Raw genomic sequence first — 121,957 nt, 5'->3', positions numbered from 1 at the left:
ACGTATTTCAAAGAGTCGACGTCACAGTTTGATTATCATAAGAACATGTAATCAGTCCAAATCTATAAAAAAATTTGCGTTTGAAAAAATAACTTTCCGGTTCCATGACCTCTTGAGACGTAAAAAACAAATGTAGATTGATATCATTAAATGTGGAGTCGGAACAATTACGTTTTATTATGAAATGATAGAGAAAGATGTGTAAAAAAACCCTTTTTTTATGAAAATTAATTAATAATAATAAATTATGAAAATAAAAAAGAAAAAAATTCTATATAATTTCCGACTACATAATATTGCAGAGCACTGAAAAATGAACAACTTTGCTATTTAAACGTTTGCCGTATCTATTTCTGTTTCGAAGATATCAGCGAAAAACGAAAAAACCACCGATTTTTGAGAATTAATTTCACCCCTTAAATATGCGAGTGGGCCGCTAATTTTTTGTAAGGGTTTATACTTTGGTGTGAACTACAAAATATAATTTTTCTGACCCAGGTTGTGGGGGTACAGTAAGGTGACCTTCCTTTTAGACTTGTAGTATTGTATTCTTCCACACTGATCTTAACAAGATTCGAGAACAGAAATATATTTCAATTTTCAGGTTTTTTATACGCCGCCCCCCCCCCCCCCCCCCCATTCGTAAAATGTTTTGTATTATCTGTGAGAAATGAATATAAAATTTACAAGTCCATTGGCTACAAAATTGTAATTAATTTCAGATTTCGGACTTGGGGAAAATCAATGAGAAAGATTGATAGATTTACAGAAAATTATCTTTATTGATAAAATAATAAATACGGGTATAGTAAATATATTTTTCATCAACTTGAATGATGCATCTCAAGTAATTAAGCTGTCAAATAATTATACAATTTTATCATTGTCAAAAGAAAAAAACGTTGAAAAAATACCACGGCGTGATTCATTAACAGTGGAATGCTTTCAGAGCAAATTGATATATCGAGTACTTAACGACTATGTACATACAATTATTTGCTATCACATACATCAATGAAGGAAATCAAGCGCTAGACCAATATCCTAACCACTTGAGGGTGCTTCAGACATCAGTGAATACAATCATGAAAAATTAAGAAAAATTAAGAAAAAAGTCTATAAAACCAAAAAATAATGCAGTATTCTTATAACCTGACATATATTATTCACATTTACATTTGACGCTAGCCTTGATCGCTGTTCCCTCTGCTCCATTCATTGATGCAGTGAATAGCATTACAATTGTCTAATTATTTAATTAATAATTATTCAACAGTTATATTTAAACGCTTATAAATGCTAAGTTTTGTTTTTTTTTTTTGTTTATTTCTTTTTAGTTTTATTTTTAAATATGTATAAATAAAATCCGATCAAGATGTAAAGAGTAATTGATTAATTTCATTTGCAGAGTTTGCCACGGGGAACATAAACCAGAGTCAATGAAAGTTTCCCACGGACAGATACACGATGTTATATTGTATGCTGATTATCTTAGGCTGTAACTCTACCTTAAGTATAGTTCATGTTTCGGAACGTCAGTCATTCTCAAAAAAGAGTTGGGACAGATGTGGAAGTCTTTCACTTAACAAGTCTCTTGGGCATGTGTTCCGTGGAGTGCTGCTGCTCCATCGTAAAAACTTATGCTAATCGGATGCTCTGGATTATTTGGAAGATAGCTATGAAGCAAAAGAGTTCCAGTTAGTTATTGCTGGTTCGAACAGCTCTGATAAAAGTAAATTACAGCTTACCTGATCCACATACGACAAATATGAATAGAGCTAGCAACCAAGGACCAACGGGCGACGCATCCTCCGTAGCTTTCTAGCAAGAATCGGATGGTATTAAAAAATTGATTATAATTCGTTTGTGTTGAGTGTAATTGCAATTCCGAATTTCTAGTTAACTAAATGTTAAATTAGGGATAGACAGGCGGCCAATAGATAAACAGAGGTTCTGAAAGCAGAGCCAAACTTTCCATATGGTGTGACAAGTGGGCGGCATGAGAGTGAGTGAGCGAATAAATTTCCTTGAAGAGGCGAGAAATGTAGTTTTTATCGCGACAACATAGCCAGCTGTTTAACATATAGAAATGTTTATTTCGTTGACTTACCGATGACTTGGGGACGTTCCCCCGTAACGTAATATTTTTCGTCGCCTTTTCGTTCGCGATGCGCATTCTCTGTTTCGGTGCCATTTTATTGGGGGATTGTATTATACCACAGCGGAGAACAGTGCGGCGCGTATTACAGTCAGGCAGTTCGAACTGATGTCAATTGCGTGACAGAAGTCGTATGGCTGCTACAAACTGACGAGACACGTTTGCTGGCGTACAACGTAACCCCGGAAACTTTGGGCTCAGTTCCCCTCCGTTCCGCTGACGCGTGCGTCGCTTACGCGTTGCCACAAATCAACCAATTGCCAACGGGAGATATAAGCCCACCCACAATCCTGTGCGGCAACACGTTTTCACTGCTCTAGTCAAGCTAACGTGATCTTCTTTACGTACTTTTAACTGTAACGTCTTCTTCCATGAATTATTATTGTGCATTGATAGTATATTTATTTCTAACTTTATTCCATTGATTCTCCTTCGCAATGATTATTAAACTCGAATGCTTGCGCCTCACTGAAGCTCCGCTTATTATGCTAAACCGCGAAATCTACTTAGTTTCAACGGACATATGGTATTTTTATTCAATAATATCCACTGCGAAGTGGTTTTATCGCAGCTGACTGAAATTTGTGCCAAATATAATTTTATTACCTTTTAATTAGTCTTTGACCCAATAAAATTTACAATCTGGAGCAGTAGAAGCGTCGATGTTCTATGAGAAGTAACAGTTTACATTGTTTCATGGAGGAAGGCGAAATTTGAATCTATTCAAAGATTACCAACATTTAATTATTAAGATCATCTGAGTACCAAGTTGAAAGAGGATCTCTTGTAAAACTTGCCACGGTTAGACAGCTCTATTCCAGATTCATTTGTTTCGAAATTCAACACCTTTTTCCAGTTTTTCAAGGATAAAATTGTTCTATCGACACTACCCAACGGGCTCGCACCGACATTCGTAGCAGCCAAAGTAGTGTCGGTACATAAGTATGAGATTGAGTCGGTACGAAGTGAGTACGTAAAAATACTTATCGACTGCGACTTAGAATTGTCGATCAGCTCGATCATCCCCGTGAGGAGACGCGAAACCGCGTCCACCGTCGACCATCTCCAACGACCACCTCCTACCACCACTGAAAACCTCAAACCACCTCCGACCATCTCCTACCATGTCCGACCACCTCCGATCACCTTCGACCACCTCCTACTACGGTCGATCACCTCTAACATCGAAAAGCAGAATTGTTTTTCGAAAAGTGTTCGTATGGAAAAAAATTCATAGTAGCTGTGATACATCACGGACGCGCTAATTTTGATCGAGATGAAACGGATGCTCCGTATATGAGACAGTATTTAACGCACTGTCCTGATTTAAAGACCTAAAAAGGTGATTGTCAGCGATTTTTCTTTTTCTTTTTACGGGGAGAGATAGAACGAAGCTTCTTAAAACTTCGAGTGTATTCTAACTCACATTTGAAAGGTACGAGCAAAAATTTTTATCATCCAACTGTCGCAGAACGGCAGCGTTATTAGCTAACCCGTTAACTGAAGAATACATCTTTAGTTAACGGTTGACCATCAAAGGGCCTAGCCGCTTGAGTCTGGAATCGGCTGGAAGGACAAAGTGCGTGTTTCATGTCTGAAATGTAAAAGCTAAAATCATTATACATCATATCATATCATCATACACCATATGTCATACATCATACATCACACATCATACATCATACGTAGTATTAAAGTTCGGAACCAAATTTTGGATGTTCGGATGTTCGGAATTTCAGAAAGCGACCTCACCCGAAATTTTTTTTCTCTTGATGTCATCGATCTATACAGACGAAAATCAGTTGGCCGAATTCCTCAGTCCGGAAACCACCGCGCAGTAGAGCGGACGTATGAGAATCGCGCTCCGCAGACTTCGAGTACCGGGCTCTCTATCTCCTGGATCCCGTGCTCCAGGTCCGTTACCTGGTGCAACTCGACTTCCAGGACAAGAGCTCCGTAGTTTCTACGCTTCAAGTCCGCTACCTGGTGGAATTCGACTTCCAGGACAAGCGCTCCGTAGTTTCTGCGCTCAAGGTCAACTACCTGGTGAAACTTAACATCCAGGACATGCGCTCCGTGGTTCCTGCGCTCCAGGTCCGCTACATGGTGAAACTTGACTTCAGGGAGAGGACGAGGAGGATGAGGAGGTTGAGGAAGACGGGGAGAACAAGGAGGAGATCGTTGCAGGTGATTTAAGCTGGTTGGCGGTCGTTAGATTTGTGCACGGTAAGTATAAAATTTTTGTAATATTTAATGGCAATTGTAATTATATTTTATCGAAAATTTTGTAAACTTGTCATGTTTACATTGAATTATTGCAATTCATTTTTCGCGCGAGCACAAATTCAGTAGCTATAAATGCGCGAATGAAATTTATTATATTATTATTTAATTAATCAATTATAGTAATGCTTACAGAATATTTTTGATGTGTTCTTATAGTGAAAACATTTATCACTATTCAAAGTATAACCCGAGGTGGTTATCGGTGGTTGTTGGAGGTGGTTGGCGGTGGTTGGAGGTCGTCGGAGGTGGACGAGGAGGAGGACAAGGATTTTTGCTCGGTGAGGTTAACATTTTTATAATATTATATGTCAATTGTGATTATATTTCATCTAAAATTTTTCAAACTTGTCATGTTTACAATAAATTATTTCAATTCACTTTTCGCATATATTCAAATTCATTAGCTGTCAATGCGCTAAGAAAATTTCTATGATTTCTTATAAGTATCTCACAATCTTCTTAGTAGAATGTGTCAATGATAAAATTATATTAATCCTTACACGATATTTCTGATGTGTTCTGATTTTCAATATTGATATTTATTGATATTCCAGGTATAAACCGAGGTGGTAAGCGGTGGTCGTTGGAGGTAGTTGGCAGTGGTTGGAGGTGGTCGAGCTGGACGAGGAGGTGGACGAGGAGGACGAGGATTGATGCTCGGTGAGTGTGAGATTTTTATGATATTTGATGAAGTAGGATCAGGAGTAGGAATAGGAGTAGGATCAAAAGGAGGAGTGGGAGTAGGATCAGAATGGGATCAGGAGTGGGAGTAGGAGGAGAAGTAGGATAAGAAGTAGGAGTAGGAGTGTTAGGAGTTGGAGTTCCCAACTCAACCCAACCCAACCCAATTGGTCCGCTTACTCTACCCTACCCTACCCTTCCCACCCCTACCCTCCTCCCATACTTCTACTCCTACTCCTGCTCCTACTTCTACTTCAATTTTACTCCTACTTCTACTACGATCTTACTCCAACTCCTGATCCTACTCCTATTCTTACTCTCACTCTTGAACCTACTCCTGATCCTACTTCTATTCCTACTCCTACTCCTAATTCTGAATATGAATGTTATGGGATATATAGACTGCGTGTCGAATTGTATCCCATATCGAAACGAACAATTCTTTTATTGTCATATTATACCCGATTATAGTAGATAATCTAGTATGTTTCCTAGCAAATTATAAAATTTATAGTTTGCATCACGTAATAATCATAAATTAATCAGGTATATCAATGTCGTACAATGGACCGCATATACATTTACACTTTTTGGTCTCTGCATCATTATTGCATATGATCTATTTTTATTCATGATCTATGTATACATTCTTCTCTCGGGTACCTATACTTTAATTAAATCACTGTTTGGCTACGAATTTTGAATGTTATTAGTTCTCATTATTAATTTCTTGTATCGCCGACAAGTCGGTAGGTACACTCAGGCCAAGTACTGGCTTGGGCCTAACATTGCGAAGACTGTGTTACTCGGAAGGTGAATGCAGCCAGCATCTTGTCGAAATCGGAAACTCTGTGATGTTCTACGATAAGTTCTCAACTCTACCATTGGATTATCTCACGGAGCAATTTACGGATGTCACATCTAAGCCCATGAGGACAACTGTCTTTATATTCTTCATCCGATAGTGAGGCTAACCCCTTTGTATTTTTGACGAAAATTTTCGCGATTTTGAAAAGTGCCGGAATAAATTCTTTCATGCACTATTCCGACGTGATTTTGCGAAAAAAGTCGATTGAGCGCAGTCCCAATACGCTACGTTCAACGCATCGAAAGTTACAGCCAAAAAACGATAACCTGTGTTTCCGACATTTTTCAGCGGGTGCTTTTTTCCTCGTATCTTCTCTCCTGTTGATCCCACGCTCCTTTCGCTGCGTTATCTGAGTTCCTGGGGGTCCAATTAGTCAGGAAAGGGTCTTACAAATCGAATCTGAGACCTGAAATTTTCGGTCGAAAAATAAAGAAAAAGTAAGGCTAACCCCTTTGCATTTTTGGCGAAAATTTTCCCGATTTTCAAAAGCGCTGGAATAAATTAATTGCGGCACTATTCCGACGTAATATTGCGAGAGAAATCGATTGGGCGCAGTCCCAATACGCTGCGATCAACGCATCGAAAGTTACAGCCAAAAAACAAAACCTGTGATTATATGAATCTTTACGTAATGTTTTTGATGTTTTCTTATACTGAAAATATTTATTGCTGTTCCAGGTACAACCCGAGGTGGTTATCGGTGGTTGTTCGAGGTGGTTGGCGATTGTTGGAGGTGGTCGGAGGTGGACGAGGAGGAGGACGAACGGAACTGAGTCTCAAAGCCCTGTTGACATAAAAGCAGCTATTCGATAGAAATTATAGTTTATAGTTTACACAGCCCATTGCATGATATTTCATTATAAATACGTATGTTTCAATGTATTTAGGAATAATTTATCAAATATACAGAGGTCACGTGCAAATAATATGTAAAATATAATAAATGAATTGATTCGACCGCAGTTTGATGTCTTCATTAGAGCTTTAACAATAAATTTAAGCTTTGTTACTTCTTTTATTTTAATATGAATAATCAAAAACATTTCCGACTATTCGTGCTGTGGAAGCATGGGGATTCAACCAAATGTAGCAAAAGATTAGAAACAGTGTATGTAGAGTACGGGTATTTTTCTAATAATGCAAATAGAATAGAATACCACTTGCGAATTAGCTTTCCAGACAGAGATGAATGATGAATTTTAAGGACTGCATTATCGTTGTTGAATACTCTATGCCTCATGGGAAAAGAAAATCTGTAACGATAAAATTGATGCACCGGATCATCGTCGACTTTAACTTTTGAAATGTCCTACCATTTTCGAACACCTCTTACCTCCCCCTGCCACCTCCGACCATCAATGGCCACTTTCGACCACCCCCTATCACCTTCTGCCTACCATTTTCGAACACCTCCAACCATCCTATTTACCTATATTACTAGATTAGCTATGATATGAAAAGAGCAGAATTATTCATTTCGAAATGGGATTCTATTCGATGCGCGCTCGATATATTCCATAACATTAGTATTCATAATTATTCCAACAACTTTTCATTTGCTCTCTCGATCTTGAATTTTCATAGGCATAGAATCGAAACATTGTTTCAACTGGTCGCAAGTGAAGTATCTGCGTTGGGTGGAGGAGCAGAATTGTTTTTCGAAAAGTATTCGAATGGAAAAAAATTCAGAGTAACTGTAATACATCACGGATGCGCTAATTTTGAACGAGATGAAACGGATGCTCCGTATATGAGACAGTATTTAACGCTGCGTAGTGATTTAAAGACCTAAAAAGGTGATAGGGAGAGAAAGAACGACGCTTCTTAACACTTCGAGTGTATTTTAACACACATTTGAAAGATACGAACGAAATTTTTCATCATCCAACTGTCGCAGAACGGCAGCGTTATTAGCCGACCCGTTCACTGAAGAATACATCTTCAGTCAACGGCTGACCATCGAAGGGCCTGGCCGCTTGAGTCTGGAATCGGCAGGAGAGATAAAGTGTGTATTTCTTGTATGAAATGTGAAACCTAAAATCTTTATACATCATATCATATCATCGTACATCATACATCGTACATCATACATCATCATACATAGTATCAAAGTTTGAAACCAAAGTTTGGATGTCGGATGTTCAGAAAGTGACGTCACCAATTCAAAATCAGCTAGCCGAATTCCTCAGTCGGGAAACAACCGCGCAGTAGAGCGGACGGGTGAGAGTCGCGCTCCGCAAATTTCGAGTACCGGGTTCTCAACCTCCCGGATCTCGCGCTTCGGGTCCGCTACGTATTTCCAGTAACGGGTTCTCAACCTCCCGGATCCCGCGCTTCGGGTCCGGTACGCGGTGAAACTCGACTTCCAGGATAAGCGCTCCGTGGCTCCTCGTTCATGTTTACAATAAATTATTTCAATTCGTTTTTCGTGCAACCCCAAATTCGGTAGCTGTCAGTCCGCTAATAAAATTTCTCGACTTCCAGGATAAGCGCTCCGTGGCAACTCGTTCATGTTTACAATAAATTATTTCAATTCGTTTTTCGCGCAACCCCAAATTCGGTAGTTGTCAGTCCGCTAATAAAATTTCTCGACTTCCAGGATAAGCGCTCCGTGGCTCTTCGTTCATGTTTACAATAAATTATTTCAATTCGTTTTTCGCGCAACCCCAAATTCGGTAGCTGTCAGTCCGCTAATAAAATTTCTCGACTTCCAGGATAAGCGCTCCGTGGTTCCTGGTTCATGTTTACAATAAATTATTTCAATTCGTTTTTCGCGCAACCCCAAATTCGGTAGCTGTCAGTCCGCTAATAAAATTTCTCGACTTCCAGGATAAGCGCTCCGTGGCTCTTCGTTCATGTTTACAATAAATTATTTCAATTCGTTTTTCGCGCAACCCCAAATTCGGTAGCTGTCAGTCCGCTAATAAAATTTCTCGACTTCCAGGATAAGCGCTCCGTGGCTCCTCGTTCATGTTTACAATAAATTATTTCAATTCGTTTTTCGCGCAAGCCCAAATTCAGTAGCTGTCAGTACGCTAATAAAATATCTCGACTTCCAGGATAAGCGCTCCGTGGCTCCTCGTTCATGTTTACAATAAATTATTTCAATTCGTTTTTCGCGCAACCCCAAATTCGGTAGCTGTCAGTCCGCTAATAAAATTTCTCGACTTCCAGGATAAGCGCTCCGTGGCTCCTCGTTCATGTTTACAATAAATTATTTCAATTCGTTTTTCGCGCAAGCCCAAATTCAGTAGCTGTCAGTACGCTAATAAAATATCTCGACTTCCAGGATAAGCGCTCCGTGGCTCCTCGTTCATGTTTACAATAAATTATTTCAATTCGTTTTTCGCGCAACCCCAAATTCGGTAGCTGTCAGTCCGCTAATAAAATTTCTCGACTTCCAGGATAAGCGCTCCGTGGTTCCTGGTTCATGTTTACAATAAATTATTTCAATTCGTTTTTCGCGCAACCCCAAATTCGGTAGCTGTCAGTCCGCTAATAAAATTTCTCGACTTCCATGATAAGCGCTCCGTGGCTCTTCGTTCATGTTTACAATAAATTATTTCAATTCGTTTTTCGCGCAACCCCAAATTCGGTAGCTGTCAGTCCGCTAATAAAATATCTCGACTTCCAGGATAAGCGTTCCGTGGTTCCTCGTTCATGTTTACAATAAATTATTTCAATTCGTTTTTCGCGCAAGCCCATAATCAGTAGCTGTCAGTCCGCTAATAAAATATCTCGACTTCCAGGATAAGCGCTCCGTGGCTCCTCGTTCATGTTTACAATAAATTATTTCAATTCGTTTTTCGCGCAAGCCCATAATCAGTAGCTGTCAGTCCGCTAATAAAATATCTCGACTTCCAGGATAAGCGCTCCGTGGCTCCTCGTTCATGTTTACAATAAATTATTTCAATTCGTTTTTCGCGCAAGCCCAAATTCAGTAGCTGTCAGTACGCTAATAAAATATCTCGACTTCCAGGATAAGCGCTCCGTGGCTCCTCGTTCATGTTTACAATAAATTATTTCAATTCGTTTTTCGCGCAACCCCAAATTCGGTAGCTGTCAGTCCGCTAATAAAATTTCTCGACTTCCAGGATAAGCGCTCCGTGGTTCCTGGTTCATGTTTACAATAAATTATTTCAATTCGTTTTTCGCGCAACCCCAAATTCGGTAGCTGTCAGTCCGCTAATAAAATTTCTCGACTTCCAGGATAAGCGCTCCGTGGTTCCTGGTTCATGTTTACAATAAATTATTTCAATTCGTTTTTCGCGCAACCCCAAATTCGGTAGCTGTCAGTCCGCTAATAAAATTTCTCGACTTCCAGGATAAGCGCTCCGTGGTTCCTGGTTCATGTTTACAATAAATTATTTCAATTCGTTTTTCGCGCAACCCCAAATTCGGTAGCTGTCAGTCCGCTAATAAAATTTCTCGACTTCCAGGATAAGCGCTCCGTGGTTCCTGGTTCATGTTTACAATAAATTATTTCAATTCGTTTTTCGCGCAACCCCAAATTCGGTAGCTGTCAGTCCGCTAATAAAATTTCTCGACTTCCAGGATAAGCGCTCCGTGGCAACTCATTCATGTTTACAATAAATTATTTCAATTCGTTTTTCGCGCAAGCCCAAATTCGGTAGCTGTCAGTCCGCTAATAAAATTTCTCGACCTCCAGGATAAGCGCTCCGTGGCAACTCATTCATGTTTACAATAAATTATTTCAATTCGTTTTTCGCGCAACCCCAAATTCGGTAGCTGTCAGTCCGCTAATAAAATTTCTCGACTTCCAGGATAAGCGCTCCGTGGTTCCTGGTTCATGTTTACAATAAATTATTTCAATTCGTTTTTCGCGCAACCCCAAATTCGGTAGCTGTCAGCCCGCTAATAAAATTTCTCGACTTCCAGGATAAGCGCTCCGTGGTTCCTCGTTCATGTTTACAATAAATTATTTCAATTCGTTTTTCGCGCAACCCCAAATTCGGTAGCTGTCAGTCCGCTAATAAAATTTCTCGACTTCCAGGATAAGCGCTCCGTGGCAACTCATTCATGTTTACAATAAATTATTTCAATTCGTTTTTCGCGCAAGCCCATAATCAGTAGCTGTCAGTCCGCTAATAAAATATCTCGACTTCCAGGACAAGCGCTCCGTGGCTCTTCGTTCATGTTTACAATAAATTATTTCAATTCGTTTTTCGCGCAACCTCAAATTCGGTAGCTGTCAGTCCGCTAATAAAATTTCTCGACTTCCATGATAAGCGCTCCGTGGCTCTTCGTTCATGTTTACAATAAATTATTTCAATTCGTTTTTCGCGCAACCCCAAATTCGGTAGCTGTCAGTCCGCTAATAAAATTTCTCGACTTTCAGGATAAGCGCTCCGTGGTTCCTGGTTCATGTTTACAATAAATTATTTCAATTCGTTTTTCGCGCAACCCCAAATTCGGTAGCTGTCAGTCCGCTAATAAAATTTCTCGACTTCCAGGATAAGCGCTCCGTGGCTCCTCGTTCATGTTTACAATAAATTATTTCAATTCGTTTTTCGCGCAAGCCCAAATTCAGTAGCTGTCAGTACGCTAATAAAATATCTCGACTTCCAGGACAAGCGCTCCGTGGCTCTTCGTTCATGTTTACAATAAATTATTTCAATTCGTTTTTCGCGCAACCTCAAATTCGGTAGCTGTCAGTCCGCTAATAAAATTTCTATAACTTTATAATCTTCTCATAATCTTTCTGGTAGATTATATCGATAAAAAAATTATATCAAACCTTACACAATATTTTCGATGTGTTCTTATACTGAAAATATTTATTACTATTTAAGGTATAACCTGAGGTGGTTGAAGGTGGTCGGAGGTGGACGAGGAGGAGGACGAGTAGGACGAGGATTTGTGCTGGGTGAGTAAAACACTTTTATAATATTTGATAGCAATTGTAATTATATTTCATCTAAAATATTACAAACTTGTCACGTTTACAATAAATTATTTCAATTCATTTTTCGTGCAAGCACATATTCAGTAGCTATGAATAATCTTGTACAATTCATTATATTATTAATTAATTGATTAATTACATTATTCCTTACACAATATTTTTGATGTGTTCCTATACTAAAAATATTCATTACTATTCCAGGTATTACCCGAGGTGGTCGGAGGTGGACGAGAAGGAGGACCAGGTGGACGAGGAGGAGGACGAGGTGGACGAGGAGGAGGCGGGGTGGGTCGTGGGAGAGGACCTCTCCTCTCCTCAGAGGAGGGGAGGGGGAGGGGCAGGGAAGGGGGAGAGGCGGGCGGGTAGGGGGAAGGGAAGGGAAGGGAAGGGAAGGGAAGGGAAGGGAAGGGAAGGGAAGGGAAGGGACGGGAAGGGACGGGGCGGGGAGGGGGGGAGGGAGGGCGGGAGGGAGGGAGGGAGGGCGGGAGGGCGGGAGGGCGGGAGGGAGGGAGGGAGGGCGGGCGGGCGGGGGTGGAGAGAGTGGAGGACGGATGTCGATGCGAGCCCGTTAGAGTTCATAGAACAGTACACCCCCCCGCCCGCCCTCCCTCCCTCCCTCCCGCCCGCCCTCCCTCCCTCCCTCCCTCCCTCCCGCCCTCCCTCCCTCCCTCCCCCCTCCCCTCCCTGCCCCTTCCCTTCCCTTCCCTTCCCTTCCCTTCCCTTCCCCCTACCCGCCCACCTCTCCCCCTTCCCTGCCCCTCCCCCTCCCCTCCTCTGAGGAGAGGAGAGGTCCTCTCCCACGACCCACCCCGCCTCCTCCTCGTCCACCTCGTCCTCCTCCTCGTCCACCTGGTCCTCCTTCTCGTCCACCTCCGACCACCTCGGGTAATACCTGGAATAGTAATGAATATTTTTAGTATAGGAACACATCAAAAATATTGTGTAAGGAATAATGTAATTAATCAATTAATTAATAATATAATGAATTGTACAAGATTATTCATAGCTACTGAATATGTGCTTGCACGAAAAATGAATTGAAATAATTTATTGTAAACGTGACAAGTTTGTAATATTTTAGATGAAATATAATTACAATTGCTATCAAATATTATAAAAGTGTTTTACTCACCCAGCACAAATCCTCGTCCTACTCGTCCTCCTCCTCGTCCACCTCCGACCACCTTCAACCACCTCAGGTTATACCTTAAATAGTAATAAATATTTTCAGTATAAGAACACATCGAAAATATTGTGTAAGGTTTGATATAATTTTTTTATCGATATAATCTACCAGAAAGATTATGAGAAGATTATAAAGTTATAGAAATTTTATTAGCGGACTGACAGCTACCGAATTTGAGGTTGCGCGAAAAACGAATTGAAATAATTTATTGTAAACATGAACGAAGAGCCACGGAGCGCTTGTCCTGGAAGTCGAGATATTTTATTAGCGGACTGACAGCTACTGATTATGGGCTTGCGCGAAAAACGAATTGAAATAATTTATTGTAAACATGAACGAGGAGCCACGGAGCGCTTATCCTGGAAGTCGAGATATTTTATTAGCGGACTGACAGCTACCGAATTTGGGGTTGCGCGAAAAACGAATTGAAATAATTTATTGTAAACATGAACCAGGAACCACGGAGCGCTTATCCTGGAAGTCGAGAAATTTTATTAGCGGACTGACAGCTACCGAATTTGGGGTTGCGCGAAAAACGAATTGAAATAATTTATTGTAAACATGAACCAGGAACCACGGAGCGCTTATCCTGGAAGTCGAGAAATTTTATTAGCGGACTGACAGCTACCGAAGTTGGGGTTGCGCGAAAAACGAATTGAAATAATTTATTGTAAACATGAACCAGGAACCACGGAGCGCTTATCCTGGAAGTCGAGAAATTTTATTAGCGGACTGACAGCTACCGAATTTGGGGTTGCGCGAAAAACGAATTGAAATAATTTATTGTAAACATGAACGAAGAGCCACGGAGCGCTTATCCTGGAAGTCGAGAAATTTTATTAGCGGACTGACAGCTACCGAATTTGGGGTTGCGCGAAAAACGAATTGAAATAATTTATTGTAAACATGAACCAGGAACCACGGAGCGCTTATCCTGGAAGTCGAGAAATTTTATTAGCGGACTGACAGCTACCGAATTTGGGGTTGCGCGAAAAACGAATTGAAATTATTTATTGTAAACATGAACGAGTTGCCACGGAGCGCTTATCCTGGAAGTCGAGAAATTTTATTAGCGGACTGACAGCTACCGAATTTGGGGTTGCGCGAAAAACGAATTGAAATAATTTATTGTAAACATGAACGAGTTGCCACGGAGCGCTTATCCTGGAAGTCGAGAAATTTTATTAGCGGACTGACAGCTACCGAATTTGGGGTTGCGCGAAAAACGAATTGAAATTATTTATTGTAAACATGAACGAAGAGCCACGGAGCGCTTATCCTGGAAGTCGAGAAATTTTATTAGCGGACTGACAGCTACCGAATTTGGGGTTGCGCGAAAAACGAATTGAAATAATTTATTGTAAACATGAACGAAGAGCCACGGAGCGCTTATCCTGGAAGTCGAGAAATTTTATTAGCGGACTGACAACTACCGAATTTGGGGTTGCGCGAAAAACGAATTGAAATAATTTATTGTAAACATGAACGAGTTGCCACGGAGCGCTTATCCTGGAAGTCGAGAAATTTTATTAGCGGACTGACAGCTACCGAATTTGGGGTTGCACGAAAAACGAATTGAAATAATTTATTGTAAACATGAACGAGGAGCCACGGAGCGCTTATCCTGGAAGTCGAGTTTCACCGCGTACCGGACCCGAAGCGCGGGATCCGGGAGGTTGAGAACCCGTTACTGGAAATACGTAGCGGACCCGAAGCGCGAGATCCGGGAGGTTGAGAACCCGGTACTCGAAATTTGCGGAGCGCGACTCTCACCCGTCCGCTCTACTGCGCGGTTGTTTCCCGACTGAGGAATTCGGCTAGCTGATTTTGAATTGGTGACGTCACTTTCTGAACATCCGACATCCAAACTTTGGTTTCAAACTTTGATACTATGTATGATGATGTATGATGTACGATGTATGATGTACGATGATATGATATGATGTATAAAGATTTTAGGTTTCACATTTCATACAAGAAATACACACTTTATCTCTCCTGCCGATTCCAGACTCAAGCGGCCAGGCCCTTCGATGGTCAGCCGTTGACTGAAGATGTATTCTTCAGTGAACGGGTCGGCTAATAACGCTGCCGTTCTGCGACAGTTGGATGATGAAAAATTTCGTTCGTATCTTTCAAATGTGTGTTAAAATACACTCGAAGTGTTAAGAAGCGTCGTTCTTTCTCTCCCTATCACCTTTTTAGGTCTTTAAATCACTACGCAGCGTTAAATACTGTCTCATATACGGAGCATCCGTTTCATCTCGTTCAAAATTAGCGCATCCGTGATGTATTACAGTTACTCTGAATTTTTTTCCATTCGAATACTTTTCGAAAAACAATTCTGCTCCTCCACCCAACGCAGATACTTCACTTGCGACCAGTTGAAACAATGTTTCGATTCTATGCCTATGAAAATTCAAGATCGAGAGAGCAAATGAAAAGTTGTTGGAATAATTATGAATACTAATGTTATGGAATATATCGAGCGCGCATCGAATAGAATCCCATTTCGAAATGAATAATTCTGCTCTTTTCATATCATAGCTAATCTAGTAATATAGGTAAATAGGATGGTTGGAGGTGTTCGAAAATGGTAGGCAGAAGGTGATAGGGGGTGGTCGAAAGTGGCCATTGATGGTCGGAGGTGGCAGGGGGAGGTAAGAGGTGTTCGAAAATGGTAGGACATTTCAAAAGTTAAAGTCGACGATGATCCGGTGCATCAATTTTATCGTTACAGATTTTCTTTTCCCATGAGGCATAGAGTATTCAACAACGATAATGCAGTCCTTAAAATTCATCATTCATCTCTGTCTGGAAAGCTAATTCGCAAGTGGTATTCTATTCTATTTGCATTATTAGAAAAATACCCGTACTCTACATACACTGTTTCTAATCTTTTGCTACATTTGGTTGAATCCCCATGCTTCCACAGCACGAATAGTCGGAAATGTTTTTGATTATTCATATTAAAATAAAAGAAGTAACAAAGCTTAAATTTATTGTTAAAGCTCTAATGAAGACATCAAACTGCGGTCGAATCAATTCATTTATTATATTTTACATATTATTTGCACGTGACCTCTGTATATTTGATAAATTATTCCTAAATACATTGAAACATACGTATTTATAATGAAATATCATGCAATGGGCTGTGTAAACTATAAACTATAATTTCTATCGAATAGCTGCTTTTATGTCAACAGGGCTTTGAGACTCAGTTCCGTTCGTCCTCCTCCTCGTCCACCTCCGACCACCTCCAACAATCGCCAACCACCTCGAACAACCACCGATAACCACCTCGGGTTGTACCTGGAACAGCAATAAATATTTTCAGTATAAGAAAACATCAAAAACATTACGTAAAGATTCATATAATCACAGGTTTTGTTTTTTGGCTGTAACTTTCGATGCGTTGATCGCAGCGTATTGGAACTGCCCCCAATCGATTTTTGCCGGAAAATTACGTCGGAATAGTGCCACAATTAATTTGTTCCAGCACTTTTCAAAATCGCGAAAATTTTCGTCATAAATGCAAAGGGGTTAGCCTTACTTTTTCTTCATTTTTCGACCGAAAATTTCAGGTCTCAGATTCGATTTGTAAGACCCTTTCCTGACTAATTGGACCCCCAGGAACTCAGACAACGCAGCGAAAGAAGCGTGGGATCAACAGGAGAGAAGATACGAGGAAAAAAGCACCTGCTGAAAAATGTCGAAAACACAGGTCATCGTTTTTTGGCTGTAACTTTCGATGCGTTGATCGCAGCGTATTGGGACTGCGCCCAATAGATTTATCTCGCAAAATTACATCGGAATAGTGCATGAAAGAATTTATCCCGGCACTTTTCAAAATCGCGAAAATTTCCGCCAAAAATACAAATACAAAGCCTTACTTTTTTTTCATTTTTGGAGCCGAAAGTTTTTGGTCTCAGATTCGATTCGAATGACTCTTACCTGACCAATCGGACCCTCAGGAACTCAAAAAACGCAGCGAAAAGAGCGTAGGACCAACAGGAGAAAAATAGCGAGCGAAAAAGCACCTGCTGAAAAATGTCGAAAACACAGGTTCTTGTTTTTTGGCTGTAACTTTCGATGCGTTGGACGCAGCGTATTGGGACTGCGCCCAATCGATCTCTCTTGCAAAATTACGTCGGAATAGTGCATGAAAGCATTTATCCCGGCACTTTTCAAAATCGCGAAAATTTTCGCCAAAAATACAAAGGGGTTAGCCTTACTTTTTTTCATTTTTGGAGCCGAAAATTTTTGTTCTCAGATTCGATTCGAATTACCCTTACCTGACTAATTGGACCCTCAGGAACTCAAAAAACGCAGCGAAAAGAGCGTAGGACCAACAGGAAGATGTACTCTTCAGTTAACGGGTTAGCTAATAACGCTGCCGTTCTGCGACAGTTGGATGATAAAAGTTTTTGCTCGTACCTTTCAAATGTGAGTTAGAATACACTCGAAGTTTTAAGAAGCTTCGTTCTATCTCTCCCCGTAAAAAAAAAAAAAAGAAAAATCGCCGACAATCACCTTTTCAGGTCTTTAAATCAGGACGCTGCGTTAAATACTGTCTCATATACGGAGCATCCGTTTCATCTCGATCAAAATTAGCGCGTCCGTGATGTATTACAGCTACTCTGAATTATTTTCCATACGAACACTTTACGAAAAACAATTCTGCTTTCCTACCCAACGTAGATACAACACTTGCGAATAAACTAAGCTGAAACAGTGTTGGATTCTATGCCTACGAAAATTCAATATCGAGAGAACAAATGAGAAGTTGTTGGAATAATTACGAATATTAATGTTGTGGAATACATCGAGCGCGTGTCGAATAGAATCCCATTTCGAAATGAATAATTGTTCTATTTTCATATTATAGACGTATTATTGTAGATAATCTAGTTTGTCGCCTGGAAAATTATAAAATTTACAATATGCATCATGTATTACTCGTAAATGGATCATATATATGAATATCGTACATGGATCTCTCAGAATTGGGGGTCGACTTATACTCGTAATAAACCGGTATGACGCTACAAATAGAGAAAGGTGGCAGGTGTTTTAATTGAATAAGCGGTGAACAGCTGTAGATTTTCTTAGTTTTATTCAGTTGTACTCAAGATGTGTCATACAATAATGTATGAATAAACATTGTTCATTCAGACAAAGAAATGACTAAATAAAATAATTCAATTTTCCTACGACATAGCAACTCTCTGATCGCTATTTTTTTTTTTTTTGTTTTTTTTTTTTTTTTTTTGTTTTTTTAATCTTTGTCCGCATTGTGACAATTAGCATGTGTTCAAACTTCGAAACGCATTCGTATACGAACTCATCTGAAGAACTGACAGTTATCCAGCATAATCTTGAAACTCTGTCACTTCTCAGAAATTCATTTATAAGGGCCATTCCACATTTTTGGAATGAATACTGAAGTGTGAGTTATGGTCCGTGCCTCACTCGGCTCACTTAAGAATTAATAGAACACGATAGAACATTGATGTTTTAAATAATATATAAAGTGTCTAAATTCATTAGAGAACATATTTTTGTTCTACTAACAACATGAGGGGGGAAAAAAGGAAAATAAAGAAATAAAAAAAACGTGTCAATTTCAAATGGGTTTCCAATGGATAAAATTGGCCGAGCGTCAAACTGGCAAGTCTTGGTTACTGACCGACCGGAATCAACGATGTTACGTTAGTTTTAGATAAATCACAGATCAAGTGTTGTCAGTTATGCCAAACCTCCCAAATAACGGTCGATTTCTGCGCAGCATACGGCCAGCAGCTAAGTTAATTAATATCAATTATAACTTCCGTATCCGTTACTGCGACCGGAATCAAATCGTTTGTGTGATCCAGAAAAATTGTTTTCTCTACCACGGCCACCTCCGTAGCCCCAACGATCTGAAACACAAGTGAAAGAATAAATGAATAAATAAACAAATATATAACGAAATCAACTACTCGATGCAGAAACAAAATGAGATTTTACTCTTAGTATTGCAATACTAACTTCTTCCTCCATAGCCTCCGCCGCCGCCACCCCGCGAAGCCATCTCGGTGAGTTTGGGATTTATGACTTGGTTGGCTTCTTGGAGAACGTTGACCAAGTCTTTAGCCTGTCGGCTGTTTTGTGGTGTGAAGAAGGCGTAGCTGGTGCCTGTGCTTTGAGAACGTCCAGTTCTGCCGATTCTATGAATGTAGTCTTCAGAAGATGACGGGTAGTCGAAATTGATCACGTACTTAACGTCGTCAACATCTAAAGAATTCATTTAATTGTAATCAATCTCAATACATTGAAATTCCCTGCACTAGTTGTTTGACAAAGTGAAATGTACGGTTATTATCATTTCTTCATTTCGAAATAAATCAAACAAGCAGGTTGAGAGTGTTGTTTATTAAGCAGCAGACATAATACATACTCGACAACAGACATGACAAAAGCCATCATGTTATCATCAGGTGCCGAATGAAAATGCAACATATAAGCTTTCAATTTTAATTACTTTTTCTTTCTGTCAAAGTAACGTCAAGTGATAGCTATAAATATGCAATCAAAAATTTTATGTTTGCAAACGAAAAAAAATCTATTTAAAAATAATTATAAAATACGACTCAGGAGTATGAAAAAAAAAATATTACACAAGATAATTACATCTTAAACTAACGCGAAGTAATAAACCACGTACGGAATTTACAGAAAAATTGACATTCAGCTGTAATTCACACATATCATTCACACTGCATAGACATGACATCTCGACGCCTGATACATTTTGGGAATTTTTTTTAACACGTATGATTTGTTTATTACTTTTTACTTTTGCCATGTCCATGTGAGTGAGCAGGATACTCATAATACTTCGGGCCTTAACGATGGACAGATACTTGAAAATAGTCAACGACAGTCATGCTATATTTGCAACAAGATATCAGCAATTACTTTTTCAGATTGCACAAAAATAGTGCCAATGTTCAGAACAAAATTAAACACTCAGGTTTTCAGTACAAAACCTTATTAGATTTTAAAATGAGCCTAAATCGAGATGTTAAAAAAAAAAAAAAAAATAGTAAAATCGAAATTTATGCGAGTCGTTGAATTAAAATTTCCATTTATAAAATGTATCTGCCTCAGATATAGAACCCAATTAGTAGGTAAAACTTGATAAGTGTGAATGTGTGTTAAGCTGCATTGTGAAAATACAAACCCGTAAAATGTTGAACATTGCATTCGGCATCCCTGCGCATTCGGCGTCGCTCTGGTATTACTCTTGAATGCAAGTGTTCAAATCACAAATTTCTTGTCCTACATATTTCCACAGAGTAGCGATAGTAGCAAAATCAATAGTTTGTTGTCTCGCGTTGGCTGAACGTTGGCTACTCCAGAGAGCTTATCTCTGTTGGTTCTACCGCAGGTAGGTAAAACTCAATTGATACGTAGCCAGCCAGCACGATTTCGCCCGCGCACCACCACTCTCAATACTCGCGTGTGGTACACAGGCAGTAAGTACACAGAGGCACATTACGTACAATTATTACACAATCGACATTGTGCAAGTACGTCATCTATATATTTAGTTGCATATATAGCTCTAGAGCACAGACAGTGAGTGAGTTACAGTCAGTTTTGTTTCTTTGCTTTTTTTTCGTTCAATGTACACTCAAAACAATCTGTGCACCATGTGCCTCTGAAACAAAAGGGACAACCAGACTGATTAACATAAATTCCCAGATGCTCACTCTTATAATTAAAATATTCTATTGTTATATTTAACCAAGTATACAAAAACAATATTCGCAAACCAAATGTTCTAAGTAATACTTTTCTCAATCTGACCCAAGGCCGTTCAAAACAGTCTTAGCTTGAAGAGCTAATATGTTGCGCAGATAGACGTTCTTAGATAGATTGCATAAAGTGATCAATCACGTATTTCTCGTAAGTCATTGATTGACAAGAAAGTGATGTGGTACCTACTGAACCCCGAGAACCAAGTGAAGGTTGAGAAAATTATTGTAAACCTGGTAGATTTAATGTACCTGGCAAGTATGAATCAGCGCCAATGAGGATCTCAATTGAATTTACTACTCGGAGATTACATGAGTATAGCTAGCCCAAGAAAAATTGATTTTAGTTGATTAAGTAACTATGGGTGCATTATAGATACTAACATTATCAATTAATATTTAATAATCAATCCTATAGGAGAGCCTTTTCACCATCCTAGAGTTCAATTCGGTTTACACACTTATATATTTTAACTAATGATTATGGAGGGTAGAGGTAAGAATAATTATCGCATATCGGTTTTGAACTGAAAAAGTGTCCGCCAAAAAACAGCAAATAGTAATTCAATAAGTCACCAGAATGGCGCTCATAAGCAATAGGGGTCACAATCAGATTGGCGCTTAGCAATTACGATTCAATGTGATTGGTACTTTGTGGAACCTTTACTGCAGTAATGCCATCTCAATTTGCCTCTACTTTACAGACACTTCCGATACACAGAAATAGTCCTCCTTACCTCTACCCTCCATAGTAATGATAAAATCCTCATTCGAACATTGTTCACCTGCCATTTCCATTGAGGAATAGTGCACCCGTTAATAAAAGTTTGAAATATCTGTAAAATATTACTCCAAATACTAAACAGTGAGGCATCACTTCATATAACCAGTCTGTGCTACTTCGCCACCCGCTAACCCTATTCAAATAATAGTTTCGCTCTCTAGTCTGTGTTGTGGTACAACGAACTTAAACGCATGTAAGAAAATATGCACGCTATCAGTTTACCTAAAATTACGGAATCAGTGTATTCGAAATAATTACTTTGAACAACTTACCTAGACCACGAGCAGCAACGTCTGTTGCTACGAGTATGGACCCCTTCTTGTTTCGGAATTCTGTAAAGAAAAAAATTTATTGAAATTGAAGCAATGTTATCCCACGAGCTAAAAATATAACGAATGTTGCGAATTATGGAATTAGAATATTTAGAAAGCAGTCAGTGATTGTTTGGACTCAAATGATGAAATGAAACTAAGATTAATTACCTCTGAGAACATAATCACGTTCTTGTTGAGATTTGTCACCATGCATGCAAACTGCTGGCCATCCATAGCGGCGAATGCTTCTGGTGATATTTTCTACTTTCTTTTTAGTCTCTACGAAAATGATGGTTTTTCCACCGTCGTCGTTGACATTGCCGATCTCTTGTAACAAGCTACCCAATCTGGAATGAGTGATAAAACAATATTAATTATTAAGAGTAATCCACCATTCATGGAAATCCACATGTTGATTTCCGAGTATATTCAGTTCTTCTTAGAGGTATTTATAATGGTGTGTGTATAAAAATCACAGCAGTTCATCAACTCTTTTCATCATTAAATTTCGGAACTTCGTATAATTTATATTTCTAAAGGATTATAACGAGAAACTCACTTGGTTTCCTTTTCATGCTCCTGACATACGTCGATTATTTGTAGAATATTGTGGTTAGCAGATAGAGTGAGGGATCCGATGTTCAGCTGTGTGTAGTCGGTGAGATATTCTTCAGCAAGGTTGCGCACTTCTTTTGGCCATGTGGCTGACCACATAAGAACCTGCCTGTCTGGTCTGATCTGTTCAATGATTTTTCTGATCTGAGGTTCAAAACCCATGTCAAGCATTCTGTCAGCTTCGTCTAATACCAAGTAAGTGCATCTGCGTAGATTCGTAGTTCCTCTCTCAAGAAAATCGATCAATCGACCTGGAGTAGCAATACAGATCTCAACTCCACGCTCTAGATCTCTCGCCTGGCCTCCCTTGGGTGCCCCACCAAAGATGCAGGTGTTTCGAACATAAGAAAGAGACCCAAAGTCGCTTGCGACAGTTTGAATTTGCTGGGCAAGTTCTCTGGTTGGTGCGAGGATCAGCGCAATTGGTCCATCGCCTCGATTTAGGGGCTGCTGATTGTTGATATGAACAATAGCAGGCAAAATGTATCCAAGAGTTTTTCCTGATCCCGTTTGAGCAATGCCTACCATATTGCGTCCAGACATAGCAATAGGCCAGCCCTGAGCTTGGATGGCAGTTGGCTCGGAAAATCCCTGTTTCCTGATTCCAGTCATGACATAATCTGGGAAATTACCCTCCTCAAAGAATTGGATGGGGTTCGGCAGAGCATCGCCTTTCAGTGTGATCTGCTTATCTGCTCTATAAGCTTCAACTTCGCGTGGGTGACGGTTCTGCACATTTACATGCGGCACATAAAAGTCTTTCTTGAATGGCTTCAGGTTTTCGTAGTCCCAGTTTGGCTTTCTTAAACTGCCCCCTCCACCGCCGCCGCGACCTCCACGACTTCCGCCACCACCTCCACGGCTACTGAAACGCCCACTACTACCTCCACTTCCACCACCGCTACTGCTGCCATAACCAGATCTCTGACTGCTTCCCCCACGGCCTCCGCTACTACGGTATCCACCTGAAGATCCTCCGTAAGTCCTGAACAGTGACGATACATTTGTTTATATTCGAATCAGCAAGAGTAAGACGCAATAATTTAGTTTCAAGATTATTTTGTAGTGAACATTGAGGATGGGATCCAGACGTCAAAGTGTGGACACCGAAGGCATAGCTCACTCTTGTTTAATGTACCTCCCATAAGCATTCATGCTCTACCGAGATACAAAGTAGAGTCATGCCAAAATGAGAGGATAAACACATGTTAAATTGAATTGGTATAATCCCCATAAGGTTGAACTTGATAGAGTTAATATAACGATAGTTTTTAATAACATCACTGCTTTACAATTTTAGAATTATTTTGAAGCACTCAAGGAGATAGCAGAACTCCGCTAAGTACAGTGATACTTTTTGTAAGTAATAAAATCTCTTCAAATTTTTTCAAATGATGAGGCTTATGATCGTGCTGGTGGATTGGCTTGACAAAGTATGAAAAAACTAACCATAATTACAGCAGATTCTCAATCAATTGAAGGTTACAATAGGCTACTGTTATTTTAATTGCATGTTCTTTATATTTTCACATCTATTTTCAAACGTTTTTGAACCAACCAACAAACACAATTGCAGACACTATCATTTCTCAAAGTGCGAAACGATCTAATTGGCCTGCAAAAAATCGTAAAATACAGTCTGACATTGAATAATCAAGGCAGTGATACAATATGAACTTTCAAAATCCAAGAATTACTTTCTTAAACAATAATTAAAAATATAGAAACTGGAATCATTTTTTCTTCAGTTAAATCATTTATTTTCAGGGCTAATTTTAGTCAATCTTTGGTTTTTGTCTCTCTCTACACCGAGCGGGTTATAATAAGGAAAGACTGATTCCCGGACTTTTTTGTATTTGTGGAATTCCTTCACTATTTCGTGTTTCTCTGTCTATCGCGATTTTTTGTATGCACATATGATGTGAAACTGCATCAAGTCTTACCTACAAACACAGCTCAGTCAATTTTAAGTTTACTAAAGCTTAGACGCCATTGTACAGTTTCATGTCAGTCAGAAAACGTGATTTGAATTCAACGTCTGAAATTTACTACGTGCAATTGACAATTAAAATTTTGGATTTGAAGTAAAACGATTATAACAAGAAAATTTATTGAAGTAGATTGACAGAAAAGCATTCAAGAACAATATTTATCCAAGTACTTCACTTGCGATAATATTCAATTCAACGTTCCTGACTGGATCATTAAAATTTCTTAACACATTAACGACCGGTAGCCTATTAATAGGCTTTTCGTCGCCAACGCTTACCGACCGGTAGCCGATTAATAGGCTCTTTAGCGGCCGGTCGGACGTGCGTATACTGTTGAAACGCTAGCGGTCGGTAAAGTGTAAAGTCTACCAACGATAAAATAACGAGTCATGTAACCTATGTGTAGAACTAATCATTTATTTAATATAGTTGTAATTGGTTGAAAGCCTTAGCTTAATTTCAAGAAAATCATATCAATGAATATGTAGATTGAGACAAGGTAGCGCAAGTCGTGGTACGTGTGTACAACGAAGTGAAAGAATGAACTGACGAAAAAAAAAATCGAAAAAATTGGTCCGTATTCAATTTTATTCTAGACAGTTAAATCATGAGCCGCCATTTTCTATACTTAGCAACACAGTTCTACAAGTTACGAAAAGGACGCCATTTTGCGACAGTCACGCGTTGGCAAATTTTCATCGAGGTTAATACCGTGATAAATAATTAACGCGTCCGCATCCTTGATGCCGGACTTCTGACGTAACCGTCCGTCTGTCGCGATACTGGCATGTGTATGCATGGTGATCGATAAGTACGCGTGTGCGCTCTTTACACGTGCCATCCGCGAGCACACAAAGCCAGACATGAAATACCTATGGCGGGGACACAGATTTCAATATCCGGTGGGAAAAAAAAAAAACTGGATAAATAGCGACTGATGCATATATCCGAACAGATAGAACGCAAATAATATATTAGTGAATACTCACATGATAGTTTAATAAAGTGAACTGCTTCCTTTGTCCCCGGTAATGATGTTGGTGCAACTTTTTTCTCTGCAAGTGTAGCTTGCTTTGCTTTCGTTAGCTCGGCGATTGATATTCTGGAAATGATTAAGAAAACAAAAAAGGAATGATAAATCAATAACAATGATCCAAATTGTTCATGGATATGTAAAATCGTCGCTACACACAGTAAGATATATTCCGAATCAACGACTACCAAAATGTTTAATGAGTTGGAGAACAAGAAAAATGTGACTTACCTCTGCCGTAGCTAGGGACGGAAAGAACGGGCTAGGCAGATGCCGGAAGTGAGTCACCCGGCTACGGGAAAATCGAAGTAGAGGTGGTGAACGGGTGAAGGAAGGGAGCCACCGGCGTGCGCAGAGACAGCGAACTGCGAATCCCTGGCCATCTGCGCAACCGTTAGCCGCACCAAGCGCAACACATATTGATTCACGTGGGAGGATAGGACATAGAAGTAAAAGGATAGAGTACTGAAAGCGGCTCTGAAAGTATGCAGCCTGTAGAAGGCACAGAGGGCACAGAGCTTATATACTTGGAGCTGCTTGGAGTAAGTATCCGGTTAGAGGCTTGCAAGATTGAGACAACTGTCAGCGGAGATGCGCTATCTCTCTCGCACTCAGCCTATCAGGGTGTACAGCATAGAAATAGCCTATTCCAAACTATTATCATTTACATGCCGTTGAGACGGGTTCACTGATCATCTAACCTTAGATCTGTGTACCCATGTAGGAATAAAGATTATAAGGATACACGATCTCTTCGAATGAATAGATTTTGAGAATCGCCAAGATCAAAGAATTTTTAAATTCTCGGAAAATACAAGAAACGCTGACTGAAGATATATGATGACTGATCGGACTTTTCGTAATCTAAAATGGATGGGATAAATTCTTTCTGTATGATCTAAGGATAAATTCATCGTCAAGCAGTGCCCTCTGCGTCCTATGTTGCACGCGTAACTTAATCCAGCAAGCGGTCGGTACGTAAAGACAAGAACTGATGTTACCATCGCTCGCTGCGTGTGCCCAGATAATGCAGAGTCGAATATTATTATGCCTATGGAATGTCGAACGGAAACAGACTAAAATTCTCATATAACCCTGTCTGGACGCCGCATACTTTTCAACTACGCAAATTCATTTAGACAAATTCAGCAATGTCAATCTAACTCCATCGGATCGAAAAAAATAATGTTACCTACATTGATGCACAATAAACATGCACCAGGTTTACTGTTAACAGAGTTAGAAACCTTTTCTTGATTTAATTAAAGGATGGAGATACATACTTGTTCCTATGTAATATGTTCCTTATGTAATTGCTGTACATATTTTTATTACTTGACTCGTATCGTTAACTGAAGACAATAATAATATGTATCTTCAGTCAATGCTCATCTTCATTCTGAAAGAAAATGCAGCTGACATGTAAAAATAGTTTCTTAACTGACGTTAGATTTCCGTGGTCTTTGAAAATACAGTTTATTTTCAGTGGAAAACTAAGACCTTTCTACACAAAAAAATACATGTAAATATTTTTTGGAAATTAGCTAAGACTCGATTGTTACTAATGTTTGAGTCCATGCTGTAACAAGCCCCGATAGATCTCAGGCAATCGTTATCACAAATGTAATTAAAATAAATTTAAAGATGATCAAGGTTCCTTTTTTCGACTTCTACTCATATTATCTGGTTGGATTGCGACTCTGTCCGCTGACCCCCCCCCCCCCCCCAGCCCAAGATTGTTCAAAATTTTATTATGAAGCGGCCTAGATTATAATCACTCATAATTGTCCACTTTATTATACATTTATGGCAGTGCCCGTGTTGACTGAAGGAATTACGAATTTGTAAATACGTATTTCCGACAAAGTCGATACCATTTTATGCATAATTTTAGCACTTTTCCGGTAACCCCTAATAATAATATTACCCAGAAGATACAATTGCGTGATAATACTGTTTATAGGATATCAGAAACTAACGACTGATATTATCTGAAGATGGATTTTTCGGATTCTTAATAATCAAATTCTCATCAATTATCTACGATATATCTGTCAAAAAAACACAGATGAAAGATTGTAAGACCTTTCAGAAGTTTCAAGAAGTTTCCAACAATCCATTGGTCTTTTCTGAGACAAGATTCTCATCTATTGAAGTATTTCTGTAGATACCCGCAAACGGAGTTAACGAATTTTGCAGAATTGGGTAAAAGAAGTATTTTTCGAAGTGAAGAGGAGACATTAGTAGAACGTTAATGAGTTACATGATATATGTTCAAATTACAAGGAACTTGTTAGAAATGTATGTGATAGCTTAGTAAAAATCCAAGAAAAATGTATTTACGTGGAATTCACTCTGACTAAACTAGAGAAATCCGAAGGTATTACGATTCCACGTGCGTTACTCATTATCGAAGCATGAATTTTATTGACAATGACTTCAATTTACGCAAGAACAAAATTGTCATTTAAAAAACTACAATATGTTAGTATTTGACCAGTGAAAATAAGTTCACTTATGCTCGTTTCCACACCACCGCAAGCGGTAGAGCGTTCGGCGCGTTTTTTTTTACGTGGTATCCCCAGTAGGCCTACTCCACGGAGAATAGTTGCAAGATCGATCTTACGTTCTTCGAAACATTGCAAATGAGTTTTTTCCACATGTTAATTATGGCAAATTGTTTTGCCCAATTGATTTGTACTCGGGTATATTAGCAGTTTGTTTGAAATTTTTCAGTTCATATAACCCGCTGACTATTTATTATCGATGAAAGATGACTGTTTTAATGATGGATGAAAGATGGTTGTTTTAATTATGGATGAAGGGTGATTGTTTGTATCTTATATGCGGTTGACTTCGGATGTTCGCGCACAGGTTTTTATTCTAAGGTACGAGATAATCAGAATCATGGAAAACCTGGTGAATACGCAAAATAATCAACAACTAAACCAAGATCGAAAACACGAATCGCTGTAAGACGTTGGCATTCATTTATCGGATGACGATGCAGATATCTTTGAAGCAATGGAAACAAATCAGAGTAGAATAAGCACAACGATCAAATTACGACAAAGCTGAACAATTCTACAGTGAAATACAAACCGAAAATGACCTATGAGCGACTCGATAAAGAAATCTCTGACACTAAAACGATCGCAATAGAAAAAATGTAAAGCAATTTTTTGAAAGAACTACAGCTGAATAAATTTTACTACACTTTGTGATCATGATAATTCTGAACTACATCGCTAAATCTATGTATCGATGAAAACAATATGACTAACCCTGAATCAGACCTAAACCAGACCTGAGCCTAAAAACTGAAACATTAATTTTTGCGTATAGTCAATAAAATTCAGTTACCTGGAAGAGAAGTGAATATAGTTAGTGACGTATGTCGATACAAACAAAAGTATACTTAGCTTACATAAGTGAAAAATATAACAGACAAAAAAAGGGACGGAGTAATTAGCTGAAAGAGTCAAAAAGTTTGATTAGCTGAAACAGACAAATGATTTAATTAGCTGAAACAGACAAGAGATTTGATTAACTGAAACAAACTAAAAGTTTTATTAGCTGAAACAGACAAAGTTTGGTTAGCTGAAACAGACAAAAACTAATTAGCTCTGAAACAGACAAAGGTTTTATTAGCTGAAACAGACAAAGGTTTTATTAACTGAAATAGACAAAGATTTCATTAGCTGAAACAGACAAAAGCTTTATTAGCTGAAACAGACGAAGGTATGGTTCGCACAATCACATAAGTTCATACACTGACAAAAAATAGGTCGATACCAACATGATATTCGCTTTAGTATTCATTGCTTCGTTTATTAATTGTATTGATGAATAAAAACATTCTGAATTTTTTGAATCAACATCCTTTTCTGCTTTGAGTTATTAAAGTGAATATCTTTTTTGAAACATTTTATAGGTGTCAGTGTATTTGTTAATAAATCGGTTTTCCTGAATCAGAAAATAACACAATCAGTTAAACGAGTGTTTCTGTATATTTCAGATATATTTCATAAATACTTACGCTACGATTCTCCACTATCACTATGCACTACCGAGATTTTTGTTCCTGCGCGTTGAGAGCCGGTTTTCAAATGCCGCGCTTTCTCTCATAACTGAAAGGTATCGAGTCCACGCGCAAAAGGCGTCGAAGAACTTGAAAATTTTATTATTCGTCAAAAAATTGACCGAAGAGCTGAAAAATCAGTACATCGAGGAGCGCAACTTTTTTATATACTGTTTCCAAAATCAACGCGCAAAAAAACGTGTCCAATTTCTATTATTAATTTACGCGCATGAAGCTGCGTCCAATTCTCGTGATTAACCTACGCACAATAAGGCGCGACAGATTAAACTGTCAAAAAATTTGTATTTTCTGGGACTTGTCCCAAAAATTCTGTAGAAACCCAATCCGCATCAGCATCTTTTAGATATCAGATACATTGCTATGCGGATTGTTGTTCTCAGATTACAAATCAAATTGAAATTGGGAGAGAGGTTGGAGGGCATGCATTATTGTGTGGCGTGACGGTCGGCGGTCCTCTTCGACGCGAAGTCTTCGAGCTCAGCATCTCTCCCCATCTAGCGTACCACGGAACGCGATAGATGGTCCAGAGATGCGTTTTGCCCATTCAGACGATCACAGAGATTAATCGAATGGAATAACGATCGGTAATGACTAAATAATTGAATTACATAACGACTGAAAAATGGTTGCAGATTTACAATAAATGGAAAATTCAATTTCGTTTATATTCAAATGTTTTCAAATACTCGAGAGACTCGAATACGGAGTCTTTTGGGAAAATGTCTCTGATCGTTTGACGCTGTGGATTACAAAAGTTAGTAGCATCACGGTACATCGCGACCTTCCTACCCTCGCCTGTTTCCCAACGAAGCCACCCAACGGAAAAGAGAGATTCACATACTCATGCATAAGCCCCGCGACGGATTCCAAAACGTCTACCTACCTACCCGGTTACCTATATTCGATCTAAACGATTCTCCATTTTTTCCAACAGACATCATTCTTCATCATTTGCGCCGTGGTCACTGACTTACATTTTCGTTGGTTACCTGTTGGGAGCAAAATGTTTTTGTATCGTAGTCTGCCTTCTCAGAATACAGTATCGCGGTTGTATCTCGCCAACCCTAATATTGCATTTGTTATTTTAGTAAATGTTGGCAGACTATCGGTACATTAACCTTTGGTAAAATTGATTAAAACATCCTGACTGCTAATTAGCATTTTTCTAAGCGAGCTAAGCCTGCAGTTGATCAATACTTGTTGGCTGTTAAAAGATTGAAAATTTACGTTACGTTATGCCAGACTTTGGAATTTTATCAATTTAACAATAATGTTGATATTTGAATACTTTTAGAACCTCAGGTGAACCCACCACTTAAACGGCATCATCGGTAAATTCGAACGTAGATTATTACATCAGTTACGAAGTACAATTCGATCTCGCGAGTGCCGAGTAAGCGATGGTTACCTGTCGCGATGCTCATTCCACTTTTAGCAACGTGTAAAATTACTACCTTGAAGTAAGCTACAGTAAAATAAATTGCGAATAAACAATTATTCGACTGAAAGTCAAGCACGTTGCGATCGTGAATGAGCCTATCCATGCAGCTAAGAAATCGAAGATTTGTGTAACAATTGTTACCGCCACGCCACGTGACAAAGGAATCCCAGGGAAATATCCGTAACCTAACACATATAAACTCACCAACGTTGCCGAGAAATGGAAAAGTTACTCGGAAGTCTCTGCTTAAATCTGTAAAAAACAAAACACGACACTTGAATTAATTTAGGAAATTGGCTTTTCAGTTTTCAAATGACTTATTACTGTTGTCTATTTTCATATTTATGCACTCCATGTTATGCAAGAACACAAGTTCGGCCTCAAATGTACCACCTTGAATTATCAATCCATAATTAAAATTAGTATTGTTACCTCGTCTCTGGGCTGCTCACACTTTCACACGCAGCAGTTCCTGTAGCACCTCAGGTTTATTGGCGAAGCGATGCACTTTTTACATCATGTAGATCTTCACTAGCCTTTTATAGTCCAAAAATCCACACCACAATAACACTCACTGATTCTACACTCACTTTTTGTGCTGCAGCTGTCTGCTTGAACCGGCTGAATAATCTTGCTAACAATGCAACAGCGCATTGGCCGAAAATAAGCCAAAAAAAATAGTAAAATTGACACACGACGCAGAGACAAAACAAACATTACTGAAATCTGAAGTTACACAGAACAATGAAAACTCGGAACAAGAAATTAACCTTCAACGTTCGCAGGATGTTTTTACTTCAGTAACTCGGTTTTTTGTCAGGTTACACACTGACCCAACCTGACCCACGCGATCGGAATGTTGAACTTCCATCGAGAACGCGTAATCTCACTTCGATTGCTCGGAAACGACTGATTCCGCTCGGCGCTCCCGCCGCGGGTTGCGGGTGGGGGGGGGGGGGGGGGGGGGGGAGCAACTAGGCGGCGCGTGCAGGAACCCCCACTCCATGGAAAGAGCGAGAGAGAGGACGGGAGAATTATTATCTTCTGTCCTTTAGAAAACCGATTCAAATCCGTTCACGGGACGCTCACGCCGTTGCTTACGCTCTATTTTATATATCTCTATGGTCTCAACGGCCGGGTGTAAACACCGCGCAAGATACGCGCAACACGATCTAACGTTTAAAGGATTGCCGTAGCATGCGACGTCAGCCGAAGTTTGAATTCTTCGACCACTTCCGGCGTTGACTGAAGATATATAAAGACTGATAGCATTTTGGGACTTTTCGTAATGGAAAATGAACGAGATAAACACATCGTAAAGTGGCGTCCTTTGCGTGGTATTTACGCGAGTCTCATTTTCTTAGGACGCCCAGCAGCACAGACGCTCGATCGCAACCTCACCCCACTCACTATCCTTGGACCGGTAAACACACCGGCTTGCAACCCGCTGCATGGACATTTTTTACACAACTACGTAATACAACGTAACAGCGTCGGGTATTCTTTAGCTTCAAATTTTGGGAAAAACTCATAACATAAATTCATCCTTCTACATATCTTTGAAAAAATCAACTATTCAATGCAATGTTATATGTTTGATGCTATCAATCATATAATTAATATATATCAAGTGTACCTTGATTCACCTTTCTCAGTAAAATATTTCTTCTACCTGGCAAGAATTTTGAGTTCCACGATGCCAATTTTTTATACGTTCCCAATACACTGCCAAATAGCCTGTAATATTTGCGGTGAACTCAAAGGTGTCGCATTGAAAGAAAAACAAAATTCCATTCTTTTACGCTGAAATTAGCCTCTTCGATGCCATCAAAACTATAACGGACAATGCATTAAATAGATCATGGAAAAAATAACTTTATTGTTAACATGTATTTTGCCCGACTTCATGTTTTCTTGATATACGGGTTTAAAACAAAACATTTCCTAATTGAGTGAATTAAAAAAATCTCTAAAATTCAGAGTATTTTTACATAGCGCCGCTATGTAACCAATTATGGAACAAAGCCGATAAAAAAAAATTGGCGGAGAACGCCTCACAGGTAGAATTGATTTTTGTTTACGACGAAGCAATGGCGTATTTTTTTTTAGAAAAGTAGTTACTGGCCAATTTAGATTTGATTGAAATTCAGTAACTACAAGACAGCAAAATACGAAGATATTTTTCGAATTGACTTTCTTGAAATTAATTGTCAAGTTGCACTGTGATAGTTTTTATAATTTTTTCCGTTACATTAACGTCTCTAAGTTCAACCACATCTTTGGTGTTGTTACTACAAGGTAGCGTTGTAACTACAGATATTTAGCCACAAAATCAGAACCGTTTATCCAATTATTTACTGGAAGTGTAATAAAAAAAGGTTTAGTTAGCGATATTGTTGATATAAGAAATTATTGCAGTTTTTTGCATGTAGGCCTCTGAAACGGTTCATAATTCATTAACAATTCCACAGAATTTTCATATTTCACTCTTCTCCGAACACGGAATTCGTAATCTGATCACGCGTGAGTTTAAATTCGAAATAAAGGAATAGAATAAATATAGTAAACGACAAACACATTTGTATAATTGCAATATTTTTGTTTTTTTTTTATTTATTTATTTATTATTTTCTATCATAATACTGTATAACATACAAGAAATGCACTTTAGTGAAACCTACAGAAGAGAATTTGAATGTAGAGTAGTTATTTTATGTTGCTTCTGTTTGTTGTTTGACTGTCAACTTGCTTCCTGCGGTCTTAATGATTTAACAGATATTCTTCTACCTAATCTCGAAAATAATAATTATATATAATGAGCACTGTAATCATCGTCAACCATCAAAGGCAATTATCATCTCTTTTTTTACATTGTTATTATTGATAGACGTTATTCTTTTCAGCAAGGGTTGTAGCAATATATTCATATTATCATACACACTACTATAAGTATTACTTTATTCTTGAATCGTGTCATGGTCAAAAAATAAATATGCATTTTTCACAATAATTCTCTCGCTCTCTCTCCCTTCCTTGTTTCTCATTCTTTTACTCTTTGTTTCTTTCTCTCCCATCTCTCGTTCAAGTAAAAACTATGGTTGTCGTTGGAATAGACATTCGGCTACTAAACGAAGGAATAATTTCTCAACTCCTTTTTGTTTTCTTTTTCCCTTGCGTTCAAGTTTATCATAAATTAGTATCAAATATAAAAACTTATACATGCCTGTCAAGTTCGCTCATTTACACAATATAATACCTTTTTTTATATTTATAATATCACCGCAACAGTTTGATTGTATTGAGCAAATAGTAGTTGCTCAAGGGAAAATAAATTTGTTTTTAAAAGTAAATATTAAAACGATAATGAACAATAAAGGCCTCTTCGAAAACTTACTTTCATCTTTCAAAATGACAAAAGAGAATACAAGATTTATTAAACTCGGGTAAACGGATATGTGTTTTCTAAAGAATTGAGATTAATGTTTTAATCGACTTAAATCGTAAGTAACATTAAAACAATTTTGACTAGATTTACATATAAATATTACTCTTGTACATAACATAATATTTATATTACAATATTGAAAAAATGATAATAATGTAAAAAAATAATGAATTTTCAGGAAAAAGACAAAGTGTGTTTCCTGAACAGGCCTTGCGACTGATAATTTGCTCAACGGCTGACTGGCAGCTGTTCCAGCACAAGAGACTGATACGTAATCAATGAGTGTATGTATGTATGTAGAAGTAGACGCTACAATAAGTCATTACAACAGTTGTACAATACAAAACAGTACCAATGTTTTACATTAAAAAATAGGGTATCAGTAAACATTTGTTAATTTAACTTAATGGAGGCCAAAATGTGATGCGCGCTCATCGGTGTGTTATTATTTCAATGACTTGTCTCACACGAGCGAGAAAGGTAGGAAGTTTATGTAGTGCCATTTAAATTATAACGTATATGCAAAACACTATGATCTGAATGATCGGTGTAAAAAATTAGAACCGCTCGACTTAAACCTAAAATCTCCAAAAAGAAAAGAAAAAAGTAATTTCTCATGTATGAATCAATTAAGAATTAGATTTATTACAAAATCGGGCATCAGAGTTTAAAATAAATTATTCTGATTTGGATTCCCATTGTTTTTCGTGAACATCAGATTTTATTGCAATGGCGCGGCGCCAATATCTTCCAGCCCCTGTTTCACATTTTTATCATTTTCAATTCATTGTATTGTGAAGATGAATATGGCCCAACTACTAAATTAAGCAATAGTACAGCTGCATCGGTCCGTCTGTCCGTCCGTCCGTACATTCGTCGGGACGGTATATCCAATTATATATGTAAAATATAATATGTAATTTATAATATACAAATAGGTATTTATAGTGTACAGTATGTAACGCGTACTTGCGGCTGCTAAACTTGTAATGTATATAAATTGGCGAGAGATTCAGTCTTTGTATAAAGGAGATAATTCGTAACATTATAATATGCGTACTTGTTTGTTTTCTTTTTTTTTTTTTTTCTTTTTTCATTTTGTAATTCGTTATATAATAATAATAAAAAGTTTATGTACGCGATATCACAGCACTCAGCGTAGTATGAAGGTACTTATATATCCACAGTAGGTATGTAGATCATAGATATATTAGTTGAAACATCACCAGTATACTGAGCCGCGACATTCACGCACACTAGGATTATTATTTTTTCGCTTATTTTTCATTCAAATATTAAAATTGATTCGATTTATTAACAAACTGGGCAGCGAGATGAAAGATTATCATTCAATCATTCAAGTTGATGTTACTGCTGCTGAATGAGAACCGTTACCGCGACAGCGGAGAAAAAGAGAAGTATGTATGCATAATATATATTGAAGTAAAACTAAACAAACAACAAAGTATAAACTTAAACTCTACAGATTAGTTATAACAATAATGAACAACAATTGTCAGTCTCACTGCCGCAATTTGTGACTGGGATACTTTTCGAAAGCAGCCTATCTTTCTCATCAGTTGGTGAGACGACTTTGAATGTGTATTTACTAAGGTGTGTGTAAGTATAAATTCTTTGACCGCCATTAAACTGCAGTTTAGCACGCATCATTCCATTACATTATGTATGTACGTAATGTATCTATACATATATAAAAGTAGTAGTTCTTTTGACTGTCTCCCAAACAGAAGGTATTTTTATCCTTTTATTTGCTTCCATTCATTTTCTATATATGTGTAAATTTGATCTGTTGGAACGATTACAAAAACTACACCAGACTCCCTGTAGCTCGACAGATGCTTGAAATATATCGAGGTAGCGATATGATACATAAATTTTTTTTGTTTCGCAAAGATTGATTACATGAGAACCTTTCTTATTTTAACCACGATGTAAAATACAGCATTGGATCTATAATACGCTACATCTTACATATCACAGAACTACGCGTACACCCGCTATCGTGTGAATTTCTTTTTAAACTAAATAACAGGTAATGTGTAAACTTTCTATTGTTCCTCCCCTTGACTTTTATGCCTGCGAATGTGACCAAAATTGTGACCAACGTACTCAGGCTCAGATAGAGGGAGTATGCAATGTGCATAAGCTTCCAGATTCTTTTCAACTTATAAAATTGTTTTTTTACTTCGTACAAAGCTGATAAGTGTGTGTGTATTTGTTTAAATCTATAATAAGATAAAGACCTGTTTTAGTTATTGAATATTTAAACGAATACCTGAAATCACCTACAATAAAATAAAACCATTCTCAACACAAAACGGCGATTGTACTCCATCTTATCAGGTGATACAAAAATTAAATTCTCTACTGAGCGGAACATTAAAAAAGAAATATTAATGATTGATAGAAAGAAATGTGTGAAGATTAGTTTTTCTCTTGCCGTCACCTTTTTGAATTAGATTAGGATATTCCCAACGTGCTTGAGATCATCAAGCTCGCAAAATCTGTAAGCTCGTTGAAAACCCTATCATATATTGAATGGAAAACGATTAGATAGTATATATTTAAATGAGAATGGTGGATTTTGTATTTCGATACGTTTCTGCCGTTTCATATTATGTATATACATATATATATTCACCTAGGAATTTTTAGATTCTATGTAATGTTTATGCAACGTTCACAATGAGTAAACCTAGTGACGCTGGAGATTTACAAAAAATGTAACACAAAAGTCGACTTTACTCTCTGCGTCTTATGCGAGCGGATTAAGGAGCGTATTAAAGAGTACATAATATTTTAGTATTATATAGTACGATAATACAGTTGTACTATATGTATACATATTATATGGAACACGGCTCACGGCTGCTAGCCTCATGTGTAGGTATATCTTATGCAGCTTCTTACAAATTTATCTATTATAACAACCTAGATTCGTTTAATTACTAAAGTAAATGATGGTCAATTTGTTGAATTGAAACTAAACAGGTATATATGAGGGTACGATTTCAGAACATTTGCCATCTTTTTCTTTGTTTTTTTTTTGTTGGTTTTCTTGAATCATTTTTGCAAATTAATTACGCAGTATGGCAATTCGGTGGCCAGTTGCATAAATATCAAACAACAATGTTAATATTAATCATTTTTCATTTAACAAGAAAAAATTATTATTTCTTATTGATCTTCTTCATATTATTCTTCATCTTCTGATATATAAAAATAAACTCAGCTTTGCTCTGAGATGCACAGCCATATGACTACGCGCCCGAATATTAGGCCCCCCCTCCCAAGTAGTAGCTTTAAGGTTTACCTTTACTTTAATTAATTAGTATTTAGTGATCCCCGAATTTCTATCAAGAATTTTTTCCTAAGTCGAGACACACCCAGTCTCGTCACGTAGTAACAATAGTACGGTTCGCTTTAAGCGCTCGGCTTAATTTTTATGCAAAAGGCCTCACGTTGAGTAGAGCATTGCCTGTATACATAATATAAATAAATTAACTTATTAAACCTAACCCACCCGCCCTTCTATATGTTTCGTGCATTTCAGAAAAGCATACAGGTAAATTACATAGTATCGTAAGAAGATTACTATAGATTATTATAGATTATGACCACGATTACTACATTTGTGGCCACATTCAATATTCATTAATATATTTATTATTATTATTATTATTAATAATATAATTTTCAGTATACCATTACTAACAAGCTATATCAAGACTCGACTGGAATGTGCCTCAAAAAGTAGCATAGTATCGTTTTATTAATCACGATCACTCGTCAAATTTGCACAATTTTCGTATAAACTTTAATAAACTAATTAAGCGCAGAGACCCTCCTGAACAGTCAATAAAGGGTAATTTCAAGGAAGAATTCACCAAAAGAAACTAATTCAGTATTCTCAATATAGATTGATGTTCCATCATTTGATGATAGTACAGCAATACGTTTAAACTTAGCACCATTCCAGAAAAGTATAAATAAAGAAAGAGACAAAAAAAAAAGAGGAAATAAAATAAAAATGGAAAAAAAAAAACAACATATCATTGATACCACATTAAGAACATATTCATCAAAACCTACCTTTTGACAGTAATTATTATAGAATTATTCACGGGACATTTAGGAAACAGAGAACTATCAAATATTATTTCCTGCTTACTTGGCCCGTGCCCCAGTGGGTTTTCCTCTCGAAAGATGTCACTGCTGCACTGGGGTTGGTGGGTAAGGGTAGCCGTATGGTGAGACTGGTTGAAACTGGCCATAACCCATTGATTGATAAGCACACGGGTTAGTTCCTGGTGGTGGCCTGTTGGTCTGGAAGAACTTGTTGTTTACCAGGCTTTGGATGCCTGCATCTGTATGACTGCCTGGTGGCATCATGAACGGAGGAGGCATAGAGTACATGCCCTGCCCATTTTGGTTGCCATTAAACCCATTCTGTCTACTGTTATACCTATTCCCTTGGTATCCACCGCGTCCTTGATACCTAGGTGTACCTCCATTCTGATTGTGGAAATTGCTTTGGTATCCACCTGCATTATTACCATTCTGATATCCGTTTTGATAACTATTCGGCTGCCTTGGTTGATAGCTGTTCTGATTACTGTGATAATTTGTTTGCCGATTGTTTTGGTAGCCATTCTGTTGCCGCGGGGTCGACCTGTCTTGAATACCATTCTGCTGATTATTTTGCCAGTTGTTTGCGTTGGGACTGCCAATATTTCGTGGGCTCCCGGGACCCCCGCTGCTACTGTCCTTGGTGGGTCGGACGGTGTTCCATCGTTGACGGCCTTTGCCAAATTGATTTCTCTGCGAGTTTGCCATCTCTGATAATTGAGGATTGATCGGTTGGCCAGCCTCTTCTAGGACGGAGACCAATTCCTTAGCCTGTCTCGCGTTGTTTGGTGTGAAATATGCATAAGCTGTACCAGCACTTTCGCAACGCCCTGTTCTGCCTATCCTGTGGATGTAGTCCTCGGAACTATTTGGGTAGTCGAAATTCACTACATATTTTACATCCTCAACGTCCAGTCCTCGCGCAGCTACATCAGTGGCAACCAGTATAGCCGTCTTTCCATTTCTAAACTCTGACAGAACGTAATCTCTTTCTGGCTGAGACTTATCTCCATGTATTGCAATTGCTGACCATCCTTCGCGTTTTATTGCCTTTGTTATGTCATCCACCTTCTTCTTAGTTTCAACAAATATTATCGTTTTGTTACCGCGGTCTGCTCCAATCTCTCTCAAGAGGGAAGAGAGCTTTGTTTCCTTCTCATGCTCTTGGCATATTTCAATTATTTGACGTATATTATGGTTGGCAGCCAAAGTCAGGGAACCAATATTGATCTGAATGTAATCAGTGAGAAAATCTTCGGCCAAAGCTTGAACTTCTTTGGGCCAGGTAGCTGACCACATCAGAACTTGTCTGTCGGGTCTGATTTGTTCGATAATTTTCCTGATCTGAGGTTCAAATCCCATATCTAACATCCTGTCTGCTTCATCCAGGACTAAGTACGTGCATCTGCGTAGATTAGTTGTACCCTTTTCAAGAAAATCAATCAGACGTCCAGGCGTGGCTATGCAAATTTCAACACCACGCTCTAGATCTCGAGCCTGTGGTCCTTTTGGTGACCCTCCGAAGATACAAGTGTTACGAATGCATGAGGAGGATCCAAAGTCTCGAGCTACGCTCTGGATTTGCTGTGCAAGTTCTCTGGTTGGCGCCAAGATGAGAACGATAGGTCCCTCTCCTCGCCCTAGTCGCGGCTGATTGTTGATATGCACAGTGGCCGGAAGCACGTACTGTTGAATGTAAGCGAATCAGATAATCTTCCATTCGTCAATATTTATAAAACATTATTGAAAAAGAATAAATATATTACTCACAGCCAAAGTTTTGCCGGATCCAGTTTGGGCGATGCCGACCATATCACGACCGCTGAGAGCAATGGGCCATCCTTGTGACTGGATAGCAGTAGGTTCTTTGAATCCCTGTTTTCTAATTTCCTCCATCACATAGTCCGGGAAGTTTCCTTCTTCGAAGGCTTGGATTGGGAAAGGAGTGTTGTTTCCCTTGACAGTGATTTCTTTTCCAATATGGTACTTGTTTACTTCGTCCGGAGAACGGCTGACGACATTTGCATGTGGGACATATAAGTTCTTAATTATTGGTTGGAGAGAGTTCAAGTCCCAGTTTGGTTTCTTCAAGAGATCACCAGGTGCTTTCTTTTGGTTTTGCTTGAGCCCACCCATGTCTCCGTGAGGCTGTTGTTGGCTGTTCCAGTATGTGCCTCCACCTGTGCGGTTGCCATATTCTCTGTCTGTCCTAGGTCTGTAACTGTGTCAGTAAACAATACATCATACACAAAAACTTGCCTATATGAGCTTATAATAGCATGCAGACTACGGTGCAAAATGTATGCACATGTAGCCAAGGAATCTTTATACTCATTTATTATTATTTTTTTCCATAACAATCGTGATTGTCAAAGAAATTGTTGATCAGTATCAGGGGGATATGCATTTCTAGAAAGTTGTGAAAAGTCAATTGTAAGTTTATAATACGTTATCATAGCAAGCTAGCAGGCAGACGAAATATCAGTTTCAGAGCTGTTTTTGCACAAGTGACAGTGTTGAGAATGGAAACTTTAAAATCCACATGCCAGTTGACTTCAAGGTCAATCCGAATGCTCAAATCATTATTCTGCAAAGTGTGAAATGTCTGTTTCAACATCAATTATCTAGTTACTGTCTTTTTCCATAATACAATTGAATAGCAGAAAATTGATTTTTTTTGGCACATATAGTGAAAATAAAGAATGCAAATCTCCATACTTTGTCCATCAAATAATTCCAAATGTTTTAGAAGAAATTCCAAATGCGGGTGCATCAAAATTACAGACTTAGGCATGTGATAAATAAAAAACAAAATATTTCATCTTTTCTGAGACATGTATCCCCATAAAAAAGAGCATGCTCTACTCAATGTCAATCAGCTCAGTGAGTGGTAAGAAATTGAAATGCAGCTTACCTGGTGATCGAACTGCTGATGGTATTTTATATGAGATAAGTTGAACTGATCAATATAATGATTAAAAATTATATGAATGTGATATATTGTGTTCCAAATTGAGAAAGCATGGAAATACTATTTCGGAGTAGACAAAGCATTCGAGGATATTAATGACACAATGTAACAGTACAATGCTGTTTAAGTCTGATAGTGAATGGAAATATTAATGCGTTTATCAGCAGATTCCTTTGATTTACACATACATGTATTGGAGTTAACTGATTACCTAGTAGGGATGAAATTGTTTCATCAAAAATAGAGACTTTTAAGCGAGCATTTATCATAAAACAAACGCTCAGTTCAAAATTTTAATAAAATGAAACGCCAATCAGTTGTAACTTGCGTAATACTGATCTGTTTAATGAGGTGAGTAAATAATAATAAAAAGTAGGAAACTTCACGAAAAAATTTGGCGACAATCAAATATCAATAATACAGATGAGGCCAGTCGACGAGGAAGAAGCATACATATAAGTGACAAAGTTGGTAATACTTTGTCTCGAGTCCCCGTTATCCACCGACATATGGCTAGAATAAGGTCGAGGGAATATTCGAGAGAAGTGCTGTACGGCCGTAAATAAAATGCGAGAAGAATTTAATGAACAAAATGGCCGATGTTACCGCTTCTGGCGGAAAGACCATGTAATAAGAACGAGGCAAGTCGTTCCGTAATAGCGGATAAATTCGCTTCACCCGAGCCCAGGTATTATTGATCGTGCGATAGGCGACAATTCTTCGAAGCGGTTATGAAATCACAATAAATTCAATATAATACATGAAACAACTCACGATGTTTGATTGGAATATCCGTTGCCGTACATCTCTGTACAGCTTTACGTTCTGTGCGTTACCTGCGATGATCTTCGGTGAAAATTCGTGTCGGCTACCCCCAATCGGACCTGGGGACAATGAACGTTACACTGTGAGTCGGTTCCAGAAGTCCTTGATCCGTAAATCCAGTATATTTCGATACCAAATCGCAGACGAATTTTGGCGAGTTAGGTATTCGATGTTAATGTGGCTAAGCGAGAGGTCGAAAGCCTGTTAAACTACGATGAACTTACCTATGAACCCGGCGAGAACAAAACGATAATGGCTGACAGGCGCTAGGAGGATGGAAGCGGGTGGCAAGCTACCAGCGTTCTACTACACTCCGTTTCCGGCTAGCAGCTGATGGTGTCCGCGCATGATTCTCTCGAACCAATCAGAAAATGACTGTGTTTTGCGTCACGCCGTAATAGCCAATCAGCGTCCAGGCACTGCAATCGATACCACAAAGCAGGTTCGATACTGGTCGTGCGCATAAAGTTGCGCAGCCTTATGTAACTGTATATATAATTTTTTTTTTTTTCTCAAGTCTCCCATATACGCCCATTGTACGAATGAATAGAAAAAAAATCTGGTCTTGAGAATAAATAAATATAAAAGTTTTTGATTCTGTTTAATTAGAGTAATTCACTGAAAGTATATTCATTACATTCCATGCTATCTCTCCACTGCCCTTTTTTTTGTATAGGTATACGGATAACTTGCGAAAACTAATATCATGCTAATATGTTACGAGAGCATGTTTTCTTCATTCTACGTATGTAGATGGCACACACATATCTAAACGCATGCGTGTCAAATTATTGATCAGAGGGACAATGAATGGTCTTTTCTGGAAATGGAAACGAAGAGAACCGAACTTTCGAGATTGATCTCGATCGCGCATATACAACAGTGTCGACTGATAATATAAAAATTTGCAAATGAAATATACCAGCTTCTACTGCTGAAACGTTAATTATTGCCTAATGAAATTAAATTTGTTTCAAGACGCACCCGACAGATTATTGTGCAAGATTGGAAAGTCCGTCAACTAAATTACACACAGTTTAGTACTAAATATGTAGTTAAAAAAGGCATGTGTTGACATAAGAGTACAATGGCACACGTAAATTATGATTAACAAATTTTATTTGTTATATTGACGTTTAAATACTGTACATTAATGATTGATCTTTCCTATATTTTTGTAAACATAAAAGGAGAAAGAGGCAGGGAATGAGTAGCAAGTAAAATACCACGAATTTATAACTACAATCATTAACTAAAAATAATAAAACTTAAAAATTACACGATTGTTCACTTGAATCTTACAGCTGACATAAATCTTTTTTTGTTATATTTCTTGATAGTGTTTTTTTTTTTTATGTTTGAATCAATAATTCTTCATAAATTACGACAGATAAAAACATGTGACACGCACATTCGTTCACCGTAATGGTCAAATCATTATCAAATATATTTTGTCCTATTCATTTCACACTGTATTTTTTTCTTGTCATCTCCAAGTAGAAGCGGGATTATGAGAGTTGCCCATGTCACAATAATTACGTTATGAACTGCTCATCGGAGATCATCTTTCGCTGCTCCAGTAACTCTTTCCAATAACTTCTGAAAGGAATAAACACGCTACCGTTCATTGTTCTGTCTTAAATCAGTAACCAAAAATGTTTCGAGTATGGTGTAAAAGTAACTGAATAAATGATTTATGTAGATACATTACATGGATGTGCAATATTAAATGAAAAACTAGTCATCGGTTAATTTTCGTATGGTAGACCAGCTGGACGCAGTTAACTAATCCATTGACTAGACATCAACAGCAGTAATTGACGCAGGGGAGAGGTGCCCATATGGTACCGTCAATCTCCTTGGGTATCGTTCATCGACTTGATACGATACGCGCACCTTTCCTTTCCTATCCCTTCCCATCCTATTCCTCTTGGAATCTTGGAAAAATCAATTGGACAGATATCCCCCTCCCCCGATGATCTAAACAAACCTTGTGGCCACGCAGCACAGCAGGAAGACCGCTGCTAGCGATGAAAGCCATTGGTGGGGTGCATTGACGGTGGAGGCGACTGGTAGTACGTTCGGGGTGGCATGTTGGGGTAGCCACCTCCGCCTAAATTGGACGGAGGGGCCATGTTCATGTTTGACGGTGGGCCACCCCCCTGCTGATGGTGGAACCCTCCACCCACGTTCCCCATGTTCACTCTCGGAGGGGGAGGAGCTCCTCCCAACCCCATTACACCCATTACGTTCAAATGAGTGGGTGTCGGGGCCCCCGTATACGCAACATGGCTATGCGAGGGTAGAGAAGGGCCCATCGGCCCCATAACAGAAGGCATGGCAGGAGGGAGTTGTGGGTGGGTGGAAACCGTGAGTGGTTGTGAAGGTTGAGAAGGAGGGGGAGGGGGGGGATGTGCCGATAAGATCAGGCGTAATGGAGGAAGAGGCTGAGCAGGGGCTGGTAGTTGTTGAGGAGGAGCAGGAGGGGGAGGGGGCGGAGGAGGTGGCTGTAAGTTTAAACGAGTGGCGGCTGCCAGGGTTGGGGGTGGAACAGAGCCCCCTGCACCGTTGTTGGGACTGGCTGAGGACTTGCCTGTGCGATTGTTTACGGGGCTGCGACTGCGGGAGTAGCTTCGGCTGTAGCTCCGACGACCTCCTCCTCGACCATTGCGCTCACGACTACGACTGCGACTTCGACTCCTGGAGAAACTGCGATCTCTTCCACCTCTCCCTCCTCCTCCTGCTCCGCTTCCTCCGCCCTTAGAACGCCATCTGCTTCTTCCTCCTGTTCAAGTCAGTTTTAAAGTGTTAGCATAGAGAACTATTGTTTTGGCTGAAATTGAACTTGATTGCCAGGATAATTTGCGATTAAGAACGGAGAATTTTCAAAGCCCCCTCTCAAGCATACCTCTATGCCTTCCAAATATACCGCCGCCGCCGCCGCTACCACCACCTCTGCTATCAGTGAGTTCCAGTAGTTTAGGATTTATAACTTGATTAGCTTCTTTCAATACTTGAATCAAATCGTTTGCTTTGTTTGAGTTGTTTGGAGTGAAAAAGGTGTAGGCAGTTCCAGTCTTCTGCCTTCGACCTGTTCGGCCGATTCTGTGGACGTAGTCCTCGGAACACGAAGGGTAGTCAAAATTGATGACAAACTTAACGTCTTCCACGTCTGAAACCAACACGTAAAATGAGAATATGTTCTCTGAAACAGTCAACCATAGACAAACATCTGTATTGTACATTAGACTGCTGTCGCAGGCAACACTTTTTACGTATTCTTTGGATTGATGATAAATGTACCACACGTGTCATCAAATGCTCTCAAAGAAGCAAAGCTGGATTGATAACGAAATTGAGTAAGTATGAAACAGCTTAGGGTAGTCTAATAATTAGGAATGATTAAATTCATGACGAAATATAGGCATGCGATATGGTATCGCTGAAGGTAATTTAATTACAGGCTACTTTTCTAAGAGTAATAGAAAAGAAGGTACATAGCCAATAAGAATTGAACTGATCTTTGGAGAGCATTGATTACACGAAGAATAGGTCATACCCAATCAAACTGTTACACTATGGAATCTAGTCTCTATCCCATAATGCCGCTTAATATTACCAATCAATACTGTGAGGGGATTTATACATATCTTGAGAAGATATTTTCAAAAAAACAATGTATTTCAAATATTGCATTGTTCTTCAGAAAGCAGTCTTATTACCACCAGTTACCAGTATTTCATAACATAATCATGTAGAAGTGCGAAACTTTCAGATATCCATTCTAATCACTCATAACATTAACCGTATTATACAGACTCTTAGCAAATGACATTTCACGTAAAACTTCTTATTTTGATAAGCAATTTGCTTACCTGTACTTTATGATAAACGCTCCTACCATGAGAGGTAACATTTTACGTAATATTGACACGTAGAATCTAAAATAGATTGGTGAACAGCTAGGATAAAGCAACGTTATTGTAAAACTGATATAAGGCACATTGGTGGTTCGAAAATACCTCCATGTTTAAATATGTATATAATTAAGAAATGAAGAATAATATACACATAAGTAATGGATATAAATTAATTAGATGCTGAATCGGCATTAAGAGTAAAACATAGAGTCCTAGCTTAGAATCTAATACGTAAATAAGATTTCTGGTGCTGTGGTTAGTGATAGCATGGATATGGTATACATGAAGGAGCATGTATTGTTATGAATAGTACTAAGGATTGCAAAATGGAATGGGATCGCACAGTATTGATGAAGGATAATACGGACGGACACATGGATGATCAATATTGATTTGATAATTATTTATCATACTAAAATTAGGCAGTGGGCGAGTTTCGCAAGCAACGTACGGGCAGGGCCTGGCTGTTTGCACTCGCTCCAGCAACAGCCTCCACGGCTCGGTTGCTTAGGGCCCACTAGAGGCTCAGGCATCTGCTCTAGCATGCCTCCGCCTCTCATTGGACCGCTGTCGGGTTAGACTAGCTCGACTGGCCAGTGGAAGGGACTCTACTCTGGCAACAACAACTTGGCCAGCCCAGGTGGCGTACACAGCGTAGTAGCGTAGGAGTGAGATATCCGGTACGCAGGTAGATTAAGTAGGGCCCGATTAGGCCCGGACTGGCCCGTCACGCAATTGACGGATAGAGGCACGCGCAGCAGCCAGCGCAGACAATGCAAACCAGTGCACCACCGAACTAAGAGGCGGGGGGCCCCCTATGCTTTGCATTACCCGGCGTGGGCCTGCGCGCAATGTGCCTCTGCAATGCAAACAAACATCCAGCCGCGTTAGCTATATACTTTTTTGGTTTACGTCATTTTCAATTTGTTATTTATTTTTTATTTGTCTTTTTATTTCTTTTTTCTTGACGAATTTGGAGATGTTACATGTTTTGATGTTAGAAAAATTCAGAGGATATGTATCTTTTATTCACTTCTTTTTGTCTCTTCATTTATTCTTACCAATCTTACGCTTATTTCTCTACCAATAATCAATGTAACAGTTAGAAATAAAATTGATTATGCAAATATGTGTAATGCGGAATTGAAAAAAAATAATAAAATGAATCAATAAATACTTGGAGACATACAATAAAAAGTAAATAATTTTTGACTAGATAAATGGCAATTCGTCACATGGAATTGTATTATAAATTGCAAAAGAATGAATAATTCAATTCCATAAATTCGGCGTGATGGGAACAAATTCTCTAAATGATAAACACTGTGGGAAAATAATATCAATGCTAATCACTCATTGTGTTCTATGGTGCTATCTAATGACAAAAGTAAGATAATGAGTAACGACAAGTAACATTTTCTCTTATGTAATTATAAACAAATGAGATAGCCAATATGCATGCTAATGCTCTTATCAAAGTCGCATAATGAAGTTATAAATTTTTGAAAGTTTTCAGATCGACTGTAATACAGTTATATACCTTTCTGCAAAATTATAGTAAAATGACAGAACAAATAGCATGATACAAAATTCCCGCACCTCATCGTATTTACAGATCACCGCGTATAGCTCTCTACCAAGAAATAATAAGGATAAAACAAAAATAAATAATTGAATGAATAAATAAAGGAAAATGGAGAAAATCGTATTCTTTACATAGTAGTAAAAAGGTGCTCACTCACCAAGACCTCGTGCTGCTACATCAGTGGCTACTAGTATCGGTGCTTTGCCAGATCGAAAATCTATAAATGGTAAATTACGGTTCAGTAAACAAGAAATTATCAAAAAATAGTTCATAACACTTTTTTAATGAGTAATTGATCGACATTTTACCTTGTAAAACCCAGTCTCTTTCTTGTTGCGTTTTGTCCCCATGTATACAGACTGCAGGCCAGCCGTCACGCTTCATTTTTCTAGTTATCTCGTCCACTCTGCGTTTAGTTTCAATAAAAACTATCGTTTTGTTCTCATTCTCAGCCATTATCTCTTTCAACAATGTGCTAAGTCTAGAAGAAAAAAAAAAAGAGGATAAATTTAGTTCTTTCAATACAGCAACGGATTACCCGTTTGGAAAAATATTGAAATAAAAAAATGTTGTTGGTCGTTTGTTTGAAGAGGACTGACCTAACTTGCCAATGAAATCAAGCTAAGTTAATTTATCTCCAGTTAATGTAGCATACTTGTGAGGCATATACTTGTGACGATACACAGGTATGAGCTAATCTGTATGCAATTATAATAACAAAACGAGATTTTTGAAGAGTTAGTTACGTACTTGTTTTCCTTTTCGTAGTCTTGACACACGTCGATAATTTGAAGGATATTATGATTAGCTGCAAGCTGAAGAGACCCAACGTTTATTTGCGTGTAGTCCTTAAGAAAGTCTTCGGCCAGATTCTTTACCTCCTTGGGCCATGTTGCAGACCACATAAGTGTCTGTCTATCAGGTCTAATTTGTTCTATGATTTTTCTAATTTGAGGCTCGAATCCCATGTCAAGCATTCTATCAGCCTCGTCCAGTACTAGATATGTACATCTTTTCAGGTTTGTTCGACCGGATTCTAAAAAGTCCAATAGTCTACCGGGTGTTGCGATTACAATTTCTACACCCCCATCGAGATCCCTAGCCTGCGCACCCTTCGGCGCACCTCCATATAAACATGTATTCCTGATGCCTGACGAATGACCAAAGTCGTCAGCCACCTGCTGTATTTGTTGAGCCAATTCTCGTGTCGGAGCCAAGACTAAAGCTACAGGACCGTCTTTGCGACTTAGCTTAGGCTGGCTATTTATATGTACTATGGCGGGCAGTATGTAAGACAAGGTTTTTCCTGATCCAGTTGAAGCTATTCCCACCATGTCCCGCCCACTCAGAGCAATTGGCCATCCCTGGGCTTGAATTGATGTCGGCTCCTTGAATCCAAGCCTCCTAAAAATTCGTAATTAATTAGGAAAAAATTAGCATGAGAAGTTAGTCAAAGAGATTAAGGAGCTTGAGTTTTCATATGAACTACACCCAAAATAAAGTTTATAATAAATTAAATTCGAAATCTATTGAAATTACTTTTTGGGCTTTCGAAAACCAGAACACAATTTATTCCCTTCTTGTTTCATTGGGTTTGGTACAAACAAATCTATTTGTTAACCTAACGCACTTAAGAATCTTAAGAGCGGGAGTCAATTCCAGGAAACATGTGTGATTTCCAAAGCATCCAAATTAACGTTAGGGACACTCTGAGAGTGATTATTGCATGTAATACGATCCATTTGTTGCTTACTTGACTTCTTTCAGAACATAATCAGGAAATCCCGCTTCTTCAAAGGTGAATACAGGATTAGGTATGTTTCTTCCTTTAAGGGTGATTTCTTTGTCACTTCTGTACTGTTCGACGGCACGAGGATCCCTATGTTGTACGACATCACTAGGCACATAGAAGTCCTTCTTGAATGGTTCTAAACGGCTTAAGTCCCAGCGTGGCTTTCTGAGATTAGCCCCAGGCTGTCCTCTGCCTCCGCGGCCACCACCTCCACCACCCCCTCTGTCGCGTCCTGGACCTCCTCCTCCTCCTCCACCACCAGGTCCCCCCCAGCCACGGCGATCTCTAGGTGACCGACTCCGGGACCGACTGCGAGATTTGCGCCTCCTATCCCTTTCTCGGCTACGGCTAAGTAAGGACGAAAACAATTGATTTTGAAGTAGTTTCATACAAGTTATTTTTGGTCCGTTCGTTGTTTTTGTTTTCATTTGCAACGAGGGGCGTGATCGCTACGTGAAATTGGTTGAGGCTAACTCCCAATAATGGAGTATACCTATAGGAAAGCATCGATTTATATGGTCAGTGCGCGGATAATGAACTGAGTAACAAAATGGCGAATTTTAAAACTTAAGAAGCGTAAAGAAATTGACGAAAACGCTGATGAAAAATACTGGGTACAATAAAAAGAGAGCAAGTAACAACTAGGCGGAGTTTACTATTTAGGTCTTCAGTTAAAGCTGTATGTTTATTCTACTTTAGTCAATCTCGTTCGGTTAGCCGGGTCGATGACACAATTAGCTAGAGAAGGGTGGCTCAGTTGACATATTGCTACGCGTTGATTGTCGGCGAGGTACACGCAACTTCCATTTTGTTCTATCGTTCGTACCCCCGTGCGCTGTTTGTATCTCAAGGTATATCATATTTTACGTACCTTCGATAACGGCCCATTATTTTTTTCTACTAGTTATCACGATTTCTTATTAAGTAATATTGATCAGAGATACGCGCACAAGCGCAGGAAATTCACTGTGGTTCACTGTCTAGCAAAAAAGGGTTCAGATTCACATATACGACTGCCGGCACGTCCAGTGACGCGAAGCAAGTGGATATCCTCAGGTTACGAACGACTGCGACGCCAAGAGTGTACAATGCGGGTACTCTGTCAATTTAGCTCACGTAGTCACTTCCGGTACGCGAAAGACTCGTCCTGTACATTTGTATTGGTAATTTGCAATGAGTGCGGTCCGTAGGAACACTAATCTAACTCTAGATATCATTGAACCAACCACTCTGAATTCCGTGGTTTCTATTTTGACTGCGAACAAGATTTAAGAAAAAAGAAAAAAAATAACAAATATGTATTTTACATACATTTATATTTAATATAAGAACTTCGAATTTATTAATGGATAAATGAATAATTAGTTGAACAATGTAGCAATAATTAATAATTGCATTTAACAGATGACGTTGCAAATCGTAGAAATAACATAGATTTAACTGTGAAGAATGCAAGATTTTTTTCCATTCTTTTAGTCAAGATTTCAATAATTAATATACACATCGGGTACCTTACGTATATGCATGCATGTATTTATGACGTATTATTAGCTCTTTTAGCTCTTGATAATGCTACAAAAGTTTTACTTAAATATTGCAGTTTTTAGTGATTCATAATAATTGTTTATTTATAACGTAAAGGCCATATTTATGTACAGTATAGAACTTTACGATTTGGAAAAAAAAAAAAAGAAAATAACAAAAAATGGTAAAGTAAATGTAGAGGAACACAATGGCAAAAGATTAATTTACATAAGAGTTAATGTCCAAGCAACGAACACACTCCGTTTCAGTTTCGTGTGGATTCCTTTTGTTTCTTTCGATTACTTCTTCGACTTGACAAATAAATTACTTCAATTTCTTGATACTATGCTACTGTTTCCTGGAGCCACAGATAACTCACCGCCTTGCGTCGTGTCACGTGCTTGACCCTGCAACGTTTTGAAAATAATAGATGTCAATTATTTTCCAGGTACATTCGCTAAAAAATTTGAAAATTTATTTCTTACAAATTCCTACCTTCACATGAATGTGATGCTTCAACATCGCAGCTCTGAGGATGAGCATTCTAGTACGTCGCTGATACTCCTTGCCGACGCTAATTGACTTCTCAAATGTCGTACTACGCTGATCAACGTCTTTGGCATACAAAATCTATAATAAAAATGAATACACAATAAAAGCAACCCAGAAAAACCTCATACTTAGTATACTATATTAAAAGTAAAATTACTTTATTGTGCGAGTCGATGCGTGCCTGGATTTGACCTTCGAGTATAAGCTGCATGAGCTCATTCTCAAGGGCGGAGACAGTTCTATTGAATGCTGTAGCCATTCTCCTCATATCAGCGCTTAAATACGGGCTAAAGTACTGAATTAATGCTCGATTTCTGATTTGAGTATAGAGAGAGTTGACATGTGGTGCTATGTACATATCAAGTAAAATGTTGTCCTTTATCTCATCCAACAATTTCAAACATGAGGCATACTTTGAGTTGTAAAACTGGAAGATAATATCTCTAAGTTGAGGTTCGAGCTCCAAGAACAATTTGAACGAGCTGCTAAATATGACTTGCTTTTGAAGCTCGTTTCTTTCGAAAGTAGCAAGCGCACAAAGTCCTCCGTAGAGAGCAACATTGCCTGGAGAGAGGAGCTCAGGGCAGTCGCAGTGATCCAGTGAAGCCTGGAGGAAGTGTCGCGCCGCCATTTTATATTTCATTGTAGTGAGCTCTGCGAGTCCAGCAGCTATTTTAAGTTTGGTGATGACAGCCTGATTGTTGTCCTTGCCGTGAACTTCGGAAAAGTCAGGCGTGTTCTCAGCTTTGGTAACATAACTGATGACATGGGACCAGTTTTGAAGGTAGACAGATACCTTGATGACATTAAGGCACATGTTAACGACATGTTTACCACTGGTACAATAGTCGCGTGCTCGCGAATAACACTTAAGCGCATTGCTGAGATCGCCACAGTCGAGGTAATGGTCACCCAAATCGTCGTGACCTCTCCTAATACTTTCCTTGATTGAATTACTCTTATAGTTCTTTAGATCGGTATCAAATTTCTCTAATTTCAGGGCCGCCTTCTTCGACTTAGACTCTAGCCACATGTGATCGATTGCCGGTATGTCTTGGGATGTCGACTGTGCTGCTATATCAGGCAGTCCAGGAGTGCCGATTGCCTCCTGCAGCTTTTTATGCAGAGTTTGATAGATTCCTGTGTTATATGTTGTCATCACATAAGTTATCGCCATTTTCAATGCTTCCAACCGCAGTGTCGGACAATGATCTGCGATATAGATCAACCTGTACAGTTTTGCTAGTCCTGTATAGCTGTTCGCATAGACTTCTAAATCCTGAAAAAATTTATCGTACAATGAATTGGGCTATAGTCATTTATAAAGCAATATTTCAGCATCGATGGGGAAAAAAAGATAGGCGAGAAAGATCGTTAGCTCCGTACCAGCGTGGGATTTTCTACAATGTATGGTTCCTCTTCTGTATTGTCATTGTCTTCAGTTGGTGCGTCAACTTGCATTGGCTCCATTGCATTCTGCTGTTGAAGAGAAAATGAAATCCATTGTATGATACTTGGAGTGATTTGCGCAACGCAAACTATAGGTTTGCTGACCGTTACATTTTTAAAAGTGGCTAAATGACATGTTTAATCTGTCAAAGATAACCCCAATTTGCAGAGTGTTTTTTATATCAATATTGGCGCGCTTAGGATACGCAGTAACATTGTTCAAGTTGTATTTTTACCTGAAACACCCCAGCGTGTATCGGCAGTGGCATTATATTGAAATTCTGCGCCGCCGGTGCTCGCTCACGCTTCTTCTTAAAAATATATTGGCAGTTTAACTTTTATGCCGAAATACCGTGGACTAATCAAACCAGAGGCGAATTCCAACTCGTTTTTTAGACCGTAAATGGCGTAAGCTTATCGGCGTGATGGCGCTGCAGTACAAACGCTATGTCGAGTCCACACACGCCGTCCTTTAGTTCGCGCCGGAGGCATAGACTTTAGAGATAGATTGTGCGGCCCGTGCGCTGAGCTGAAACCACTGAAATATAGGCTGAAACTCTAATTAGAGTGAGAAAGCAACAGCGGGAATCCGACCTCTTATTCTAATCGACAACTTGGGGGGCGGGGGGGGGGGGGGGGGGGGGGACACCGAGCTTACAAGCTAATCGTTTATGAAAACACCCGAAAGGGTATGGCTGGTTCGGTTGTCATTATTATTATTATTATAATTATTATCGATAGCTGGAAGACTAGTTATCGAGACTGATTAGTTGCAGAGCTGGGTACACTGTAAAAAAGGGCGGTGTTAAAATTGTTCAATAGTGGCCGGTGTGGACTACTATAGAACAATTTTTCGGGTCAACTCAGAGTTTGAACATTATACATATAGCGTTAGATTGACGACAGGTAGTATTAGATTAACATCGAATAGTTTAAGCTTGACACCAACAAATATTCTATAGAAGTGTTCCACACCGCATGTTTTTACAGTATAATATTTGAAAACGTTTGATTTTCAATATGCAAGTAAAATACAAAAAGTTGTTTTCTATTTTCTGTTTTAGATGGAAAAATGTATACCTTCAACCGTTTGTCAAATGCCTGTATTCAAATAGATTTTAAACTTCTGGAAAAATTTCATGGCCAATATTCTAGAACTATATGCTCTCGGACTGGTCAAATAATAATAGAATTTTCAGGTCATCACTTAGTCTTCAACTTAAAAAGAGTCTATTTAGCGATGCATCAATTCTTTTGCTCGAATTAATTAATGATTTGATACTTATCATAAATATATAGCTTGCATGAATACGTCTGTCTGGTGACTCTCGTTCTAGAAGAGTTAAGAGAGTTTTAAATGATATTCTACAAATAAACAGCGTATGATCGAAGTATTCGAAATATTGTTCCAACAACGTTTTGTAATATTTTATACAGTAATATTTTATACAGCGAAATTCTTAAAAACTGCAGTCTTCTACAGTTGAAAAAAAGTTTTCGAAGTACAGTACTCATCTATTATACAACATTTGCCCGATTATTTTACGGTGTAATGCTAAAATATCCAATGGAGGACAAATTGGCCATAGAAGGTAATACGAAGAACTGTAGTTCCTTATCAAGAATAATACGGATGTACAAAGTAAAATGAAAATCGTAAGGTGACGTGTATTACTGACAAAAAAAAAAAATGTAACTATTTACAGGTATATTATAGTATATCATTATACATTTTGTAACTCATTTTAAATACCTATTTTACATTTTTCATTTCAAACAGCATTGCGCGAAGCACTTTCATTTGTTCATTTGAATAATATTTTTATAAACATTTTCCATTTCATATTTTAAATGTATTTTTGAAAGTATGTTTACCTAGCCATGATTAGTTACTGGAAATTTTTATGGACAATCAAATCTCTTCTCATCAAATGTTTACCCGCGAAAATTTCTTGCCTGAGAGCTGGTACGAAACAATGTTAGAACTCATGATAAAAACACGTACCTTTGTTCGAAACGTGAAACCGGCACGGTTAACTTTTATAATGCTCCGATTCTATCGAGTTGTTTCAACTCAGTCTTGTTTCTTGGCTCGAAAGTCGCTGCTTGCAGTTGTGTACTTTATGCACATGCATATTGCATACCTATGTCATAATGTATAACGGTGCATGTATTATAGACACAATGGTGGCAGGGTAGTTAACAATGTAACACGCGGTGGCACCTACGTGAAATATATTTAGGTGTGGTAGTTATATTCGAGAACAAAAGCCGCCTCTGGAGAACATTTATCGAGGTAACGAGCTTTCTCGCCTCTGCAAGCCTCGTGTGACATTTTACGCTATACGTGCTGCATCGTGCACCACGGTTTACCACGCCACACTTAGAAATTGATTTTCCGTCACCGTCGGAGTTTGTTCAAAAGATCGCCTATGTGTACCTTTTACACGTGTACACGTGTACAATGTGCATATTAACAATTGTGTACATACATCGGTTGCACATGGGCACATCAGAGTCGCTATTATGTCCTCGAAAGATTTCAGTACTCGTCTTCTGCGGAGGGAATTTTTGGAATTCAATGGAATTTTTCAAGCGGCTTAAATAGCCTCGGTTAACTTTTAATCTCGATCGTTGGATAACTCGAGCATTTGGCTGAACGGTAAGAATTTTAATTACGCCAACTGCACTCTGGCAGCTTTTGAGTCGGGGGGTAAACTCGTCTTGATATCCGCGTCACGGAGCAAAGTCAAAGGCGATAGTAGGCAAAGCTCAAGGCTGCACAGACCTCCTCTCGAGTTCTCTTCTCGCAATCAGTGTTAATGTAGGTCAGTAGCAGTGGGTTGCTGCGAGGGTTTATATTATATATATTCACACAGGTATGCCACACGCCATACATATTACGACGTTAATGCCGCCTAAAATATTTACTACAAGATCTGTGTCGTTTTTATTGGAACTCATATACGATCGATGTATATCCATATAGTATAATATATATTACAGGTGACCTGGTTTTTCATACTTGTATGTATATAGAGCTATATTAAGTTGTGTATACAATTAATCGGGTCGTTAGTCAATTATAGTATAGGAGATTTCATTTGTGGAACGTACACGAGGAGTATTTTTTTTTTTTTTTTTTGCTTAATTTTGTGAGCATGTGTTACTCGTGACTGTAAATTATGGTTTAGCTGCGCGGTCCTATCCTAATAAATTCTACCGACCCGCGCAGACAGTGCGATTTTTTTTTCAATATTATATATCTACACGGCGACTTGTTGTACATTAAATGCCACAAAACCTAATGATTGGTCGCTGAATTTAAACTTTCTTAGAGGATTGAAGAAAATTAATAGAAGAAAAAGGGATATCGTTTTTATGCAGAATTGTTTGTACCGGAAGTTGAGCTTTAGATATCTTTAAACACAGTTGAAAAGTTTGCTTAAATTCAAATACGGAATTTCGTTTAAAGTATTCATACACAATGTATATAAATATACTAAATTTGCAAATCATATTGAACCAAGGATACAAAGCGTGGAATGTTTGTCCGACGATGCGAGGGCGTTTTTCAACACACATATGTTTAATGTATAAGCATGTCGTCACCGTGTATATATTTGTATGTTTCATATATATATAGGTATATATATATTTATACATGTATGTACATGTATGTTCGAAATACATGTATTGGCAGCGAATTCCTTGCACTCATTCTTGCCCACACCTAATTCCCTATTCAATTTATTTATATTTATATAATATATATAATATATATATATCTACATATATCTACAATATGCCTTCAATTACCTATAACAATTTATCAAACTCTGCACCTGAACCTCCGAACATTAGCGTATAATCTTGTGTGCATTTAATCTGCAATGAAAATGAAACTGTAATGTTTCTGCATTTTGTGTCGTTATAATATGTATAAACATTTTGTGCTGATTGATTACGATTTGCACACACGCGCACATATACACAGGTTTATACCCTAATACTTCGTTGGTTTAGAGCTTTATATTTTACGTAAAGTTTAACAGTTCATTTATAATTATATATGGTTTAGTAATTCATGTTTCCTAATTAAGAAAGCAGTCTACACTGGATTCGCTGGCGAGTATATGGAAAATCCTGTGAATACAATCACGTATGAATGAATGAAAATTTATGTATGTACGAGTGTGCTAATTAAGTTCGCTCCCGCGTACAAGTATTATACGTATGTGTAATATACATAGTGGAAACGTTGTAGGTATGTATAACGGTATGTGCGGAAATGTGTACATGCATATGTACAGTATTTTGTAGAAATGTGTGTATATATGCAGAGTATGATTGTGTTAGGAATAATTAGTGTGCAGTATATACGTGTGGGTCACCTCCATCGAGGGACTTTTAAAGGGGATGACCCAGGATGAAAAAAAGGAGAGGAGCCGGAACAAGGGAGCGAATGAGTCGAGTAGCGGCGAGTTGATTCCCATTGCGGAGTACCTGTAATGACGACTCCTAGAGATTACCGTGAAGTTTACGTAGAATTAAATTCGGTAATTGGAAGGCAGTGTTTTGTTTTCATCTTTTTGTTTGATCGTGAACTTACAATTTCTATACAGCCTTCACATTATCTGGAGAATAGGGTGGGGGTAAAAATGTGGAAGGATCGAAAAATCGAAGGGTCACAATATCAAATTTTGAAGAAGCGGAAACTTAATTCGTAGAATTACGAAATGTTTAAATTCAAAGTGCGGGGCAGTAAAAGAATAGAAAAGTCACAACGTAGAAACCCAAACTCTACAGAATCGTCGGAATTCCTCTCGATAATATAGAATCGTGATCAGATTCGCGATTTTGCCGTTTTATGGTTTGACCTTTCTATATTTTGTCTTTCTGTACTTCGACTTTGAAGATTTTCAATTTTCTATTCTTGGACTTTCCGCATTATAAAATTTTACGAATAAGATTTTCGCGTTTATGAAAATTTGATATTCTGGTCCTTCTGTCAATCGGTAATTCCGATTTTTTATCCCTACCCGGAGAATGATTCTTTTGCAGTACTGAACTCAACAGACCGAAAATAGACCCACTCATTGTGAGTACATACGTATACCTATATGTAAGTGTATGTATAACGTACACCTATGTATGCGAGAGAGGTATTTGAAATATTTTTTTAATTTTCATTTCGTGGATTTTTTTTCACAATTCACCTGGTGCACTTTGCGGAGAAACTTGACGATTTTAGCTCAGCACATAACGAGGATGGAAGCACTACTGTGTTCACATTCGCAATTAATTCCAGTTCAAAAATTCCGTAGGCGTGGATGAGCCTGATGTACTACACACCGTCCGTAACTGTGACAGCAATTGACTAACTACTTTTAGGCGTCTATGAAATTCACTGGCTAGAGTGAAACACAGGCAATTCATCTGCACAAGTGTACGGAAAAGTTTCAGAAGTTGAATTCCTCATTTCTGGGGTTATAATAACCGTGAAATTAAAATAAAATCTCCCCTGTCATGATTTTTTGTCGGACAATGAAGCGCTTATTCACTGATTAATACAGAGAATAATCGGGCAGAGATAACAAAATTGCAAGCGCGTCAAAGGCAGTCATGTATTAGACCTCACCTCACTGTTTGAATTCACATGTTCAGTAATTTACCTCTACTTCACTCATAGTTCTAGTCAAATTTTGAGCTATATCCTAGGTTATCTTATAGCAGATTCGGATTTGAGTGTAGTTTTTTCACCATAGGATTGAAAAAATCTTTATTGCAATTTGGCTAACTCATCTAGAGTAATTCACTCTCTTTTCGTGTGTTCTATACATTATGTTTGTGCTGAGATGTACCGTTTTTCTACTGATTTGGATGGCTTTTATTAATTGTAAACCGTCCCTCTGCAGATGAACAAGAGCTCTAAACTTTTATAGCCTTATAACCCTGGAACTAACGTTACCGCGTTTGTTCGAAATGTTTCTATGTAATCGGTTAACAATTTTTTTTTATTTATTTCACACCGGAAAATAATCACTTCAATATCCACGTCACCGTTAGTTTCGCGCGAACAATATGAGTGTTGGATTTACTACCCTTCAGGAAAATGAGGGACTAGCGCAGTATTTTGTTGAAGGTTCTATAGTTTTCTGTTAAAGTTACTGCAGGAATGTTGTGAGTTGCTATATCGACAGTCCCATTTTCCACGGTAGTAAAGTTAAAGTAATATTTTTTCATGTAACCTGACAATTCTCCAAAAACGTTTATCAGTATTGTTACGGCGTGTAGATGTTTACATTGTTACGCTCAAGAGCGTAAAATCAATTCTCAGAGCACTGGACGAAAAACAAATTGTGCAGGGTGCAAATAGTGCGTCAATGAACGGGTACATACGTAAAATGACCATAAAGTCGGAGTTGAACCATAATACACGTCTATTTAATCTGGGTAACTGTAATAACCGTAAAATTTCCCATTCATACGAAGTAATTTTTACACGTAATAATTATGGCGGACTACCTACGCTGTGTTAAATTTGTTAATTGTTAATTCGTCTCCACAGTACAACAGTGTATCGTATATACATACATATACGACGGTAATGTGGCAGTGGGAATAGGTTTACCGTGGTGAGAACATCGTATAACATACATGATAACGACTAAGCGGGGCACCCACGCTTTAGAAGTCCCCTAAAATAGATCGTGGCGGTGTATCACAGAGATACGCCCCTGTAACGGTGCCGATATCTTGGCACCAGCTGGGGGTGTTTTCAGTTAAGTTAGTAACTTGGACGGTAAAGTACAGCATCGTGTCTCTAGACTGTTGTCTCCCGGTCGACGTGGATGTACTCCACGAAACCGGGCTGCTGTTGTCAGGAGGCTGCGCCCAAAAGGGTCTCTTCGGTTGGTGCTCGGCGCGGCTTCTTTCCTTCGTACTGTCCTTCGTAACGGAGTCTTCGCGCCGATTTCTTGGACCTGTATAACGTGTAACAAACAACCAAGCACACGCAAATTCTCGTCAGTACATTTTCACTGCTTTCCAGGTACACCAAATTTTTCAACCATAAAATTTCAACGTCCTTTTGTTTATTGCTCTTGTCCATACCGCGCGATTTCCTTGGAGGTCAGGCAACGAAAGTTACGTTTGAGGTCTTGCAGTCTCATTGCTGAAAACATTCTCTGTATGCCTCAGCAGCCGATAACAGCCGACAGGGATTTTGCAAAGATTGTAAACGGAGTTCAGGCCTGATCAGAAATGGTGTCAAAAACCTAAAATGTTACTCCGGCTGCCTGTCTGCTGGCGCGGCGTCGGGTAGATTCAAGAAAATCGTTCGGCATGTCGGACAAGTAGCGAAGATGAGTTTAAAAAAAAGTTGTCTTTTCCAGGTTGGTTAAACAAGATTTTCAAGCCTTCCAACGATCTATTCACGGAATTCCGGTTTAAAAATTGCTTTACCCAGCCGAAAAGTTTTGAACCGCCGACTTTTTCATAAAAGCTTGAAAGGGGTCCTCGTGTTGAAAGAGGGTTTGTTTTGACATGTATATACTTACGAGTTCCTTTTATTTTTCAATTTCATTGATCTTCGCCATGAATTGTTTAGCAAAAACTCGAAGAGAAAACTCAATCAATCATAATCAGAGATAAGAAGCTACCGTGAGTCATCTGTGGAACTTGCCTCCAAACGCGATCAGACAGGCAATCGAAGCTTAATTATGTGTCGTTACATTTTGAAAAAGCAACTTACGGTTGCCTACCTACGGGCGTCTAGCGGCAAGTTTCACAGAAGATTCTCGGTGTACAGGAGAAAGAAACAGTAGAAAATAATCAAGATGAAATACGCGAAGAAGAAGCAGAAGAATAGGATAAAGGTAATTCAAAAACAGACACAGCGAGAGGTACAGAACAGCAAAACGATGCATAGATAGATGAAAAACAAGAATACCTGCCAATTAGGATAGCGAGGATACAGGCAAAGGCCGTAACGACGCCGGCGGTCCCGGCGACGAAGAGCCAAACGGCTGGAGGAAGCATGCCCAAGAGCCTTGCCCCGTTTCCACAGTGTTCCTCATCGTGACCAGACGGGCAATGGGGCCTGCCGTCGCACCATAGACTGGCAGCGATGCAGGCACCGAGTTCCGGGCATCTGTGCGGACAATCACCGGTTGCAGAGGTGTCATTTTCGACGCCACGTTCAGGGAGTCTCAGCTGCCTCCGGAGGGCGGATCTGCTCCTGGATATTTCGAGCCAAGAAGCCGCGGCCTGTCCCGGCTCCCTAGCGACGAAGTCGATGAGGAGGGCCGGGGCCTTTGGGGGTCCCAGCCAGGCGTCCCTGCCCACGCCCCCCTCCCCCTCGACGCTGAGCCACTCCTCGGAGAAGACGTGAACAGCGTACTCTCGGGCACCGGGCTCGGCTGGGCAGACGACCTTGAGAAGTTTCGGTGGCTTCCCGGAGTACAAGAGGACGCGATTGCTCGTTGGGCATCGCGGCGCGTCGCTGACGACGGGCTGGCCGTTGGCGGGGTTTGGGTCCAGGGGCAGGAACCAGCCCCAAGTGAGGAGGAACAGCGAGCGATTTTCCCGGGCCTCAACGAGCCACGGGAGGCCCTCGCAGTATATGTCAGGCCTGGACAGCGGGGGCGCGACGAACCTGAGCTCCCCACCTTCGCCCCGGACCCTCTGTTTCCGGGGGCACTCCGGCGCCCTGACGAGCTCGAAGCTCGCGTGGAAGAATACCGTCTCGAAGTCCTCGTGCGGGGCTTGCTGATCTACGAGGAACGTGATCTCGAGGGCCCGGCTCGTCGATATGTGGGTCAGGGGCAGGTGCGAGGTGTTGTCGCAAAGGCAGGCCCGCGGCAGTCTGAAGTCCCGCCAGGGCGCCTCGAAGAGCGTCAGGTGGGCCTCTCGCGACCCAACTTCCGGTGAGCAGCGCGGTCGCCCCGTGTGGAAGTCCCGCTCGCTCACGCAAGTCGTCAGCTCCCCGAGACTCGCGTTGTGCAGGGTGAGACGGACCCGCTCACCCGGGCCCCCCTCGACCCGATATCGGCACTCCAGCCGCGACGCGCCGCCCCTGCCGAAGAGGCGGACGTCCCTCGGTGAAGTTATTGTCCCAGCCCGCACCTTCCGCCACACCCGATTGCACGCACCCTCGATCCAGCTCTCGCCGCCCTGCAACGTTGCCACGAATTCGTACCGTGCCTGGGGGAGAGAAGGGAAGTATTTTTACGATTAGCACAGCACTTTTCGGAAAGAGAAGGAGGGGGTGTCTTTCACGGCTTAACGTGGTTCGCAAAATTCTCGGAGATCTCAGGTGGAAATATGAGATACGGTAAAGAGTATCGGTGTCCTTTCGCGACTCGCTAATGTACTTGGCGCGAAACTATAGATATATATCAGGACTATCTCTTCAGTTGAGAAAATTTTTAATCAAAAGCATTGCTTTGCTTGTCAGAAAGTTTTAAAAATATGTCTAAATTTTTATTCGCGGGATGCATTGAAATTAAATACCGCTTGGTGAAACGCGCACTTTTGAGGGAAACGTTACGTTTGAATGACTATCGCGCAAATATTTACCACTTTCCGTAATTTTATAAAAATTAATCAAGCCAAGTTCCATTTACTTCCCAATGATCTCTTATGTATTATACAGGGTGTCCCGTAACTTGCGGATAGTAAACCCTTCTCGTACGAAAAAAATGTATATAGATATATATATATATATATATAAATTCAAAATGTAGATGCTTAATATTATTGTCGTGTATTTGACAAACGATAAAATAAATACAAGTATATTCGAGTTTGCCTGCTTGTCATACAATATATTATTTTCGCTATATCTGGAGGAATTCATATTTTTTCTAAGGTTGGTTAGCGGTGTTGTGCATGAAAAATAAGGGCAGTAAAGTATTATAACTGAAATTCCTCTATCGCGCGTAATAGACAAAGTTATGATGCAAGAATGGTGGCTGTTTACCCACTCCGGGTACAAATTTTTCTTAATTTCTGATTAGGAAGAAGAATTACAGTTGACTTGAAATTTGGGAATTTGATACGGGGGCACCGAATACCAGAAATTACTTGACTTGGACGAAATTTGGCAACCGGAAGGTTTTGTGAACGTTGATAACTTGTCGGAAGCAGAAATGCTAAAATTCAAAATAGCGAAGCCAAATACCAACCATTCTGTGATAAACCACCTTATATCAAAACCTCTGATTTCCAAATTTCAAGCCTGCACCATTGTTCCGTAATACATACCCATACCTACAGCAACGTCAACGTGCAGTGCGGTAGAAAAATTTCTCTTGTAGTTGACCGTCCTTTTTTCTTACGCACAACAATATTGCTGCGGGTTGACAATTCCCGAGCTACGGAACACCCTGCATCATGATATGCGATAGGTGTGTATTTTTTTGAATGCAATCACGCAGCTAGATAGTCTCACAATTGGCCCAATATTATGTCAACCGAACAGAATAACAACATCGAAATCCAATTGGTTTGAGCGAACGCTATTGAAACCCATTCAAGCTGCAATCAATTCGGGGATCCGGATAGATATCTATAAACCCGACTACAGGTTGATGGAAAGGCAATAAAGTATCGACATAGGTATATCCGTCGAATGACAATAGTCGGGAGGCACAATATTTGCGAACTACCAATACCACCCGCCCGAGGTTGACTAAAGTGGGTAAAAAACAGCTTGTTTTTCCCAATCTATATCCAATCCAAAACAACGGGTAGAATACAAATAATTAGTACCTGAAAGTTGACTGTGTGCAGCACCGTTCCGGGCAAACTTTCCATCTTAAGAGTGAGAGTCGGGGCGACAGTGAGGTAGCTTTCTTCGGCGGTGCATGGCCTAGTGGCCCTGGTGGCATTGCGGAGAGCGGCGTGAGCGCAGAGTCTCGGTGCTTCGTCGCAAAGAGCAACGATGGGCAGCCCGTTGCTCGGTGTACCGTCCCAGAGGGTGATTTTTACGGCACAGGGCCGATCGGTCCGAGCGCTAACGTTGCTCTCGGCGTTGCCAGTGAGGTCACGTTGAGAATAGGACGAGAAGTAAATCCATACACGGTCGCCGGAGAGGCCCTGGATGTTCCAGGTGCAGCTCGATCCGGGCGGCAGAGAATGAAGAGGGGCCTTGAGGACGCCGGAGCGCCAGGCTGTGCCGTTAACGAAGAAGTGGCAGCCCTGGGTCCCGCGGGCGTAGTCGAGCCCGTCGGAGTCGACGAAGACGACCTCGGCCTCGAGTTCGAGCCTGAGCGCGGACGCGCCGAGGGGAATGGCGAGTGACGAGCTGCGAAATTCTACGAGCATGGTCGGGCCCCTTGCCGTGACGCGAGGGAGGGGCCCCCCGCAGTAGGTGAGAAGCACGGGGTCGTCGGGCCCCGTGCCGTCGCGAATGACGATGCGGTCCCGTTCGGGGGGGCAGTCCTGCCAGACGGCGAGGGTGGCGTTACTCGCGGCTAGGCCGGCGGGCCCCGGAGCACTGGGCCTGACGGCCATCATGGCGTGCTTGCAGGTGGGGACCTCCTTCTGGCGAAGATTCAGCAGGCAGGTCGCGTTGCGCGGATACTCCCCCGGGTAGTTCGGACTCTGGACGCGGCACCGCTTACGGTAGCACTCGTAGAAGTTCCTCGAGCAGTAAGTCCCCGGAACAGGGGCCCCCCGCTCGAACGGTAGCCCCGGCTGGCCCAGCCGCGCGATCGCCTCGCTCCGCGCGACGAAACGGTACCGCAGGCTGAACTCAAAGGGGACCGACGTCGGAGCGTGGAAGAGCCTGACGGAGGCCGTCACGGTGCTCGTTTCGCTGTAGTAGGAGGCGCGCCCCTTTCCCGCACCGCACCATGAGCCCCCCGTAAAGGGCCGACCCAGCTCCGCGAGCTGCAACGATCCTTCGGGGCAGCTGCCCGTCGCGTCCTCGGCGGCAGGGTCCAATCGGCCGATCTTGAACTCCTCCCAGAGCAGTTGGACCAGCTCGCCGTGCCCCGGACCCCCGGCTGTGAATGTCAGGTGGCAGAAGAAGGGTAGCCGCACCTGAACCGGACGCAGGAGCACCAGCTTGTACGTCCGGCCCTCGACCCCGTGGTACGTCCGGTTGCACGGCGTGCACAATGCCGGCTCGTCACTTCCGTCTCCGCAGTCGTCCTTACCGTCGCAGTACGCGTCGAGCGGCACGCAATGCCCGTCTTTGCAGCCCAGCTCCGCTAGCCCGCAGCTTCCCGCACCCTCCGCACCGCCCGATCCTCCTAGCATCACGATTATGCTCAACCATACTCCTTTCCAACCTCCCCCAGCATCAGCTCTGCCCTGAAATGGGAGGGAATTAAATAAAATGTCACGTGGGTTTGGAAGGAGCTGTGAGTTTCGACACAGTGACGCGAATTCGTAATTTCCTATCCTGATTTCCAACCAAACGTTGTATATAAACCTTTCATGGAAGTTTCGTGAATTTGTTTAATTCAATACTTCAGTAGTTTGCGGAAGAATAATTTGGTTTTATATATTCTTTTTTTATGTGAAACAAAGTTGAAGCGGATGTAACAGCTTTAAAAGAGTACTTAGGGACGTCGACCTTGCTAAAGTATAGGAGTATATATTCAAAAAGAGTGAAATTCAATTGGATATAACTTTTGCAATTATCGTTTTTAACGGAATTGTAAAAATACGACCTGATTATTTCATAACACTCTACTATATGCAGAGATGAAAAGCTGAAATTTTTTCCCAGACACTTTCCTATTTGTTCAACGTCGGATATTTATTATAGTAAGTACAGTTTTGGTTAAAATTCAATAATTTTTCACTGTAACTGGCATCTCAGATTTCGCCCAACACATCTTATACTTGTAAGATACATGGACAAACGTTGATAGTTCACGGAATGGAAGGTCTGCAAAGTCGAATATTGTAAGAATCCAGAAAGTTCAACATATTTTAAATTAGCGAGTGTCAACACTTGTATAAGTTTTAAATTGAAAAATTTAATATTCACGAGCCCAATTGTTCATCGAATTGAATTTCTCATTCGACCTCTCACTATCCAACATTCTGTAACGAGGAAGTAATAACTCAGTGAATTAGTAAATATATGTTGTCAACTCGTTTGTCAATTGATTAGAGTATTTTTTAATCGATATGAATGAACTTTACTGATTTCAAGTATAAAGTCACATCCAGAAAGAAATTTCATTAATTTTATACGACTAAGTATCGATTCGAATAGACGCGCATTCACAATTACAGTTGTAACTGTACCCGAAATATCTAATTCAACCCAGTGTGAAATAATGAATTCATTCGTGCACAATTCACGGTTCACAATAAAGTACGAAATATGTTTCGTGGAAAATGATACAATAAGGCTTGAACGAGCCATGAATTGACTGGGATCAAAGGAAATAATTATTTCACGTAAATTGAAAAATTAACACGTTAATCAACCTTCAACAGCAATATCCCTTGGATACAGAAACTGGGAACATGACCACATAACACAATACAGTAGTCTGTCATCGCGTTTCAAAAGTTAATCCCACTTTAAACTCTGATAGAAATATTTTCTCTACCAAAACTCTGCGAGGAAAGTCACCGCGCGGCAGGATACGCGAAAAATTTTCCTTCTCTTCTTATAATTTGTAAGATACACAAACAGTAATGAACATATCTAGGTGCCTTTCCGATTCGCACGTTAAATTTTGCGAGCGTACCTTTCGTCACATTCTAAAGTTACATCCGCAGAGGCAGAGCTGCGAGAAGAAGAGAGTGAAAACGTGAAGAAGTAGTGATGGAATTGATTCACGGAGGCCCTTGCTCAGGTAAGCGGGTACAGGCCGCAGGGGATAGTTTTACGAGGCCACTAGACTTTTCCCTCATCTTTATCCCAGAGCGGCGCGGTTTTTTGAGATGAGTGCGCTATTATCACCGGCCGGTCCTGCCGGACCCCGCAGCAAGCTTTGCTATTGTCTGCGTGAGGCGTAGGGGTGGGACGGAAGGGGTGGAAGTGGGGAAAAGAGGAGTGCAGAGGCGGCGGTTTGTCTCCGCGATAACCGCGAGGGTGGAAAAGAAGGTGTCCTGGACTACGGGAATGCTACTCGAACGGCGTTGGCTAAAAGTTTCCTTTCATCCTTTCAATACATATTTTTTTAGCTCTTCTTGTCCTTACATTATTTTTTCTTTTCACCCTTTCCTCTTCGTTCAACCGCTTACTTTTCAGTCTCAACAATTGCACCGTGGGAAACCGCTGCGCAGAACAAAAAGACGGGGATTGCAAATCGCTCGATCACGTAGTACGGTGATATTCGTGTAGTTATACCTGCCCACTTCTGGCTCCCTACATTTAAGGTTCGAAACGAAATGCGAGTTTCGATCCTATACGAATTGTGTGAAAAAATGACGGACGATGCAGCCGACGTTAAAAAATGGGAGTCATTGTTACATAATTCGTATAGAATCGAAGTCGCATTTTCTTTCGGACCGAAAATAGATTATAGCCAAAAATGGGTAGGCATACTTGAATATAAATGTAATAAGGCTTCGGGCGTTTTTTTTTTTTTTTTTTTGTGAAACTTGTCGCATCAACGCCAGTAGATAGACAACGAAACTAGATTTTGCATTCCATGCGCATCCGAAATGTATATTCGTTTATCTGTCTGCTGACGTAGAGCGGCGAATTTCACGATCAGAAAAAACAACCGGTATAGACGATATCGAACAACGCTGTTCGATTCACGACCCGATGAGCTTCGATAATTATTATACCTAGTAACTATAAGACTCGGTCCTGTCTAGCGGAATTGAACGATCGCCTGAATCACGGTAATGAAAAGGAGATAAGCCGCGAGCCCACTACGTACACCTGTTTTCCAACGGTAAACAGATGTGCATGAAATTGCTTAATATAACACTCCAGCCACCCCACTGAGCCTTGCTGGACATGCAACAGGCAAAATTCCACGGCCTCGAGACGGGTTGCAGTTTTTAAAGCAAAAAAAATAAAAAATGTTAGCACCTATAGAATACATGTTTGTCTGTACGTACGTATGAACACAAAGATAAAAATAAAACTGTACTCTGGAATTCCGACAGCGAATTTCGCGAAACATACTTAAAATTGTTCGCAACACGAGCCAACCCTACTATTGTAAAATTCAGGCTCTAGGTTCTATGGGTAATTCTTTCCGTTCAAAACGCATGCGGAAGTACATGTTTATTTAAAATTTCTGGAACGTCACACACGAAATACTCCATTTGTTAGAGGTCTATACAGAGATTCACAACACCATAAAAGGACCAGATCCATGGTGGATCTCTAAAAGACATCTACACAAATCCGCAATATCTATGGTCAGATTAAAGATTAAATCCAGTGATGGATATATATTGGATGTCTATGAATGTCCATGCACCTAAGTGGAGGACTGTAGAAAATTATCAGGCGGCGAATAGTTACTCTCTTCTCTCGCCACCAAACAGAGCTCTACAGTATACAAACCTCCAACGATTCTACCCTTTCGTTTACTTCGAATTTTGTCCGGTACTTAAGGATCCAGCTGTCCTTAAGTGCCTTTGACTTTTCGTCTAGGACAGAACAAAATGTGCACATAATAATTTTATAATATTTATGATGATACGTTAACAGGAGTATATTATACCGAAATAGCGTCGGTTAAAGGTATTAATTTCACGATATTTCCAATGAAGATCTATGTGGATATGTAGTAGAAGTCTGTATACCGGAAGTCTCCAGTGAAATTGTTGACTCCGAGCCACATTATCACCGCTAGTGCTAACACATGCACAACTTTGATGTGAGCCAAGTGTGGCGGATAGATATGCTGCAAACGAAAACTTGTGCATGTGTTGGCACTGGAGGTGATCGCGTGACTCGGAGTCGGCACGTTCACCAGAGACTCTCGGTATACTGGATCTGTAAGATCTTATAAGATAGTGATGCACGTGAATAATGAATAGGAAGTCCGTTGGAGGTTCAGGCTTATTCTCCACAAAATCGATGAAATCTCTAATCGACGCTTTGTGGATACCTAGTAGAGTTCTACAAGATGTATAACAAGCGGACATTTGAATCTCTAATAGAGCTCTCATGTACGTCATTTCAGTTGAAATGGATAGAGATGGATACGCGAATACATTTCGAACAATTTTATACTGTATCCGTTTTTTGTTATTCACGCGACGTATCTTTTGTTTTATTATTTTTTTTCTTACTGCGATTGGGATATAAAAGAATCAGAGGTAATTCGAGATCGCGAATAACCAACTCAGTGTTATTATACGTTAATTTTTTTGATATGAAATATTGGGAAACGGTAGTTAAGAAAAGCCAGTCTGAATCAGAAGATAGGAATAGAGGAAAAACGGTTTAAAAAATCTACATCATAGTGCGGTATTTGCGCCAATGATAGTTAACATGAATGAAACTACAGTCCTGCTATGTATAAATAGAAATAACTTTGAGCAAATTTAAAGAAGATGAGCTATAAAATTTTTAACGATTTGAGAAAAGATCTTATCCATCAAAACGTTCAGAATGCTTAAACTTTGGTATTTTCGGTTCGATACTGATGTTGCTGAGCTTCTTGTGGTTACCGTAGAAATCATCAAAGATCACCGGAAAAAAATCATCAATTCTCTCCAGAGTAAATAAGAATATATTTGTGTAAGCGCGGTACAACTAATGTTCGTCAACAGTTGAATTAGCGCCTGATAACTATATGCTATAATGCTCAATTTCTTTAATGTTTTTCAGCCAATTTGTGGGCAATATGGTCACGGAGCAAGTAAGAATCGGATCAAAACACTAGAGTTTAATCATTTTGATTACTCATATTGTTCATATCTTATCTGGTGCGATAATTCAAAGGGCATAGCCGGATAAGCAGGTCGAATCGGCCCCCGCTGAATTTTTGTCGGTACTTCAGGGATCAATTTGGACCCAAATGAAAATAATTCAGTGAAAATTTCAGCTATTAATCTTAAACGGTTTCCGAGTAATTGAAAAAAAACCTATTTTTTAGTATTTATTTTTTTTTTAATAGTAAAATTAAAAATTTTTTTTTGCTGATTTTTTTTTAAATACTTACGAGTAAAAGCTGTGAAATTTTTTTTTTTTTATGATTTCTAGACCAATAGCCGATTTTTAAACTAAAAAACAAAATTACAATTATTTTTTTTATGCCTATTTTAAAACATGCAATCACCAAATTTGGACAGAATACGTCTTTTATACCCCTCTGTACTCAGAAATTTTTTCAATTTTTTTGGTTTGGTGCAACGTCATGAAAAAAATTAAAAACCAATTTTTTGTTAATTATTTTATATTTCAACTGCTTAGAACACTACTTACAACTAATTATAAAATGTATTTATTCATAAAAATATTCATCAAAAACGTAAGTGGTCATCAAAATATTTGTTAATATTTTCGTCAATCTTCATCACTGTCTTCATTAATAACTACACAGCGCCCGGTATTATTGAAAATGCGACTTAAAATTTCTGCTGGTCTTACAATCCTCGATAAATATCTAGCATGTGATAGGTAATAAATAATAGCTGCTACATGCGAACAACAACCAACTGTACGCCGACCGTTGGCACAATCACAGCAATATCGAGAAATTCCGTTAACTCCATTTTTGCCACGATGATACTCAATGAAGCAGCGATATGTTTTTGCATTAATATGCCGAGATCTTACTTGAAATCTAAGAATGTTTTCAGCCGATCTTACGTACTGAAGGCTTATATTATTATCTTCATCCATCATCTCAGCTAAGTATGACACTGCTTGAGAAAGCTGGTATGATCCTGTCAGTAAAATATGCAATTAAGTCGCATTTTCAATAATACCGGGCGCTGTGTAGTTATTAATAAAGACAGTGATGAAGATTGACGAAAATATTAACAAATATTTTGATGACCACTTACGTTTTTGATGAATATTTTTATGAATAAATACATTTTATAATTAGTTGTAAGTAGTGTTCTAAGCAGTTGAAATATAAAATAATTAACAAAAAATTGGTTTTTAATTTTTTTCATGACGTTGCACCAAACCAAAAAAATTGAAAAAATTCCTGAGTACAGAGGGGTATAAAAGACGTATTCTGTCCAAATTTGGTGATTGCATGTTTTAAAATAGGCATAAAAAAAATAATTGTAATTTTGTTTTTTAGTTTAAAAATCGGCTATTGGTCTAGAAATCATAAAAAAAATTTTTTTCACAGCTTTTACTCGTAAGTATTTAAAAAAAAATCAGCAAAAAAAAATTTTAAATTTTACTATTAAAAAAAAAATAAATACTAAAAAATAGGTTTTTTTTCAATTACTCGGAAACCGTTTAAGATTAATAGCTGAAATTTTCACTGAATTATTTTCATTTGGGTCCAAATTGATCCCTGAAGTACCGACAAAAAAATCAGCGGGGGCCGATTCGACCTGCTTATCCGGCTATGCCCTTTATTCAGATCCATTTCTATTAAACATAATAAAGATGTTTCATTCGTGTTCACTATTGTGCCAATGTATGTAAGTGACATTGTTGAAAATTTTTTAAACAAGTTCTCTTTTTCCAAATTTTGATTCAACAGTTCCGACCAATATATCCTTAGACAACGTAGATTATCCTTAGACAACGCATAGTGTAAATATTTAACACCTACACGCGAAACGTTTTCTCTGACAATCGAGCAGAGCGGTCGCATCGGGGCGTTTCGAACAGTACGAGTTCTGTGTTTTGCTTTTATACAGATATCAAATATGCAAAGCCTTGGTAGAGAGAACCGCCTGGCATGGCAGAAATATTTCAAAAATGCAAAAAATAGAGGAGAGATATAAACGGCGAGTGCAGGATTGCGTTAGGGGGCGTATAGGGAAAGAGAGAGGGAGAGTTTGTAGCTGAACAAAAGCTCTGCCTTTTCACGCGACGCGACGGCTCGTAGTCAACGCGACACGACGTCAGCTCGACGTTTGTCTTTTCGTCCTTTCGCGGTTTAACGAGATGGTAAATAGAAGTTCGCGATCTGCAGTCGAGCGCGAGGTATCGTAGCGCGAAATAATTTCACTCCTGTCTCACAATTCGTACTCAAGTGAGACGGGTGAGCAAAAGCGATAGTTACAATGATTTTCTCTTTACACCAATAAACGAGTTTATTCGTCGCATAAATACCAATGTTTATAAAAAAAAAAAAAAACTAGGAATGAAAATTTCATTTGTCTCATACTTTTTGTTCAATTGAATTACTTGACAATTGACGTATATTTTAGCTTCAAGATTACCCGAAACAGCATTCGGTGAAATTAATCGATTTTGACAAGCTTTCAACATTTTGCAACGGATATCTCGATTATTTCAAACTGTATTTTTCAACTTATCCTTTTTTTCCACTCATACCGTCAATCATTATTCGCTCAACCGTATGGTAATTAATTAAAACCTGCTTTAGGGAGCGGATTATATCGTTTTGGACGGCTTGTTTTACGATACCCTGTACAAATTGCTGTTGCCAACGTTTTGAACGTGAATAGCTCAGGGTTCTAAATACAGGTGTATAAAAACATGGCAATAATGGAAATTTCTATAAACGTCGTCACCGAATCATATTCCGAGTCGAATCCACGCCCAACGTTATTCTATAATACATCAAAGCAATTTTGCAAGTGAGTGAATATAATAATAATCATATTACATAACGCATCAAGTATTCCAATACTCAGACAAAATTTTCTATCATTTTACTCCGAGGACCTGGATTTAATGTGCAATCTGAAGTTTGTCCTGAGACTTGCGGACACCCCGTCAATTACTTTGATTCACGGTCTGATGCTCGTCTCAAGGATTGTAATTAATTTTGGTACACATATGTCAAGCCAAAGTAAGCCATATAAATACGTAAGGTTGCACTCTTTCAATCTCGAGATTGAGACAAGTTTTTCAATCTCGACGCATGGTTCTTACAATAAAATCTGAGAATAATTGGATAATTCAACAGTCACAAGAAATCCGGGAAAAAATCTAGATCATATGGAAGTTGACCTTACGTATGGGTTACACGTGTAAAAAAGTAATTGAATGAAGCGAACGAACCCTACTGTACAATTTACGCAGGGGAGTGTTAAAGGTCAATTACCGCCATCAAAAAGATGCGTTGGTGGCAATACAATGAACAACACATCACCTTCACAATTTCATTTCCAAATCAATAATCGTTACAGCATTTACAGCTAACTGCAGGTACGATTATAATCAACAAATTGTCGTTGCAGGTAAGGAGTAGGAATAACGGATCAACACCATCGAGCATCCATCCACAATGGTTAGAAAAGTACGCGTCGAATAAAAGCGGGAGTGGGCACAAGCTTATCGAGTTTCGTGAAGTTTAAGAAAAATCGCAAACACAGGCAAGCGAGGGTGAAGTGCGTGAGAGAATGATCGAGATTGGGTAATCGTGGCAAGATGTTAATCAAGAATAGTAGAATCACAAGACCCACCATGCTGCGTCGTCATGCAGCTCTAAGCCGCCTCTTCGCTGTCCGCAGATCTGTGGTGCAGGTGGTAATACGCAAGTGATATCCTTTTCGGCATGTTCGCCCGGCGTATTACCCCAGCAATTTGACTCTTGGCACGCGTCTTGAATCCCCAGACGTAAGTACGCACGCAGTTAGACGACGAACAGTCAAACGGGCAAGACGCACGCACGCACGCACGCCGCACTAAATCACCTCTGCACCCATAAAAACCGGACAACAACGGCAGGAACAGCTCCAGCGCCTGTCACACGGCAAGCATGCACGCACCCACGCACCCACGTACGCGCGATCCGGGAGCGAATTGTACGCTGGAGTTGCACGCAGCACGAGGCACGATATGCTGGGGGCAGAGCCGAGAGCCTGGCCGCTGGGCGCCGTGTGCATCGATCGCCGTGTCGCCCTTATATACCCTGTGTACGAGAAATACCCTCCGCCCCCTCCACCCCCCCCCCCCGTTTCGCTCACGGTTCAAGATTCGCCCATCGGATTTCGTCCGATGAGTAGATCGAGGCAGACGCGCTATGATTTCCGCTTAATTAAGTTCGAGACCCCGGAGCTGCGGCTGGTGGGATTTTCCTATATAATGCGATCGGATACCGCCTACGCGATCATCGTGTGATCCAGTTTTCTCGGCTCGTTGTTACGCGCGTTCGATATCGAAGGCCGATGCGCGATGTATGTACCTGCGGACAGACAACCGGGTAGATAAGCCCGACGGCTACGGGAGAACCTGAAATGCATAAATATCTATCCCCGCTCACCACGCAGACGTAAGCGCGTCACGGACGTCGATTGAACGCCGCGAGCCTGTGCACATTGTTGGTTTGACGTCGATTGTCTACCGCGCGCAATCCCCGATTCAAATCCGTTCGGGCTAAAAAGTCGACGCGACCCGCTTCGCAATACTCATTCGCTCAGCGGCCGCAGGCTCCCCTCCTCGACCGCAAAAAAGAGAAAAAATTTACAGATCAGTATTCTTCAACTCGCGCACACCGTTGTTTCACCTTGGCTTTTTGAACTGTTAACATCGTGATGTATAATCTAGGTACACGAACTCTACGCTCTATGTCGCGCGTCGATAATTACGGTATTAGTCACCTATCACTCAGTGATCGATATTTGTAAGATTGCCGAGTTACCGCATACAACACCCGAAAGTTACGATGACGAGGGCGTTCTAATCCGCGCTTAGTGCGTCAATTTTCTACACCCGGGTGTAGAACAAAGTTTCATAACTAGCTTATAGTCTTGCACATATTTTTTCAAATATCGAATGTATAGGCAAAAACTTTACATTAATTGCAGCGAGGAAAGGGTTCAGTCATTATAACTGTGTATGTATCACAAAACGCATGAAAATGTATAAAATAAACCATTATTCATCAGTTTCGAAAACAACTTTCTCTTTCTCTCGTGAAAAAGACATCTTTCCCGTTTTCATTTTTATATCAACCAAAAGTTTTCACTTTTGGAGAATCTCCCTGGACTTCAGAGTACAAAATGTCGATTATTTCAAGGGTAGATTAATATCATGTCTTGAAATGCATACCAGTGTATGTAGAATCCAAGGGCGGCGAAACCACTATGGTAGGTGTGGAGCACTCAATGCCTCGAAATTTGGTAGGTGTGGAATTCCACAACTCAGATGTCTGCGGTTTTATAAAATCCAATTTTGTTTCAATTACTTGAGCATCACCGATGTTGCAAGATCACTTGGACGATGTAGCTATAATCCATATTCGCCAACATATAGCTGAAGAATTAGATCTTGATCTTCTGATAAACGAACTCGTCAACCGTAACTGCAGAAAAGCAACTTTTGGTATATCAAAGTAAAATAAAAGTGTATTTTGTGTAGGACAGATTGAAAGGTTTAAGGGTGTTAGTTTATGTTGGTCCAAATTAAGCCTCCCACACACCTACCCTCAGCTCCATATCTCGGAAATATACATTCCACCACTCCGGTAGAATCACATTTCGGGTACCAACAGTTTCTGCAGTATGTACTGTATATAGGTACTTGTCAAAAGGGGGAGTTCTACGTGTGCACATTAATATTTCAGAGTCAATTCGGTCGGCAGGGTTGGTCCGTCGAAATGCGTAACAATTCCGACGGTCGGTCGGTTAATTTTTTATTAATAATTCAAACCCGACTTAAGCTCACAATCAGTTGTATTCACGAATCCCTTTCCTCTTTAATATCCAGTTTGGTGTGCAGTCGGGGGTGCATTGTATGGCCGAGTGCTTATTGAAATCTTTTACCTTCGTAATTCAGTGATCGTTTTAAATATTTTTCCTGTGATTGAAAATAGACTTGTTAGTTGAATCTTTTGAAGATTTATAATCAATGAAGGTACATTAACTAAGACGGCAAGGAATTTAATCGGATGTAAGAAACGGATCATTATTATACACAGTTTAGTCTAATTCTTAGTAGTTGTAGTTAAATCATTATAGAACAAAACGTCAATTCAAGACTCTGAGTTCTTGATTTTTACGTGGATTCCTTGACTTATTATCCCAGCTTGTATGTACCACAAAATTGCTTGCGCAGAATCGCCGCGATAAGTCTTGGTAAGGAGCGAGGTATTCATCATCTCTCTCGCGAGCCAAATACTCTTGGGGATTCATTGATTCCTCGACTCGGAGTCAGCCAGCATAATGTCTGCCGATGTGAAGAAAGTCAGATTCGGCTGACGATATTCCAGTTGCAGCGAGTCGATAGATCCAGATGGTAGCGCGTTTGCGCAGCCAGATTGAAGCAACTTAAATCCGCGAAATTGCGGATTTGGATTCCCCGTGCGTTGTATGCTCCGACGCATATCTTGATGCCGCTGGGATACGGATGTTTGTGACTTGTAGGAGGGAGCGGGATTCTGAAGCGTCGTACAGCCATCTTCTGCGGCTCACACGCACCCTCCCACGGTTCTGTAATGATCGATAATACCGCGGGGACTCCTGCCTTTTCATCTTGCCCATACACGACACATCGAGAGGATCCAAACCCTCCAGAGAACTTCAAGGGCGTACAAACGGGAGCTGATGCGGAACGAAGATGAGGACAGTCCGGTTTGAAAGTTTTATGATTTGATTGAAGCAATTATTAGTTTTATCCATTGCCACTTTTTATTAGTCAAATATTCACGAAGTTGGTGATAATAATAAATACAACCGAACATATTCTAATACAAGGAGCCATTCAACCGTCCCCCTTTAAGCAACGGAACACGATACCACGCTCGAATAAAAAATTCGGAAATGAATTACATTGACAAGCTGAAACTATTTCTTGAGATTGAACAATGTACCGATTTTTTGCCTTATTAATTCACTTTTAATCAGTCTTAACAACGTTGTGTGATTGCGTGTTTCAATTTTTGCAAGTCTAATGTTGCTTTCAGTTGCTCCAAAGCACTTTTGTGGTTAACTCACAAAGCAATATTATCATTAAAAAAACTAGATTTTATTTCAGGAAGTTTATCGTGAATCTGGGTAATCGAATAATAGATATGCTTTAGAGAATTTCTTGCATTCCTTCACATTAAGTAGGCGAAAATTATACGCTCTAAAGTTCAATTGATAAGCCAAGAGAAATTTTTTTTATGACGAACTTCGGAGTTCGTTAGGTCGGCGTTTCGCTTTTTAATTCTAACAAAATTCGACGTCGAATCAAATTCATAGACTAAACAATGAAATTTGTGCAGTCGAAGCAGAGTTTCATACTCGTGGAATTACATTTTCTACAATTTCTCTTATTAATACATGTATTGGGCGATAATTGAGTATTTCATTATAGCAAGTATTGCTACTTTTTTTTTTACCAAAGTTAACTAGCTTAAAAAACATCAGCGAGTTTTACTCACAGCCCGCCGTTAAACAAAGGGAAGTCGAAAGTGTAAGATCAATACCGTAAAATATTTTTACCCTGTCACCTTATACGGTCTGAATGATGTTTCCAACACAATAAGGGTCATTCAGTCGAGCGCGACTTCACTTTACGGTGTGGTTTCTCAAAGGGAGACCCCTTTCATAATAAGCTTAGAAGGCGTATCGAGTTCTGACGTCCTCAAGTTTTTTTGAGACCTCAGAGGGCGTTCTTTCCAGATCACCCGATATACCCTTCTGTTTGGTTGGTTCAATCGAATTGAACTGTTCGCAAAGATCACCGTCGATTACATTTTTGACAGGATAATAATAAGATCGAAATGAAAGATGGTCGCGACCACAGAGCGGCGGATGTTCCGATCTCATATGCATTTCCAAATGTTGAAAAAAGTCGTGGTCTTCGTGACTCGTGAATGGCACGAGGACGCCAACTGTTCCACTCAACGTCGTGTACACCAAACTTTCAGAACCTCCAGGTATCAACGTAGCCTTTTGTAATGACATCACAGTCTCTCCTATGTGGAAACACGCCACGGTATCGGCTTTTTGACTTGCTCCGTTTAGCAGTCCGCGATCCCAAAGTGCTTTATTTCCGGTTGGATCCTCGTCGACGTCATCATTTATTCCTGAAGCTAAGCGAATCTAAAATAGCGTAACAGAATGGGGTTAATTGGTTTTTAGGCCAAAATAAAGTTGATTGAAATTCAATGACCGTTAATAAAGATACTTACCACAGCAATGTTCCCAAATTTATCAGCCGTTGCGACAGTATCGTAGTCAAGAACGCAAGTTGTCGTGACCCATCGCGGATGCGTATCGTCAGCAAATACGATTAGTTGATTTTCTTGTCGTTTGTATCTAACTGCATATACGGATTCCTGAACGTCGCTAACGTATATACGTTGACCTACGGCGTTTATTGATACCACGGCATTTGGAATGTGCTTGTTTTCACATTTTCGAAGAAGTTTTTTTTTGCCCATGTCATACAGACGCAACATCCTTCCAACTCCGACCAGGACTCGTCCTTGGTAAGAACAAATTGCCAGAGGAACCTCGTCCATCACAGTTTTATGCATAAGTTCAAGGTTTGTACAGTCTATGTTTACTCTGGAACCGAATGAAGTAAATATAAAAATTAGATTAATAAAATTCTTTCTTGGTTACATCGAAATATTAATATTGACTTGTGTTTTCAGAACTGCAGGTATATCATCAAGATACAGAAATTAATGTGATATTTTTTCATCATAACTTTACTTGGCAAGAAAAAAATAAATAAATAAATCGACAACACAATAACGAAATAGCATTTTTATACGTACTTATAGGTGTATAAAAACCCGCCGTTGCTCACTCTAGGATTAAGCTGATAGTCCTTTGCTACACCAACGATGAGGAATTGTTGATCACCCTGATTAGCAAATCTGACTAATGACAAACTGTGAAAATAATTAATACACTTAGTTAAAAGCTACAGAAATAAACTTGAAATAAAAACAATGAGGTGCATAAATAAATTAAACATACCATAAAGCGGCGTAATTTTGTTCCAATCGATGTAGCTCCAAGGTTTGTCCAGTGGCAGGTGCCATCAGTCTCAAAGTTGAGGCCCACAGCCCCGGTCCGGCTCTAGGAGCGCCGAATACAGCTTCATTTGGTTCTTCAGACAGAAAAGCTTCGGCCAACTCCCTGGCGACAGCCGCTTCCTCGGCTCCAGCGGCCTCCTGCATTTCCTCGGCCATTTGCAGGCGTCTCTGTTGCTTAGTTTCTTCAGTGTATGCATTATGCTCGGTTTCGAGGATGATTAGATGGGCAGAATCAGGGTGAATCACAAATTTACGTGGCGTGTACTCAAGCGGAAAACTGACTTGGTTAAAAACAGCACCAAGTTTTTCGAGAGCTAGAATCCTCAGGGTATTTGTGGATATAGCGACTATGCCTTCGGGACATTGTTCGGAACTGAAACCGGACGCGAACTCCAGACTTTCATACGATAAAGGTGTCAGATGAAAACGATTTTGATAGTAGTAGCTGAGCCAAGAGCGACTGGACATCGCCAACACCGCTTGATTGCCTTGCATCTTTATTCTGAATAATTTTACCGGTCGGGACCCCAAATATCGAGTTCGCGTATCGGCTAAATCACCGGAAATCGGGTCCAAAACCGTTCTTAGAAGTACGCCGTTTTGCAAACCTGAAAAACAAGATACAAATCTAAGCATAATTGAAATCACACAATTGCCAGTTCGTTGAAAAGCAAAAGATAATCAGCACTGCAGGTTTTTCATCAATATTCAGGGAACTGTCGTTTGGTCATCAGATAATTTTCAGGATTTATAAAAATCTTAGAGCATTTGTTTCAAAATTACCTATATTCAGGTATAAACTTGATTGCTGAGAGACAGAATCTTCCGAATTGTCAGCTTCCTTAGACCCCATTTCAACAATGCAGAGACTCTCAGCAGCTGCAGGCAAGGCCTGCATACTTCTGGGTGCCAGACAGTCAGATGGATCTAGGGAAATGATTCTGACTGTATTGTCTTGAAGTCCAACAGCAAGGAACCAGGATCTTTGTTCTCCAGCGGCGACGTTACCAAGGGCCATGCACATCACTTCGGATGGCATTTTCTTTCTCTCTGTGTACTCATTGAGTTGGCCAGTCTGTAATAAAATACAACTTCAATTGCAGGTCTTCATTTTATTCAGAATTTGAACGTTAAACGGCATGTTGTTCACCCTTGTTTCACTCAGACCAGTATTAACTGGACAGAAGAAGCAAAAGTGGATTAATTTTTGCACGTTATACATCTCCACAGAATAAGGTACATCGTGGAGAGAACAAACTGTGCGATCTATCCACAAGAAATAGAAATCTAACTCACAGGATCCATCTCAAAGTATACCAGTTCTCCTCCCGTCAAGGCAATCACAACCTGGCGTTGATTCACAGCGCATTTTACAATGGTCTTTTTACCTGGTGCTTTCCACTCGTTTACTCGTTTATCGGCCCTAATGTGACGAATTCCATCAGGATACACCTGCAACAAAGGGAAAGAAATTGAATGGACATTCAATTTACACATCGTTGTACTCGAGGCATATATTGGATATGCGGCCGATAGTTACATGTGATAAGTGTTCGGGTTAATATACCAGGAGAACACATTTGAGTGACAGTGTGCTCCAACGATGCGAAACCCGATACTTTGATTTAGCACTGTTTTTGCGACCAATGCGTGGTTGACCAGGCGCTGGAGATACCGCAGTGCATTATTATTTATAAACTTGATGTGTTGTATCTCAATCAATAAGATGACTAGATTTGTAGGATCATTTGACATTACATTTAGAATTTTGAAGGCGAACAATAAATTTACCTGTACTAAGGCGTCTTCTCCGAGGGCAGAACAACTGAGGGTAGGTGTCGTACCGAGGAAACCAGAGTCCGTTACTTCTTCAACAGTCTCACCGATGCTAAGCACAAGAGTGGCATTGACGAAGGACACTATGATGTATGCATCATACTCTTCTGTAACCGAAATCAAAGGATTCGTCTAGATTATTAGGAAAGTTAAGTAACCAATATGTAAAGAACGTTGAGACGCGCGGAAAAATGACCGCATCTTGGTGTACAAGGGGCGACGCATTTTACTAAGTTTTTTTTTCGTTTTGTTTCTCAGGTCGGACTTATCCCAGACCCATCGATAAGATCCTCACCTTTTAGTCTTTCTGCATTGCATCAGTCAACCACTAGCTCGCTGGCAGCCTGAAAGAGAGAACTGGTGTTTGATAAAAGTGTATCAAGCCACCAGGTTCGTTAATATTCTTTTTAAACGGACTCTAGCTAGCGGATTTGAATACTGCGTTAAAAATCTTGCAAATGAATGAAATGAAACGAACACACTGCACGTTTCCAGGGCTACGACAGGCTTGCATCTTCTTGCAAGTGGATCAACAAAACGTTCCTGTTTATCTTTTGAACTATAAAACTTGAACTAACCGTCAACTCTTCGTTTCACTGTCCAGACTGCATTTGGGTTTCCAGGCAGCTCACTGACTGCCATTTCCGAAACTTCGAGACCATGACGCAAAACTCGCAGCGTGGATCTTGGACCTCTACCACAAGTCATGTACAGTTGAGGAGTATCTTCATTGGCCAAATCAGCGACCTGCATACACGAAGCAAGCAAAATGATCTATTTTGCTGTCCCAAAACACGGATAACGAGATTGTAAAACATCTCAAGTGATTGTCATTCCTTGATTCACTTCGGCTTGTAATAGTACAAAACAAAGGCGACAAGGAATTTTTTCTATCGCATTACAACTCAGGAGAAAGTGCAATGGTGATCCGATCTCCTACTTGGAAATGCTTCCCTAATTTTGGATATTGAAAAAGTAGTTTCAGTTTTAGGTACCTGACAAGTCATGATCGGTGATAGGCTGTCCATTTCATCAACTAGAACCAAGTTCCTGAGTGGTCTGGGAGCAAAAAAGAAGGTATCACCTTCTTCAAGTGGCATTGCTGAACTGAACTCTGGTTCGTCGTCATCGTCACCAAGATGAGCAATCTGGTACAGGTAGCTGCAATTAAGTACAACGATTACAAACACGTCTGATCAATTGGAAGCTGAATCAACATAGCCTTAAATGGTTCACATCATCAGTATCAAAAGTTGAAACCACTGGTAATCGGTTGAATAAACGGATTGATAAAAAGATCACATGATGTTTCAGCTAAAAATTAGACTTACTGATTTCCAAATTCAGAGGCGACGAACAAGAAACCTGTTTTCAGGACACACATGCTTGTGGCGACAGGAACTGTGTCGAAATACTTGAGTTTTATTTCCGTTACCATATCTTCATCAGTTTCCAAGGTGATTTTGAAAATATCCCCTTGCTCAGTTTGGGCAAGAAAGAAGAACATGCTCTTGGTTTTGTGAGTTGCTGAACAGACGAAGATCATCCCGCGCTCAGGGTCGTCCAAATCATTTCTACGTCTGGGAATTGGGCAACGGATGTCGTGCTGATCCCCAAGATTCTTGTAGGTTAGGTAATTTTCCGAACAGATAAGGACACCGCTGGGACCATCATTTCCTCCAGGAACAGAAACAAGGAAATTTGCATGCTCCTCTAGAGGTTCACTGTGCTTTCTCACTACGTGATTCAATCCAAGATCAAGCTCGTATAAGGTCAACGTTTGCTGAGTTTTAACAGCTGCGTCTCCAGTCGGATCACTGTCTGCTTCCTGTACAGGGAAGCCGAAAAGCAAAATTAATTACCTTTCACAACCCTTGCAAATAAATCACAAGGAATGTGTATCTCACCTCATAGTCAATTTCCAAGCAGGCAAACATTGGATTTTCAAATCCAACATCTACACCAACTGTGTGATAGACTAGAGTGTTGCTTTTGTGGGCTTCAAGGGGAGACGAGATCGTTAAACGGGCTTCTGGATCCCTGTTCAATATGTAAACCAGTTTCTGCTTCTCGATAGCACCTGAAAAAGCAAATTTTACCGTCAGAAATGAAAATATCAGATTACATTGATTCAATTAAAAAAACTACCAGTTTTAATAGTACCATCAGTTTGTAAGTTTGTAATCAATGGATAATCAGTTGAAACACGGATCATAAGATCAGCATCATTTAGCACACAACTGGTCACAGTTAAGCTGAGTAAAAAATTTAAATTCTCATAATTACCGATCATAACTGCTCTTCCTTTTGGATCAATGGCTAGATATTGTCCAGGTACAATTCTTCTACAACCACTTTTGCCAAAGGTTTCTTGGTGCACCTTGTCGAAGGCATTTTTAGCAGGAATATATTCTAGAATGACAATGCGACCAGAGTCAGACCCAACGACAATGTAATCCTTGGTGCCCCCCGTAAGCCTGAAGGCCATAAGAGACCTGACGATGCCAAAAACCTCGACGGTCAAGAGGGTGTGAACTTTTCCAGTGTTCGGGTCGGGCCTGAGCAGCTCGAGCGACTTGCCGCGTGAAACAAGTATCTCTTGCATTTTACTGCCGGAAAAATTACCATGGACGGCATGGGTGATGCCGGTGGCGCGCTGCAGTGTTAGATTATACAGATACATCGTGAATGCGGCTGATAATCCGTTATAAGAAGTTTAATTTGTCAGCGTTAGCTTCGTGCTCGCAGATAAGTTTCAGGCTGCCATGCTGCAAAGAGAAATAATCGCGATGAATAAGCTGTCGGGTAGAAAAAAAAAACCGCCGCGCCTATACGTAGTTTTGATGAAAATGCATTTCTCGGGTTACGAAGTTGTTTGGGAAGATAAATACGACATGATATAGAGAGAGACTGATTAGATGAACAAGACTTTACCTGATAGGTGTTTCGAATTCGTAAAAATCCGCCGATGTCAGCGGATTTTTATTTAATGTTTCGGGACCGCGTAGCCGAAACGTGGACACGGTACGGCAACTCGGAGAGATGAAATGAAAATGGCGGTGACCGTCGTTCCACTGCGGGAAGGATCGACAACGGAAGTTACGCCTGGTCGCTGATGAGCGTCGCGGAAGTGACGTATAAGCTAAAAGCTTCCAGGGAGCAAACCGTAGAAAATTTACCAACCGCCCCTGGCGGGTGTACGGGCAAGCTATACTCGCGGATATAATAATTGCGATTTATGTTATATTTGCAAATGCAAAGTAGTTAATTAATTGTAAAATGATAGTATAGGGGCGATTAGGCCCTAAATTTGTGATAACAACGGTGCTGTGAATGCTGCGGTGATACCGGCTGGGGTAAGTTAACCGAAATAATATAAAACCAGACAGGAGGGGGGCGGCGGCTTAATCGGCTAATGTTTTTTTCACACTCCCTGGGCACCGACTGACTGCCGCCCGCTGCTTCTGCATTTGCCGAAAACAACAATGGCCGAAAGCAATAAATATCGTTAGCCTCGCGGCGTACCCGGGATTCGTGGCAGATATCAAACATGTCTACAGACCGATTATTTTTTTTTCTACAAAATTTCTCGTGTACCAATAAACACGAAGTAAAACAGAGAAAAAAGCACCGTGGAATAAAATGTCACTGATTCCGCAATTCTGACAGATTTTCTGAGGTAAACAATAGCTTGTTATTTGGTCCCAAACAATTCCGAGCACCACGTATATCGCACATTATCTAATTTGTGTTTTTAATCATTATTATTATTATTATCTCCAGAATGGACTTGGCGGAAACTATGAAAAATATAGTGGCTAAGGGTATGCAGACAGAGATGGGACCTCCTGGAGGTGGTTATCCGGGGGGAGCGAACGGGGCTGGATATGTCACTGAGAAAATGTACATGCTGCTGCAGCTTTATTTGCAAAACAAGGGTTGGAATCCGAGCATCGAGTTACTCCAATGCTTTACCGAGCTTAAGGAGGCTTCCATGTTACCAAGCACCACTTACCTTCAGTGAGATGAGAATCAGTCAATATATTCCAAGTCATGATGTCATGCTTGAAAAATGATAGAAAAATAAGAAAACGCACCAAAAATTTGAGCACACTCAATCTTGTTTCAGGATGATGGCGTCAAGAGTTGCCTTAGATTCGCAAGGCAGACTGGTCCTACGAGAAAATGGCAAGATAATATTGCCATACGAACATTTTGCAAACGCAGTTATGCTCAAGCACATGAATGGCCCACACGGTCTTCACCTTGGTATGGAAGGTACCGTAAGAGCCGTTATGGAGTCGTACACCATTGGTCGAGAGTGTTTTGGCATGGAGAAAGAGTTTATCATTGAAGTGGTACAGAATTGTCCCAATCCTGCGTGTCGTTATTACAAAAATCAGCTCGAGATGAGTCAGAAAATGAATCACATGGGTCCGACTTACATTCAAGACAACGAAACAACAGCATCTCTTTTACGCTCTAGCTTTCCCCACAACGCTGACTTTCAGACGGTAATTTATTGAATTGTATTGACTTTGCATGCGCTTGTGCTAGAACATAACATAAAATTTAGGCAAAGTGTAAGACGATGATTAATGCAACTCTTCTGCTGCCACAGACTATGAGTGTTGCTCCATCCAATACCCACATGACCAATTCGGTAGTTGATTTGGTTGGCTCGTCGGAAATGCGAAGCGGAAACCAAATGAATCTCCAACGTCCTCCAAGTCGTCCATCACTTAATATTCCTCACCGGCCTAGTTCTCAGGAAAAGAAATGTGCCAGCAAACAGCACTACGAGCCGCTCATACCCAGCATTCCAATATCAGATCATAAATTGACTGATTTTCTGAGGGCAAATTTGGACAATCTTGATGGACTTAGCGGGTTAGGTGCTTTGGGCAATCTTCAAAGCTTGGGAAATGCCAACAAAGATCTGCTCGCGCTGCATAACGGAGCTTGGTCCGTTGACAGCGACAAGGGCTCTCGATCGTCTTCATCGAACTCAGAAGGTGGGCAGCTATTTATTTACCTGTTTACATGAGTTACTTATTAATGATATGGTATGTTTGAGTCATTGTTTTTTACACTTTACAGGTGGACAAGAAAAGATTGTAAGAGCATTTGCGGAAGTGATGAAGAACATGGCGCGGATGAAAGCTTGTGTTAGACCAGCGATGTGTAAACCTTATGGTAAACAGTCTGAGGCCTTACAAAAAAGTGAGTTTTATGGGATTGAATGAATATATCTTCGATAATGGTAAATGATAAGACTACGAAGAGAATTCTTTTTCAATTCTGTACGTTATAATGTATGGCATAATTGTTAATAATCCATTTATAGTCAATTGAATATCTCTACACCTATATTCATTTATTGTTTTGAAACCACATGTCTATAATTTACGTGCAATTAATAATTTGTTGAACTTTTGTATTTCTTGTTTGGAATTATCAACGAAGTGACGAGATTATTATTGTTTATATACCCCGTTAATATTGCAATGTACTCAATAGAATTTTGAAACAATATAGTAGTGATGATTCTTGTGTATTTACAGGTTTAAATATTAAAACCTGCGAGCGCCTGACTTCAGGGTGCACTTTCGAACTGGCTTCGACCTTCTTACATATTACAATAATATTTTATACTTGGCCATTTCCTAAAACAGGAGGGAATACTTTACAGAAAATAATTTGTTGATTTCAGCATTGGTCGATACAATACAGCTTGTTCAGTCTCTGAGAAGTTTTCTGCCACCACCTCACATCCCCGTTTCGAGCTGGAAAAATGAAGATAAGCATCGATTAGATCATTCTGGAAGTTCTTATCTCCCCACATTGTAAGAAATCATAATTGATTTTTTCTTTTTCTCTTTTTTTTTTTTTAGTTCAGTTGATGATATTAGTAATAATAATTTGTACCAATTTATTAACTATTTTCCATTTCTACAGGAAGGCAGGTGGACTAGAGGAGATGTGCGAGCAGCGTAAGTTGGATTAGGCCGTATTTATTCGGTTCAAACAGTCTTTTCGGTGTTCTAGTCAGACGGAGTATGAGTTAGGCCGTTAAATCGAGTCTAAAACTGATTGATTTTCCCCCCATGGATTGCTCAAAGGTTGTTGGCATTTAGAAGTTGACGTGGTAGGAGCCAAAACGAGTCATGCGTGGTCTGTGATAAACGTAGATGGTGCAAAAAGTAAACTAAACTAAACAGAAAAAAATCACATCTGCGTCTTTAGAATAAACTCTTGTTATAATTGTAAAATTTATGATATATAATTGACTTACTATGTTATGTTCATGCAATACTATGTATGTACGTGTATTTTATATCTATGTGATCCAGGGTTTCGCTGTAACATTTATATATATACCTATAGCTTATTTATTTATTCCAAAGACGCAGCTTCGTTTTCAATCATCCATCACATACAATTATTATTATACTCTCCTCATGGTTCTAATTTTCTCATAGTATTTTGCGATCTCAAATTCTTAGATTATATTTTTCCCATACGAACTGGTTCTGTATTATCTCAATCAATGCTGTAGTGTACTTCTGCTTGTTTTGTCCGTAGGGAAAAACTTTTTTAATCTTATCCAGCGATAAAGTATTGCAATATTTGCCTAAAACTCTCTCCGTGAGATGGATTTTAGGTTAATACCTTGTCGGAAATAGTTCTTTCTACTTTCTAGTATCGTCAAACAATCCCTAAAACTCGTCCCATGAGAAGGATATAAACTTGACACCTTTTCAGAAATAGTTCTTTCTTCTTTCTAGTATCGTCTAACAATGCATTTCCACACTATGTATAATAATATATATATGTATAGTTACGTAATGTACAGAGTGTTTCAGAACTCGACTAGCGCAGCTAGTTGCGTAAACAATAATCAGCTTTGAATAACTCTCTACAAACATATTGCTATATTATGGATATAGTATATGTATATTTGGTCCGTTAAACAAGACTGAAATTTTTTGGCCGTTAGGTAAAGCCTGACAATTTCTGTTATAGTTTTTTTGCGAAGCCAAAAATTTGTTTTTCTCAACATATCCTTGCTTTCCCACCAAATTTAAAAATATTTATTTTACTCTAGAGATTTATATTTATTGACGTTGTTGAAAATGATTCTCATTTTTTGATTTGAGAAGAAGAGGGTGAACAATTAACACAAAGGAACAAGTCTAACTGTTCTAGATCGAGATTAGCTATTACATAAATGATGAGTATTTGCGTGTGGCATGAATTTTGTTCATTTATTTTTATGCCTTTCTCCATACGAATAAAAAAAACTTGTTTCATTTCCGCTATTTCGGACAATGTAATACTATTTTCAGAATCATTTAGGTCTTTCGAATTGATGTATGATTGTAGACGCTTTCAAACACATGAAATTCAAGACTCCTTTTGATTTTTCTATACATGTGCAATTAATCATAGTTCAACTATATTACATTTTGGATTCAAAACACACTCGCCAACAAATATTCTGCTCTATTCGAACTCCAATTCAAGGTAGAACTGTTTTCAACGAGTGCTTCATAAGTAATATTATATTAATGATAGCGTAATAATAATAATTGTTATTCGAAAAGTGCGCGATCGTCACGTAGTAATATTATCAAAATTTGATAGTGAATATAATTTGTTATTATGTACGGCGTACACTTATCATTATTATTATTGAAGTACGCAATGCTTAATATCAACGAATGAATCAAACAAAATCAAGACAGCGTTCTCAATTTGTCTAAAGTATGCGTGCATGTTTGAGTGTTTGTATGTGAGATAGTTTTATATATGAAAGTTAGAAACGAGAGAATAAGAAGAAATTTAAAAAACAAATCTTGGAATGAAATTACATATATTAATAGAAATGTGGGCCTCGGCTATAAAATAGCAAAATTAAATATGATAAATTTACGGATTGACCGGGTGTAAGTGAGTATAATTAAAATCTCTGCTTTCTGTTTCTCTAAGTATTGTATAAATCGTTGCAGACTTGTTTTATACACATACGGTATATCATAGGTCCATAAGTTATTTTTATCGTTTCGTACCTAATTGGCTGCTGCAATATTACCTATACTGATATACATACAGTGAAACTGTATTTATATCAATTAACTGTTATTCACATTATAATCATACGCTACCGTACTAATAGTTAAGTCCGCTGATTTTATCGCGTTATTACAAGTAGTTACTCCACATACATTTAATAAATATCACTGTAATACTGTACTATTAATTTCTTACTATCAAAGTCTAGGAAAAAAGTTCCGTTCGTTAAGTAATGTATTTAATTGGTACACAACGAGGAAACTCAACTAGTCTCGTTTTTGTTTTCGGTTTAATTAGGTTTGCGGATTACATTGAACAAAATTGCTTTGCATTCCGTGTGAAAAAGCATTTGGCATTGGGATTGACTTACGATACAGAGATTTTACTTTCGACGTCCAGACTTTGATAGCCTCACGCATTAATAAAAATAAAGTATGTAAAACTAATTGCACCGCTCTGTTGTGAACCCGTGATTCAATATTATAACCGTTTGCGTAAAAATAACGTACGTACGTACGTTGCCTATATTACATTCGTACATATATACATGAATACAAGAATTCTATACACATTATACAGCTCTGTGTGTGCACACTAAAAATTGTCGTCGCTTGCCCGGTATTGCTCTTCTGTATTCCAGCAGATTGCGTATATAATTAACTAACAAACAAACAATTATATTATATTACATTATATTATATTAAAGTTTTTACAAGTGTGAAACACTCGCCTGATATATACATATATATTTCTCTTCTATAATCCATAACTCATCGTCCTACAACTCTTGCACATAATTCGCCGTCTCATTGTCAGATTTACTCCCCGTATTATCGGCTGGACAGTAAGCTTGCTGCTGAAAGAAGAAAATTTAGCTGTTGCTTAAAAATTTTTTGATCCTTCATAAGATCCGAACAAGTCTTACGAGAATTTTCACAAATTTATACTCTGACAGCGATATAAAGAAAGTTGAACGATTAATGAAGCTGCAGCTATCAGCCAGAGTTAGTGGCCAAAAGTGTCAAATTTTGTGGAAGTAGAAATATCCAGTTCAGTTTTATCCTCATAATTCTAAAAGTATTTGGAGTTCAAGGTATTTCAGACATTTTAATTTTTGGACTTAATTACCACGTTCGAATGAACATTGGAACGTTTGGTTGTTGATTCTTACCGCTAGCTTCAGCCTCGCGTTACAATTTCAACTAGACATACGTCTCCATACATCATACTTACATCCTCCGCCTCGAGGACGAAGACGACGTCGTCTAGGAAGTAGAAGGCCTGTCCTAGGTCCCCTTCGCACAAGTACGGCAGTTTGCTCCACGCCAGACACTTGAGCCCAAGGGGGCTGAATACTCTGTCAATGAGGCTGGCTATTTGCCCTTCGAGGCCGTTTCCCTTTATCGGCAAGTACTCGGACGGTTTGTGGTCATTTCTTTCGCCCACTTCGACGTAGGGACTGAACGGAAGAACAATAGCGACGACGAGACGTCCACCGGGCGACAAGGTTGATTTCAAACGTCTGAGCAAGGTGTTCGGCTTGTCGCATCGGTCCAGTAGATTCAGGCAGAGAATCACGTCGAAGCTGCTCACCTCCTTGTGCCAATTATCAACGTCCAGCACCCTGGAGATGGCAGATATTCTCGTATTTATACACGATTTCGCGCAACGATCGTGCATCGAGCAATGATATAATCGAGACGTGAAAATTATTGGGGAGTAGGTGATTTCAACCCTTAAAATTTAACGTCGTCTTCGACGGACTACCGCTGCAGCTTCGAGCCCGACGTCGCGGTACGTAAAACTCCCATAAAGATCTACTTTAATCAAATCCCTCCCTCTCCGAACGTTCAACGACCACCGGCAATTGGCAATTGGCAATAGCACTAAACTTAGGCGAGTGGAATCGTCGAACTAAGTCCTAAGTGATTGAAACGACTTCAATTAAGATCTTGCCGCGCGATGGAGAACTTCGATGCTATAGCAGGTATATACAAGCAGCTCCGCTGCTCCCTAGCCGAAGCCCTTAGATTCGGATGCAACGACTGTTTTTCGGCTAACGAATGCGGGTAAGTAGATTCACGGTGAAACTGTTATTTCAGTATAACGATTGTCATTCTCGGTTAATAAATCCTTTCGTATTTCTCGTAGAATCGTTTGAAACTCTGATTTATCGGTTTTAAGATGAACTTATGAGGTTCAAGTTTGTAACGCAAACGTAACATTGCAGTATTAGAAAAAAATCTCATTATCACTGTTTGAAACTCACAATCAATGGATACCCCGAGAAACGAAATATATACTCATATTTCACAAACTTAGCTTCGTCAAAATATTTCTCACGTTTTCGGATATTAATTTTCTTTATGCTTTTTTTTTACAAATTTCAACCTCATACACGAACACTTGAACTTCTTCATTTATATCCTGCTGGATGATAATACCGATGCAGTGGTGATCCAGTCTTAATTACATGAAAAAACACACTTTTGTGACTTTTCCAATTTCCGAATCATGGTTCATGCAATGACTTACGTGAATCCTCTTCGGGCAAGGGTCCACCTCATCGGTGGCGATATCTCTGTGGCATAAACGTTGCCGAAGAGATGGGCGATGTGGGAAGTCGTCGCACCGTCGCCGGCTCCCAAATCAAGGAGCGAGTTCCACGATCCCGAGTATTTGCTGGCTGTCATTAGCTTCTTGAACTGATCTGACGAGAACACGTGCATGGAACCTCGGCCGAGCAGTCTGTGGCAGAAATCACAACCATCACGATAAACGTGATTATCTGTCAACTAAATAATTACTTATGAACTACACATGTATCAGGAAACATTACGCATATAGAATATTCAACGTGCGTCTTGATTCACAATTTTATATTTCATTAGTTTTAAAACCCTCGCTCGGGATTGGATGCCTAGTGTAGCTGGTTTTTGTGATTGTGCGCTCGCTTACTCGTCGTCGGTGTTTTACTAGATGACATAGGTGTAGAGGAGACTGGGGCACGACGGACTCCCTAAAAAATTCAGGCATTTGCTTCACAGTATACAAAATGAACACTGTATTTGTGCATGTGGCGCAAACCCAATCTGCCAACAAGATTTTTTCTATATAATGCTACAATTCACATTGACACATGCATGTAAGTATTACGTATTGTGATTTTACGACAATAAATTTCGTCAAAAAAACACCACAGAACAATCAGCTAATTGTAAGTGCTAACAGATTTGAAACACGACACACAGCAAATTTAGCTCTAATCGAATGACGTTATTGTCATGTATTCCTGTACATGTATACTATGCCAACTACTCGCCAATTGCAATTTGTTGATCCTGGTCGCTCGATTTTTTTTTTGGATTTAAAATGTTATCTGGAGCATACATATTGGTTTGATAGTACAAAACATAACGTTCTCAATAATCAAACTTGTAAACTTGAAAATTAGTCCAGAAGGTCAAAAGTTATCAGGTCAAGGACCTGGAGCGCCACGTCCTGGCGATCGAAATTCACCAGGTAAAGGACATGGAGCGCAGGAACTACGGAGCGCTGTTCCTGGAGGTCGAAATTCACCAGTTAAAGGATCTGTGGCGTAGAAACTACGGTGCGCTTTTCCTGAACGTCAAAATTCACCAGGTAGACAACCTGGAGCGCGGGAACTACGGAGTACTTGTCCTGGATGTTGAGTTTCACTAGGTAGTGGACCTGGAGCGTAGAAACTACGAAGCGCTTGGTCAAAATTCACCAGGTCAAGGACCTGGACAGCCAGAACTACGGAGCCCTTTCCCTGGAAGTCGAGTTTCACCAGGTAACGAACCTTGAGCGCAGAAATTACGGAGCGCTGGTTCTGGTGCTCGAAATTCACGGAGCGCGATTTCCGTACGTCCTCTCATCTGAGCGCTCATTTCGGAACTGAGGAATACTGCTCACTGATTTTCGTGGTCATAGATTCTCGAGCTCTGACGTCAGAATAGAAAAAATTTTCGGTGACGTCACTTTCCGGATATCCGAACATCCGAATTCGGTTTCAAACTTTAATATATAGATTTTATGGCTAGAATTGATGTTTTCCAACTTATTATACACTGCATTCTAATTCATGACTGAAATTCAATTTTGGACTCTTTAATTAATTTCATTTCTGTACAACAAAAGTTTTCAATTGTGGTTACTATGTCTATAGTTCTACTACCGATTTTCATTTCTTGCCATGACGGAATAATATAGTTCCGGGTTCAAAATAAAATAAAGTTTTCCAACTGTAACCAGAAAATCTCTAGTACGTCGTACGATTTTTTTTTGATTATAGTCACTCGTACTATTCATACCTATATTTTTTTGGAACTGACGAGATAACTCAAAGTTGGCGCAACAATAAATTGATGCTAAGGTCTTATTTAATTAAAGCAAATGTACCTACTCAATTGAACAGACCTAATGTTCAAATAATCGCCAATTGTATTTAACTACAACGGACGGGGAAGAACCTGATACGTATGCATACCCTTTTGGAGTAGAAATTATAGGGATTGCAACTTCTACGATATTTTCTTGCATAAAATCAAAAATATTTGAATTATACTAGATTTTTCCACTATAACTACAGCAGATGAAAATATTCTCAATGCAGGTATGTACGACAATTACCCACAACAACGAAGCTTTCAAATGACGTACCGATTAAAAATTGTTCTCTGCATGTTATTTTCTCGTGTTTTGGATTGAATGCAAGAATAAAGTGAAAATTCACGAAAACTGATTACAATCCTTTGTGACCTAGAAATCACAAGAGAATAACTATGCATCTTTTTTGAAAAATTTGACATACTTTCAGACATATACCCCAGATTCCAGATAACACGCTAACGAGCAATGTAAACACAAGTTCTTTAACTTGATGCACCGTGTGTTACAGTATATAAAAAACTGATATTCAGTAACGTTATTTATTCATTTTGTCAACGAACGCCTGTGCGCGCGGTTTCCTTAAAAAGGAACCTCCTCCCCCTCGCATCCTGGGTCGACAGGCACGAGGCTAACGCTTCCCTTGCCGGCAGAAGCAAAGCAGATTTTGATCGTGCGCATTCAGGAACCAAGTTATAAATAACCGAATCTGCTGTGGACGGTCCGCGCTTCGAGATGGCCGATGCCATCAATTAACGAGCACCTCGCCCTATTGAATAATAAACAAAAATAAAAGCCCCGCGAGTCGAGGTATAAGGTAGGTAGGTAGGTAGGTTGGTTGGTTGGTTGGTTGGTTGGTTGGTACCTACTACAGAAGACGAGTAAGAAGAAGACGAGGAGGATGAGGAGGAGGAAGGGTAGACGGCGTGTGTGTCGCGGTTCACGACTACCATAACACGCCGCGTATAGGAACATGTACAGGAAAGGTTTGGCTGCCGCATTGTTTGCCGACTGGTCCCCCCTTCACCCTTTCTTGGATATATACCCCGCACCTCTTTTCGCCCGCAACTTCGTTGTCGTTTATCCCGGAGGACGGGCGCACCACCACCTCGGTCTCTGGCTCTCTCTTTCCCTCTTCCCGGGCCGCCGCGGCTCGGAGGTCTCAGTTTTATTTATCTTTATTGTCGTATGCGCTGCATCGCCTCGGACACACACGTGCGGACCACAAATCAAGCCCCGTTGCATCGCACATACTGTCCTCGCTCCCCGCGTGCATCGACAATTAATTCGCCGCGTTTGCTCCCTCCTCCGTTATACGTATAGCTTTTCGGACTCGCAGAGCAGCTTCGATACCTTCGATCCCTCGCTTTTCGACCATTTTTCGGCATGCCCGATCCAACGCGCATACACGACTACCCGTTCGCCGATTATACCGCCATCCAGCTTCGACATCTCGTTTCGCACTATACATAAGGCATCTCTGACAGGATCGTGTGTCTGCAGCAAAGCCGGTATGCGACGCCCCCGCATCGACCGCAACCCGACACACGCGGTGAAACTATCGCTTGACGGGACTTCTTTCTACGACGAATGATCTTCTACTAATTTCGTCGCTAATTGCGAAATCCTGTCTGACACTCGGGGGAAAAACTGGTTGAAAACCAATATTCGGTAAATGACATTCGGACAAGGATGGAATTGAATAATTTTATAACGAACTGAATAATCCTCTCCCCCTTTTGCGCATCGCCGAACGCAGTCTACGAAACCTTCCACGTTTCTTGTCTCAACGAAGCCGATGAACGAGGTTCTTTGAGGGTACCTTGTAGTTCGGTTTATAGCATTATCCCCAACGGCGGCAAGCAGTCTGGACAGACGGGTCCAGTGCCGATATCGGAGTCCCTCTTTTCTTGTGCACACACTCGAAGCTCTACGTGTATTAATACGTGTGCATACCTCTTGGGCTCGTTTGCGCATCGCTGTACGTCCGCTTGCATATAAAACAAGCGCGATTAGCGACATAACACGAGGACTACAAATATTACATACAAATGTGTATCCCACGCTACACTGTTAAAAATGATTGTGAATTTACTACACATTTACCGTACAAAAGAGTTGCAAATTAACAAATTCGGTGCAGCGACGTAAATTGCTATGCATTTGTCTGAAATTTGCAATGAAAATTGTTGGTTTTATTAAAATTTATAGGAAGAACGCAAAGAAAGTAGTTTGAATTTACTAAATTTTGTAGTAAATTTATAGTGCTTGTAAATTGAGTAAACGGTAAATGTATGGTGAATTCACTGTTCCGTATTCGAATAAATGTAAATTACTAATTTTATTAGAAACAAAATTATTCCTCGTTTCTTAATCCTCAGCAACTGTAAAGCGATCGCCATACCGAAGAATCTCGACACTGAATTACGAGGATTTGGAACGATCTCGAATCCTCAGATATACAATAATTATAACATACCTACATATACACGTTAAATTACCGCATATGACTTGATCGCGGCGATCGCTTGCCCCGGACGTTTTAAATTCCAAAACCAGTTCGCTCGTTAAGCCGGTTGTAAATTGTATATTATTTCTTACATCGGGCCTGATCCGAGCGACAGTCTTCGAAGCAATGAAACATATACAAAGCCCAGATAAGCGATCGGATAGGTTAATATTATCACTAGATTACGCACAGTGTAAGCACGTAACGAGTTGTACCGATTACACAAACTCACACGCGTAGAAATTTACATCGTTAAAACACGATGCGTGTAAGGATACGTGTTCCTTATTCTGATTCCTTTATATCATAAGAATATAGCAATACATGCGCGTATAATAGCTCTGACGGAGAAGAAGCGAGCTGAAGAATTCTCGATGCAACGTGAGCAGGTAGTAGGGTGCGGGGGCGGGGGGAGGAAGGGGGTGGTGGTGGAGCAGGAGCAACAGCAGCCCCCGTGGGCCCAGGGCCGAGAGTCGAACGTCGGGATTTGCAAACAATAGGCTTCGGGGAGCGAGGATTCTTTAGATGGCGGCTGATACCCGTCGCATTTCCATATTATTGCTATTATTAGGTAAACGGTGGTCCAGCGAGGCGATGCGATCCGATGCGAGGTGGTGAGGTAAGGCAAGCAAGACGAGGCGCGCGCGCCTCTCCTTAACACCGGACCGAGGCAGGCGCCCTTATAGCTGTTTTATGAACCGGGCGCAAACAACAATAATCGATACGACACGGCACGGCACGGCCTCCAGAACCCCGAGAAGAACCTCGAGCTTCGGCTCAACTAAGCTCCTGCTCTCGTACATACATTGCTCCTTCCTGCCACCTTGTTTCGCTTGCTTCCCGCACTACCTAGTTGAACCCACGGGGTGTGCGGCGCGGTCAATTTTTTCCCAGATCTCGCAGGCGACCCATTCACTGAGATACATTTTCAGTTTTCAAAACCTATTTTCATTTTTTACCACAGTCGAAAAATATAGTTCTAGGTAGAAAATGAAAATTAGTTTTACAGCCGTTACCGGAAAGTCTAGTATCCGTTACTGTTCCTTCTCATTACGATCACTGTTACTATATTTTCTTGTAACTGGCGCGAAAATTTAACGCTTGTGCAACAATAAATCAATTACCAAAAAAGGATCGACGATAGCGCAAAATGGTTAAGCGTACCTCGTTTCTCGTAATTCCAACAATTTTCGAACGGTTTTTTTTAACGATACCTGTTTTACTGAATTTTTCTCAGTGTTGCATCATTCACAAGGTATCGCGTTCAGCGCGTTTGTGATTATACCTGCATACTTTGCGCTTACGGCAAAGATTAAATCACATGCCGAGTTATTCTGTGCGGCATCGTATCACCAGTAATTTAACATACATGGGATGAATTCGCCCTCAGTTATGCGATTCAGGGTAAATATTACCGGAATTGAGAGTAAATTTTGACGATCGATATTTGTTTTATTGTTCACGATTGGCCGACTCACTCTCGTTCAACTGTGGGCAAATGTCGATCGGAAAATGTAGCACGAGTTGCATAAATGCATGCGGATTTAGCCAGCGGTGTTAAATTGTCCATGTGACATTTCCAGGAAGCAACCCCGTATATAACAGTTCATTTTGCGATAATATTCGCCTGCGCGTAGGCAACCACGTCGCGGAACGCCACTGATATTCGATTTGCTGCATTTACGAGCGTGATACGACAATGCAGATGCTTACACACGGGCGGATCTAAGCTTACCTTATACCATGCACCGTTGCAGCATTTATGAAATAACTCTACGGGATGGGTATTTCAATCGTGAGATATTACGCCCTGTGACGGTGACTTAAACCGTGGAATCCGGTTGGAGAAATATCAGGCAATTTGAAGTGTATATTTTTCTAGTCTGCACTTTTAATTTCTGCATTTGCTATTCACGCAAAATTGCACGGATATTTTATATCCTATATGTGCACAAGCGCCGTGAAAGTAGGAATGTTGGGAGTGGATCTCGGATTGGTCCTGCAAAGGGATACCCACTTTGGACACCTGGCCGCACATGCGGGCTTATATCCGACCTAATGAAGCGAGTGACACGCGATCTGATTGGACTCTCGTTCAGGAATTTGCCCAGTCATCGTGACGTTCCGGGCACAGGTCGTGCACGGCTGTCTTCAGTGTAGGTATATTATAGTTTTGTAATACTTTGCATGTACTCCTTGATACATATGTGTGTGTACATAGGTACACAATGAGATGCAGAGCACGGATATGCGTGTATCTAAATTCTGATACAGCGACGTACAATAATGCTTCGTCGTCGTTAAATTGAACAAATGAATTCAAGCATTTAATATTTTCAGGTATACGTATCTTTAGGTACACGTGGTATATCAAAAAATTTAGAATACCTTCATATTTATGTTCGATGTATTATGAACAATTCGGACAACTATGTACATATGTATACAGCAGCGTAATGAATACACAAAAATTAATCTTTCAAATTTAATATCTCACGTTGCATGGGTATACTAAACGAATGGAACATATGACTATAAGATACATTGATTGATAAGAAAAACGTTTAACACACATGCGCAAGACCTACACAGGGGCAGATTAATTACCCTTGTAACAAAATCTCGACCGATGTATGAGTAAAAAAAAAATAAAAAAAACCGAACAAACGCAACATATTTTTGACTTATTCTCGGAACTTTCTTATGTCGTAATTTTATGATATTAATATTGATTCTTTTTCTGCGTTGCATTTTCCGAAAATTCGATGACAAAGATAAACTGGAAACAAAACCCTTTTGAAACAATCGGACCACCTACGCGAATATCAGCTGATATTTTGGAAAACCGTTTTTTTTTTGTTCACGCCACATTCTTTTTGTCGCTATCGCATGTATAAACGGTGTAAACGTAAGACCAGGGGACGTCTGTACAGTGCAGGATCGAAAGTGTCGAGGGACGAGAAAGGTTAGACCGGGATCGCGAAGTGGTAAAATAAGGAAACTAGAAATAAGGTATATGTACAAGGACGCGGGTGCGATACGGGGCCCGAGGAAGAAGCAAGAGCGGCGAGCGAGGTCACCCTTTGGTAGGTACATCGTTGGTGCACCCTTTCCTCCGTAGCCTCTTTGTCCTTCCGTTCCCCCGGCGTTTCGCGATCCCTTCTTCGTCTTGGTCCGGGCGATTATACAATCAAGAAACGCGGTGTTATATATTTCGATAGACGATGCACACACACACACACGCACACACACGTGGCTGTACGTAAAGCTATAACATATATACGTATATACATATGTATTCACTAGACTCTGTTTCGCGTGTGTAGTGCAGAGCTCTAGGATAAGGGTGAAGAGGACCGAGGGTGCAGGCGTGGTGACAATGTACGGTGCGTGAGTGTGTGTGTGTGTCTGTGCGGAGAGTAGGAAACGCGTCGTCGCCGTCGTATTTCCGCGGCCTCCCAGGTCGGCGAAAGAGGGGCGCGAAACGAAGTGCGCCCCCCAACTCCCGCGTTTTCCAGGGATCTCTCCGCGTCGAGAACCTAGCATCGGAGAGAGAGAGAGAGAGAGGGGAGATATATAGCATGCCCGGGAAGGTCCCGTGTATTTAGCATTCCCCCTACCCCAGGAGAGGACGAGAGTCGGGGGCCGCGGCGTCGGCGGCGGAGGCGTCTCGTTAGCTATACCCCTCGAGTTCTTTCCGTTTCATCTCGCGAGCGAGGCATCTCCGTAGGAAGAGGTAGGTGAGGAGTCCCTCTCCCCCCCTCTCCCATCCCCAACCCATCCTCCTCCCTCACCCTCCTATCAAGAACCGTTCCCTTTCCCTTTCCCGATACCTTGGAGCGTACCTCCACCCCCGCGCCGGTGGGGATGATGATGCTGGAGCGAAGGGGGAAGGGGGCGGACCCATGGACCACCCCAGGAAACCAGTGGAAGGGATGCCCCGCCTCTCGATAACGTGAATATATGCGGAGAACGAGAGGGAGAAAGTGGGAGAGGGAGAACGACGAGAGGGGAAGAAAGGGAAGGCGCAAGGGCGGGGGAACAATTATACACGCGAGGTTGCAAATGTCGCGCGCACGCTCCTCCACGTTCACCGTTCTTGTCAGCTGTGTTTTGCTCCTCTCATCGCGAAATTTCGCCCTCCGCGCTAGTTCGCTTGTGTGCGTGTGTTTCTAGCCGCGTTTTGTCGCGAGGGGTGGTGGTGGCGGTAGAACGCGAGGGGGAGGGAGGAGACGGGTGGACGGGATGCGGAGGAGAGAAAAATAAAGAGGGCCGGAGGGAGGGACGGAGAGTGAAAGAGAGAGGGAGTGCGAGAGAAATGGGCGGCGGAGCAACGGTGGATACGAGGGAGATGGCAGATTCTTAAACGGGATCGTTATGCCAGTCTCACACGTAGACACACGTACAGTAGCTCACACTCATGCGTCACTCCGCGCGCATGGATAGATCGGGGGTTTGAAAAACGATGAATATACCTAGGCGCACCATGCGCAATTAAAACCCCGTCTCACGTATGAGCATCTTGCGACGAGTCTTCTTTCCATTTGCACGGCAGCTTTATACAGGGTTCGCAAACGAGCAAACGACGCTGCGGGCTTTAAAATCTTGCAAACCGTGGATTAGATCATCCTGTCAAATTCCAGGGATTCAGACTTCAAAAATCTGGCGCATTTGGTTCGAGCAAAAGAGCTACTAGCGGGTGCCGAGAGACGAGTTCAAGATCATCGATAGCCAGCGTGCGACACGAATGTAACATCGAGAGGCTCGGGACAGAGTCTCGCGCCATAAGCGTACAACGTGCATTGGTTATAGGTATAAAAGAGGGTAGACGAAGTTCTGAAAAGTAGAAGCGAGTGGGCAGAGGAGGGGAATGAGAAAGGAAGGCGAGCGCATCTATCTATCCGTCTGTATCGTCTGTCCGTCTGTCTTGTCCTGTCTTTCCTTCTGTCGCGCTGCTGTCTTTGGCCGCGCGAACGAGCGTAAGCTGCCGGCTACCGCAGCCCGAGTTATACGCGTGCAATGTGTGCACGCATGCCCATGTATGCGCGAGTCGAGACGCGGCGAGAGGGAATCTCTCTACACGACTACCCAATCCCGGGTCTACCGCACCACCACCATCACCGCTCGTCTTTCTAACTTTTTACGGATCGCTAAATACGACTCTGATTGGACCGCCGCGCTTTCATATTATTCGATTTATGTCGACAATGCCGCCGACCGTTCCGACGCTTCTTCGTTCCTTCTTCTTGGCCGTGGTCTTCTTCTTCGTCTTATTTCTATACTGCCAACCTGAAACAATCCGCGTGCGCTCCGCGTCACGGCGGCAAGTTTTAAATAACCACGACTATGGACGCGACGAGTCAGAACAGAGGAAAAAAAAAAAAAAGAAAGAAAACTGCACAAATTATTGAAATTGTAAAACTGGGATTTCTCGGATCGAGCGTAAGTTTGCGATATGAGCTGGAGACGAACGTTGCACACGATTATCTATATTTAACAAACCAAGGTATGTTGTGCGTTTTTTCACGAAGCGTGAAATCGAGGTTTGGGTCGCGTAATGTCAGATTTGTTTGCGACTGCGCATTGAAAACACGCGTGAAAGAGCGCGTGAAACATGCTCGCGTCGAATAAATTCTTTAACGTACGTAGGCATCGTCTGTTTCACCATCACTCATCTTGACCGGCCACACCGGTGAGCTATCTCTATTCTCTGATATACACATACCCTGGGGCACGCGCCTGCCTAAAAAAGAGAGTCTACGATATCGGTGCTCTTATACACACATTCTAGACCCTGCACGTTTCGTTCGCCGCGCCGGACCAAGACGCGGTTTTACTACTGGCGATATGAGCGACGCGTCAGCCTCTCGTAAGGCGTTTCGTCATTGATACTGCTTATATCCATCCTGGTAGGCACAGGAGTAGAGGAATACACCTGTGAGAGGAATACGCTGATTCATTCGTTCCTGACTTCAGAAGTATATCAATATTGATCTCGACAACTTGCGCTTTTTTCACCGGCAAATGGAAAAGTTCCATTACAGATCGGCCTACATTATAAATCGTCCGTTGGTTGGGTACAATAACTGCGACACAGCTGTATATCTAATCATGTATAAATACCTACAACAGGCCTTAGTAATAACATGGCGAGATGAGAAATCCGCCATTTTGAGTTTCGTCCTCGCAAAGTCTGCGGGACAATTCGTCGGTGGAATCTGAAAGAGGAGGAGGGTTCGCGATAGGGTTGATTAGTAATTAAGAGAGCGCAGTCGCGGAGTGTTTCGGCTCGCCCCAGGCGCCGCCCCTGGTTTAATTACTGGTCGACGTCAGCCCGAACGACGACGAATCTGAGAAGAAAGAAGAGCCTCGAGAACCGGGAGGTCCTTCGTTCCTTCCTTCCCTCTCGTCTCTCGCATCTGTATCATCAGAGGCGCAGGCGTCCCTCATCATTCTAGTGTAACCTACATCATTTATACATATGTATATGGTTGCGATATAACTACGGAAATGGTGACACGTTTGGAAAATGATACTCCTATCAGGGATGGCGGTTCAAAAATATCTAGCTATTTTATATTCCGACCATCGGTCGAGCTCTCACTAGGATGGTTATCTGAAAATTTTGTGCAGAATAGAATAATTTCTTAATTCCTATTTCTTAATTAGACTTTAAATCTGTTCAATTATTCGATTCACGATTAGAATCCGATACTGAGCAAGTGTGGATACAAGTTTTTCATATTTGGTATATTTGACCGTTCGAAAATTATGGAGGTTACCTATACATGAAAGCACCTCTGCACCAGCTCAAATTAGGCGTACTAAATTTGGCCACATGTGGTAACGAGTTGACTAAAAACAGCACAACTATACGTCCTATAGAATATTGCAACGTGTAAGAAAACGTTCGATACCTCTCAAAGTCGTATATTACTGACCGAAAATTTCGTCAGAATTGGTATCATACACTGAGAGAAATTTTTAGTTCCGGTTACCGCTCAGTCTTTAACTATTTTCATTTTTTACCACGATCGAAAAGTATAGTTCTAGGTAGGAGATGAAAATTAGTTTTCTAGCTGTTACCACAAAGTCTAGGATCCGTTACTATTCTTTCTCCTTACGATCACTATTGCTATATTTTCTTGTAACTGGCGCAAAAATTCAACGCTTGTGCAACAATAAATCAATTACCAAAAAAGGATCGACGATAGCGCAAAATGGTTAGGCGTACCTCGTTTTTCGTAATCCCAACAATATTCAAACATTGTTTTTAACGATACCTGTTTTACCGATTTTTTCTAGTTACTGTAAGAAATGAAATTTTTCTCAGTGTAGGCAAAATTCCCCGCTTTAGATTCCCCCTGACTTCCCATATCCCTCGGTTTCCAGGCTCGGTTGTCCCGAGGTCCTGCAGGCTTCTGTCGGAGGTGGGTACGTTGCGCACCCAGGAACGCGACGCGGATCACCGCGGTGAGAGGTAGCGCATGCGCCCCGTCGCGTTAATTACGTCTGGACCGGTGCAGCAAGGGATACGTATAGAACTACAGCTAGCTCACCACCACCACAACCACCCAGTCCTCGAGGATACGACCGGCAATTGGAGGACCTCCGACGATACGGAACAGGGTTGCTTTTCCGCCTGTGTGTGAGGGTGTGACGCCGAGGGCGACCGCGCAAACGCGTTAATGATAATTACTGACCGCCAGCCAGGACCAAGCCCAATCGAACGCTGGGAGGAGCCGCGAGGGAATCCCAGGGATAAAGTGGGGGAGGCCAAGGGGGACACGGGGATGGGATTACAGGGCTGGGGTTCGGAATCCGGATGAGGATAAGTGCCCAATAACTGGGACAACGGTTATGGCTCGGCACCTTTCGCGAAAGCCTAAATTCAGTTCTGATTAGGTATAACGAGATGCGGAGGAGCCGGGTAATGCAGCCCCGTGAATATACCTTATATACACTGCTACAGGATCATTTCTGAAGACGATTTTCTTTCGAACTATATCAGAGCATTATTACCCAAGGGATCTGAATAAAAATTCACACCACCAATGAATTAAGCCTCTACTGTATGGGATTTGATTTTATTACAATAATTCCCACGTTCGTGTGATTCAAGTTTCCGCGAGTTGGGAGGAATGAATTCAATCACGAGAGAAAAGATGGGATATGATAGAAATGCCGAAACAAATGCAAAAATTCTTCAATTTTCAAGTTGTTGGTGGAATCCATACACAAGTCGTTTCAAATAGAAGAAGGCGTCGCAATAGTCTGGATAACGCGAGGTGTTGACAAAATCGCAAAACAACTTTTGAACTACTGTATAATTCCGATTGACGCAATTATAAGATTCATTAGGGGGTGAAAATACTCTCAAAACTGTGCTTGATAAGATGCTTGAACATAAAAAAATGAAAAAAACATTCAGACCGCGATGTTGGTATCCTGAATATCGGTTCAATTTTCATATAGCAAGGTGTACACATACGCTTAAACGTTTTTGTAGAAATGACTATACAATCAGTACCTACATCAGAATAGCATCAACTGTAATTGTAAAATAGAATATTAATTTTTCTGAGACCTTCGTGTATTTCAGGGTTGCGATCGGTAGAGCCATGCCATTGTTTTTGCGTACGATTCGTGGTGGAATTTTTCCCCTTTCGCTACCGCGGGGTTGGCTACTGAAGGAGGCACGTGTTTCTGTCGTTTCTGGAAATTACGAATTCCATGGCGTCGCGTCGTGTCCGATACTCGACCCGACAAGGGCGCGCTCGAAACGGGGGCGGAAGAGAATCGAAAGGGCAGGGACCATTCGGGAGACGTTTCCGAACCCGAGTCGGAAAGAAAAAGCTGAAGAAGAAGAAGACGACGACGAAGAAGGAGAGGAAGAAGAAGAAGAAGAAGAAGAAGAAAAAGGAGTAGACGAAGAAGAAGAGTATAATATATAGGAATACCTGGAGAGGGAACAGAGACTGGTTTTCGCACCGGCATTAATTCCGCTCGCGGTCTCGACGGCATCGGTGGTCTTCCGTTCTCATTATAATCGTATTTATAAGGCCTTCCACCTGCACCCCGGCATCTAGCGCGTAAATCGGCACCCACGTTGTGCGTATGATCAATTCACTCGAGCACATCACCGTGGGACCACTTCTAAAATATAAGGGACAAAATTTCAAAGGTCACCTACGCAACCTTAACGACAAATGTTACCGAGGTTCCGATTCGTCAAGTTCGATCAGAAACTTAGGTTGCTGATTATACCGACATTGAGATTTGATGGTAAATTTCTGAGGAGCGAATGAAACCTGAGTGGCTGTTCGAGGGTACGAAACAGCGAAGCTGCGGCCGAATATTGCATCGATATATTCGTTCACGATTAGAACTCTTTTCAACCAAGCTTTATTGATCGCAACTTTGGAAGTTGAAGACAAGCAAGCTGCACGTTGACGAAGGAGACCAACTTTCGACGGTCTAATGCCCTAATCATCCCGGGTTCTGGATGAGTCAGGAACGGTGGACTAGAAGGATGAGATGAAGAAGCAGAAGATGAGGAGGAGGAGGAGAAGGAGGCGGAGGAGGAAGAGGAATCAGAGGCGGCAACAGCAGGTGGTGCGCGGAACTAAACACTACCTGCTGCTGCTGTTCACCGCACAAAAACCTGGCTACTGGTTTCGCTCGTTCTCCTGATGCGCCTCGCTCTTGGACTCCCGAGTTACGCTATTCATGTGGAGCTATTACTCTGGTTGAACAAACCGCTGGATTTTCGCAATTGTTATATCAACACCTGCATCCACATGTGTTTTTAATTTTTTCTCCCTTTCTTGCATCATGATATTTTTACCGGTTCTTTGACGAATTATTTCCAATTTGGTGAACAATGATAGAAAATAATGTCGATTTTTCTTAAAAATAGTTAGAATATCCGTAAAGATGGATAGAAGAATCGTCAGAGATATCTTCGTGGTTGTACAAGAATTACAAAAAGTGGTGATTCAAGAAGTTCCGTTGTTTATTGAAAAGGTATACGAACAAGTTTTGCCGATCCGTATTTTACTATTCCATTTATATGTATAGTACAGGCTCACTTGTAAAGAAATTATGCGATGGCTACACGAGGATCAGGTTGAAAATATTGACCTGGCTATTAAGGGCAGTAATTAACAGATACAAGAATGTGTATTTATTACTTGGAGGCTGCAATCAATTTTAATTGGCTTCTGAAACTCCTCCGCATGGTTTACGGGTCTGCGCCTGTTACATTTCTTACATTATAGAGGGGCGTGAATAAGTCCTGCTGCGAGGGTGTTGAAAATCCGAATGCCACATAACGATTCATTCGGAGGGAATGAAAAGACGGATGATTGGGAAAAAGTCAGGATTATTTGTGTGCGTGTCCCAATTTCAAATTCACACGCAATCAGAGACATTTATACCCTAACAGATGCATGTCTAATTAACCCTGAATAACCGCTGATCAAATCAGCCTGAATTTAATAACGTTAACGTAACGAAACATCATGGAAAAATGGTTATTGCGCAATTTTAGAATAACTTTCAAGAAGTCGACCTTTCAAAATAACAGTATGTTTTGTTTACGATGGTTTACTAAATTTCAGAAATTCTTAAAGGTGCGAAGTAACGATCTTGCCTAAACATGCATCGTTACCGTAACGGTACTAACTTCATACTCATCTGATCAACGGATCTGTATAATAGGTATAATTTAAGGACGTAGAGATATTTGATTATCGATTTCACACCAATCTTTCACCATTTCAAACAAATCAAAAACAACGTATTTAGTTGATCATTGGAATACGAAAAAAAAGATTGTGAAAATTACTTATCATTGAAATGAAAAAATTCAAAGACTTTGGGGCAGGGGATTTAGAAGTGAGATAGAAGCTTGGTGTTTTGATCTAAAATTCTTCAGCATTTATATTGAGACATTTTAGCCCAGGGGAGCAACTAAGATTGGCCTAGTGTACATATTCACGGACCTCGCACACTTTCAATTTGGTATTGGTGATACAAGTCATAGGTACTTATGCACACGAATACTCGGAGGTGCGCGCAGGTTGTTATTATCGCTTTATTATTATGATTTGAATAAAAGAAAATTAAGATTTTGACGAGCGAAGACCGCGCCTCACCATGAGTATTAACAATTATGAACCGACGATGATCCGTCCTCGTGTGATAACACAAAATGAGTAGTAAGGAGAAAACATGCAGCGTATATACAAGGCAATCACAATACCGTACCATACTTCTACACCTGTACATACCTGCAGTAATTACGCAAATCGCTGATTCTTAATGTTTGAATTTCATAACGATTCAAATTTGGAATACGGACAGCTATATTATTAATACTGTATACACAAATGTATCGCAGAATGTATTGCTCAAAAAAAAGAAATAAGTAAAAAAATTTCTCTATTACATAGACCCTAATTGGATTGCGTGATGTAGTATACAATAAACATATAAAATAAGCCTTTGATTCGTTGTGCATTTTGAATCAAGTATTTCTGAACATTCCACTACAAATTCAATAGCGAAACGAACGAAAGCGAGATAAAAATTTATCGTTGCGTAAAATATGATTCCATAGAAAGTTCCGCGACCGTGTAAGTTGGGTTGTCTGCACGTCTGACGCAGAGCATGTGACGCTTCAACACTATATATATATTTATTAATAGTTACTATGTGAAAAATGCACCACACGATTAATGGGTTTGGATTTTGCCTGGTTTCGAAAAAAATCATAATCCAATTCAATCCGCAGACCTGATATTATTATAACGTGTCGAATGGAAGGCGACAACGTACATTCGGGTACGTTACAGTAGGTAGCAAATGGATGGGGCGGAGGTGGAGGCGGAGGACCGATGATGCAGAGGTTAATCACTGGCGTTAGTTTTTAATAAACGGTTCAGAGAGAGGCGATCCCCGAAGCAGCTCCCTAAAGAGCAACGCGAGCGAGCTCGATCATCAATAACATCTTCGGTCCCGCGAGCCTTCCTCGTGATCCTGCAGGTCTCTCTGACACAGCTACAGGTTACAGCAGTAGTCGACCGACCGTGCGAGTTCCTGTGCCTGTGTGTCTCGTACACACGGGTTAAACTGTAAGAGCCACTCGCTTCTCGACTCTGTTGCAGGAACTATGCACACACAGGCTGCGATGGTAACCTAACCGAAGATCGTATCTCCGTGGTTATTAATTAACCGTGTATGTATACCGTAAAGGCGCGTACGTCGTCCGGAGGATGAGTAGAAGAAAGCCTTCTTTCATCACCTCGCGAGGTATCGAATATGTGTGCGTAGGTGCTTCTATATACCCCTAATTCCAATGCTCCGGTGTACGTTGCGTTACACTTGTGTAGTTTTCACCGCAGGATTCGTACCGTGAAAAGGACGATATGCACAAGTTTTATATACCCGATACATGTGTTAGATATTTTCGATAATTTGGATAAATGGTGAACTTGTTAACATGCAGGTTTTGAGATAAGCTTGTTTAAGTTTCGCTGACGTTCGATTAACTTACCCGTTGATCGAGGTGCGACTGATGAACCATGACAGGGCAGATTTCGCGAACGAGTGCCAAGTTTGCAAGAGTAGCGAGTCCGATCTCTCGGCCGACTTCTCGAGGAAAACACTGGCAGCTTCATCCGGCTCATCGTTGTTCGCTCCGACTCCCAGTGGCACCCAGAGATTGCGAAGATCCTCTCGTATCCGCGTTTCGTCCACCTTGTACCACTGCACACCCCGAAAAAACTTGTTAGCTCGTTTGCAGTTGAACATTATATTTATTTTTTTTCAAATTTGAACCGTTTTTCACTCAGAAATAGAATCCTTTTTTAACACAGTTTATACCGTCCTCGAATACAGTTAAAATATCGCCATTTGTATCGTCGATTGAGATCGTCCTTTTTTTTTTCCTTCTACAAAAATGATTTTCAAATTAGATCCCATAAACTTGATCGCTGCGGTATAAATTATAAGGCTGAATCAGCGATGCGAAATTATATATTAAACCGTTGTAAAAGTCGATTCTCCAACGGTTAACGAGTGTTTTATATATTACAATTACAGAAAGCACGCGCTGTATTCTCGGGTTAATTTTGTTGACTGACGATGATCAGTTAAACATACGAATAGATCGCGACGATGCTCAGAGGATAGTTCCTAATTATTAATTAAAATTGAAAGAGAATCGGAATGGCAATACGACACAGCCGCGTCAATGATTGGATTAGATTGTTGTTTGTTGCCGTGCGCGGCGGTATATATTAGGTATAATAACCAATTATGCGAGATATCCGCAGCGGGGATTGGGGAACGAGTCCAATTGAAAGGTAGCGGTTAGTACACTATACGGTATATACATAATATCCCGGCAGCTCTCGGCTAATCTGCGCGCTGCGGCAGCGGACGTTGAAATTAAACGAAATTGTAATCAACGCGAGTTTTTGTCTCGTTCAATCTGCGGCGCTCACCGAGCCGCCGGGGGGGGGGGGGGGGGGAAGGCGAGGGTAATTAGGCGAGCTTTCGCGCTTCGCAACGGGGGACACTTGTTGCGTTCCCTCGATCTCTCTTTCTTCGTCTCTCTTCGTCCGACCACCTAGGCCGAGGAGAGAGAGAGAGAGGCAGAGAGAGAGAGGGAGAGAGTTTCAGGGAGAGCCGGGAACCCAGATGAACAGACGGACGACCGGAGGAGAGTAATTAACGCCTCGCGCCAGGTGTGCCGACCTAAGGAGTTGTTTATGGTGCGTGCCATGCCCGTCCAGGAATGCTGCGTACCACCGGGTCTCCTCGCGATCCTTATACTTACGTGGTAAAAACACAGGAAATTACTCTTGCCGCGGCACTTCCGCAATGCCGCTGTACCGCTGCCTACTCACGTCGCGTCGCTGATCGTGAGCCAGGCGAACGATTATCGCAATCGTTGTCGGGACGATTTTTATTTTGCTACGTAGGTATACCGAGATGAACGGTGAAACTCGACAGGCTGCAGAGTTACCGACTGCGCATGCGCGAAATAATTCAACTCTATTGGTCGGTCAGACAAAGCAGGGGAGCCAACTTACTCGATACTGGGTATGAATTGTCCAACCTTTTCGTGTCAAGAGACGAATTAAAATTATGTTGGTACGATGACTCATCCGTCGACAGAGATTCAATGATATAAATTTGCCAAACGTTCCCGAATCACTGCATCAACTATTCGTGGTGTACTGGACCAGAAAAACTGTATCACCTACGCAACCTCGGCAAGACGCGTTTGACAGCTAAAACTTGAGGTGGCCGGCTTGCGTGAAAATTCAAAAATGATCGCGCATGCGCAATCGGATGCTAAATCTACTAATTGTGAGTTTCACCATTTTCTCTTGGTATAAATACACTTATAGTACACATGTGTATGCGATGTGGTGCACAGTTGAAAAATTCGAGTCTTTTGCACGAAGGATGCATTTTCTCATCGGAGCAGTCTGCAACTGTATAGTGAAAAAAGGGGAAAAAAAATGACGAAATTATTTGAAATTACCAGGCAAATTATACAATTGTTTTCTACCAAGAGAATAATTATTTTGCACTGATTGTGAGACTCCTTTAACTCATTTTCATGGCAATCGATGTACCAAAGTAGGATGTATAATAGGTTCGAGAATATTCGAATTACCTTCATTCATATAATTACAATAATCATTCTCTTCGATCTGACAAAATTAAAACCACAAGTTACTAAATAAAAGAGAAAACTAGTTACGACATGCGCATTATTTTCCCAATTTGTCAACCATAAATAATGCAGTAGACAGAAAATGTTACACGGAAAATGAGGGTACTGGTTGAACCGAGTAGCCTGCAAGTACAAACACACACACACACACACATGTATAAAGGACTCGGACAAGGGAAATCGCCACGGCTAATGACGCGAAGAGGAATGCCCGGGTTTTAAAGTAGGCGAGCTACTGCACGGCAGTAGCAACGCTGCAGCCATTTGTAACACGCCGGAGGTAAAATATCTCGGACAGAAAAACAGGAATCAAAGTGTGATGATGCCTCCGCTGGGCACAATTAGTGCACGACACATGCTGCGGCGCTGTAATTAAAATTATTCTACGTCCCGCCCCCCTGTTTACTTTTACATATACATGCATCCATGTAGGTGTGGCTTTATTCGGCTCCGGGTTATTTATCTTGACCGTGCTCTTCTTCCATTTTATACATTGTCATCCCGCAATGTCCGGTATAGCTATAGAAGGGTGACGAATTTTTATTGTACGTGTATAATTACTCGGGGTGTATTGCGTACACTTGATGATACACTCTGATAATAAAAAAATTGTAATTTGTAGCAGTTTTCTGTACGCAAATAAAAGTTCAGTAAACGGGGAATCTGTGAATAAAATTCAAAATTATAATTCCACGGGGATTCTGTAACTTTTCAGGTAACATAGAAACTTTGTCGGGTGCATAATTGGAGACAATATTTTTCTCTATTAACAAAAGACAGTTGAAGCGTTGATTTTATCAAATATATTTGGAATCATTTCGAATATCTTATGCATTTCTCATGGAAGGGATTGAAGATTTGAGAAAAATTTTCATTACACATCGGTTATTTAAGGATTAAAGAGAATAATAATAATGGTAGCAATCATAATGAAATGAACTCGCCGAAAACATTCCCTAACAGTGAGATTCCCAAGTTTTCCATATTTTTCCAAGAAGTAAACAGCCCGGTGAACAGATTTCAATGAAATTTTAAACGGACGGTTCGATTTCCAATTTTATTTTTCTGTTGATATGTTGCAGGACGTTTAGAAAAAAAGGAAAACGATTTTCAAAGCATGGAATAATATACAATTGCTTCGTAGTAATCGTTCAATTAGCGTAACCACTGTTAGCTACGTTCCATTTGCATCAAATTTACATGGTTAATTTTTTATGAAAAAACAAAGTCGATGTCTTTGCACTAGGTTCAAAGTTTTGTTCTTTCACCGAAATTAATTATGGCTAGCAGTGATTTCGCTAATCGAGAGATTACTATAAAGAACAATTGTTTAAAAAATTTCTAATTTTGCAAATGGTGTTTTTTTTTTTTTTTTGTGCAACGGCCTAAATCGCACAGAGGGAATAAAAATGAAAATAGTAATGGTCTGGAATGCCCGAGGTACAAAATTAAGAAACCAATATTTTTGCAGTAGAAGAATTCTCGCATTCGCTATCCAATGCAGATTTTTTTAGGTGACGAATTTCCGCCCAAGAGGAATACACACTCGATAAGTTGAAAAAATAAATATAACGGTTGAAAATCGAATTTTAAATGAAAACAACTCGAATGACTGAAATATTCTTTAAAACAACGAGGAATCAATCGAGGAGTTAACTAAAATCCTTGGAAGTCTACGTTGCGAATGATTTGAAATCACGCGACAAGGCTGAAGAAACGATACGGCAAGCGTTGAAGATCCTGAAAGTCGTTGTGTAAGTATTGCGATAAACGCCAAACGGTTCCAACTCATTGATATTCTATTGACGTCTATCTTATCACGCGCTGTCATTGATATCCAGCGTTTCCCCAGCGTTCTCGATGATTTCGAGTGATTTGTCGGGATTTCCCGTGATCCCCGTCCGACCCGGGAGTCACTGAGAAACGCCAAGAATGCAGAGGAAATCATCGGAAATCAGGAGTAGCGTTGGAATTCATTCGACGGATCACTCGATGAATCGAATCGTTAATTTGATTATTCCAAGCGATCGGTTCGCGTCGCCGCGTCGGTGATGGTGGAAAGGCGGCGATAGAATAGCGAACGACGTACGCGCAGAATGCGCCATGGCCACGTACCAACACGCCGTAGGAATCTCAAGAGCTCCACTTACGGCGGTCAAACATCCCTACAATTCGCCGCCCCGAGCGGCGTAAACGCCGCGGCGTTGTTTATGGTTCCTCGGGTCGTGCCCCGTTCCCGGTTTCCCTCACACGTGGTCCAACCAACGCCTGCGAGGCCACGTGGATCTGGTGCAGTGCACCCTTTCGCCTCGTTTTATGGATATGCAACCGATGTCCGTCGGGGCGCGAAGCGCCAAGAAACCGCGTTCATCGCTCAACGAAATACCCGACGTATCGGATCCAAGATTATATGTTCCTGGCCTTCGGGACGTCCAACGATTATTCCAATACAACGCTGTGCAATTAATCCATTATTCGGCAGCTTCGATTAATCGGTTGATCGAAGCAGCCTTGTAAAAATTATGCAGGTCGATTGATATGTGAATCGAAATCGTCGATCAATAGATTAATTAGAAAAACTATCGATCGATTAATCGAGGAAACGATTAATCGAAGCTGCCGATCGCATAGCAATAATTTCGAACGATTCCATCGTATCTCTTTACACGATTTTATGCGATATAACAGGATTTCACACACTGACTCTCCTTTTTACTTCACAAATCCTTCGTAGGTATACGCGGTTTCAAATATTTTTCTAACGATTTCAAGTGCACGGTGAAAAATATTCTCTAACGACTTCAAATCGATGAATATAACTGAAATGCATATAACGCTATTGACCATATCTATAAACGGCAAAAAGAAAGAACATTAGAATGTAATCCCCCAACCTCGCCCCCCCCCCCCCCCCCCCTCGCACCGAATGTTTTTAATCAACTGCTTTTTTTTCTCTGACCTTTTACGAAGAATTCATAAAAAAAAAATAAATAGATTTTTGTGTACAAATTCAATGGTTACGTAATTTTCTTGTTGTTTTTTTTTTTAACCACCGATCTCTTTATATTACACTACATGACAAATTCAAGGTTTATACAGATAGTGGCTAATAGAAATAGATGAAAACATTCGAGAACTCTTCGCCGTGATCCAATTATAATTTTTCTCTGACTCAAATTCGAACAAGATATAATCTAATTTGACTATCCAACGAATGAAGATCCTAATCAACCGGTATTCGAAAGCACGTTTATCATCCATTTGATGGTCATGGGACAGAGCATGTGAAAGCAAATTATTTTTAAAATTGCGCTTTTGCACAGGGGAACTTTTATTCTTGACGTTCCTTACCGCCACAAATTTCCTGACTCTTCCCTGACTTCCAGGTTTTCCCTGATCAGCGGTTATCATGAACAGGGACTACGGACGTAGAAGTTTAAGAACCGGTAATCCAAAAATCGCAAATTCAGACGGTAATTACGGAATCACGACTCGCGCAGTGTCGCACCAATTATTCTTCGTATGTATAAAAAAAAGGTACGAGAGCGTCGTTGTTCATTTTTCACCAAGTCCAAAAAACAGGAAAGAAGGGTGCAAGGATGTAGGGTGGGTTCTAGCCGCGGCTAAGTAAGCGGAGAATTTTCCCCAGAAATCGATAAACCGTCAGCCCCTAATATCCTTAAGCATAGTCCGGCATCAGAGAACTTTGCTCTCAGGTTGGACAAGTGTGTTGTTATACATGTACCTACACATAAACACGCGGGGCGTAAGATGAACGCGTGCATGTGCGCGGCAACGCTACACCATGGTGTTTTAAGGTTTTAAAAAGGGGCAGAGGCGCACTGAAATATTAAGTGAGTGATGGATGGCGCTCCAGGGGGAACCGAGGCGACGAGCCCGAGACTGGGGCATCCGGGCGAGGCTCCTCGGGGCCCCGCCGATATATATATAACACATCTCGAGCCAACCGAATTTCCTGAAAAATCGTCATCCTCGATTCGTCGATGCTGATTTTTATCCGGGTTACGGTGTGCGGCGAAAATTGATTCGTGACAAGGTTTAGGAATTTTTTTTTTATTCCAAAAAGACGGTTCGGTTACCCAACATGATGCGTTCCTCGATCAAATTGACTTGAAAAATTACGTGTATGATCGTAGGCAAAGAATTTTGTAAATATAGGTTTAAATGTTGAATATAAATTATGAACAAATTTTATGTAATAGATTACGAAAATTGTAAATATTCCTTTTACTTCTGTTATATAAATTCATAGCAATAACCGAAAAACGTATTATATATTCATTCGTGTATCCATTCAATCATTCGCTCACAAAGTACGTAAATTATCGATCAGCAGGTGAAACAGATTAAAATTGGAAATACATATCGTTTTTCTTTCATTAAAATTGTTTCTCGAATTATTCTTTATTCCTTTTTGAATATTCTCTTTTTCTTCATTCATTTTAAAATAGTCTCTTGTATCAATTAATATTTCTTTCATCGAAGTTTTGTCGTTATAATTTCTTGAATTGTTTTGTTAACAATTATTCACTTATCTTTTACTACCAGCTAAGCAGATCAATCAATGGTATCCATGGTCGCGACAGGTTCGTTGAAGCGTAGATTCATGTAATTATATTGTTGAAGATACCACACATAGTTGATGTTTTATACATCTCTGATTTGATTATGTAAAACGGAATTTTCGGATTAGTCAATTATTTTACACGTTATCGAAGTTAAATTCTATAGGAAAAAAACGAAAATAAAAGACACATATTAGGAAAAGCAATTTTGCACGTGGTGCTCTGACGATAGTTTCGCAGTGAGAGGTGTAAACCCAAGAAGGTGGACACCACGTGATGTACAAATAGGTTCAATGTCAACTCACAGTACTTGTTTTGGTTTGAGGTGGGGATATTTAAATCGTTGCAACTTCAAACTGAATTACATAATCAAAACCGGATACAAACAGTATTTTTCTCAAGAATTCAAGGATATTTTTTGCTATTTTAAAAATCATTGGCCCTGTGGTTGTTTTTTTTATTTTTTTTTTTTTTAATAAATTTTTCACCACACGCACGCGTCAAAAAGTTTGCAAAACTGCAAGATTTCATTTCCAACCGCAAACATTGAAGGGTGATTCTTTGATACGATTGGCAAAAATAAATTATACTACTACGATTATGCTTCGTATCCGATAGCACGTAATGTGATGCAAGATTGTGTCAACGGGCTTCTACGTACGTAGAAGACAAACTTACACACACGAGTGAATATCGGGACCCGTAGAAGTTGGAGCGTTCTGTACCGGGATATATCGGGAAACGAGCAAGCAGACAGCTTTACTGCATGATCATTAATTACCGCTTATCGAACGTCTAACCCGTAACGGTCTCGAGTAAGGGTTTAGCCTAATCCCGAAACGGTGCAAAGTGCGTGTTATATCGTCGTTAGCTCCGGACCCCAAGTAAATATAAAACATCGAATGTACATATATATACATATATATATATATATATACATATATATATATATATATATATATATATATATATATATATATATATATATATATATATATATAGATATCTAATTATCACGATCGGAGTTTGGGATGAAGAATATTCCCCGCATCGTCAATTTATATCGCGAGTAGAGCCAGTTAAAAATTGTTCTTTCTTTTACTCCGTCGATGAAGAACCGTTTAAGCAGATGGATGCATATCCCCATGCAAATGCCGTTGTAGTGTAAGAAATCTGCGAAATAGTCCAATATTTTTTACCGGATTTCGCGAGTATCGATAGGAGCAGAAAAGTCCGCGCAAGCTACGCACATCGGTTGAAGAACATGATAAAAAAAACATATTTTTATAAAATTGAATTCGGGTATCCTGACATTTAAATTTCCTGCCACCGGATTTCGCTGATCGTGAGTTCCAATGAAATGATAAATACACCCAGAGACCCAATTCGAGCCCGGGTAACGGGTACAGCTCAAGTGTCTACATCAGAGACACAGAGACGCTGAATCCCTCGCCCGGGGCTCGATCAGAAACTTGATATTCTTTGCAGGCGCAAGCTCTCTTCTCGATCTGATGTGATGCGATGTGATGTGCTGCTACCGACCCGTAGCCCGGCGGTGCAGCGGGGGATGTATTTTCGCGTGAACTGCTTCGTTATATACGGGAAGGTTGTATAAGGCAAGGCGAGGAAAGGCAAGGAAAGGCAAGGAAAGGCAAGGAAAGGCAAGGCACACACGGCGCGCGAGCAAAGGAGCCGTCACGGTTAGTTAGACTTTGCAGTTTGCAATCGAGGCCGCCGCGCGATTCCCCGACTCCCGCTAATTTTCTCCTATTTCGATTTTTCCCTCTTTATTTCCCTCATCGAAGAATGGCTTTCCTCGGTGCGTCGGTAACGCGCGTTCTACGTATAGAGGAGCGCACCACACGTGCAAGAGCTTTGGCTCGGTGCAAATTGGAAAGTCTTTACTCCAAGCCTTGCAGCGGGTAATTATAAATAGGCTGGGAGTCCGAGAGGCCCGCAGCGCAAGCAGCGGCGAGAGATGTTTCAGGAATATCGACGACGTAATTACGCATAATTACCGCTCCGGAGCCTCTGGAGGGCACACAAGACAGGCAGGTAAGCCCGGCCGCCTCTTATTCTTATTCTCATTCTCATTCTCGCTATTTCTCTCCTGCTCTTTCTCCGCGGATATATACATCCGTAACCTCACGCAGGGCGTAGGACGCGCCGCGTCGGGGAACCGGTGGTTGGCCTTGTACGATAATTGTACTAATTATTACCGGCGTGCCTCCTTCCCCCCATTCCACCTTCCACCTTCCAACTTCCACCTTCCCGCCGGCTCCTCGCCGTTCGCAAATCCTCGCCTCTTTTAAAATCGAATCTTTTCCTCCAACAACCGCTGCACGCGCGCCCTCGACTCTTTCGGACATTGTTATTATTCTTACTCCTTTTTTGTTCTCCTTCTATTTTATCGTTTTTTTCTCTCAAACACCTCTCGTTCCCCACGGCCACAACGAATTCGACGTCTCGTTCGCACGCGGTCGAATTAGGAAATCGAGCCGCCGAAACTATCCTTTCCCCGAGAAACATCCTACAAATCGAGCGCGAACAATCCAACTCATTGTGTTCGAAATTCAAACATTTGGATTACAGGAGCGCGCCTGCGGCCCTGTGACAGTTGACGCAGGACGCGGTGAACGAACACACACGCACGCTCACGCACACATTCGATCGACCCTACACACGAAGGGTTCTCACACCTAGTCGAACCACTCGGTTCTACGAGGAAAGCGCGGGGCTGCGCGCGCACGCGCAGACGGACGGGAATTTCCGCAGCTTTGCGATCGTTCCTCCGTAAGAACGGGGCATCTTAAAATTCCGAGGTTACTCGGTTCGCTCGGTTTTGACTCCTCACCTGGGTTTTGTCGTAGACGCGAAGTCGCTCGTCCGCCTTCTGCTTGTCGTATATCATCCGCGCGATTCCGCCCCGGGGTCGGTAACTCTTCATGACTGCGCCGCTTCCTCGGTCCGATGACAACGCGGCTGTGGGTCCTTGGGCGGCTGCCAAGGCTAGTAGAATCGCGTAAATGTGTCCCATTCGCGGGGTGGCTCCGTACTGACACTGTCCACGCGCCCTCTGCACCTGGCCATCCTGGCCGCGACTTGGCTTATCCGGATTTATCTAAATACCGAAGGACACGGGCCGGATCCGCGTTCTATCACTCTACGGAAGACCGTTCTCCTCGTCGGCACGTGGCCATGTTGACAGATTAACCGCCATCTCACGCTGTAGCCTGCACCCACAGCGCCGCGGCGATTTATGCTCCGTCGGTAATCCAGGGGTCCGGTGCATTACCGACCGCTGTAGGATTCCCGAGTTTGAATCACGCGCGGCACCGACACGATGTTACTCGCTTTGTATTCCCGTTTTTGCACCTTCGTGAAGACGGGTCGGAGCTATCGGGTCGTTGTTTGAGGTTTTGAGAAGCCGTTTACAAGGAGAAAGTCGCGTTTTTTATACTTGTCCCGAAATTTCATTGCGACATTAATTGTAAGGTAAACCTTAAGGGCCCAATTAGATACTTGGTCGTACTTACAGATACGAGCTGGGAAATGTTATGCGATACGCTAAGATTAGTGGTGTTAAAATGCGTAAAACAAGAATATTTTCGCCGCAAGTTTTTCTTGTATCGAAATTGTTTGTAATAATTGTAATTGAACACTGACTCAAGAGGCAGTGGTGCGAGAAAATTAAAGAACCGATCTGAAAATCGATTAATTACATTTATATCTCCGATTTTGCGAATCGATATATTCGATGGAAATAGCATCGGTTCCTCATAATCGACAAAACATTTAACTAAAACAAATGAGCTATTTATTGACAGCGTTAATACTATTATTCAGTGTACCATCGTTGGCAACAAATAAACGTTATTTTGAAGTATTCTACTACTTTTTCCACGTAATCAGAAAATGATTATAGCAAATGACTTTATTTTATGAATTACGAGAGAATAACATTACATTTTCACAGGAAATTGTTCTTAAACGACTCCCATCGTCATAACTAATCGATTCGTATAGAAAAAGAATCGATTCGATAATAATCGAATTTCTGAAAACTCGAATAATAATCGATTAATCTAACGCCACAATGATCGATACCTTAAGATCATCAAATAATTTTGCATCACTATTAAAAAGTCGAGGAACAGTCTTGCGTTTCTCAAAGTAGGCATACCTCTAACTACGCAGTACATATATTGAATTCCATCATAATTTTTCTTGAGGTGTTTTCAAGCGGTCCATTAATATTTTTCAACGAGGTCATCAGCCAAGGTACGACGTCTGCTCCCGTGCAACGCGTCGCCTCCCCTTTAACCGAAATCCCGAGGGAGCGTGCCGCGGACGAGGGAGAAAGTTTTATGCTTTCCTTATTGCAGTTCACGGTAGCCGGAAAAATTTTTCCATTTTTACTCGTTCTTTTTTCCCAACTCGCGTGCGATGCGAGGCCATTAAATTTTTTTCAATTCATCGTCTGTACTTTTTAACCCCCAATTTTCCTCCTCGCATTACCGATAATAGCTAGGATTGAGGATAATCAAACTACGTTGGATCTCACAAAACTTTCTATGTAGAATACAGTTTGTTTTCACTCGATATTTCTCTTGTCAGTGAATTAACGGACAAAATGAGCCGTTTCGTCAATCAAGGACACTGAGAAAAGAGTTTATTATTCACTGTTGAAAAACGTATGCTTGGATACGACGAAACAAATGTTTCGTTATTATTATCAAATTTCAGTCGAGCCAAATAATGATCGATAGAAACTTGTTAATGGTTTAAAAATCATACTTGGCTCGACTAAAATTTGATGATAATAACTAAACGTTTATTTCGCCATATCCAAATATACGTTTGGTGAAACAAAACAAGTTCTTTTCTCAGTGGAGATTCGAAAAGTGGCGCGAAACTAAGAGAGGTTCGTTCGAAACAAGGGCGTTAAGCCTCGGCGATGTTGTTTTGGCTAGAGGGGTCCTCTCGCATTGGGGACGGGGACAAGCTGCGCTTTGGTAATTAACGGCTTGGCCCGCGTGAAATTGGCCAACAATGGGCGAGGGGATGGCGTCTACTGTTTCAGTCGGCGTCTTGGGCGTCGTTCGAAAATAAGAGCATGCACGAGCGTAGACATACGCCCGAACGTCATTCGAGAGGCAGTTAAATGTACCGGGTGGCGTAAAGGCCGCCAGGTACGTGCGCACGACGCGTGTGGGTTATGTAGAACCTGCGGCGACTCCGAGAAATAAGTGAGTATTATATTCTGGATTCTACCGCGTGCGGGTTAATTTACGGACGACCTTGATTCGCCCCCTCCATTACGCTCCGAAAGAGACGAGGGAGAGAGAGAGCGAAAGGAGAGAGGGTGAGGAGGGACGAGGAGGTGAAGGAACGCTTCCGAGGTGAAGTGTACGAAGTACTTCCCCTTGGCTTCAGACGTGGACTAAAAAACAACTTCTCATAATTACTCAAGAATGCTGCGTAATTACTCAGAAATTCGATCGTAATTTCTCCATAGGTATAGGCTTTTTCGGCGGTCGGTCAGTTGGTATTACGTAGGTAGGTATAGGCGCGTGAGAAATTATACTGGGAAATTCTCACGCACCAATTATGCGTTCGGAGGATGAAACAAAAAAGATTTTAAAAAATCACGTCTTAGTTATATTCATCGGAGAAACGAATCATGCGATTTACTACAGGAATTTTTTCTGCGTCTTACCTACTCGTTACATCTTGTCGGAGATTTTGTTTCTTTTCTCCTATCATCGCGAAGAATAAAATTGCTAGAATTTACGTGAGCGTAGTGTTTATTTTGTCAACCGTATAAGATTTTTTGCGGTTTCCACGGGTTTTCGATGAAACTCTAGAAGCACCTTGAATAATGATGCACTTTGTCATATTTTGTGACCGACGTTTAGCGTTCCTACGTTTGAGAAGCGATGAGGAAGAATTTGGCGAAAATGTGATGGGGAAGAAATGAGATTCGTTAATTTCAAGCCTGCACCCTCGAATTAACGGTCAAAGATGGCAATAACTGAAACGTGCCATGTAGCGGCAATTTAGGGTTATCGTTTGTTTATTTCCGGGTGCAACGAAGGGTGTAATAAAAATGAGCGAAGTGTAACGAAGAAGCTTAATGGGATTCTTGAGTGATGAATATTTCAGAAGTCGTTGTATCGATGCTGTCGTTCCCCGCCCCGAATCCTCCGAGCGGGCATCAACCCCCTGGAGCAACCAGCTCCGGCCACCCTCGCGGCGCCGTCTCGCGTTCCCGTAATGATAATTCATTAATTTATGATAAGCTGCGCGTCTCTCCCCCTCCCCATAAATCATTTTCGTCCCTG

General features: G+C 40.6%; 8 protein-coding genes and 1 long non-coding RNA gene across 17 annotated transcripts; 2 read left to right on the top strand and 7 right to left on the bottom strand.

Moving 5' to 3' along the window:
• Nucleotides 1-762: 762 nt before the first annotated feature.
• LOC124300462 (stress-associated endoplasmic reticulum protein 2) lies at nucleotides 763-2,401 on the bottom strand. Its single transcript, XM_046754600.1, has 3 exons — nucleotides 2,111-2,401; nucleotides 1,749-1,821; nucleotides 763-1,676 (listed from the first exon to the last, which is right to left on the bottom strand). Exons 1-3 carry the CDS (start codon nucleotides 2,192-2,194, stop codon nucleotides 1,639-1,641), a joined length of 195 nt encoding a protein of 64 aa, XP_046610556.1. The 5' UTR covers nucleotides 2,195-2,401; the 3' UTR covers nucleotides 763-1,638.
• A 15,988-nt stretch (nucleotides 2,402-18,389) lies between these two features.
• Nucleotides 18,390-25,721, bottom strand: LOC124299693 (ATP-dependent RNA helicase p62-like). Of its 2 annotated transcripts, XM_046752979.1 has the most exons (6): nucleotides 25,604-25,721; nucleotides 22,568-23,608; nucleotides 22,177-22,355; nucleotides 21,967-22,026; nucleotides 19,139-19,384; nucleotides 18,390-19,029 (listed from the first exon to the last, which is right to left on the bottom strand). In XM_046752979.1, coding segments are annotated over exons 1-6 (1,632 nt in total). In that variant the 5' UTR covers nucleotides 25,606-25,721; the 3' UTR covers nucleotides 18,390-18,925. The 2 variants fall into 2 exon arrangements, with proteins under 2 accessions (XP_046608935.1, XP_046608936.1); XM_046752980.1 differs by lacking the exons at nucleotides 18,390-19,029; nucleotides 19,139-19,384 and adding an exon at nucleotides 20,719-20,813.
• LOC124299695 (uncharacterized) lies at nucleotides 25,678-27,295 on the top strand. Its single transcript, XR_006907040.1, has 3 exons — nucleotides 25,678-25,807; nucleotides 25,890-26,189; nucleotides 26,372-27,295. It is a non-coding gene; the product is annotated as an uncharacterized LOC124299695 (long non-coding RNA).
• An 11,423-nt stretch (nucleotides 27,296-38,718) lies between these two features.
• LOC124299613 (uncharacterized) lies at nucleotides 38,719-50,941 on the bottom strand. The gene is made up of 9 exons (XM_046752879.1): nucleotides 50,749-50,941; nucleotides 49,839-50,225; nucleotides 48,836-49,489; nucleotides 48,394-48,566; nucleotides 48,243-48,302; nucleotides 45,489-45,752; nucleotides 44,660-45,365; nucleotides 40,555-41,005; nucleotides 38,719-40,470 (listed from the first exon to the last, which is right to left on the bottom strand). Exons 1-9 carry the CDS (start codon nucleotides 50,763-50,765, stop codon nucleotides 38,866-38,868), a joined length of 4,317 nt encoding a protein of 1,438 aa, XP_046608835.1. The 5' UTR covers nucleotides 50,766-50,941; the 3' UTR covers nucleotides 38,719-38,865.
• Nucleotides 50,942-51,385: 444 nt separating this feature from the next.
• LOC124301332 (COP9 signalosome complex subunit 1) lies at nucleotides 51,386-53,857 on the bottom strand. 2 transcript variants are annotated; one of them, XM_046756229.1, is made up of 5 exons: nucleotides 53,639-53,857; nucleotides 53,340-53,429; nucleotides 52,111-53,232; nucleotides 51,897-52,031; nucleotides 51,386-51,808 (listed from the first exon to the last, which is right to left on the bottom strand). In XM_046756229.1, the coding sequence occupies exons 1-5, from the start codon at nucleotides 53,669-53,671 to the stop codon at nucleotides 51,731-51,733; spliced, it is 1,458 nt and encodes a 485-aa protein (XP_046612185.1). In that variant the 5' UTR covers nucleotides 53,672-53,857; the 3' UTR covers nucleotides 51,386-51,730. The 2 variants fall into 2 exon arrangements, with proteins under 2 accessions (XP_046612185.1, XP_046612184.1); XM_046756228.1 differs by having other exon boundaries at nucleotides 53,340-53,432; nucleotides 53,639-53,854.
• A 2,601-nt stretch (nucleotides 53,858-56,458) lies between these two features.
• Nucleotides 56,459-76,199, bottom strand: LOC124301420 (uncharacterized). Of its 3 annotated transcripts, none has more exons than XM_046756419.1 (4): nucleotides 75,517-76,199; nucleotides 64,179-65,726; nucleotides 61,361-62,609; nucleotides 56,459-60,388 (listed from the first exon to the last, which is right to left on the bottom strand). In XM_046756419.1, exons 2-4 carry the CDS (start codon nucleotides 65,670-65,672, stop codon nucleotides 60,093-60,095), a joined length of 3,039 nt encoding a protein of 1,012 aa, XP_046612375.1. In that variant the 5' UTR covers nucleotides 65,673-65,726; nucleotides 75,517-76,199; the 3' UTR covers nucleotides 56,459-60,092. The 3 variants fall into 3 exon arrangements, with proteins under 3 accessions (XP_046612375.1, XP_046612374.1, XP_046612377.1); XM_046756418.1 differs by lacking the exon at nucleotides 75,517-76,199 and adding an exon at nucleotides 73,929-74,353; XM_046756421.1 differs by lacking the exon at nucleotides 75,517-76,199 and adding an exon at nucleotides 73,929-74,353 and having other exon boundaries at nucleotides 60,155-60,388; nucleotides 61,357-62,609.
• Nucleotides 76,200-77,070: 871 nt separating this feature from the next.
• On the bottom strand, nucleotides 77,071-84,361 carry LOC124301419 (splicing factor 3B subunit 3). Its single transcript, XM_046756417.1, has 13 exons — nucleotides 84,212-84,361; nucleotides 83,564-84,045; nucleotides 83,185-83,357; nucleotides 82,609-83,105; nucleotides 82,273-82,438; nucleotides 81,856-82,024; nucleotides 81,233-81,384; nucleotides 80,738-80,893; nucleotides 80,225-80,516; nucleotides 79,383-80,049; nucleotides 79,178-79,294; nucleotides 78,584-78,962; nucleotides 77,071-78,494 (listed from the first exon to the last, which is right to left on the bottom strand). Exons 2-13 carry the CDS (start codon nucleotides 83,958-83,960, stop codon nucleotides 78,006-78,008), a joined length of 3,654 nt encoding a protein of 1,217 aa, XP_046612373.1. The 5' UTR covers nucleotides 83,961-84,045; nucleotides 84,212-84,361; the 3' UTR covers nucleotides 77,071-78,005.
• A 127-nt stretch (nucleotides 84,362-84,488) lies between these two features.
• On the top strand, nucleotides 84,489-87,443 carry LOC124301421 (uncharacterized). 3 transcript variants are annotated; one of them, XM_046756423.1, is made up of 8 exons: nucleotides 84,498-84,633; nucleotides 84,774-84,956; nucleotides 85,061-85,297; nucleotides 85,407-85,791; nucleotides 85,899-86,292; nucleotides 86,378-86,500; nucleotides 86,991-87,123; nucleotides 87,236-87,443. In XM_046756423.1, exons 3-8 carry the CDS (start codon nucleotides 85,062-85,064, stop codon nucleotides 87,282-87,284), a joined length of 1,320 nt encoding a protein of 439 aa, XP_046612379.1. In that variant the 5' UTR covers nucleotides 84,498-84,633; nucleotides 84,774-84,956; nucleotide 85,061; the 3' UTR covers nucleotides 87,285-87,443. The 3 variants fall into 3 exon arrangements, with proteins under 3 accessions (XP_046612380.1, XP_046612379.1, XP_046612378.1); XM_046756424.1 differs by lacking the exon at nucleotides 84,774-84,956 and having other exon boundaries at nucleotides 84,489-84,633; XM_046756422.1 differs by lacking the exon at nucleotides 84,498-84,633 and having other exon boundaries at nucleotides 84,642-84,956.
• Nucleotides 85,634-118,828, bottom strand: LOC124301422 (protein-L-histidine N-pros-methyltransferase). 3 transcript variants are annotated; one of them, XM_046756426.1, is made up of 6 exons: nucleotides 118,468-118,827; nucleotides 108,832-109,043; nucleotides 91,889-92,101; nucleotides 90,587-90,977; nucleotides 90,084-90,209; nucleotides 85,634-87,063 (listed from the first exon to the last, which is right to left on the bottom strand). In XM_046756426.1, the coding sequence occupies exons 1-5, from the start codon at nucleotides 118,648-118,650 to the stop codon at nucleotides 90,132-90,134; spliced, it is 1,077 nt and encodes a 358-aa protein (XP_046612382.1). In that variant the 5' UTR covers nucleotides 118,651-118,827; the 3' UTR covers nucleotides 85,634-87,063; nucleotides 90,084-90,131. The 3 variants fall into 3 exon arrangements, with proteins under 3 accessions (XP_046612382.1, XP_046612383.1, XP_046612381.1); XM_046756427.1 differs by lacking the exon at nucleotides 85,634-87,063 and having other exon boundaries at nucleotides 87,272-90,206; nucleotides 118,468-118,828; XM_046756425.1 differs by lacking the exon at nucleotides 85,634-87,063 and having other exon boundaries at nucleotides 87,272-90,209.
• Nucleotides 118,829-121,957: the final 3,129 nt, after the last annotated feature.

This window comes from Neodiprion virginianus, chromosome 3, assembly GCF_021901495.1.
Source record: "Neodiprion virginianus isolate iyNeoVirg1 chromosome 3, iyNeoVirg1.1, whole genome shotgun sequence".
Taxonomy (NCBI): domain Eukaryota; kingdom Metazoa; phylum Arthropoda; class Insecta; order Hymenoptera; family Diprionidae; genus Neodiprion; species Neodiprion virginianus.
This window is presented reverse-complemented; position numbering and strand designations above follow the sequence as displayed.

Excerpts from the sequence above, each read along its gene's own strand:
- LOC124300462 (XM_046754600.1), bottom strand. The coding sequence starts at position 2,194 with ATGGCACCGAAACAGAGAATGCGCATCGCGAACGAAAAGGCGACGAAA. Across the intron at positions 1,822-2,110 it reads GGAACGTCCCCAAGTCATCG|AAAGCTACGGAGGATGCGTC; the intron begins GTAAGTCAACGA and ends GATTCTTGCTAG. Across the intron at positions 1,677-1,748 it reads ATTTGTCGTATGTGGATCAG|CTATCTTCCAAATAATCCAG; the intron begins GTAAGCTGTAAT and ends TTTGCTTCATAG.
- LOC124299693 (XM_046752979.1), bottom strand. Across the intron at positions 22,356-22,567 it reads GAGCATGAAAAGGAAACCAA|ATTGGGTAGCTTGTTACAAG; the intron begins GTGAGTTTCTCG and ends CACTCATTCCAG. Across the intron at positions 22,027-22,176 it reads ACGTGATTATGTTCTCAGAG|AATTCCGAAACAAGAAGGGG; the intron begins GTAATTAATCTT and ends TTTTCTTTACAG.
- LOC124299613 (XM_046752879.1), bottom strand. Across the intron at positions 49,490-49,838 it reads TATGTTCTGAAAGAAGTCAA|GAGGCTTGGATTCAAGGAGC; the intron begins GTAAGCAACAAA and ends ACGAATTTTTAG. Across the intron at positions 48,567-48,835 it reads GACTACGAAAAGGAAAACAA|ACTTAGCACATTGTTGAAAG; the intron begins GTACGTAACTAA and ends TTTTTCTTCTAG.
- LOC124301332 (XM_046756228.1), bottom strand. The coding sequence starts at position 53,671 with ATGCCACTGCCGATACACGCTGGGGTGTTTCAG. Across the intron at positions 53,433-53,638 it reads TACACGCTGGGGTGTTTCAG|CAGAATGCAATGGAGCCAAT; the intron begins GTAAAAATACAA and ends TCTCTTCAACAG. Across the intron at positions 51,809-51,896 it reads AGCATCACATTCATGTGAAG|GGTCAAGCACGTGACACGAC; the intron begins GTAGGAATTTGT and ends AAAACGTTGCAG.
- LOC124301420 (XM_046756418.1), bottom strand. Across the intron at positions 62,610-64,178 it reads TGCACACAGTCAACTTTCAG|GCACGGTACGAATTCGTGGC; the intron begins GTACTAATTATT and ends TCTCTCCCCCAG. Across the intron at positions 60,389-61,360 it reads TATCCTCGCTATCCTAATTG|GTCCAAGAAATCGGCGCGAA; the intron begins GCAGGTATTCTT and ends CACGTTATACAG.
- LOC124301419 (XM_046756417.1), bottom strand. The coding sequence starts at position 83,960 with ATGTATCTGTATAATCTAACACTGCAGCGCGCCACCGGCATCACCCAT. Across the intron at positions 83,106-83,184 it reads GCTTGGAAATTGACTATGAG|GAAGCAGACAGTGATCCGAC; the intron begins GTGAGATACACA and ends TTCCCTGTACAG. Across the intron at positions 78,963-79,177 it reads GGGTTTTTATACACCTATAA|AGTAAACATAGACTGTACAA; the intron begins GTACGTATAAAA and ends ATTCGGTTCCAG.
- LOC124301421 (XM_046756424.1), top strand. The coding sequence starts at position 85,062 with ATGGACTTGGCGGAAACTATGAAAAATATAGTGGCTAAGGGTATGCAG. Across the intron at positions 85,298-85,406 it reads CCAAGCACCACTTACCTTCA|GATGATGGCGTCAAGAGTTG; the intron begins GTGAGATGAGAA and ends ATCTTGTTTCAG. Across the intron at positions 85,792-85,898 it reads ACAACGCTGACTTTCAGACG|ACTATGAGTGTTGCTCCATC; the intron begins GTAATTTATTGA and ends CTGCTGCCACAG.
- LOC124301422 (XM_046756426.1), bottom strand. The coding sequence starts at position 118,650 with ATGGGACACATTTACGCGATTCTACTAGCCTTGGCAGCCGCCCAAGGA. Across the intron at positions 109,044-118,467 it reads GCGTCTACGACAAAACCCAG|TGGTACAAGGTGGACGAAAC; the intron begins GTGAGGAGTCAA and ends CGGGGTGTGCAG. Across the intron at positions 92,102-108,831 it reads AGTCGCACCTCGATCAACGG|ACTGCTCGGCCGAGGTTCCA; the intron begins GTAAGTTAATCG and ends TTTCTGCCACAG.